Below are 144179 nucleotides of genomic sequence, written 5' to 3'. Positions count from 1 at the left end.
AATATCACCTTATTATTTCCTACTCTCAGTGTACTCTCCAGAGAAAAACAAACACCTATGCTCTTTTTTCCATCTATTTTTATTTTTACTTTTATGATACAATTCCATAGGTTCTGGGATTTCCCTTACCCTCTGCTAAATCCCTTCTCCCCAGTTGATTTCCCTTATATTATTATAATAGCATAGTCCTTCATAAGCAGTCATAAGTCCATCACTCTGCTATTTTAGTGTATCCTGACATTGCAGGTACAGACAATGGCAGACACTCCAGCATCCTATTGTCAAGACATATACAACTGTTTCATTTGGAGTCCATCTGTGATTTGGAAGTAGAGATGCATACTGCATTGTATCTGTACATCTGGATATGATAGTCTCTATTACACAGTTATTATATATTCCCTTAAATGAAAGCCATAAAACTAAATTAACAACAGGAATGATGTTTTTATTTTTTAATTATTATTTTATTTTGATAATCTTTGCATAGTTGATTAGGATGCAAAGGGGTTAAGGGCTTCAGGAAAGTGGATAAAACCATTGTTTACACATCCTCTTGGGAGTTAAATAGCATGCTGCTGAATAACAATGTGTCAATGAAGAAATGAAAAAGAAAACAAAAAAGCTTCTCAGAGAAAATGATGCTACTGTGTGATCCATGAGTCACACCTGTGCTCTTAGTGGGTCAATTTGTTGCTCAAAATCACAGGGTAGCTCTCACTCAGCCCCTTACTGAACCCAATAGGCATAATCAAAGGACTTGCCAAGGGAGCTAAAGATCTGGCCACCTCCTTTACTTACCATATAACTTGTCCTTTCAATTCCTGGATGTGACACAAATTATCCTAATCCCCCCAGTACAATTTAATTCCCTGGCAACTGTAGCTCTACAAAACTGCCTAGCCCTGAATCTTCCATTGACTACAAAGGATAGTTTATATCTCTCTCTCTCCAGGAGAAATGTTGATTCTATGTCAACCAGTTAGGGATTGTAAAAGATAAACAGCTTAAGTAAAAGCTTAAAAACAAAAGTTTTACCTCTCCCTGGACTCTAGGAAGCCCCCTTCTGTGGTGTGCCCTACCCCTCTCAAAACCCCTTGTTGTTGGAACACATCCAACAAGATAAGCTGGGCTGACAGATTCAAGATTGGGAACCTGTTGAAAAGAGGCTCCAGGAAGAGGAAGCAAAAGGCCCTTCACCCAGCATACATGTTGCTCCCAATGAATCCTTGCAGGTGTATTCATGTTCTCCTTGATGAAAGATGAACACTTGTGCTCTGTGTAGTCAGCTAACTGATGGCAGACAGTACTCCTTACTTATTCCCCAGTCCAATGGTGCTTTGCCAAGCATTCTTGTTAATTTTCCTTGAGCTCCCTGTTTACAGAGATGACCTAAGTCTGAGTTGTGTTTGAACTATTGTTTTACTAAGTATATAAGAGCTATAACCCTAGAAATAAGCTTTGTCAGTTGCCTGGGGAGCACTGTCCCCCCATCTCTTTTTGGCCGCTCACCTCTCAAGAGACCCACAAGGGAAACTGACACTCCTACTCATACTTTTCCTTACTCTTATATTTGCTCTATCTGTTCTCTCTTGCATACAGTGGATGCTAAAGGAGCAAATGAAAACTTTTCCATTAGAACATTCAACTAGTTATGGTTACATTATCACCAATCCTTAAAGAAACTTCCAGAAATCTTCTTTGAAGGCCATTATTAATGACCACTACCAGCACCCTGGCACCCCAAGACCCCCATTACCAAAATGATCATCACCTTTAGTCAGCAAGAAGTAGATACAGAAAATGATTATCGTCCCAAATCCCCATATTAACTAAGCAATTATCTGCTCCTATTACGACTTTCACTGGTGAATACTATGATCTAGCCCTGCCAGGTGGGCTGCCAGCTCTAGCTCGAGTGTGTGCCAGTGACTGGTATTTGGTGATGGCTGCTGCTAACTATCCAAGCACAGGTCTCCCACATGTGCTGGTGCTTTGGAGAGACATTTATAAGTCTTTCCATTTCCCCTCCTCCCCCAAGCCGCTCAGTCTCAGCACCCTCACGCACTGAAAGTACAGTGTCGTTGTCCATGGATGCCCCTCAGTAGTCATTCCTCATCTGGACATGAACCCTAAGGTTCCCACACAGACTCATTTGTGCCATAGCCCATACTCTGTGTAAACCCATGTGCCCAAGTATCTAGAGTGAGTTGCCTGATTGTAAAAGTATGCCATTGTAAATATTTTTTAAAAAGTACAGAAAAGTGGAGAAATTGGGCAGGAAGAAAGGTTGTAGTGTGATGTTTCACTATATTCCTAAATCTGTATTACATAAAGTTGTCATTTTATACATATCTTTTTTTCAGCATATATATGCATTTTACATTTCACATATATATCATATATTTCGCATACATATGCATATACATTTATATTTTACATATAAATGCATAATACATAAATATATAAGGTCAATAATGAGTAAATTAAGTAATAATGTAATATTAAATTAATAGTACTACTATTAATAAATAATAATACATTTGAAATAATTAAAAATATATTATGAATATATAGATAATAAATCTACATTGCGTTATACTACATTTTAATGTTTGCTATATATATATCACATGTATTACAAATAGTCATTAAGTAAATATTATTTACTGACTAATTATTAAAATTATTAAAGATCATTAAATATTATTAGTTAAAATTTTGTTTAATGCTTACTTATTAATGAAAATCTTAAATTTAATATTATTTAATATTAAATAAATACAACACTGTTGAGCCTATCCACTGTGCTGGGGTCGATGCGGTGGTTGTGGAAGACAGGAAAGTGTGAAAAGTATTGTTTCATTGTAGGCAGGGCCACAAGGAATTTCCCTCTGCATGTCAGGGTCCGCAGATGTCTCTACAACCATTTGAATGCAGCTCCACCTCCCTTTACATGGACACCAGACAACCCCGCTGAGATTTCTGTAATCTATTAGGCATTATCTGCCTCTGTGGAGTTGGTGTTTACTACCAATGTGAGCTTGGTACCCTTTTTAGCAAAACAGCATTTTATTATTCATGCTGTCTGTCTCTGCTGCCCCCATTGACTATCCTTGATCTTTAACTCCCTCCTTCTGTGATGCATTTCCTTCCTTAACTGATTCAAGATTCAGTTGTAGGATGAGGATTGTAGTAGCAATGTGTTACTGATTGATACGCACCATCTATTGAGAACTTCCTTTAAGGTGAAACAAACAGCAGAATTATCCTTGGAAACACCCACTTGACCATGATGTAAAAAGTCTGAGCCAGAGTTTGTTTCTGTATAAATAAAATGGACAGCTTTTTCGCATTGTCTATTATGATCTTGGAATTGTAGTGGTCCATTTTGTTCCTTGTTGCACCTCATCCATGCACCCTTCTTAAGTTCTGAACTCAGCTGGAGCTGGACTCCAGCACCATTGCATTACTGAGCTTTGGCAAAGAACTGCAGCTTGAGCAGAGCTTTCCTTAGAAGTCCTAACTCTAGGTGCTGGTGCATTGGCTCAACCAGCTAATCCCCCAACACCAAGTAACCACATCCCTTATGGGTGCTGGTTCTTGTCCCAGTTGCTCCATCTCTGATCTGCTCCCTGGACATGGCCTGGGGAAAGCAGAGGATGGCTCAATGCCGTGCACTCATGTGGGACACCTGGAAGAAGCTCCTGGCTTCAGATTGGCTGAGTTCCGTCTGTTGTGGTTATGGGTGTGACCCAGTGGATGGCAAATCTTTACCTCTGCTCTCCTCCCTTTAAATCTGCCTTTCACTTAAAAGATAAGCCTAGTAAAATTCTAACTCTAAAACACATAGATTATATTGGAGTTTTTTTGTATTCACTTAGGATTCTGCACTTTAGTATTTTTGCATCCATGCCCTACATTAAGAATTTCGAGGAGGAAGTTTTTTATATTTAGACTCCACATGGTTTCACTGATACGTATAATTTGCCCTTTGATTAATCACTGTGAGTCTGAGTGGCCCCTAACTGCAAAGTCTCCTCCATATCCACAATTCACTGGTCAATAGAGCAATGGAAGTTTCCTAATTCATTGAGATCAGGGAATAGAATATCTTATAGTAAATGCAAGAGGATAATTACTTTAAAAAGTGTCTTTTGGGTGCTTAAAATTAAATCCATTTAAACATTTAGCATGACATGTCTGTCCGAAGGAACTTGTGGAAATTAGCTTTGGACTTTGGTAGGCATAGTCTTTGAATGAACCAAAACAAACACAGTAAGCAACCACACACACACATACACACATCAAGCAAAGTGAAATGTGGTGACATTGATGATTTCTGGTAAGTGATAGTATGCTTTAAGCCACATGAACAATTTTTTGTTGTAATTTTAAACTCTGTTAAATGTGGTTAAAGAAGGAAAGCAGAGTGAGTTCACTTGAGGGTTAATTTCCTTGGTAATAGGTTATTCATAAGTTTAGTGGTTTGTGGTTCTTTTATGAAAGTTCAGAATATTGAAGAGTTTAAATTTTTCTCATGATAAACTATCTATCTCTGGTAATGTTTCTCAATTTGACGTATAGGTTGTATAATATTGATATGGTCATTCTAGGTTGATCTTGAAAGTTTGTTTTCTATTGAGCCATAATAATTAACATATTTATAAAATACAAGGTGAAACTTCCAAACCTGCATCCTTGTGTAATGATCATATTGGATACGTACCATATCCCTCACTTTGAACATCTGTAATTCTTTGTGATGATAACATTCAAAACCCTCTCTAGAGCTACACTGAATATGTTGCAATATGTTACTCCACTGTGCTAAATCATATGAGAGCTCACTCATTGGTCACTCTCTCAAATTTTTTCAAACTTGTTCCTAACCTCTGGAAACCATTGTTTTGTATCTGATTTCTAGGAAATCAACTTTGTTATATATTTCACAAAGAATAAGATTATATAGTATTTGTCTTTCTACATATGGTTTATTTCATTTGGCAGAATGTCTTCCAAGCTCGCCCATGTTATCACAAGTGACATGATTTTGCTTTTTAAAGCTAAATAGTATTGTACTGCGTATATAATGATGGCCACATAGGTTGATTCCATGATGAATGGCTATGATGAATGGTGCTGCAATAAACACGAGAAAGCAGATGTTTTCTGCACTGATCCATTTCATTTAGGTGCATTCGTAATGTGATTGGTCAATCACATTGCAGTCATACTCTTAGGATTTTCGTCGGGGGGGCGGAATCTTCCAATTACTTTCTGCAATGACTGTTCTAATGTATGTTTCCATGAATTATGTCATGAATAAGTGTCCCTTTTACCCATGTCATCACTAATAACTGGTATTTCTTGATCATCTCCAATCTTACTGAAGTGAGATAATCTCATTTGGCTTTTGAGAAAAAAATTCAAACTTTTTGCATACTTGCTGGCTGTATTTCTTCTAGTAAATGTCTATTCATGACTTCTGATCATTTTTGAATCAGGGTTTTGTTTGCTTGCTATTGAGGTATCTGATATTATCTGATATTATATATTATATTATGTTATGTTATATTATATATAATTAACCCCTTACCAAAGGAACAGTCTCTTTGCTCTCCTGAGTATTGTCTTGGTTGTGGAGAAGCTTCTGATTCCACTTGTTGGTTTTTGCTTTTGTTTTCTGTGCCTTTGAGATCTTACCCAGATTCCCGTTGCCCAGATCAAGATCCCTGCTGTGTTCTGAGTTGATTTTTGTGTCAGGTGTAAGGTAGGGATGTTGTTTTATACTTCTGCATGCCTGGATCCAGTTTATACAGAAGTATTTGTTGAATAGTTTTCCAGGTATTCTATTAGCTTTTTGTCAAAAATTAGTTGGCTATATATGCCTGGATAAATTCCCTTGTTTCTGTTCTGCTTCATTGCTCTAAATGTCTGTTTTTGTGCCTGCACTGGAGTGATTTACTATAATTCCTCTTCAATATCTTTCAATCTTATATATTTTTTTGATTTTTATCTTTTTTTTCTTTTATTAATATTTAGCATTATGTGACAGTTTCATAGGCTTTGGGAATCCCCCTACCCCTCCCTCTCCCCTCCCCCCTGGTGGATTCCTCCACCTTGATGCAGTATTACAGTTCAAAGTCAATCAAGATTCTTTCCTTGCAAACATACATTAAGCATGGAGTCCAGCTAGTTATTGTCCAGATGGGTTGAACAGTTTCTTGGGGAGACCATTTCTGGTCCGAAGTCAGAGCTGGTATAATATCACAGTCAATTAAGAGTCCCAATATAACATCAACAGCAATTTGCAATATTATGGAATTGACATGGTTTTGAGTAACCAGTATGTTAAAAAAAAAAAACCAGAAAACAAAAAAACAAAAAACAAGTCCTAACCACAACCTATGATTAGCTCATTGACATTTCAATTTTAGTTTATATACAGGACCGGACCGGCTGCTATATACCTTAAAATGGCTATAGGGTACCATTCAGCTGTCTCATGTCTATTTCATTTTAGTATTTAGCCATTTGTTGTGTTGAAGTATAATTTTGTTGATCTTGGCAGATTTTAGGATAATCTAGACTGGCTTGTAACTCTAACAAGATATTTGTCGACATTTAATGTGTAGAACATTTTTTTTGGGGGGGGAGGTGTGCAGGAAAATCCTCAACACCATGGTGAGGAGTGACTAATCTTTGTCATATTATGATGCCTCTGGCTTCACTTTTGTTCTTTGCAAGTATTTTAGTTATCCAGGCTGTTTCTTATTTCTATTAAATCTTTAAAGTAAATCTTATATTTTATTTTAAATTATTTTATTGACATAAAGTGAACACATTTCATGTATTTCACAATGCAGACTTAACATTTTTTCTAGATCTGAGAATGACCTTATTAGTTTGTTTGATATTAAATCTATAAATTGCTTGAATAGCATGAAACTTTTAACATTAGTTCTTCCAATTCATGAAAATGGACAGTTTTCCCAGACTTTCTTCTTTTATTCCTTCATTTAGTGTTTTGTAATTTTCATTGCAAGGATCTTTCACATCTTTGTTAAATTGTTTCAAAGTATCTACATTTTTATAGCTATTGTGAAATGTATTGCTCTTGCATGTTCTTTCTCAATCATGCTTATTGATTTTAGTATTGCTGATTTTAAATCTCTCAACATTGCAAAACTCTCCTATGTGTTCCAATAGTCTCTTCTTGCAATCTTTGGTATATCTATCTATATCTATATCTATATCTATATCTATATCTATATCTATATCTATATCTATCTCTATCTCTATCTCTATCTCTATCTCTATCTCTATCTCTATCTCTATCTCTATATCTATCTATATCTATATCTATATCTATATCTATATCTATATCTATATCTATATCTATATCTATATCTATCTATATATATCTCCATCCCATGGTTCACTTCCCAAGTGGCCGCAACGGATGGAGCTAAGGCAATATGAAGCCAGGAGTCCAGAGCTTCTTCTGGGTCTCCCATGCAGGTACAGGGTCCCAACACTTTGGGCCATCTTCAATTGCTTTCCCAGGCCACAACGAGGAGTAGGATGACAAGCTGGACTGCTGGGACACAAACCAATGCCCACATGGGATCTTGGCACATTCAAGCCAAGGACTTTAGCTGCTAAGCTATTGCACTGGGTCTCCACTGTACTTTTAACTTACTCCATTGTATTCTTAATTTCTGATATATCAGCTTTCATTTGATTCATTTCCTGTATGGCATATTCCTTAAATTCCTTGAACTCCTGTATTACATGCTCCTCATTGTTGATAAGAAGCTTTATAACAAGTGTTTTGAATTCTGTATCTCCCATTTTCTTGATGTATTCCTCAGTTAACTCTGAGTTTGGCAAAGCGTTGTGTTCCTTTGCAGGGGAATCTTCAGTAATATTCATTTAGCCTCTGTCTCCTCTTTTGCTCTTGATCATTGTGCTTCTAGCTATTAGATTCTTTTCCTTGGGACAGGTTTCTAAGCTTTGTCACCCACAGGTCTACAATTCGGTTTTACTTACTGTGGTTGGTATATGGCTCTTTGTTTGCAGCCACTTGTGCCACTCCCTCCAGTGAGTTGTGGTCTGGGTTCTTATGTTAGACTTCCACCACGGTCTCCAGAGCCCCAGCTCCTGGCTCACCACTCTTCACCTTCTGTAATACCATGCTGAGGCTGCACCATTGTCTCTACAAAGTTTCTCCCACTTCCAGTTGGAGCAGATTCCAGGATTAGAGAGACACCAGGTGTCCTATATAGATAGATTGTTGGTGGTGCTGATCTTGCTGGAACATGTTGGCCATTAGGTCTGAGGACAACATGGGCTTATTTTGCCCATACGATGCCAAAGTCAGTATTATTTTCCCTGTGGGAGCAGTCAATGTACTGAGCTCAGTGCATTTGCTCCCAGCTCAGCACTTGCACAGCTCACTGTTGTCCCTGAAGTCTTAACACCTTTGCCACACTGTACAAAATGGCATCGAAAATGGCACCTGATGCGCAACTCTAGAGTTCTTGAAATGCTGGCAGTCAGATCTGAGGACTACCTGGACCTATCTTGGATGGAACCTATAGTATGCCGTGTTGTTGCAGTTCACTGAGCCAGAAATAAGTTCACTCTTAGTTCAGTGTATGTGTAGTCTTGTCCTATAGAGTTTGGCTCCCAATTCAGCTCTAGGGAACAGACTGGGCTGTGAAGTCTACCGTGTTCCTTTACTGCCCATCTGGAACCTGCCACTCTGACTCTGCTCCTGGTTAAATCAAACAGACCAGCAGGACAGGCAGTTCTTTGTCTGGGTTCACTTCCTGAGCTCTTGGTGAGCTCCCCTTCTCACCTTGTTGTTAGTTTGGTTTCAGCTGCCAGTGCAGTTCAGATCACCCCTCACTGAATGCCATTGGGGTATCGGTCACTACAACACTACATTGCTGTGTCTGCTGCTTTCCCGTGTCTGTCAGTTCCAGGTGCCTCTCTGCTGTCATTCTGTCCTCTCCTATTTCCTGGAATGTGCCTTCTCTGCTTCACACTGAGTAATGTTTCTCTATCTGTATAAACATATCCTTACCCTATTCTGCCACATTGATTCTCTGCAATCAGTTTTTGAAGTTTGGTAAGTTTCAACTGTGTAGACATCTGGGCCTGGGTTTTTCTGTGTTAGCAGTGTTTTGATTATTTATTCTATATCTGTCTTTGATATTGATCTATTTATGTTAGCTAGGTTTTTATTATGAATCAATTTTGATAGATTGTATGGTCCCAGGTCTTTCAATTTCTTTTACATTTTTCAATTTTTGACATATACCTATTTGTGGCAGTTCCCAATGACTGTTTTCTGTTTCTGTTGCATCCATGATAACATCTTTCTCACACAGGTTTTTATTTATTTGATTTTTCTCTCATTTTCTTAAGTTCATGGAGTCAATAGTGTACTATTTTCCCTCCTACTAGTGCTGTATTTGATTTGTTGTTCTTCTAGGTCCTTGAGATGTATAGTAATATAACTGATCTGATGCCTTCTTAATTTCAGAATGGAAGTGCTAGTTGGTATAAACCTTCCTCAAAATGCAAAAGTTTCTGTATTTCCTAAGTTTGGGTATATTTTATTGTCTTTATCATTTGTTTCTACTTCCTTGCTATTTTTTTGTGAAATTTTAAGTTTTATAATATTGTTTGCATTGTTGAGATTGATGCATGCCCATATGGACTTCTGATTTGAATGGGAAGGTTCCGTTACAGAGAAAGGTGAGGGGGACATGTTTCAGTTTTTTTTTTCCTTTGTTAGCAGGTGAAGAGCAGGAGGAAGCTGCTCCTTGCTGTCAAACTACATCGGCACCTGGGCATAGGGGATAGTTCTTTGATGATGCCTTAAAGACCCCGACATGGGCAATAGTGTTCTGAGGGTGTTACTGGAGTGATTTTGATAGTTCTGAGGCATTGTTGGCTTCATTGTACCAGGACTGAGGAAATCTTTCCTATGTTTCTCCTGGGTTTCAAAGTCCACCTTAGTGTATCAAAAACCCCAGGAATATGCTATAAAGTGTTTCTAATGTTTAGAAAACAATAAGGAAAAGAAAAAAGCTTGGCCAAGGGAACTACACAAGTTGTTCTGCTTTTCAATCCCTGATGAGGCAGCTGTCACCCCATGCTGACCTAGATGAGCTGTCCATCATGTCCCCCATGTGCATTTGTGCATGCTGTCCCCCACATACTCATCATCAGCTGAAGATGCTCAGTTCTGATAGTTGCACCCCAAGGTGAAACCACACATAATGTGGTTTTCAAGGGTGGTCAACATTTCAGTTCAGAGATCCTTAGAACCCTCATTTGGGGTGACCTCAGGTTCGACTCTTGTGTGCTCAGCCAGTGCAGTTTTGTTGTGCCACCTGCACAAGACCATGCATCTAACTGTGATTGCTGATTGGTTAGTTCTTCCTCAGCCCTGTAAATCATGAGAGCCAACAGATGCTGTGGCTCATGCCTCATGCCAGTCAGCATGCAACAGAATCAGCCCTCAAATATATTAGTGGATGCAGCAATGTAGTCCAGGAGGCCACAAATAACCCTCTCCAGGCTGACCCCCAGCCTTGTTTTTTGCATGTGTCAGCCTCTGCTATGGCCTAGTCCAACCCATGCTACATCTCATCCAGCTCTCATACACACCTGTTGGTTGTGCTGCTCAACTCAGCCCTACCAGCCTTCAGACCCTTCCCTCACCTTCACTGAAAAGTGCCACTTCTTTATGCAGCCTGGTTTACCCCCAGCCCTCGTTCTTGTGCTCACCAGTGATAGCTACAGCTTATCAGGGGAATGACCATAGTTCCCCTGCAAGGAATGTTTCAGACCCAGATTTGCACCCAGTCCTAGCATTTTTCAGCTGGTGCTGAGACCCACCATGCATGGCCTGTTCCATTCTAGCTCTCATCTCTCTAATCTCATTCATGCCAGTAGGTACAGCAACCTATCTCAGTCTGGCCCACCCCCACACCAGCTCACCCCCAATCCTAGTTCTCACACTTACTAGTGGAAGCAGCAGCATAGCTAGGGAGTCCCTGAATTCCACTATCAGGGTCATTCTCAGCCCCAGGTTACAAGTGTGTGAGTAGGTATAGCTCCCCAGTATGAGATGGCCTGCTCCCAGTCTTATCATTTGCCAGCTGGTACTTCAGTCTGATTCAGCCTGGCCTGCCCCCAGTCCCAACTCTCACTGGTGTGTGCTGTGGTCTACTCCAACCTGGCCCACCCCCACTTGTGAATTGGCAGTTGTCGCAATCCAAACAGGCCAGGCCTTCACCTTGTCCTGTCTCTCACTCATGCCAGTGTGTGCTATGGACTGACCCTACCCAGCCTTCCTCTAGACCCAGCACACACTTATACCAATGAGAGTTGCAGGCCAGCCTGATATACTCTGCTCAAAGTCCTGACTTTTATACTCACTGGAGGGAGCTGCAGCCTAGAATGGAAGTTCACCAAGTTCCCCTTCTAGGCCACACCCCAACTACAGATTTCATGTATGCCAGTGGGTGGCGCTACACAGATTGACATGGCTGGCCCCCCAGTTCTGGCACTTCCTTGTGGATACTGTGACGTAGCCCAACTGACCCACAGTTTGGTTAATATGCAGCTGAATTCCATTGTCTTTAGAAAAGATACTTGGTATTAATTCATTTTTAAAAAGTTCTTGAGTCTTCCTTTATGGCCTAGCGTATGGCCTGTACTAGAGAAAATTCCATGCATCAATGAAAAGAATGATCTGTTCTCAAGATGTAGGCTGAAATGCTCTGTAGACATCAGTGAGATCCATTTGGTCCATAGTGTAAATCAGCTCAGTTGGTTCGTTGTTGAATTTTGGTTTAGTTATCTGTCCAATGTTGAAAGTCATGTGTTCAAGTCCCCCTTATTATGTTAGAATGTGTCTCCATTTAGATTCATTAACATTTGTTTTGGATGACCAGGCCTCCTGGTATTGGCTATGTATAAATTATTAGTCACATCTTCCTGTATAACTGATTCCTTCAACATTACATAATATCTCTATCTCTTTTAACAGTTTTCATGTTAAAGTCTAGTTTGCCTAATATAAGAATGGCTATACTTGCTTGTCTTTCCTGGGATATATTTTTACATCCTTGTAGTATCAGCCTGCATATCTTTGTTAGAGAAGCAGAGGTTGTTGCATGTGGAAACACGTTTCTAATTTTTCGAGTCACTTAGCAAGTCTATGTCTTGCAATTGGAGAATTTAACCACTTGCCTTCAAGATTATTTTGATAAGCACAGCTTGGATCCTCTCATTTTCCTATAAATATTCCTATTGTTGGCTTTGGGTTCCCTTAGTACTTCTACTAGACTTTCTGCCTTCACATTCCTTCACAACGAGCGTTATAGTTCTTTGTTTCTCTGTGTCATATATTCCAGATCTACCTTTCTGGTCATCACTCTTTTATCAAATAACACCTTCAAAAATGGCTACCTAGTTTCAATATTTGCAGGATTTTGAGTAGCCAAATCCTTTGTAAGCCACAAAAGTTGCTAATTAGTTGCTAATCAGAATCTTTGTTTTATGATTATTTCTGTATCTCTGGTAATTCCTCTGATAAATTTCTGATTTGTCTCCTTGTGTTTTCTGACATGTGTTTAGTTTCTTTAAAGTCTTCTGAATTCTTTTTATTATAATTACTTATTCTTTATTTTTAATGATATGCTCCACAGTCACAGGGATTGCTGTTTAACTTTCCCATGAGCCAAATAACACCCCCAAAATTATTACAGTATTATATTCCTCCAGCAACAGCCACAACTCCAACATCCTGCTGTTTAAGTGTGTCATTTCACTGAAGATATGGACAATGTTAGAAAGTCCAGTATCCTATTGTCAAGACATATTTCACTGTTTCATTCAAGTGTTGAGATGCAAACTGCAATATATCTTCACTTGCTAGTACGCTAGTCTGCATTATACAGTACATGTTTACCTATACATAATATAAATATATATAGATTCAACTTGCATTTGCACAAAAGCTGTCTTATATCAGAGAGAATATATGATATTTTTCTTTGGGGAGTGGCTTATTTAATTGAGCATAATGGTCTCCAGTTGGGACTATTTTGTTGTAAATGGTAGAATTTCATTCTTCATAATGGTATTCCAAGCAGTAGATGTATCACAGGTTCTTTATCCACTCATCTTACAGGCATCTGGGTTGTTTCTGTGTCCTCACTGTGGTGGATTGTGCTGCTATAAATACATAGGTCACTTTCTGATATGCAGATTTTACTTCCCTTGGATATAATCCCAGAGGCGGGACAGCTGGGTCATGTGGTAGATCCATTTTCTGTTGTCTTATTTGCTGTCATTGAGTTTCAGAAGTGCTGTAAATTCTGGATATTAGTTTTCTATCAGTTGTGTAGTGTGCAAAGATTTTCTCCTATTCAATTTGTTGCTACTTTCCTTTGTTGATAATGTTGTTTGCTTTCAGAAGCTTCCTGGTTTGATATAATCCCATTCGTTTATTTTGACTTTGATTGCCTATGATTTTGATGACTTTTCTAGGAACTTTTTATGAATCCATCTATCTTGTGGAGTCCCTGATTTGATGGTTTCTGGGAGTAGATTTGGGTTCTCGATCCAGTTAGAGCTAGTTTTTTTTTTTTTTAATAAAGTGTGAAGCGCCTTACTTTTTATTTCTGCATGTGGCCATCCGATTGGCCCAATGGCATTTGTTGAAGAGACAAACATTTTTCCCTGGGCTGTTTTGTGTGTGTTTGTTGAAGATTAGCTATTCCATTACAAGTCTCTTTGTAAACACATTCTTTGATTAGATGTTCCAATCTAAAATTCATCACCTTCAGTAAGCCTTTTCAATTTTGTTTTTAATTACGTTTTAAGTGTTTTTTTTTTCCCATGACACCGCTATGTCGATAGAGATTTCCCTGCTAACCTCCCCTTTGTCCATCCATTTTCCTTTCCCGCCATTTTCTCCAAATTACAAAAGTAGCATGGCCCTTCAGCAGCCGTCACAAGTCTAACATTCTGCTGTTCAAGTGCATGATGGCATTGCGGAAGTAGATAAAAGTATAAATCATATTGTCAAGGTGTATTTGCTTCACTGAAAGTCCTGTTTTATTCAGAAATAGAGATCCCTCTGAAACTCTCTAAAAACATTGCTTCCTATTGCTTTAAACTTATCAGAGGCTGCAGATTTCTGATTCCTTTTGGAGACAATACATAGCCAGAATATACTTTGCCAACTCCTTAAAATGTATGATTTTCAGGGTCTACCATTGTGGCACAATGAGTTAAGCAGCCACCTTGATGCCATCACCCCATTCAACTGGGTTTGAATTCTGACTGCTCCACTTCCTTTCCAACCCCTCCTAATGTGCCTGGGAAAGCTGCAGAAGATGTCCATGTCCTTGGCCCCTGGCACAACTGTGCAGACCTAGATGAAGTTGAAGTTCACTGATTTGGGCTGACTTAACCCTGGTTTCTGTAGCTGTTTTGGTAATGAACCAGCAGGTGGCAGAGTTCTTCTCTGTATCTCCTCTTCTGCAATCAGGTTTTTCAAACAAATCAACTTAATTAAAATTTAAAGATATTGCTTTCATTTGGAGGATTTAATCTCTAAATTGTATCTGATATGCTTTTCCAGGCTGGAATATATATTTGCTGCTGGCTATGTTGTATAGTTTCTCCCTTGTCTATTTTATTTTAAAATATTATTTATTTTTTTATTTAAACTACAGATTTACAAAGAGGAGAGAGATGTTTCATTTCTTACATGTGTTATTTCACTCCCTAAATTTCCACAACAGCTGGTGCTGAAGCAAGCTGAATCCAGAATGCAGGAGCTTCTTCTGGATCTCCCATGAAGTGCAGTTCCCAAGGAATTGAGCTTTCCAGTGCTGTTTTACCAGGCCATGCGCTGGGAGGTGGCTGAGAAGTGGAGCAGCTAAAACATGAACTAGAACCCATGTGAATACCAGCACCACAGGGGAAGGATTAGCTTGCTATGCCAGAGGGCAGGGCCACTGTCTCTGTATTTTTTTTTAAGATATTTCTTTTTAAACTCTTACAATTTAGAATATTTGCTTGAATTTCCTTTAGTGATTGGTCTAGGGATGCAAGCATCTTATCTTTCCCTTTTCTATTTAGAGATAATAATTTCACCCCACATAAACATAAGAATCATATGATGGTAAATATCTTTCTCTGAATTCTTTGCTGCTGTGATTGATTTGCATTAACTTCCTTGGGATATGAGATGTCTAACGAGCTGATTAAGCATTATTTCTGTAATATTAGCATTTGAATTGGTGGACCAAGTAAAGCAGGTGACCCTCCCCATTGCAAGCTGGCATCATCCAATGCACTGGAGGCCTGCCCAACACAAAAAGTCCCAGGAAGGTGAACTAATTCATGTCGAGTCAGTAGAGCTGGGTCACAGTCTTCCCCAGCCTGGAGAGCCTCTGCTTCCCAAGCTTTCAAATCCAGGCTGGAATCAGCACTATGGACACTCGGCTCAGGCTTTCCAACTTCACCACCAGCTTTTCTGGTCTCTAATAGACAGCCAGCTAACGGGCTTCTCAGCCTCTACAATCACAAGTCAGTTTCTTATAGTGAGCATATACATATATGTACATGCAAATATATTTCTTGGATGCAGTAGTGTGGTGCAGTGGGTAGAGCCATCTCAGAAATGCCAGCATCCCATAGTTCAAGCACTGGTTCAAGTACTTTGGCTTGCCACTTGTGAACCAAATCCATGCTAATGGCCTTGGAAAAGCAGTGTAAGATTGCTGAAATGCTTGGGCTCCTGCCACTCACATGGGAGATGTGAAAGAAGTATTTTGCTCCTCGGCTTTTGTAGCCATCTGACGAGTGATCCAGTGGACGAGATGGATCTTTCTCGCATTTTCTCATTCTCTGTTTATCACTGTAACTCTGACTTTCAAATAAATAAGTAAATTTAGGTTTCTCTTAAGAAAAGTATTTTTGTGCCACTGGTTTGGTGCCATTAATGTTAGTTCTTCACTATTTTCTTAATACTCTGTGGTTTTTTTTTTCCATTTTAAAAAAACTGAGTCTCATGCATGGATCCCAGACACCAGCCACCACGTGCATGTGGTGAGCTGTCCCTAGGCCTGCCTGGGCCCAGGGGCTGCTCCCTTCTCAGTGAGTACACCAAGGGGGGAAGTCTCCAAGACTGGGTAGGTCTGGGGTTCACCCACTGCCCTCAATGGGTGTTGAATGGGTTTGGGGGGAGCCCGACCTTGGGCCTGGGGATTTAAACTACCAGCAGCCAGGAGGCTGTTGGTGGGCTCCAGGATGAGGCATCCTGCTCAGATTCCAACTCCAGCCACCATGTGCACATGGTGAGCTGTCCCCGGGCCTGCCTGCGTTTGGGGGCTGCTTCCTTCAGGGTGAGTACACCATGGGGGGAAGTCTCCATGACTGGTAGGTCTGGGGCCCACCTGCTGCCCTCATTGGGTGGTGAATGGGACTGGGGAGGGGCCTGACCTTGGGCCTGGGGGTTTAAACTTCCAGCAGCCAGGAGGATGTTGGTGGGCTCCAGGATGGGGCGTCTCATGCTTGGATCCCCACTCAAGCCACCATGAGCTCCTGGTGAGCTGTCCCCAGGTGGCCAGTGCGCCATTTGGTGCCAGGTTCTGTCTGCTGGCCGCCTGGCCAGGGAGCTCTGGGGTATTGATTGTCTGAATCGCTGCTGAGGTAACTCCAGGTTGAACACACTGTGCTTCTGGGATCATGAATCAATCCTAAACATTCGCAATGGCAGTAACTCTTCCTTTGAAGAACTTGTAATCATTTAACAATGCTGAGTGGTGAACACCAGTTCATGCAAAAGCTAAGGCTCTGGGCTTGTCCAGCACAATCATATCCTTTTACCTGACATGATGATGGATCAGCAGATGGGTCACATCAGGCAGGGCCATTACATTAAGTAGCACTCGAGAACCTTATCCGGGGGTAGATTCTGTTGGGATGTGTGGACCACACCCTGTGGAAAGTTTAGCCCCACTGGTAAGCCCAACAGTTTGGGTGGTTTTGGATTAAGCTAGGTGTGACCAAGGAGCTTGCCATCAATCACAGGTAAAGGCACCCGCAGCAGTCTGGACTTGTCAAGGCAGCAGCACCCAAATGTGCATCCTGAATAGGGTATGGGGTGGGCCGGACTGCAACATTCACCAGCTCATACAAGGCCAAATGGAAGGCCAGACTGCACCGGAACCTGGCCTAAAACCCACTGGCATGTATGAGAACTGGGTCTGGGAGTGGATTAAGTGGAAGAACTTGGGAAACTCCCCTGGTGAGTCATAGCTCCCGCTGGTGAACATGTGGTCCAGACCTGGGGGTTGGGCAAGCTGGGCAAAGTAGCTCCAACAGTTGGCTAATGTGTCAGTTGGTCATGGAACAGGATGTACTGGGCAGGACTGAGCAAACCTTAGCCTACAAGCAAAAGTAGAAGCCAGGATGGAGCACAGGTCATGCCGAGCTAGGAACAGCCTAGCTACTTTGCCCAGCTTGCCCACATCTCCCCCTCTTCTCTTGGAATGAATTCTGCCACCAAAACTTCCACTAAAAGGGCGGCCTTTGTTCTGTGACCCTAAGATGTAGGAACAGACCATGGAAAACAAAATTCAACACAAGAACACCATCTGTTATTGCACTAAATTGCAGGCAGAATGCCTGTTACAATGTTAATTGTCCCTGCTGCAAGTCCAATTTCTGTTGGACAGCTAGGATGGTGTGTCTATAAACTGGCCTAATTTTGCATTCCAAGAGCATAAGTGGTTAGCATGTTTATATTATTTATAGTTTTTATAGTCTGAATAGTCTGAGTCAAGAATAGCACAGATATTGCAGCGACAGCCACTGTGGTCACAAGGGAAACAGCAGAAGTGATGATGAGGCCAAGTGTGTGTTGTGTAGAATGGCAAAGACAATCCTTGTAATGTGATTGTTCCCAGGGTCCCCTCCACTCACCATTTAGCTGGATGGAAATCCACAGTGCTGGCATGGTTCTTGTTATGAAGATTTCAAAAGACATATTAAGGCATATAACACAAGTGGGGAGATACAAAATGAAAACATCACTAACATTAGTAAACGGTGTGTAATTTCAAGTGCACAAGTGGTCTCTTTGAATCTCCTATGGGGCCAAGGAGGCCACACACTGTAAAGAGGATAAAGTAACATTTTACAAAGGTAACTTCACCAGGAACCAGAGACCCTAACTCTCTATTATCCCATCTGACTCCTCACATTCCCTCCCCTAGAAGAATGGACCAAAGTTGCTGTTATGGCCAGAGGGTGATAACCACTCTGTCTGCTTCATGCTGAGAAGTGGGTAGAGGGGCACCAGCAGCCACATAGTCTTCAGGAAGGTGGATCTAGGGTCTCCAGTAAAAGACAAAAGTCATTAGGTATCTGAAGTACTGCCTTGAACTTAACGGCTTCTCTTTGTTAAAGTCAGTTGTTTTGGGGTCTTTGGGTCTTGGGATCAATAGGGCCATAAGATTCATAAACATTGGAGTTATAGTAAAATGGTGTGATGTGGCCTGGCTCCTGACAGGAAAGCTCCAGCTAAAATAGGGAGACCAGGAACAGAGGCCCAAAATACCTGTGAATTTGCTTCTTGACTACTGGTCATTAATACTGCACACAGCCACACCATCAGAAGGGGCCCAGTGGGATTTGGGATTGGGGACATTTGCTGGGCCTGATTCACAAACCCCTTAAGATCCTCTATGTTACTCTGTGTTGGGCGCGGACTGGTCTCTTCCTTTTCAGGTGTCTCCTTGATGGTGAATCATTCAGGATCAGATTGGAGGGGCATCCTTCATTGGGGGTCTAGGGCTTGACATTGTAGGCAGGCAAGCCACACAGGTTGTGGCTTCGTTCCAGGCAAAACACAGGTAAACCCTCTTCCCATAGTTAGCAAGGGGTCAGGGCTTTTCCAGTGGGGTGGCTGGGTCCTTCCATAGAGCTCAAAGCATTTGTGTTGGGACAATAAGAAGCCTCCTGTGATGCTCACTGACAGCTCACTTAAAGAAGAAATCTGAAGAAAATATAGAGTGATCAAAGCCAAATTCATGGGGGTGGGTTGTATATTCCCCCTCCTCCCCTCTGCTTTTGAAGCTTATTGTTTAAGGTCTTGATGTTTTCTTTCAACTACACCCTGGCCTTGAGGATTGTTGGTGAGGTCTATGACATGATGACTGGCATACTTTGAGCAAAAGTCATCAAACACTTTAAAGGTGTAGGTGGGCCCATTATCAGTTTTAATGGAACGAGGCAGGTCCATTATTAAACACACACACACACACACACACACACACACACACGATAAGAGGTGGGCCACAACCTTGAGGACACTCTCACCCATTGAAGGGGTGGCCATGATGAATACAGAGTAAGTATCCATAGTAACATGAAGATGCTGTTGTTTGCCAAAGGAGGAATAATGTGTCATATTCATCTGGCACAGAGCATTAGCCTTAAGGCCATGAAGATTGATTCCCTACATGTTGTAAGAATCCTAGAAGACACAAATGAATCTCTTTTCAGAAAAGGACAGACCTCTAGGCACGCATATATTAACCCATCCAATTGAAACAGGTTGACTCAAGTCTCATGAAGCCCAGGATTAGATTCATTCAGAGAAGTGCTTTGTGTAGCATCTTGTTAACAACTGTAGATCCCTTTGCCAAAATGTTTTTTTTTTTTTTTTGCAATCTTTACATAGTTAATTAGGGTAAAAAAGGTTCAAGGGCTAAAGGAAAGCGGGTAAGACTATTATTTCCATGTTGTTTCTTTCATGTTTAAAGGGAGATATTAAGGGAGAAGGCCCAACCAATTTCCCACCCTCCCCAGGTCCCGGATGTAGGGCATGCTCCGAGGTTCTTGCTCAAGTGGTTCTGATAGCTCACCAGTTATGAATTGTTCCCTTTGCCAAATTGTTGCATCTGTGCCTCAATTTTCAAACTAACAGCTGCCTAAACTTAATAAAATTAGGAGAAACTCTAATCTCTGCTCTTATGTAGGTGTGAGAAGGGGCCTGCTGTGGAGAAAGTGGAGTCAAGGTTTACACAGTGTTAGTGAACTTGAGGAAAGGAAACATTGTCTCCTCTGAACTTCTCTCCATAAAACAACTGTGCTTCCTCTTGAAGACAAGCCCTTCAGCCTCAATGGCCTTTGATGAGCTCCTGGATCAAGCTGGAACTCTGGGAAGATTCCAGATCCTTCAGATTGCTTTCTTTTCTGTTGCTAACATGATAGCATTCCCTCATGTTCTGCTGGAGAACTTCATTGCAGCCACCCCTGAGCATCGCTGCTGGGTCCCCCTGCTTGACAATCGCACTGTCTCCCACAATGACACTGGGATCCTCAGCCAGGATGATCTCCTGAGAGTCTCCATCCCCCTGGACTCAAACCTGAAGCCAGAGAAGTGTCATCGCTTCATCCATCCCCAGTGGCAGCTCCTTCACCTGAATGCGACCCTCTCCAACATTAGTGAGTCAGACACAGAGCCCTGTGTGGATGGCTGGGTATATGACCAAAGCTCCTTCCTCTCCACCATTGTGACAGAGGTAAGAATCCTCTTGTGAACCTCCTTAGAGAAGTGATCTGAACTGAACATATTTTAATATAGATCTCTCTATAGTGATGTGATAAGAACTGAAAGTGTTGGAGTGAAAGCTAAAAGTGGACTGGGACTTTTCTTACCCACTGTATCTTCAGAAGGGTGGTGTAATAACCATTGCTTTAGCAGTTAGATATTGAACATCTGTACCACAATATCATCATAGGTGTTTGATCATATTTTTGAGTTTGTTGAATTGAGTAAACTATACATAACCTACCACCACATCTCATCATTAGTGATGATAACTGTTACAAGTGACTGAGGTAACACTAGGCACATATTACTCTAAGTCGGTGGCATTCGGTGCTTACTTCAAAACTGACACGCAGCAAGTGATTCAAAACCGCTGGGCATAGGATCAGGGCATCACTGTTGTTGAATCTCTTCAGCTGACTCAAAATGGAATCAGTGACAAAGACCAACTGATAGATGGGTAAATGCTCAGTACAATGGCACTCCAGAAATGAATGAAAATCAAGCCACAACGAGGTATCACCTCTGTCTCAAAAAAAGTATAGCAATGGCTACCTGTAAGTAGATGAAGCAGAGCTCTTCTGAGTTCTCTTCTCAGAACTCTTTTCTTGCTGAGAACGTAAATCAGTACAGCTACTCCAGAAAGCAACACAGACATTGGAAAGCTAGGTAATGGACTGCCATAAACCTACTAAACTCATCATTGAGTATTCACCCAAATGATGTCGAGTGATTCCATGATTCCTTTTCCATCATGGTTATTGCTGTTCACAGTAGCCAAGATGTAAAATCAACAAAGGTTGTTATCAGCACATGAATTCATGATGAAAATATGTGAACCCATCTTCGTATTTCAATGAGTTAAAACAGTTTTCTGGAAAGATGAAATCCTGAATGAGCATCAGCTTCTCTCCTGTCTGAATTACTTCCCTGTTCATCCACTTGGGATGTTCCTGCTAATATACCATGTCCTAGAATCCTGGCATATGGGGGTCTCCAGTGAATCTCCAACTCATGGCTTTGAACTGTACCAGTCCAAGATGTAGTGGGCCATTTATGGAGTGACCAGTGGATGGATACTCTTTTTCTGTGTGTATCTGTCTCCCTAACTCTATAACTTGCCTTTCAAAGGCAAAATAAATTAATATTTTTTAGAAAAGAAAATGTTACGTACACAATAGAATTCCATTCAGTTATTTGAAAAGATTGAAATCCTACCATTAGTATCAAAATGAGTGGAACTGACGGACGTCAAGTTAATTGGAAGAAAACACAGGAAACCCATTTTTTTAAAAAAATAAATATTAGGTCTTTACTGCAAAATTAATTTAAAAATTATTATTCCTTCAGTATCCAGCAAAGTATTTCACAGGGCCAGAGCCCCCTTTCATCATATAAAAAATAAGCCTCAAATGAACATAAAATGAACATGCTTGCTACATACTGGGAGAGATGGGGGAGACAGAGGAAGCGAACTTTGATTTTAGCAAAATAGGAGAAAGTTGCATTGGGTAATGGATAATGGAAAATATCTATGGAATTTACAATAGTGGAATCTGAGTGTGGGCTCTTTTTGAACACTTTGTATAATTCTAATGTGTAATTTATATAAATTATTCTAAAGTCAAAAATTAGAAAAGAAAAGCTAAGAATATTAACAGTATAAATTATAGTGATTTTCCAAGGTGCTGACAGTAACACAGTAAGGATTTTGTGATATTAGAGAAAAAAGACTACAGACACATGGCAGCAGATTACCTGAATGGCTTGGGGGTGAGTGAGGCAGTCACGTGGCAAAGGCTGAGTAGGTTCAGTAGTTCTGGAGTGTGGGCAGCCCGAGGAGAGTGACGGCAGGTGAAGCTGGAGAGAGAGCAGCCCCATAGCAGGAAACTATGTGTGTCATATGTAAGGGTTTGTCATCAGGTTTAACAAAAGGGCTTAAACTCTGCTAAACTTCTGCTGGGTTGCTTTCCTCTTCCAGTGGGACCTGGTGTGTGATTATCAATCCCAAAAATCGGTGGTCCAAACCCTCTTTATGAGTGGGTCGCTGCTGGGAAGCCTGATACTTGGCCGTCTTTCAGACAGGTAAGTGTCATCTCTCTTTCATTTGGCCTGTTGATCACATGCTGCACACACTGATTTTAGAAATCCTTGATAAACTCATGTGGTGTACTTTAATTTATGCTGCATACTCTCTTTTTCTGATTTTAGGAGGCTACAACCAAATAAGAGTGCTTTTGTATGTGGCCTGAATAATGTAATTTGTTGTTATGGATCTTTTGTTCTGTGCATAGACTTGAAAAAAGCATCTGGGTTGATTCCATATCTTTGCTATTGTGAATTGACCTGCAATAAACATAGATGTACTAATCTCTGTAGTATGCTGATAAAATTTTGTTTTGATAAATTCCCAAGCCTGGCATGCGTAGGTCATATTGTAGACTTATTTTCAAATCTCTGAGATTTTATCAGCCTATCACCCCAGCCTTGCTAACTTTCCTTATGTGTTGGTTTTTGGATGATAGCCATTTGAACTTATGTGAAGTGAATTCTTGTTGTGTTTTAAGTTGCATTTCCCTGATGACTAGTGATTCTGAGCACCATTTCATATGTCTGTTAGTCATTTGCATTTCAATACTCTTAGCTGAATTCTTAACTGAAATGTTTGACTTATTTTATTATCTTGTGCTCCTTATAAATTCTAGATATTAATCATCTATCAGATACATATATACCTTCCATTATGTTTTTCAAAGATTTATTAATTTTCATTTGAAAGACAGGTTTTACCGACAGAAAAGGAGAGATGCAGAAAGTCTTCCACCTGCTGATTCACACCCCAATAGCCACAATGGCCAGAGCTGAGCTGACCCAAAGGGAAGACCTAGGAGCTTTTTCTGGGTCCCCACATGGTTTTAGGGACCCAAGACCTAGGGTGATTCTCTGCTGTTTTCCCCAAGAGGAAGAGTTGGAGTTTTGAGATCAGCAGCCCTGTTGGGGAAGGGGGTCCCCAAAGAAACTTTAGAGAGATGACCCATGACCTGACTCCTGTATGTACCATCCAATGTAGGGTCTGGCTCAGTTTGTCACCCTCATTAGCCTCCACATACACTTGTGGTTGCAACTGCTGGGTCAGTTCAGACCCTAATCATACCTCATATTCAAACCAGTGGATTTTGTGCCTAGCCCAATCCAGCCCACCACACACTCAGCCTTCATATGCACCAGTGGCAACTGTGATCCTCAATTAACCCCACCAGCCCACTCCCAGCCTCAGCTCCTGCATATGCCAGTATGTGTAGCCAACGGGTGCAGTCTGTCTGCATCTTAGTTCACTTTTCTACACATCAGTGGGTGTTGTAGTCTAGCTGAGCTTTACCAAGCCCACTATCTAACCCACATTTATGCTGCAGGTACTATCACTTGCCCAGCCAAGCCCACCACTAGTTCTGATTCTCTTGCTCACTGGTGGGAGTTATAGCCCATCAGAGGTGTGGCTACCATTTCCCTACAAGGTCCACTCCCAATTGTGGATCTTGCACTGTCCAGGTGGTTCTGCAGTCTAGCCTGACAGGACTTGCCCCCCATCCCAGCACTTGCCAGCTGATGTTGCAGCAAAGCCTGAGCAGCCTGCACTTACTCTGGTTCATGTATTCACCAAGTAGATATGGTCACTTAGCCTAGCCTGACTCTTCCACTAACTCAGGACACATTCAGGTTAACAACCTTTTTTTTTTAATATACTATTTTTTAATTGGTTACATTGCATTATGTGACACAGTTTAATAGGCAGTGGGATTCCCCCCACCCCTCCCCAAACCCCCAGCCACCCCCCCCCATGGTGGACTCCTCCACCCTGTTGCGTTACCACAGTTCAAATTCAGCTGAGATTCTTTCATTGGAAGCATCTACCAGGCATAAAGTCCAGCATCATATTGTCCAGATAAGTTCATCATTTCCTTGGGGAGACCATCTCTGATCTGAAGGTAGAGCTGGCAGAGTGTTTTTGACATTTCAAAGGATCTGAATTGCTGCCATTCTCACCACTCCAAGCACAATGCGGTCTCTGGAGAATCCACTGATTGACATAGTCCATCATAGAGTCTCCATTTGCCCAGCACTTACATTGCCAACACATAGCTGAGGTGGTTGTTCGAACTGCTCTGTCCTCTGTCAACTGATGATTAGTGTTCTGAGTCTGAAAGCTTGACTGGGGAAATCCCCATAGAGCCTTTCTCCGAGATGTTCCCGGACCAAACTCCTGTATGTTCCGGCAAGAACCGGGCCCGTCACAGTCCATTGCCCCGGTCAGCTGGTGGTTGCAGTTGCTGGGCTGGTTCTTTCTTCAGCCCCACCTTCCACTGGAACCAATGGATATCCACAGTCCAGACAGACTCTACCCAATGGGGGCTGCCGTCCAGTTGGAGCGACCCACAATAACCCCACCAGACGTGCCCCCTGCCCTGGTTTGCCAATATGTATGTCCAGTCTATCCCACATCCCCTTCTGCTCTCATACATGTCAATGGGCATGATTTTATGATACAGTTCTATAGGTTTTGGGATTTCCCTTACTCCCTTCCTAAAAGTTCATCCCCTCCACTGATTTCCTTTATGTTAACATAGTAGTATAGTTCTTCAAAAACAATAATAATAATAAATCCATCATTGTGGGCATGGACAATGACAGAGAATCCAGCATCCTATTGTCAAGATAAAGTTAACATTTTCTTTGGGAATCCATCTTTGATCTGGATGTACAGATGCATATTGCATTGTATCCTCACATCTGGATATGATAATCTCCCTTATATAGTTACTATACATCCCTTTAGATGAAAAGCCATAATACAAAATCAACAACAGGAAGAAAAACAGAAATTTACAGTATAACGAAGTTAACCAACTTGCTACTGAATGACTAATACGTAACTGAAGCCGTAATGAGGGATATCAAAACCTTCTTGAAGAAATGGTATGACTTATGAGTCATTGAAGAATTTAATGAGAAAAAAACTGCTTTGAGGGAATGAAAATAAAAGCAAAAACATCAAAGTCCATGAGATATAGTTTCTGTTGCTCTTTGTTGGTGCAATACGTCACCTGTAGGCAACAGATAGATGGGTTTGTATTTTAATCCAGTTACTAATTTGTGACATTGGATTGATGAGTTTAAGCCATTGACATTCAGGATTAATATAAATAGGTGATATTTTGGCCCTGTCATTTTAGGGTTGTTCATTGTTTGATTTAGTCTTCTGTTGGTATTTTACTGGGATGATCTTCACATTTGCCTTTGGTTTTGGAGAGTGCCATTACCTTTTTATGATTATAGTAATATTTAGCAGTTTATAGTATTCAAGATAGATTTTACAAAACTTCGTGCATTTTAGGATAATCAAAATAGATTTATAATTCTAACAAGACATATATTAACAGTTGAGGAATAGAACAGTGTTAGGCAGATGCACAGAGAAATCTCCAATATCTTAGCTAGTGAGGAATAACTGAACTCTACGTCCTACCAAGCGAGTTCTAGGAAAAGCCAAGTTGGGAGCCTGACTGGTAAGGTACAGGTTGAGCAGTTATAAGTCTGCTGAATTTTTCCTGTTCAAATCTTTCTATATTAGTCTCTCTCTGTCTATCTGAGCTAATTTGGGGGCTCTTGAGTGACCCTGATGGTCATTGCCAGAGAAGATGGGGAGCCAAAGTTGAAGCTAAGTAAGGACTGGAGAAAGCTCCTCTCCTGAGTGCAGAAGGAAATTTGCAATTTTTCTATCTCCAAGAACCTCCTGGGCTCCTGTCTGTTGTTCCAGTGTCATCAGACCCTATGAAGAGGGTTCTGGGATGCTTCAATCCCATGTGGGAGATCTGATAGAAACTGGCTGACCTCAGAATTCTTAGCCTATGAGGGCATTCAAATTCTCTGTGATCTCCTTGGCAGTTGGGATATGGTCCTTTGTGCCCATACTGACAATCCTTGGTGATGTAACCGCTGCTTCTGTGGCAAAAGCACTTGGGAGGTTTCCAGAGGTCTCTGGGACTAGGATATAGACCTTCTCTTACCCTCTTGTTTCATTCTGGGGTTCCCTTCTGCTCTTTGCATATGACCTCCTATTAAGAGGCTGTCAGGATCACTATCTTGGGTCCTCCCTCCTGTATGTCTCTGTATTTTTGCTAATGTCTAATGTGGTTTAGAATCTGTCATCTATAAGTCACCTGTTATAATCTTTTAAAATTATGCATAACATCATCCTCTCACACTCTAGAAAGGTGGAAGATTTCTCTGCCCTCTTGACCTATCATGGAGTAAAAAGTATATTAAAAGCATATCAGGTTTTTTCAGTTCTTTGATGTAGTTCCTCTGGGGATTCCATCTTCCCCAGGGACAGTGTTGTATTCGAGGTGGTTATTGCATCTCTGGTGCAGAAGAGCCATAGGTTTTTTAGGGGAAAGCCTCAGAAAGTCCAGAGATAAGAACATAATCTTTGCATGAATTATTGGTGTTCCAGATACCAGTCAGTTATTTTATCTGTAAGGTCCTATCTGAGCATGTAGAAAAGTGTTCATCATCAGGAATATTAAAGTCTCCTTGAGGCCAGTTTTAAAAACTAGGTGTTAAAAGATCAATTTTAACACAGTTATCATATGCAGTCCATTTCTCATTGATTATTGATTTATAGGTTACATAACAATATCTTTTTTAAGATTTATTTATTTTATTACAAAGTCAGATATACAGAAAGGAGGAGAAAAAGAGAGGAAGATCTTCTGTCCAATGATTCACTCCCCAAGTGACTGCAACGACCGGTGCTGCGCCGATTAAAAGCCAGGAACCTGGAACCTCTTCCGGGTCTCCCACGCGGGTGCAGGGCCCCAAAGCTTTGGGCCATCCTCGACGCTTTCCCAGGCCACAAGCAGGGAGCTGGATGGGAACCGGAGCTGCTGGGATTAGAGCCGGCACCTATATGGGATCCTGGGTGTTCAAAGTAAGGAGTTTAGCCGCTAGGCCACGCTGCCGGGCCCTACATAACAATCTTATTGTGTGTGGTACAGATTGAGAGTGTGATAGCATTATAATTCACAGGTACTATTTTTAGGTTTGATATAATTTTATCTTATATTAAGAAAACATGTGATATCTGATCTTTTATGATTGGTTCACTTCCCTAAGCATAATAGTTTCCAGTTGGGCCCATTTGGCCATGAAGAAATGCATTTCATTTTTAAAATAGCTGTGTAGTATTCCATAGAGTAGATGAAACATAGTTGCCTTATCCAGTCATCTGTTGATGGACATTTCAATTGCTTCCATGATTTTGCAATTATTGATTGTACTGCTATGAACATAGGTGTGCTTGTTGGTTTCTCATGTAACAGATGTTTTGGATATATTCCTAGAAATGCTATTGCTGGGTCATATGGTGTGCAGATTTTCAGTAGTTGGAGTGTTCTCCATACTGACTTCCATAGAGGCTGCACTAGTCTGCAGTCCCACTAACACTGTTGTTTGGTTCCCTTTTCTCTGCGTCCTTGCCAGCAAGTGTGGTTGGCGGTTTTCCGTATGTGGGCCATTCTTACTGGTGTTAGGTGATACCACAGTGATTTTTTATTTGGATTTCCCCTATTACCAGGGCGCTTGAGATTTTTATATATGGTTTGTTTACCATTTGGATTGGTTCCTTTGTAAAGTGCCCATTTTCCGAGCCCATTTCTTGAGTGGTTTATTTGTTTTGGTATTTTGGTTGGTCTGGAGATCTTTGTATGTTCTCAAGATTAGCTGCTTATCTCCTTTGTAGTGCGCAATGATCTTCTCCCATTCTGTGGTTGTTTTTTTACTTTGTTGATTGTTTCTTTTGCGGTTCAGAAGTTTCTTAGTTTGATGTAGTAGCATTTGTTTATTTTGGTCTTAATCACTATTGCTTTTGGTGATATTTTTAGGAAGTCAGGGCCTACACCTAAATTTTGCAGAGTGTTTCCAACATTTTCTTCCAAAAGTTTGAGGGTTTCTGGATGTAGAGTTAGGTCTTTTATCCATTTAGATTTGATTTTTGTATATGGTGAAAGGTGTGGGTCTAGCTTCTTGTTTCTGCACGCTGTCAACCAATTGTCCCAACAGCATTTATTGAAGAGACCTTCCATTTTTCCTGGATTGTTGTCTGTTTTCTTACCAAACGTTATTTGGCTGTACCTGTGTGGGTTCCCTTATGCTGCTTCTATCCATCTCTGTTGATCTTCCTCTTTGTCTTTGTACCAATACCAGACTGTATTAGTAACCACCACCCTATAATATGTCCAGAAGTCTGGGATTGTGATCCCCCCACCAGAGTCCTATTCTTCAGGATGGTTCTAGCTATTCATGATTTTTTGTGTTTCCAGATGAACCTTTGTATCATTTTTTCCAGCTCTATGAAGAATGCTCTTGGTAGTTTGATTGAAATTACATTGAATGTGTATATTGATTTTTGGTAATATGGACATTTTGATTACGATTTTGCCCATTCAGGAACATGGTATATTTCTCCACTTTTTGAAGTCTTCTTCTATCTCTTTTTTAGTTTTTTTGTAGTTTTCTTCATAGAGGTCTTCTACATTTTTACTTAGGTTTATTCCCAAATATTTCATTTTCTTTTCTCTGTTATTTTGAACAGTACCATGCTGGTTAGTTCTTTTTCCATCTTGGGGCTGTTTGCATACACTATGGCTGTTGGGTTTTGCTGATTAATTTTGTACCCTGCCACTCTACCAAAGTCTCGTATAAGTTCTAGCAGGCTCTTGATTGAGTCTCACGGTTCTTCTATGTATAGGATCATGTCATCTGCGAATAATGATAACTTGACTCCTTTGTTTCCCGTTTGGATTCCTTTGATTTTTTTTCCTTGTCTTATAGCTTTTGCAAGTACTTCCAGTACTATATTGAGTAGCAGCAGTGATCGTGGACATCCTTGCCTTGTTCCAGATCGCAGCGGGAGATCTGGAATTTCAATTTTTCTCCATTCAGTATGATGTTGGCATTGGGTTTTTCATATATTGCTTTGATTATGTTGTGAATTGTTCCTTCTAGGCCTACCTCATTTACCATTTTTAGCATGAAGTGGTTGAATTTTGTCAAAAGCTTTTTGTACATCTATTGAGACTATCATATGATTTTTGTTCTTCAGTTTTTGGATGTGGTGAATTACATTTATGGATTTACAAATGTTGAACCATCCCTGCATGGCCAGGATGAATCCTACTTGATACAGATGAATGATCTGTCTAATGTACTTTGGAATTTTATTGGATAGGATTTTGTTCAAGATTATCAGGGGTATCAGTCTGTAATTTTCCTTCTCTGTTATTTCTCTATCCAGTTTTCAAAAAAGGTGATATTGGCTTCATAGAATGAGTTTGGAAGGGTTGCTTCCTTTCTTGCATCTCTGTAATTTTCCTGGTCTTTTGGTCTTTTGGGGGGAAGCACTGGCTCCTTCATCTGATTCATTTCTTTTCCTGTTACCTCTCCCCATGCCTGTGTGTTGTCTTGTCGCCTTGTGGTATAGATTTCAGATGCATTTTGGGAGCTTTTCTGCGGCACTTTTGGCTGATTAGTGTCCTGGGAGTTACTAGGATAAAGTTCCTCACGTTGTGACCCTCTTAGTAGGTGAAAGTGAGAATTTTTTTATTTGTATATTTATTTATTTATTATATTTTTTCAAATTTAGGTGTCAGTTGTGGAAATGTTCTTCTAGCCCTCGTATCCACTTGTCTTCTAGCCCAATAGTCCTCCTGTCTGCTGTTGCCACCTTTTGGGTGGCCAGAGTTATTGCTCTCCTTGATCAGGGTCTGGGAAGCAGGTTTTGTAACTTCAGCCTGTCCCTCCTGCCAGCTAGAAGAGCGTGGGGCGGTAGGGCGCGGGACCCACTCACTCACTTTTCCACATTCTCGCGGTTCTGCGAGCCAGGAGGACCTCTGTCCTGGGAGGTTTTGGATCTCCTTTTTGTGTGGTTCCTGCGACCTGCAGAATGAGGCAGGTATGGGAGCCTTCAGGTGCGGGAGGATTTCAATCCTTAGGCTCTCCTGGAACCTTTGTTTCACTCTCCGGGTGCCCTCTCGCCAATGGCGCTCACTGCTCCGGTAGGGTCTCCCAGTTCTGTGCCTGCTGCTGTCTCCTCAGTCTGCCTCCCTTAGCCTGTGTTTTGCCCCTAGGTTCCTCTTGCCTCTCTCCTCCTGCTGTGTGCAGGCGCCCTTGGGGTTTTGCCTGTGTCAGTGACTCATCAAATTTCACTCGAGTCTCTGTTTACCCTGGTTGGAGTCCATCTTCACCCTCTCGGTTTGCAGTTGCAGTTCGCCTTTTTTCGTGTCTATTTCACGGTTGTGTGACACTTGCCTCAGTCCTGGTAACACCCAGGCATTTCCCACAGCTTTCCCCGTGATTCTCCTCTTCTTGCCCTCTCTCTACTGAATCCCATCACCTTCTTTCAGCACCATCAGTTACTTCAGCCTACCGTAGTCAGCTATCTTGTCCCTTTGCAGGTTAACAGCTTTGTAAACTGACACAGCCTGGTCTGCCCCAGTCCCAAATTTCATGCTCACTCAATGAGCAATGGCCCAGCAAATGAGTCCCTCTCCCCACTGGACTTGTCCCTTGCATGGCATCATACATGTGCTTGTTGGTGGTGCACCACAGTCTGGCATAGCCCACCTCATCTTGGCATCTGCTGGCAAATGGTGCATCCTGGTTCAGCCAGACATACCCTGATCCAGTCTGACCCCACCTCAAGCTCATGCTGGCATTTGCTACAGTCTAGCTCAACCCAACCAGCACCCAAGTCCTGGCCCTAATGTGAAATGTCTGGTATTGGCAGCCCAGCTCAGCATGTCCTGCATCAGCTCCTGTTTGTCACTTTTGCCAGTGGGTGCTATGAACTGGTCCAGCTCGCCCTGCCGACATGACCCACACATATGCAGTTGATACCTAGCCTGGTCTGGGCTGCTCCCAGCCTTGATTTTTCCACTCACCTGCAGGGATTGCATCCTGACAAAGGAACTGTCCACATTCCTCTATCAGGTCACCTGCCCATGGAAGATCTCATGTGCACCAGTCAGTGAGTCCTCAGCCCAGCCTGATTGGCCTACCTCCTGTCCTGGCATGTACAGCAGCCTTGCATGTACAGCAGACACACATTCAGGGTCTAATCAATGGTGCTATAGCCCAGCCCTGTTTTGTCCACCCTCAGACCCAGCTGTCTTGTGGTTCAACATGTGCTGAAACATATCCCAGCCTGTCCTACATCCACCGTGGCTCTCAGGAGCACCAGTAGGTGCTGGAGGTTAGTCAAGTCTGGCACACCCCAGGCACAGTGCACACTCATACTGAGACATGCCGCAGCCATGTCCAGCCCAGTTTATCACCTCCATTCTGGTTCTTGTGCTCTGCAGTGGGAACTACAACCTACCCAGGATGTCCCCTTAGCTCTCTGTCCAGGCCTGCCTCCAGGCACAGATGCTGCCAGAGGTTGCTCCAATCCATCCTCTATCTTGACCTTTGTCACTACATGTTGCAGCCCTACTTTTATGCAAACTGGTAGGTGTGATAGCTTAGCCTAGCATGGACCACACCCCATCCTGGCTATTGTATATGCCAGTGTGTTATGATTTGGCCCAACCTTGCCTGGCCCACCTGCTGATCCGGGCAAACACACCTGCCAACAAGTGAAGCAGCCTTTCTGGCTTGAATAGCAGCCAGCCCTAACTCATTTTTTGGCAGCAGCAGTTGCAGCTCACCAGGGGAGTTTTGGAAGTTCCCCCACCAGGGCCAATCCAACACCCAGGTTTTGTCACTGAGTGCTAGGCCTTTACTTGGTGTAGTCTGCCCACTCTGTCTTGGCCTTTGTGTGTGCTGGTATATGTTGTCCCTGGTATACCCTACACCCAGTTCTTGGGTGCACCTATGAATATTGCAGCCTGAAACAGCCTGGCCTGTTCCAAACCAACTAGGTTGGTTCCATGGTGATGTCTAGGTTGGCCCTTTCCCACCCCCGGTCCTTGAGGATACCAGAGGGTATTGTTGCCTCACTGTGGTGAACCTACTTATTGCCCACAGATTGTACCCTGCGATCTGGTTCTCTCATGTGCTGGTTAGTGTCATAACCCAGCCTAACGTGGTCAACTTCCTGTTCCAAAACTCACCAGTGGTTATTGTGGTCTAACCAAGTAACTCCTGCAGTGTTCACTTTTGAGTACTTTGGTGGACTGTGGTAGATGTTAACCAACCCAACTGAGGTTTCATACATTGCCGGAGTCCAGCTCCAGCAGAGAGTTCGGAGCTCGGGAAGGGTGCGTGGCGTCGGCGATAAAGAAAGACACAGACACTGACACTTGGTGCGTTCTTGCTATATGCTTTATTCTCAAGAAGAAGCTGTCCTTTTTATTTACTTAGACACATCACTAGCCTCTGCACAAACGTTTGATTTTTTATCTTTAACTTTAGAACTAAGACAGCATACACAGATGTCCAATTAATTTTTACTTCATGGTCAACCAGGTGCTCTTAAAGATAATTCTGTAAGTTACTATAATCAGTTTCTTTAAAGTAAACCATTATTCATTTTTCAGAAGTAGCCATTAGGTGACAGCCAGAACTCCAAGGCCGAGGCACAGATGGTTACCTACTAATCAGTAAAACATTCCTACCTACTACATTTTATTTTCACAACTTATCTATCACATAATGGGAAAGATACATCAAAAGAAAAGAACATAAGGATCTAAGGCAAAAGTTTCAAACATTAAATCCCCCTACAACTGCAAACCCTACAACCCCATAGACAATTAAACAATAATCAAAAGTATATCTCTGTGATGTTAGTAAAATTGCCCTATATTTCCTCTAGTTAAAAAAAATTATAAAAACGGCTAAAACAGCTGCATTTTCTATGCTCTAAAAGTTGCAAGGACAGGCTAACCTTTAAGGTCACAGTAACTATATATTTTTTGCCATAGCAGTTTCCACTCATACTCCCATCAATTCTGTTAGTTTGTAAAATTCTATTAAGCCATTTCCCAGAAGGCATGCTATATGTCTGGGCCAGATTTCAGGACAATGGGTAGGTACACAACAAGGTGTCCAGAAATGGCATGGGTTTAATTGTACTTCTGTGCGCGGTTAAAGGCCCACTCACCAAGACATTATCAGTAACATTAACTCTCAAGCTCATATTACTTGCCAAAGCCATCTCACAGGGGCAAACAATGCCTCAATAGATTACAGGATTCTTAGTGGGGTGCTTGAGTGTCTATGCAAAAGGGTGGTGAGACTGCATCAAGGTGGTCAGAGAGAAATCCGCCGGGCCCTGCCAAACAGCTGGAAGCTCCCCCGGGCCCTGCCAAGCAGGGGAGCTGTTCTCTTCACACCTTCGTGCCATCTACACCTACTGCACGATCCCCTGCAATACATGGGTGGGTGCGTTGCTCTGACTGAGAAAGTTCCTCCAACTTCCCTCTTCAAAATCACTCAGTCTCAGTTACCCTGCTTATTTTCCAGTATAGTGGCCTTGTAAGTGGAAGCCCCCCAGAAGTCATTTCTCACCTGTAATGTACTCCCACAGTGGTGTCTCATCTGCCATATCCCATGCCTTGCTTTTCCAGGCAATCCATACCCTCATATCCAAGAGCACATGGCCTCATCAGCCTGGCCCTCTTGTGGGGTGGCATGTTGTGCAAGAGTCCTCCCAACACACCCTGAATTCCAGCACATGCACAAATCTACGTAGTGGCTGCCCAGCACATGTGCTAGCCTGGGATCCTACTCCTCTACTTATCCTGGATTCAAGGAGTTACCCGGGTCCCCAAGGCAGTGGTACCTTGCTAGCCTGGTGCCCCAATATGTGTACAAGTTCCCAAGCCAGGTTCATCTGCACACAATGCCAGCATGCTATCTGGGATCCCACTTCCAGATGACATCCCCACACACTTTTTCTTCCCTCCAGCATTCCCTGCCTCCCACCCTCCTGGACCTAAACATATGCAGAAGCTTGCAGGCCTGCTCTGCTTTCTTATCCCTGGCACAGGTATCATGGCTGCTAGAAGCAAGCTGCCCTTGCTGGTGGCAGAAGGAAAAAGAAGCCCCACATATTTTCTTGGTTATGCTGAGATTTGTCCTTTCTATACCCAACTTGTCTGAGCTTTTTATAATCACAAATGGATGATGTAACTTGTCAAATGATAATACGATTATTATTCTTCAATCTGCTAATGTGACATATCACATCTGGTGGTTTGTGTGTGATGAGTCATTCTTGTATTACAGAGATAAATCGCTCTTGTCCGGATGGCTGATAATTTTGATGTCTTCTTGAATTCTATTAGCCAATATTTTGTTGAGAATTTTTGCATCTATGTTCATCAGGAATATCATTCTATAGTTCTTGTTCTATGCTGTGTCATTTTTTTGGTATTGCAATTAAGATAATGTTGATCACATGAATGGTGTTTGGAAGAGTCAATTCCTTTTCAATTATTTGAATGGTTTAAGAAAAATTGGAACCGATGTGGTAAAATTCAGTAGGGAAACCATCGACACACAGTCTTTGTCCTATTGGTACTGTCTTTAGTACTGATTCAATTGCACTTCAATGTCTTTGTGCCCCAATTTTGGTATGTATGATGATTCTGTCTATTTCTGTGGTATTCCTTGTAGCATCTCCTTTGCATCTCTGGTCTTTGTAATTTGGGCCTTTTATTTTTTGATCAACTGAGACAAAGGTTTAGCAATTTTATTTTTTTCAAAACACCAGCTCTTCCTTTGACTGATCTTTTGTATAATTTTTAAGTGCCATTCTATTTGTTTCTTTTTGAAACAAATACTTCTATTTAAAGGCAGATTTTTAAAGAGAGGAGAGGCAAAGCGGGATTGTATTTTATCGGTGTCTCCCGTCCCGCGGAAGAAATCACCCGACACTGGAGATTGTTCAAGGTGCTTTATTGAGAGCCTCTGTCGATTCCGTTAAAACAGTTACGCAGAAGCCCCTCCCCTCCCCCAAAGCCCCTGACTTATCTGTCAATCCTATCCAATCAGCTTACACACCCGAGGCATGTGGTAAAGGGCCAATCACAGGGCAGTTCTAAGGCTCCAAGAGGCAGTAGGGTCCAGGCATCATCTTAGGGCAGGGCATTGTCAGTGCCCCCAACAGTATTTTCCCCCAAATAGCGGTAATGCCCAGAGCTGAGGTAATTCCAACCTGGGAGCAGCTGGGAGTAAGGAGCGTCTTCCCAGCCTCTCATGTGGGTGTAGGAACGTAGGCCTTAGCCATCATGCACTGATATCGCGGACTATAATTGGATAGCTAGATCAGAAGTGAATCATCTGGGACATGAACCAGTATCTATAGTGGTATGGCAGCACTTGCAAGTGGAGGATTAGTCTGTAACACCACCACCACACTAGCCACTGATTATTTTTTCTTAAATTTTAATTGCTTTTTCTTCCTGCTAATTCAGGGTGTGATTTGTCTTATCTTTTCTGGATTCCTGAGATAAATTGTGCAAAAAATGTAATATGTAAGTGAAAATTGACATTTTGACATTTGTTTCTGCTGTTGAAAACTGTAGTATTCCACCACGCTCAAATACAATGTTACAGCTGCTGAACATTTATCCTGAATTTCAAGACATGTCATGTGTTTCAAGTTGATTACACATTATATTATTCCCTCCTAAATAATCTTATTTCTTAGATATGGGCGGAAGCTGATATACACATGGTGTCTCCTCTTGACGGCCATCGTGGAAACCGGCACAGCCTTTGCTCCAAATTTCATCATCTTCTGCATCCTACGTTTCTTGGCTGGGACTTCTGTTATGACTATTTTGTTAAACAGTACAAACCTTAGTAAGTCAACAATGTGTGATTTCCATTATATCTGTGTCTTGAATTGACCTGGGAGATTGCCATTTGTCTGAAATTGTGCATATATTTTTTTTCAGCATCAGAATGGACAGTGCCCAGATCTCAACATATTGGAGTAACGCTGATGTTATGTGCCTGTAACCTTGGGCAGATGCTCTTGGGAGGAATAGCTTTTGCCATTCGAGACTGGTACACATTACAGCTGGTTGTGTCTTTACCTTTGTTTGTCTGCTCCTTGCTGTCCAGGTATGTATAACCCAAGAAGAAACTATGTTGATAAGACTCAAGTAAATCTTGTCAGATAAACATTTAATTGATTTAGGCCTGACTGCAGCATGATTCCTGTTCATACCTTCTGAGATGCCTGAAATGTGAACAAGGAAAAGGGTGACACTTCACCACAAAGGCTGGGACTCGGTAGTCTTCTTTGCAGTGTAGCAGAGAGAGAATTGCTTATGAAATCAGTCGTAATAGACAATGACATGTACTTAGTCATGAAGTAATGACATTACACACCAGTAAAGGTACACAGTGAAAGGATGCAAAATGATATTTCACAGTAACAGAAAGTAAAAATGTGCAGAAATAGCTTTCCTAACACCGTAAAAGGTGATCTCTAGGACAAAAGCTGTTAAAAGGGACAAAGAGGGAAATTATCAATGGTTTAACCAAAACATGTGTCTATAGTAAATATTTGGCTCCTAATGCTAGAGTACCCTGTAATTAAAAAATAGTTAGTATTGAATCACAGAGTGGCTTATGTCCCCATACAATAATCATGAGGAATTTCACCTAAGCAGTTTCGGAGAACCACAACCACAGAGCTAATCTGCAATATTGGAACACGGACCTACTTCTTGGTTACAAACACTCATTCTACAGCTACAGAATAAGCATTCAGATTTTAAGGAACATATTTATTTTTTATTAGAATGTCAGATTTAGAGAGGAGAGAGAGAATCTTCCATCTGTTGGTTCACTCCCCAATTAGCTGCCATGGCCAGAACTGAGCCCATCTGAAAGCATGAGCCAGGAGCTTCTTGCAGATCTCCCATGCAGATGCAGGGTTCTAGGGCTTTGGTCCATCATCCACTGATTTTTCAGGCCACAAGTAGGGAGCTGGATGGGAAGTGCAGTATACAGAAATTCAAAATGGAAGTTTAAAAACTCCCTGAAGAATGAGATGATTGCAACTTACACAAGCTGATGGAATATTGCAAAAGCAGTATTGAGGAAACTTTATAGAAATTTTTGTCTATATCAGGAATTTAGAAAGGTATCAATTAAATGAATGAACAATGCATGTGTAGGATATAGAAATACAAAACAGGCCCAAAATTAATAGGAGGAAACAAACATTAACTAGAGAAAAATTAAAGAGAATTGAAATGTAATAAACCATTCAAATACCAGCCAAATGAGCAGCTGCTTTCTTAAAATCAATAAAATTAGCTCAGCTGAAAAAACTTGCAGGCTGAAGGTCCAAGTGAATAAATGCAGAGAAGAAAACAAAAGTGGAAATGTTACATCTGACACTGCAGAAAGACAAAGAACCACCAGAAAATATTACAAGCAGCTATCTGCATACAAATTGTAAAATTTAGAAGGAAAGGATATAGTTCTGGAAGCAATTTACCAAAGCTGAGACACGAAGACAGGGGACATCTAAGTAGACCAGTAACAAAGACCGAATCAATCATAAAGACCACACCAACCAAAGAAAGTCCAGGGCTGGATGCTCTCACTGCTGAATTCTACCAAACCTTTATAGAAACTTTAATTACAATTGTTCTTAAGCTATGCAGCACCATGAATACTGAGAATAACCCAAACTCCTTCTATGAACCCAGATCACTTCAATTCCAAAACCAGAAAATGAAGCAACAAAGAGAGAGAACTGTAGAACACTATCCCTGATAAACTTCGATGCAAAATCCTCAGCAAAATACTCACCAAACAAACACAACAGCACATCAAAAAGATTATCCACCCAAAGCAAGAGGGATTTATCCCAGGGATGCAGAGATGATTCAACGTACACAAATCAAAAAGATGATAAGATGATACAAGACATTTAATAAACTCAAAAACAAAATCCATTTGGTAATTGCAATAGATACAAAGAAAGCATTCAATAAAATGCATCATTTTAAAAACATCTGTTCAAGAACTGAAGCAACATACATCAACACAATAAAGACAATATATGAGCAACCAAGGCATCAGAGTGAATATGGGAAAACTAGAATTATTTCTAGAAAATCTAAAAGCATGCATGAGTTTCCACTCTCACCCTTATAGTCTAAACGTTTTAGCCAGAGCCATTAGGAAAGAGAAAGGAATTAAAGAGGTAAAAATTGGAAAAGAAAATTAGAATTATCCTTGTTTGCTGATGACATGATCATTTACATGAAGGAAGAAACAGTGATGGTTTAAGAAACACAATCTTACACTAACACATGAATAGGCTTGTGTATTATGGAACAGAATAGAATTTGCAGAAATTAATCTGTGCATCTACAACAAGCTAATCTCTGACAAAAAAAAAAAAACTGAAAAACTTCCCTAGACAAATAATCATCTCCTCAGCTAATGATACTGGAAAAATTGGGTTTGTACATGTGGAACCATGAGCAACAACACTGTCTCAAATGTGTACAGAAATCAACTCACAACAAATTAAGGATTTACATCTAAGCCCAGAAGCCATTAAATTAATAAGGGAAACTTTTACAGAATCATTGCAATAAACTGGCCTACTTCAGCATTTTGTAAAAATAGGCAGGTATGGTTACGTCAAAGCAGCAAATCTCTTCACAGCAAATCTCTTCACAGCAAAAGCAACAACAAACCTAGTAACAATAACTGACAGAATGGCAGGAAACTATTTCCAAGCTAAAGAATTACTATCCCCTAACTAGGCTTCAATGCCCATTGGTAAGTTCCAGACCTTAATGGGGGGTGGGACAGACTGAACAAGCCTGCGGTACATACTCGCATTCATGGGAACTAGGGAAGGGAGCAGGCCTGGTGGGGGTTATGGGGAGTCACCCCAGCCGGGCTGCAGCTCCCACTGAGGAGGATCGAGTATGAAGTGGGTAGGATCGAGCTGGACCACAATACCTATTGGTCCAAGTGGATGACAGGACTGGAAATAGAACTGACCCAGCGGAGACTGGTTACATTAAGCAGGGCCATGACATTGACAAACATGCTAAAGAACCATATCCGGGGGAAGATTCTGTGGGGGTTGTGTGGATCAAACCCTATGGAAATTCTAACCCTACAGGTTACTTCAAGAGATGGAGTGGTGGTGGACTAAACTAGGTGTGACCAGGGAGCCTGCCATTGATCACAGATTGGAGAACCGATGGCAGTCTGGACTAGTTGGGGCAGTGGCGCTCGAGTGTGCATCCTGAGTAGGGTGTGGGGTGGGCTGGACTGCAACTTTCACGAGCTCAAGCAAGGCCAAGGGGAGGGCCAGACTGAGCCAGGCACTGGCCTAAAGCCAGTGCCATGTAGGACAACTGGGTCTGGGAGGGGATCAGGGGGAGAAACTTGGGAAGCTCCTGGCAAGTTATTGCAGGCTGGTAAACCACTGGTAAACAGGTGATCTGGACCTGGGGGTCGGATAGGCTGGGCAAAGTTGCACCAACGGCTCATCAGTGTATGAAAAGGTGATGGATCAGGCGCACCGGGCAGTACTGAGCAAACCTTAGCCCACAAGTAAGATTGTATCCAGGTTGGAGCACAGGACATGCCCAGCTAGGTTTTGCACCAACTGGTCTACTTGAGCCATGGATGCTGAGCCACAGTGTCTAAGGCAGGGGTCGCAACAGGTGAGGGGCTATGCCAAGCTGAGTCTGAGCAACCACTGGCATGTGTGCGATATCTGGCAGGGAACAGGCCCGGTTGGGGAGTTAAGGGGACACCCTAGCTGCGTGGAGGTTCCCACCAAGGGAAGCACGAGCTGGAATGGGGCTGAGTTCTGGTCAGGATACAGTTGTAGTTTCCCTTGACACAAGTGTGGACTGGGACTTAATGCACCAGGCCAGACCAGACTGCAACACCTTCTGGTGTTCTGGAGGACCAGGGTAGATGTGGGATGGACTAGGATAGGTCTCAACCCCTACTGTGCCATATATGAGCTATATATGGGTATGGATGAGCCATGGCTGGGCTGAAACATCCAACAGCAAGAACCAGAATGGGTTTAAGGCCAGTCAGGAAAAGCCACTGTTCCTGCTAGGACAGGAGGTGAACTGAATAGTGCTGGCTCATGGACCCCTGGTATGTGTGAAATCTAGCATTTGGAGAAGTTCTGTTGGAAGAGCCTGGGCCACTCCTCTGGTAGGATACAGACCCAGCAGGTAAGCACGAGAAGCATGGAAGGAAACAGCCAAGAGGTCATGGAATGTGTCCCACTGGCATACATTTGGCATGGGTTGGGGACAGACCAGGCAGAATCAGTTCACATCATCCACTGGCAAATCCTAACACCAGAGCAGAGTGTGGGTCGAGCCACGTTTGGGCGCGACAAAAGCAGTACACAATATGGAATGCCAAGGTGAGGTTGCCTGTGCCAGATGTGGCTGCAGCACCCAACCAGCACGTGTGAGAACCAGGAAGGAAGAGGCAGAGCTGGCAGAGGATTAAGGGACTGGTCCCCTTGCTGAACAGCTACTCACACTGGAGAGCATGAGCTGGGATGGGGGTAGACCAGACTAGGCAGGACTACAACATCTGTGGGCCTCATGTGGCCTAGATCAGGGAAAAACCAGGCTGGGCGGATTATTCCTACTGGTGCAATCTATAATTAGAATGGGTGAGGGTTGTTTGGGCTTAGCCACAGCATCAGCTGGCAGAAGCTGGCACTGGGGGCTAATTCTGTCAAGTTAAACCACAGAACCACCTGGAGAGTGCATAATCTGGGGGTGAGAGAGGCCTGGGAGGGAAATAGTGGGCTCCTCCCTCTTGGGTCACCAACCCATGGAAATGCATGAAAACTAGGACAGGGGCTGGGGTGGCTAGACAGAGACACCCAACAACATCCATGAGGGCTGGATAGTTGAGCTGGTTAGATGGAACAAGGTTTTAATACCCATTCACATGCATGAGAGCCGAAGGGGATGTGGGACAGACTAGACTAGTCTGCCACATACTGGCAAGCCAGGATAGGGGGCGGGCCTGGTGGGGGTTATTGTGGGTCGTCCCGACTAGGCTGCAGCCTCCATTGGTTTATGCGAGGGCCGAGTGTGTGCTGGGCAGAACCAGGCTGGACTGTGACACCCATTGGTCCCAGTGGAAGACAGGGATGGAGGCAGAACCAACCCAGCAACTGCAACCACCAGCTGATCAGGGCAATGGACTGTGCCATGCCCGGTTCTTGCTAGTACATACAAGAATCTGGTCTGAGAACACCTCAGACAAAGTTTCTTTGGGGATCCCCCCAATTGAGCTTTCAGACTCAGAACGTTAACCATGAAATGACAGAGGACAGAACAAGTTAATCAACCACCTCAGCTATATTTTGGCAATGAAAATACTGGGCAAATGGGACCATATGATGGACTATGTCAATCAGTGGATTCTCCAACGACCGCATCGTGCTTGGAGTGGTGAGAGGTGCAGCAATTCAGATCTGTTGAACTATCACAACCACCTTGCCGGCTCTACCTTCAGACCAGTGATGGTCTCGTCGCCCCAAGAAACTGATGAAATTCTTCATCAAAACCATAAAAGTTAAAAATAGGAGCCCTTGTGTGACAGCCTGCAATGCCAACATCCCATACAGATGGTCATTTGTGCCCTGGACAGGCCTGGGAGAGCAATGAAAGCTGATCCAAGTGCTTTAGACCCTGTCTCTATATGTGAGAGTAGGAGGCAGTGCTTGGCTCCTGTCTAGTCCGACTCTGGCTATTGAAGCCATTTACAGAGTGAGCCAGTGGATGCATCATTTGTCTCTCTCTTTCTCTAACTCCAATTTACAAATAAATAAAATAAATCTTTAGAAGTTTAAAATAAGCCACAGCACAAAAATGGATAAAACTCCCTGGCTAAAGAAATAATTAATATTTAACTAAAACTACCCAAAATGTGTGGTTTAATGCCTGACAAGTCTTATAAAAAGTTAACAAATCATAAACAACCCTACACCCAGTCTCTCCCATCATACTCAGCCATTATCAGCACATCAACAGAGTAAAAACCTTCCAGATACCAATTTGGGGAGGGGTGAGGGAGCTGCTGCCACGGGACTCCTTTCTTCAGGCCCCAGGTCTCCCCTAACCACTCCACCTCCTACAGAGGCTGCCAGGGCTCCCCTCATGACTTCCAGGTGCCCTGGGGTTGCACACCCACTGCCACCTCTCCTTCTGCGCCAGACACCCCCTTCTCATCACCACCCCTGACCCCACAGCACCACACCTCAGACTAGGCCCTGTTTCAGTGTCTGTCCCTCAGTTTGGGAAGCCCTGCAGCCACAGAGAAGCCAGGGTGCAGCCCAACCAGTTTTCAGTGAAATTTTAAGTTAGGAAAAACAAAGCCACCAAAAATCTACAACTGCATGAATAGAAAATGGGTCATTGAGGAAAGAAATGAAGAACTTTAACATCTCCTTGAAACAAATGAAAGCAAAACATTGTACCTTATGGGCTAGAGCAACACTAAGAGGAAAGGGTATAGCGAAAAGCACCTACCATAAGAAGCAGAAAATTTTCAAATAAACAACATAATGGTTCATCTCAAGGACCTAGAAAGTTAATAGCGAACAAGTGATTATTGTGGGATAAGCTACTGCGTGTACAGCATACACTCCATAGGAGCATCAGTTAGAGTTCCAGGTGCTTCTCTTCCAAAGTAACTTCCTGTGAAAGCAGCAGAGGATGGCCCAAGAACTTGGCCAGGATATTTGGTTAGGCCAAAATAGCCAAAATAGCCTTGGAAAATGGAAGATTGTAACAACTGTCTCTAGTAAATTAATGAATGCACGTGCATGCTCTCTCTCTCTCTCCATGTCTATAAATCGGCTTTTCAAGTAAATAAATCTATTTTTAAACAGTTACTCTTTGAACAGATAAAATTTTCTACAGTATTGTTTAGATGAAGAAAAAAGACATATCAATAATCAGACATAAAATTGTTATCTCTGATGATACATTTGGGATACATTGGGATAAATTTATTAAGGATGTCAAAGAACTCTACAGTGAAGATTACAAATCACTAACAAAAGTAATGCAAAGTACACCAGGAAATAAAAAGATACATGTCATTGCTTATTACTCATAATGTCCTACATTTATATAAATACTTACTGTGCTCACATAGTTTCTTCCCACTCACCCACCCCTGCAACTTACAAAGACCAGTATAATGGGTAAGTCACATCTCGACACTGCTAGAATTTTTGTTCATGTTAGAAGAAAGTATATTATACCATTGGTTACTACTAATAATTTTCTATAATTGTGTAACCACTTACTGAGGGTCACATGCCTCCCTCCCCTAATGAAGACCAGTAAAAGGTATCAGGCTCATTTGATTTAGTGACACTGCTAGAATTTATGTTAGTGTTAGAATGTAAAGGAAAGGATCTTGAGTTAAGAAACAATTATGTCATGGAGTTTGTTGTGGTTTCTGTGTTCTTTCAACAGGTGGTTGGTAGAGTCTGCTCGGTGGCTGATTACCATCAACCAGCAAGAGGAAGGCTTGAAGGCACTTAGAAGGGTGGCATACATAAATGGCAAGAAGAGTGCTGGAGAGATCCTGACCACTGAGGTGATCTGGGAAGGGGAGATGGTTATTGGTACTAAGTGTTGTGAACTCACAATCTCCCAAATCTGGGCTCCAGCAAGACCTCGGAGTTAAGTTAGGTTTATGTGAGTGGGAGAATCAAGATGGTGGAATAGGGTAAGGACACGTTTAAACGAACAGAAAAACATTTAATCAGGATGAAGCAGAGAGGACATATTTCAGAATATAGGAAAGGACAGAGTAACAGCAGAGGGGTACCTGGAGACTGACAGACACAGGAAAGCAGCGGGCACAGCAATGTGATGTTGCAATGACTGATACTCCAGCACGGTGATCTGAACTCCACCAGCAGCCAGAACTGCACCAGCAACCAGGTGGGAAGGGACTTTCACTGGGAGCTTGGGAAGTGAACCCAGACAAAGATCTATCCATCCCGCTGGTCTATTTGATTTGACCAGGAGCAGAGACAGAGCAGCAGATCAAAAATGGGTAGTACAAGAACAGGGCGGATTTCATAGCCCAGTTGGTCCCCTAGAGTTTATTTGGGTGTCATTTTGCATAAGGGGTATAGGGCAGGGGAAAGGACGGAGCATGCGCTGAGCTGGGAGTGAACTAATTTCTCACTCGATGAACTGCATCAACGTGGCATTCTACAGGTTCCACTAGGGGCAGGTTTGAATAGCCCTCAAATCTGATGGCCAGCAGATCAAGAACTGTAGTGGTGGTACGTCAGGAGCCATTTTACGCACTGTGGCAAAAGCTTTGGGACTGCAAGGGACAACAGTGACCTGAGCATGTGCTGAGCTTGCGAGAACTCACTGACGTCAGTGGATTGCACTGGTCCTGCAGAAAATAATACCGACTGAGGCATCATACCGGCCAAAATAGGTCCATGTGGCACCCAAACCTAACGTCCAATAGGTTTGGACAATATCAGCGCCACCAACAACTTAATTATACAAGATACCTGGTGTCTCTCTAATCCTGGGATCTGCTCCAACCAGAAGTGGAAGAAAGGTTACAGAGACAACGGTGTAGCCTCAGCACGGTATCACAGGAGATGGAGAGTGGTGAACCAAGAACTGGGGCTGTGGAGACCACGGTGGAAATCTGACATAAGAACCCAAACCTGGAACTCGCTGGAGGTTGTGGCACAAGTGGCTGCAAGCAAAAAGTTGTGTACCAACCGCAATAAGTAAAACCACATTGTAGACCTGAGGGTGACACAGCTTAGAAACCTGCCCCAAGGAGAAGACTCTGCTAACTAGAAGTACAATGATCAAGAGCAAAAGAAGAGACAAAAGCTCATTGAATATTACTGAAAACTCCCCTGCAAAGGAGCAAAACCCTATGCCAACCTCAGAGTTAACTGAGGAAGACATCGAGAAAATGATGTACACAGAATCCATAAAACTCATTTTAAAGCTTCTGATCAACAACGAGAAGCTCATGCAAGAGTTCAAAGAATTTAAGGAAGCAATAAAGCAAATCAAGGCTGATATATCAGAAATTAAGAACACAGTAGAGCAAATTAAAAGTGCAGTGGAGAGTTTCCAAAATAGAATGAAGCAAGCAGAGGAAAGAATCTTAGAATTGGAAGATATTTTCTGTCATCAGGGGGAAGCAAACAAAAAGCTGGAAGCAGAGCTGGATCAGGCCAAAAAAGTATTCAAGAATTGAAAGACACTATGAAGAGGCCTAATAGAAGAGTTATGGGAGTCCCAGAAAGTGCAGAAAGAGAAGCTGAGTTTGCAAATGTATTTGATGAAATAATAAAGGAAAATTTCCCTAATCTGGAGAAAGAATTGGGGAACAAGATCCAGGAGGGGCACAGAACTCCCAACAGGCCTAATCAAAAGGGATCTTCACCAAGACACATGATCATCAAGCTCTCTTCAATTGAATATAAGGAAAAGATCCTTAAATGTGCACGTGAAAAAAAAATCAATGGACATATAAAGGAATGCCAATTAAGCTCACAGGAGATCTCTCACAGCAAACTCTACAGGCAAGAAGAGAATGGAGTGACATATTCCAGATTCTAAAAGAAAAAAATTGTCAGCCTAGGATAACATATCCAGCAAAGCTTTCTTTTGTCTTTGAAAATGAAATAAAAATCTTCCACATTCAAGAAAAGTTAAAAGAATTAGCCTCTTCCAAACCTACCCTACAAATGATACTTCAAGAAGTTCTCTTGGCAGAGAAGAGAAATAGCACCTACTAAAACCAAAGGCAAATGGGAAGAACATCCCAGTAAAATGACAACAGCAGACTAAACCAATGAACAACCCATTCCTGAAATGACAGGACCAAAGTACCACCCATACATATCAAACTCTGAATGTAAATGGCTTAAGCTCACATGTCATAGATTAGAAGACTGGATTAAAAAAATAAAACCCGTCTGTTTTTTTCTGGAGGAGACACAGTTCAACAAAGATCAGCGGAAACAATATCGCATGTGTTTTTTTGTTTTCTGCTGGTTTCATCTCTTCAAAACACTTCCTTCTGATTAAATCATTCAATGACTCGTAGATCATGCAGTGGCATCATTTTCTTCAAGAAGGTTCTTGATTTTCATTTCTTCAGCTACACATTAGTCATTTAATAGCATGTTATTGAACTTCATGGTGTTGTTAATTTCTTTTTTCTCCCAAATGTTGATTTTGTTTTGTGGCTCTTCATTTAAGGGGATGTATAGTAGCTATGCAATGGAGACTGTCGTATGTAGTAACATGTCGTTTAACTTCATGGTATTGTAAATTTCTATTTTTCTTTCTATTGTTGATTTTGTATCATGACTTTTCATTTAAGGGGATGTAAAGTAGTTGTGAAATGGAGACTAACATCCAGATGTGAGGATGCAGTGTGGTATGCATTTCTGCTTCCAGACAAAGATGGACTTACAATGAAACTGTTGACTGTATCTTGACAATAGGATTCTGGACTCTCTGCCATTGTCAGTGCCCACAATGATGAACATATGACTGAGTATGAAGAACTCTATGTTAGTAATGATATGGAGGAACTTGGTGGGGGGAAAGAGAATTGGAGACGGGATAAGGGAGTATGGAGCTATATCATAAAATGATAGCAATAATAATAAAACATGAAAAAAAAATAAATAAACAAATGCATCTTAAAAGAAAAAAATGATTACAGCAATAAAAAAAAAGAAAAAAGAATTATGTGAGTGGGCTATTACAATGCCCCATGATTTGATTATTTTTCAGAGGGGTCATAAAGGAATACCAGCAGTGAAGGAGGGTACCTTTCTTGCCTTATCAATGTCAGCAGGTGTTGTTAGTAGATTCTGAATGTAGGTCAACTTGGTTGGAGTTAGGTGGAACTGCAATGTGGTTTTTATTTATACTTCCCTGATAGATAGGGAGACTGAGCCTTTTTTTTTTTCAAATGTTAATTAACCATTTGAATTTGTTCTTTTGAAAAATGTTCGTTATCTTTGCATATTTCTTCAAAAGGTTGTTTGTTTTGCTGTCATTGAGTTTCTGAAGCTCTCTGTAAATCTTGGATCTTAGTCTTCTATCAGTTGCATAGTGTGCAGATTTTCCTCAATTCTGTTGGTTGTTTCTTCACTTTGTTGAGTTTCCTTTGCTGTACAGATGTAGTAACACGGATTTATTTTGCCTTTGACTCTGTGTGCTTTTGCTGATTTGTCTAGTAAGTTTTAACTATGCCTGCATCTTGTAGAGTTCTTCCTATGTTTTCCTATGGATGTAGATTGAGATCCTTGATCCATTTAGAGCTGATTTTTGTGTGATGTGACAGGTGGGATCTTGTTTCTTACCTCTGCAAGCTGCTATCCAATTGCTCCAAAAACATCTATTGAAGAGACCAGGCTTTTTCCATGCATTGTTTTCATTTCTGTTGTCAAAATTAGTTGGCTATACGTGTGTGAGCTCCTTTCTGGTGTTCCTATTCTGTTCCATTGATCTTCTCTGTTTCTGTGCCAGTACCAGACTGTTTTGATGATCACTGCTTTGTAGTATGTCTTAAGGTCTGGAATTGTGATTTCCCCTGGCTTGAGTTTTATTCTTCAGGGGAGCTGTGGTATTCGTGGTCTCTTTGTTTCCAGACAAACTTTTGTATTTTTTTCTATTTCTGAGAAGAATATTTTTGGGATTCTGATTGGGATCAGGTTGAATCTGTATATTATCTGTATATTACTATAAATAATGTGGACATTTTGATGATATTGTTTCTGCCCATCCAGGAACATGTGAAGTTTCTCCACTTTTAGTGTCCTTTTTTTTTAATGATTTGTAATTTTCATTATATAGGTCGTTCATGTCTTTGGTTAGCTAATTCCAAGGTATTTGAGCGACCTCTCCACTATTTTAAAGAGGACTGCACTTACATATTCTTTCTCAGCCATGGAGTTATTTATGTATACTTGTGCCATCAATTTGTGTTCTTTAATTTTGTATCCTGCTATGCTGACAAATGCTCTTATAAATTCCAATAGGCTCTTGATTGAGTCTTTTGGTTCTCCTATGTAGAGAATCATGTCATTTGCAAATAGACATAATTTCAGTTCCTAGTTACCAATTTGAATTCCTTTCACAAGTTTTCTTCCTTAATAGCTTTGACAAGGGCTTTCAATAGTGTATTTAATAGCAGTGGTAAGAGTAGACACCCTTGTCTAGTTCTACATCTTAATGGAAAAACTTCTAGTCTTTCCTGGTTTAGCATGATGCTGGCACTGAGTTTTTCATATATTCCTTTGATTGTGTTGTAGAACATTCCTTCTACAGCTATCTTGCTTAAGGTGTTAACCACGAAGCAGAATTTGATTTTGTTGAGTGCCTTCTCTGCATCTATTGACATGATCACATTTTATTTTTCAAATTGTTGATGTAGCATATCACATTTTTGGATTTGTGAATGTTGAACCATCATCCCTGCATGCCAGGGATAAATCCCACCTGGTCTGGGTGAATGATCTGCCTGATGTTCTGTTGGATCCTATTGGCCAGTATTTTGTTGAGGATCTTTGCACCTGTGTTCATGAAGGGTATCAGTCTGTAGTTCTCTTTTTCCTGTTGTTTCTCTGTCTGGCTTTGGTATTAAGGTGATATTGGCTTCAATGAAAGAGTTTAGAATGATTGCCTCCCTTTCTTTTGTTTTGGAAAAATTTCTGAAGGGTTATATTAAGTTCCTCTTGAAATGTTCGGTAGAATTCAGCAGTGAAACCCTCTGGTCCAGGACTTTTATTGGTTGGAAGGGCTTTAATCAGTATCAGTCCATGTTATAGATCTCTTTAGGTTGTTAATTGCTTCTTGATTTAGTTTTGGTGGGTTTTGTATGACCAAAAATCTGTCCATCTCTTCTAGGTCTTCTGATTTGTTCACATATAGTTGCTTGTAATACTTCCTAATAATTCACTGTATGTCACAGGTATCTGTTGTTTTATCTCTTTTCTTGTCTCTGATGCTATTGATGCATATCTTCTCCCTCCTTTTTTGATTAGTTGGCTAATGGAGAGTCTGTTTTCTGGATTTTCTCAAAGGACCAGCTGTTTGATTTATTGATCTTATGTATAGTTCTTTCGATCTCTATTTGGCTTATTTCCTCCCTTATTTTGATTGTCTCTTTTTTCCTACTAATGTTGGGATTGCTTTGTTGTATTTTTCTAGATCCTTTAATTATAGGGTTAGCTCATTTATTTGGTTCCTTTCTAGTTTATTAACATAAGCATTGATTGAGATGAACTTTCCTCTTAGCACTCACTGCCTTGATTGTGTTCCCTAAGTTTTGATATGTTGTGTTGATGCCTTCATTTATTTCAAGCAATTTCTAAATTTCCCCTTTGATTTCCTCTCTGGTCCATTGCTCATTTAGTAACATATTATTCAGTCTCCACGTGTTTGCAAATCTTCCTTGGTGTTTTGACTTCTTGGTCTCTAGCTTCACTCCTTGATGGTCTGAGAAGATGCATGGCATGATTTCAACTTTGTAAAATTTGCTGAGGCTTGTTTTGTGACCTATAACATGATCAGTTCTGGAGAAGGTTCCATACACTGATGAAGAAAAGTGTATTCTCTGTAGGATGAAAGGTTCTATAGATATCAACTAAATCTCTTTGTTCTAGCGTTTGGGTGATTTCTGTTGTTTTTTTGCTGAGTTTCTGGGTTTTTTGATCTGTCTATTAATGTTAATGGGGTATTAAGGTCTGCCACAATGATAATATTGGAGTCTATTTCTCCCTTTAAACCCGTTAATATTTGTTTCACGTAGCTAGATGCTTTGGCATTTGACACACATTTTTATGCTGATCTTTTCTTGCTGAATGCATCCTTTGAGCATTATGTGGTATCCTTCTTCATCTCTTTTGATGCTCTTTACATCAAAATCTATATCATCTGATAAAAGAAGGGCTACACCCACTCATTTTTCCTTACCATTAACTTGGAATATCTTTTTCCATCCTTTCACTTTCAGTTTCTTCTGATCTTTGTGGGTAAGATGTGTCTCTGTAGGCATCAGATAGATACATTTTAATTTTGATTTGGTCCACTAATCTATGAGATTTGATTGATGTGTTTAAGCCATTTACATTGAGGGTTAATATGGATAGGTGACAGTTTGGTCCTGTCATTTTAGTGATGTGTTGCTCTTTGATTTACTCTTCTGTTGGCTTTTTACTGGGATGTTCTCCACATTTGCCTTTTGTTTTGGTGTGTGCTATTCCTCTTCTCGGTCAAGAGAACATCTTCAAACATTGTTTATAGGGCAGGTTTAGGGCAGGTTTAGGAGAGGTGAATTCTTAGAGATTTTCTTTACTGCAAAAGTATTTTATTTCATTTTCAAAGACAACGGAGAGCTTTGTATGATATGTTATTCTAGGCTGAAAATTTTTCTCATTCAGAATCTGGAATATGTCACACCATTCTCTTCTGTCCTGTAGTGTTTCCTCTGAAAGGTCTGCTGTGTATCTGATTGGGATTATTCTATAGGTCACATAATTTTTTTCATGTGCTCATTTAAGGATATTTTTCCCTTTTGTTCAACTGAAGAGAGCTTAGTTATCATGTGTTGCAGTGAAGTTTGCTTTTGATCCATTCTGTTGGGAGTTCTATGACCCTCCTGGATGTTGTTTTCCAATTGTTTTTCCAGATTGGGGAAGTTTTCTTTTATTATTTCTTTGAGTACACCTTTAATCCCAACTTCTCTTTATGTGCATTCTGTAACTTCCAGAACTCTTATGTTAGGCCTTTTAACTATATCTTTTAATTCTTGGATACTTTTTTTTTAGCTTGACCCAGCTCTGCTTCCAGCTTTTTGTTTGTTTCTCCATGGAAACAAAAAAATATCTTCCAGTTCTGAAGTTTTTTCTTCTGCTTCATATATTCTATTTTTGAGACTCTTCACTGTACTTTTAATTTGCTCCACTGTGTTCTTAATTTCTGATATATCAGCTTTTATTTGATTCATTGCTGCTATTTGCTATGTAACATATTCCTTAAATTCCTTGAACTCCTGTATGTGTTCCTCATTGTTGTTCAGAAACTTTATTATGGGTTTTCTGAATTCTGTGGCTCCCATTTTATTCAAAGTCTCCCTCAATTCTGAGGGTGACCAGGGCTCTTGTTCTTCTGCTGCTGAGTATTCAGTAACATTCATCGTGCTCTGTCTCTTCTTTTACCTTTTGACATTGCAATTCTGGGTGATGAAATCTTCTCCTCAGTGCAGATTTCTAAGATGAATTACCTGGCTGCCACAAGAATTGAGCCATAGTTGCCACTGGATCCTTTGCTATTGTTGGGATCTGGACTACCACTCTCCAGCTGCTGATAGGTTTTTTGTTCACTACTTCATTACTCTGCCATCACGGCTGCTTCCATGTGTCCAGAGGGTCTCCAGGTACCTCCCTGCCAACTGCCTGACCTCTATCTTTTCCTGTAATCTGTCCCTTGTACTTTACCATAGTGGTTCTCCTCATCCAACCCTAGTTTGCCCATCAGCTGGCCAGGTAGTCAGGATGTTTGTTGGCTGCTGCCACCTTGTGGTTGACTGGGTTGGGGTAGATTAGATAGTTCTGAGCATACAGTTGCTAATCAGGGCCAGTGTGTTCCCTGCTGCCTGGTGCTTTCTCGGCCTCTGCCTACCGAACTGGTGCCCTGAGAGGGAGTGGTCCAACTGTCACCATACAGTGTGCATTCATCAGCTAGACTTTCCGTATTCTGAGGGTACCATGTCCTCTCTCAACCATGATGGGCTAGCCTTGCTCTCACACACCCACTGCTCTGTGGCCCTGCTACCAGCCGGGCAGGTCGCTCTGCTCTAGTGCCACTCATGTTTATACCCAGAATCTGCTCTCCTGTTTTTGGATCACTGAGAGAAGTCTTTTTCCTTGGGAGAGACCTCTGTCCCCTAGGAACCGCATGTCTCTGTTTTGGGCGATTTCAATGTCTTCCTGGGTGACCCAGGTCCCAGAGCTCTGGGGTATGGGTGAGTTCAGATTCCTGCCCAGTTTGCCTCTGAATAGTGACTCACCAACTTCTCTCCCCCCCCCTTTTTGTGTTTGTGTCCCTGCATCCATTTCCACCTATTCAAGTTGGCATTTGCTGTCTTGAGAGGTTTTTTTGCAATCCTTTATGTCTGCTTGGCCCTGCCTTGGTCCCACCAACTCTGGGGAGTTTCAGATTCCTTTTCCAGCAATTCTCCTCTTTCTATTCTCTACTTTTCCAATTTTGTCCCTAGCTCTCCACGCACTCAGCTACCCCAACCCTCCACAGTCAGCCATCTTCCATGACTCTGAATGCAGCTTTAAAACCAACTTCTCTGTGTACCTTCTGGAACTCCCCAAAACTTTCTTGAGAAATTTGTTTTTTAGCTGGAGTCAGATCTATTTCCAGCTTTTTAATTGCTTCCCTGTTATGGCAAGAGATATCTTCCTAGTGTGAGAGTCTTTCTTCTGCCTCATTCATGCTCATATTGAAGCTTTCCACTTTTTGATTTGTTCTGTTATGTTCTTCATTTATATCAGCTTTCATTTGATTCATTGCTGCTATTTTCTGTATAACCTGTTCCTTAAATTCCTTGAATTCCTGTATGTGCTTCTCATTGCTGATATGAAGCTTTATAACAAAAATTTAACATTATTTATCCTCCATTTTCTAGATTTCTTTCCCAGTTAACTCTGAGGTTGGCAAGACCTTCTGCTCCTTTATGGGAAAGGCATCAGTAATATTCATTGTGCCTCTGTCTCTTCTTTTGATCTTGGTCATTGCATTTCTGGTTAGCAGGCTTCTCTTCTCGGGGTCATCTTCTAAGCTGTGGTGCTCACTGGTCTACAGGTTGATTTTACTGAATTCTTCAGGACCTCGTTCTTCTGTTTACTAGAAACAAGCACAGCAAGCATGACTGAACTATACAGAAGTGTGAAGACCAGAAGCTGATAGTGAGAACTGTGATTCAATGATGGCCACTATAGCTATTACTTCAAAAGGTCTAATTAATCTGGGGCCTGGTGGCGTGGCCTAGCGGCTAAAGTCCTCACCTTGAAAGCCCCGGGATCCCATATGGGTGCCGGTTCTAATCCCGGCAGCTCCACTTCCCATCCAGCTCCCTGCTTGTGGCCTGGGAAAGCAGTTGAGGATGACCCAATGCATTGGGACACTGCACCCACGTGGGAGACCTGGAAGAGGTTCCAGGTTCCTGGCTTCGGATAGGCGCGCATCGGCCCGTTGCGGCTCACTTGGGGAGTGAATCATCGGATGGAAGATCTTCCTCTCTGTCTCTCCTCCTCTGTGTATATCTGGCTGTAATAAAATGAATAAATTTTTAAAAAAAAGTCTACTTAATCTGACTTAATAATATATAAGCCTTAATACCAAGTGAGATTTTACTGCTGTTTATTTCTGTGAGGGAGAGATAGAGAAAATGTGCAACAGGTTTAAAAAGACAGAGAATAATTAGCCATAGTGAAACAATGAGGAGAGACTTTGTGAAACAGGAGAGGACAAGTCTGACAGCAGAGTGGCACCATGAGACCCACAGACATGGCGAAGAAGCAGCAAAGCATAATGAGAGCTTTTATGTGCTTGTAATTTCTTAAAATATCTACAACAGCCAGGGTTGGGTTGGCTATGAAACCAAGGATCAGGAAATCAATCCAGATCTGTCTGCCCTGTTGGTGGCAGGAACTCTATGACCTGAACCATCATGACTGACCCCTGGGAGCTGTATTAACAGAAGCTGTGTGTTGCATGGCATCTTGACCACTAACCCAGACACCCATTCCACACTTGATGGCACCATCTGTTCTCTTGTAGTGATGCCCCTTGTTATACCCATCTCATCCTCCAGGACTCATCACTAAAACCTCCCTTGTTCTCTCTCTTTCTATTGTTGAAGTCTTTGAGATCCACCGCTCTGGAGAAGCCGGACAAATCCAGGACAACACCATTAATATTTCAGATGCTGCGTGCAACGAAACTGCGCATGAGAATCCTCTACCTGGGCCTTGTGAGGTGAAGTGCATGGGGTGATGGATCCATTTAAAATGTTGAAATGAAATTCCTTTCTTTTCAAAAAATTGTTTCCAAAAAGTGAATAGATTTTACATTTGTCAACCTACAGATTTAGAATATTGATATTAACAGCATTTTTGTTACAGTTGAATGTTTAAAAAGAGCAAATGATTAGAAAAGCTTATCTACAGATAACATTGTAGGGTATTCTTGTGCTCCAGCTTTCACTTGGACCTACGTAAACTGGTTACAGAGATGTGTCCAAGCACTAAGTTCATCTGTGGAGAGAGGGAGAATGCAAAATTTTAGCACAAATGATACTTTTACTTTTTAAAACCATTCTATGGAAAGAAGATGCAAATGAGTAGCAATTGCAAATTTCTCTATTCATTTATATTATAATTTTTCATTATTTAGCTTCTTCTGCAACACTGACATTGAATACCTGAATGATATTTTCATCAATTATGTTTACATTCAAAATCGTAAGAATTTCTTTGTCACTGAGGCTTATTAAATTTGTCTTTACTCCTTTCTTCCTTGCAGAATGGGAGCCACTGTACCTATTATGGGCTCGTTCCTCAACCTCCAGGAAGTGGGGGACAGTATCTTCTTGCTACAGGTTATCTTTGGAGCTGTCCCACTCATTGCCAGATTGTCTGTCATTTTTATAATGAAGCGCTTGGATCGTCGCCCCAGTCAGTCCCTGCTTTTCTTCCTGGTAGGACTTTGCATGCTAATCGGCACATTCTTGCCCAAAGGTAAGAAAGTCAGGAGTTTGTGGGATGAATGGGCTTCCTCAGAGTCCATGGGAGTTGTATGGATTTACGTACCTCATGTCAAAGTTACAGTCCTACTTCAATATTTCCATCACATTGTATAAGATACTTTTCTAATGTTTACTGCTAATCTTTCCCAGGTTGACACTGCTGATTATTAACTGGAAGTGTTAATTATCTCATGAACTATTGTTCCAGATTCTGTGTCTATTCACAGTATCCACTCCTCCATAAACATAATGCATTTGTCATGATTTGACAAAATACCTGACTCAGATCTAAAATTGTTCTCCACACTCTTAATTGCAAGCTGCTTAATATGTAATTACATACAGTTATCACCAGTAATATGTAGATAAAGAAATTTCATATAAAATTACCTATGTCATATTATATGGGAAATTACCAGTGGTAGCTGCATATACATTTATTACCTTAATATTTACCCATGTCTTAAAGACAGGAGAAGCTACATAAAATGTATGAAATCACTCATGTGTGCAGAAAGAGTTGGAGCAACTCGGCATCGTTCATTTTCTGTTTAATCCATAACATCCTATAAGCTACATTAATCTATTGACCACTCCATAAGGTTGAGGATTCTCTATGTTAGAAGATAGACCTAAACATCCCCACCCAGGAACCCCTCCAACAATATTTTCTCACAATTATTGGAAGGCTGTGCTGATTAAAATTCATTCAAAATTTTCTGACTTCCTATGATTTGTTTCTCTCCAGAAATGCAGACTCCATGTGTGGCTTTAGCCACCCTGGGAATTGCTGCTGGTACTTCTGCTGCAACTTTTCTCCCCATCTATTCCAGTGAACTCATCCCTACCATTTGCAGGTACAAGAAATAAAAAACAATCTTTCTGACTTCCAAATTTGACTATTAGACTCTTTGACTCATTTGAGGGAATAAAACAGATTGTTTAGTAAATAGCATAACAAATTGAGATAATAACTAATGACCAATTACCAGTAACTACAAAAGCCAACTGTGCCTAAAAATGTGTCAAGTCCTGTCATGTGTCATTGCATTTACCTTAAAAACCACACTCCATGGTCAATGTTGCAGCAATCCACTTTAATGCTGATAAAATAGACTTTGAAGCAGTTGCCAAAATCAAACTGGGAGATAGTGCAGAAAATGTGATGATTAAGGGTTTACTGTCAGAGCTCATGTGTGTAGCTCTGTTGTAGTATTCCTCCACCATGAAAACAAGATGATAAATAAGATGTGGTGTATGGCTATCTCTACATAATTTATTTGTATTGTTGTTTGCATGCACAGGTCAACATTTGGAGGAATCAATCATCTGTTCTCAGGAATTGGGGCAGTCCTGGCTCCCCTTATGATGACCCTGGTCGTATATTCACCTCACCTGCCCTGGATCATGTATGGAGTCTTCCCCATCCTTGCTGGACTAATTGTCTTCTGCCTTCCAGAAACCAGGAATCAGCCATTTCCTGAAACCATTCAGGATGTAGAAAATTCGTGAGTAAATCTTCCACCCTGGATCTGAGCAGAGAGCTGCTGTGCTGATAGCTCTGTCATGAGCAAGGAAATGATCACTTGGGTTTTGCCTTGGTAGCCTCAGACCTGGGCTGTTAATGTCCCTCTTCAGTGACAGCCTCACTTCTACCCGGAGATTTCAGGTTCCTTGTGAGGCTCTCTGGGTCATGGAGATTGCGCTGCACCAGTAGGTTTAGTGGTGAAAAGACCCAAAATGTTCTGGTTAGTGGTGGTTCATGCTCTGCCCTGACAAGGCACACTTCTGATGTTTTCTTGTGTGTCTACTAAAACTCAAGTTATTCTTTCTCATCACACTGGTCTTACCATCCATCAACCCAGTGAACACTTGATAAATGTGGAATAGAAAATGAGTTTGTCACATGCACATAAACCTGTTTATTGTTTTAGTTAGGGAGAAAAATCGGAATCGAGTGTGAAAAAAAACTGCCTTGCAAAACAGTCAGTTTGTCTACAGGAGGTGGTTCTCGTGGGGTATTTGTGAGACATGTGTAGTTATTCTTTAGCTTCTTTGTTTTCTGACTTTGTTCTGTTGGATTTCTTTTTCCCAGCTCTAAAGACTCAAGGAAAGTAAAGAAGAAAAATGATTCCCAGAAAGTAACACGATTTTAACATATTCTTGGTGATTGGTCCAAATAAGGAGAAAAAAATTCAATTTGGTCCTATGTATAAATGAAAAATGAAATGGACGAATGGTACCTCTTACTTTTGTCAAACCAAATGCGTGAATTGCTGTACATTATTTATGAGTTTAAATCAAGCCAATCTATTGTTTGTAAGAAAGACTAGGTTATCGGTATCCTTTAATTCATTCACAAATGACTAACAGCCAAGGTGGTTTTAGAAAGCAGCATTATTCACATGATCTATCAGCCTCATTATTTAGTATTTCCAAAGGAAATGAAATCTCTATGTCAAAGAGATGTCTGCATGTCAATGGGCTTTAAAGTAGCTTTCATAATAACCATTACATCAATCATACTAAATGTCTATTAGATGAAGGGATGCAGAATTGGTGGTACAGCTCCTGCATAATATGCACCTATTAAAACAATCCTATCGTTACAATCTAGTGGATGGATCTGGATGACATTCTAATAAGTGAAAAATACCAACATGCAAAAATAACTATATGATATCCCATTTAAAATAAATTAACCTCACAAAATATAGTTTAGATGGCATAAACTGAGGCAGTTCAGTGAGGATTCCATATAAGAACATGTTGGTCGAAGAATATAAAATACAAAGAGTAACTTCAAGAGAGCTTTGGTGCACTCTGGTGATGATAGTTCATATACTGTATTCTTGAAAAGAGAATTGATATATAACTAAAGGAAACAATAATTAGATGATATATGTAAAATCGCCAGATTTAATTCTCTTACTATGCAAATATACTTCAAAATTTTATGTACCACAAATGAACAAAAGTCATCTTCCTATGAATTCCAAAATAAACAAATAAAATTAAAAAGGAAAAAATGCACATCATAAGATGCAAAGGGGCTAATGAAGAACAAATCAAATGTTGAATTTTTGACACTACAGTCACCAGAGCAGACAGCAGACACAAAATATCTTGACAATTCCAGAGAAATACCCAAGGATGTGCAAAGGGTGTATCAGATTTAGTCAACCAATATTTCATCTACATTGAAACATTATATAATGAACAGCATTAATTAACTTTTTAGATATAAACTTGCAGAAAAGATGCTCATGGCTTCCTGTTTACCATGAAATTTTTCCATGGAGTTGTTCTAAGTTCCATATTTTAAGCAAGTGTGAGTCTATATAATTATCATGAATATTATCAAAAAATTAAAGCACAATTAATATGCAAATTACTCCAAATATGTGTGTGCATATACTGAATATATATTATTAAAAACAAAATTATGCTTCTATAAGAATTAAAAGACATGAAGGGGAAAGAAATCACAAAGTGTAATATGTGAATATTTGTCCAGATTTTTTGTGGTGAAAGGAATGCGTACTGCAACAAATTCCAACTTTAATTTCCCAAAGCACTTATGTTTAAATAAATTATTCATCTTGGGGTGGATGAGGTAGAGTGAAACTGAATATGATGTTGGGAGAAGTATACAATAAATTGTACTTCAAAGCTGCTGAGAAATCAGTACCTCAGAACGCAAAGATGGCTGGATGAGGAAAAGGCTTGCTGATTTTGATCAGGGAAGGAAATGAAAGAGAAAACGAAGTGGGTGCATTCCCATGTGCCAGCAAAGCCTGCGGCACCATGTACTCCAAGCCGAGTGGAGGGACTGGGGTTAAAAAAAATATCACACACACACAGATGCATACACACACACTGGATCGTTCGTGTAAGAATGCCATTTATTGGAACTTCAGGCCATTCTAATATACCCTGTCTAGTTCCTCCTGGGGAATATTCTCACACTCTTTGATCATTGAGTGTCGCGCTTGTATCAGGAAGCTTGCAGTTAGGTCAACATGAACCCATCAGTCATGCAAGGGGACGTCATGCCCTGGTGATTGGCCCGCAGTTTCTCAAGCTTTCTCAAGTGCAACCAGTATGAGAAAAAAGCAAGATTAGTGCAGCAGGCATACCTGGTGAGGTTAACCCTTGGGGGGCCGAACTGTGCATCTCCCCTTTTTTATTCTTTAGTAGGCACCTGTCTTAGGTCGTCTGACAGTCGACTTGCTCCTTGCCCATCATGGGGAGTGTCACCGTGCCATGTGGGTTCCATGTCTTAGGTTGGTCGCCAGTCCTGTCAGATCTTACCTGTCTCTGGTCACCTAGTAACCCTGAGCGCTAGGGTTTTCCACAGCCAGAGCCATCATGGCTTGTAGAAAGATGACTTGTCCCGGGCCTGCTATTTGTGCATGCAGTGCAAAAGAGCACGATGACTACTAGCACAGTGACCGTCAAGGTTCCTAAAGCCACAAAGCAAAATCAACAACAGCATAAAGAAAAAAATGAAATTAACAACACCATCACGCTAAATAACAAGATGTGTGGTTTGACATTTAGCAAATGTATCAGGACTGAGTGTCCTCAGTTGCTGATGCCTGTGTAATGGACAGCATGCCTAAATGCACTCAGTGAACATGACAGCCAGCTCTTCTAGGCCAGCAGGGGATGCCATCTGCTTCGTCAGAGATGTGAAAGCAGACAGGTTGGGCAGTTGTCCTAGTCAAGCTTTGCAGCATGTTCCTGGATGTGTTGAAACATTACGGTGGACTTTGAAAACCAATAGACTTTGGAAAGATTTTCTCAACCTTGGTGCAACAAAGACAACAACTTTTCAGAACTATCAAAATCACCCATAATCCCCTCGGAACACTATTTGCCACATTGATGTTCGTAATATCATCCTCTACGCCCAGGTGCTGATGTAGTTTGACAGCAAGTAGGGGCCATTTCCTCCTCATCTCTTGTAGGTACAAGAAAAAGAAACTGTGTAGCAAGTCCCACCCACTTTTCTCTGTAACTGAGCCTTCCTACTGAAATTAGAAGCCCATATGGACATGTAATCCTCTCAACTATGCACACAAAACCTAAAAAGAAAATTAAAAATTTTTAAAAATCAATGAAGAAATAAAAACGCTTGAAATGAATGAGGATGCCACCACAGCATATCAAACCTTACAACATACAGAAAAATCAGTGTTAGGAGGAAAGTTTAGAGAAATTAGTACTTACATCATTAAATGGGGAAGGCATCGAATTATACAAGGACCTGGAAAAACAACAAACCAATACAACACTAGTAGGAGGAAGAAAATAATGTCATTGACTTGGTTAACCAAGAAAATGAGAGAAGACCCAAATTAATAAAAACCTGTATGAAAAAAGAGATGTTATCATGGATGCTGCAGAAACAGAGAAGAATCATTGTGAATTACTACAAATTGCTGTATGCTAAAAATTGAAAAATGTAGAAGAAATTGATAGATCATTTGGCACATATATTCTATCAAAATTTATTCATAAAAACCTAGATAACCTAAGTTGATCAATATCAAAGACAGATATTGAATCAGTAAACAAAACCCTGCTAATACACTTTTTCTTTTTTTTCCATTTAGTGTATATAACTTATTAATATAATTCACATCAGGTCAGGAGAGGAGATTGTTGAGAAATACACCTTGTGATTTCTAAATGTTTTCTATCTGTTAAGAAAGAAAACAGTTTGAACAGAATTATTATGATTGGAGAAAAGTGATTATTTTGTTTTTGTTTTTGAGGGGAACATTCAAAATCTTCTCTGTTACATACTTTATTTTTTTACATTTTATTATTATTATTATTTTATTTTATGATACAGTTCCATATTCTCTTATTCCCTCCCTATTCCCTCTTCCCCCACCTTATTCCTCTATATCATTACTAAAGTATAGTTCTTCATACTCAGTCATATGTCCATCATTGTGGGCATGGACAATGGCAGAGAGTCCAGAATCCTATTGTCAAGATACAGTGAACAGTTTCATCGTCAGTCCATCTTTGTCTGGAAGTAGAAATGCATACTACATTATATCCTCACATCTGGATGCTAGTCTCCATTTCACAGCTACTGTACATCCACTTAAATGAAAAGTCATAATACAAAATCAACAATAGAAAGAAAAATAGAAATTTATAATGCCATGAAGTTAAATGACATGTTACTACATATGACAGTCTCCATTACACAGCTACTATACATTCCCTTAAATGAAGAGCCACAAAACAAAATCAACATCAGCGAGAAAAAGGAAATTAACAACACCAAGAATTTAAATAAGATGCTACTAAATGACTAACATGTAGCTGACGAAATGAAAATCAAGAATCTTCTTGCAGAAAATGATACTACTGCATGATCTATGAGTCATTGAAGAATTTAATCAGAAGAAAGTGTTTTGAAGAGATTAAACTAACAAAAAAAATCAAAATGCATGAAATACAGTTTTTATTGATCTTTGTTGGTGAAGTGTGTCTCCTGTAGGCAACAAATAGAAGGGTTTTATTTTTTAACCCAGTCTATTAATTTTAATCCAGTCTACAAATTTTAATCCAGTCTACTAATTTTGATTGACGAGTTTAAGCCATTTACATTCAGAGTTATTACAAATATGTGATAATTTGGTCCTTTAATTTAACAGTGGTTATTCATTGATTTAGTCTTCTGTTGTCATTTATAGGAATGTTCTTTGCATTTGTCTTTGGTTTTGGTTTTGGTGGGCACTATTCCTTTTTTCTGTCAAGAGAACATCTTTAATATCATTTGGAGAGTTGGGGAAAGTGAAGATGGCTGCATAGAGTACAGACATGTTTGATAAGATGGAAAATCTTTAGATAGGGTGAAGTACAATAAGCAGATGACAGGGACAAAATAGGGTTCAGGCAGTAAACAGGAGGTACCTGGAGACACCCTGGACATTGGGAAGCTGTGGCGATGGGACAGCAGTGTTGCAGTGGACTGAAAAACCCACCAGCAGTCAGCGAGCGGCAACTCAGACCCCGGTAATCCAGGCTCCAGTGATCCAGGCTCCAGCGATCAGTTTCCAGCACCAGCCAGACATCCAGCAGTGGCCTCCACACAGCTCTTGTGACCACCATGTGGAAGCCTATGTCCATGCGGGGAGCTCGGGTGGTGAGTGAAGTCTGGGATCTGCCAATTGTGCTGGGTGACTGGGACCAGCCAGAAGTGGAGAAAGAGTAGGAGACTCAGGGTGTCATTTTGTGTGTAGAGGCAGAATGTGGAGTTGACAGAGCAGCACAGAGGAGGCTCATTTACAGCTGATCATGTTCAACTGATCCAAGCGATGAGGGTAGCACCCCCTGTGCTAGCTGCAGGATTGGTGTGGTCCATGGAGCTGAAAGCCAGCAGCCGCAATTCTCCAGCAATGTCCTGCTTGGTGACATCTTGTGTAGCAGGGTAGCAAGTGTGGACCCCAAGTGAAGGTCCAGAGCAGGCTTGTTACTAGCTAATTGCACTGAGCTGAGCCCACAGCACCAGCCTTGCAACTGCAGGGTCTGTGTGGTCCCTGGAGCTGATGGCCGACAGCCCCCTGATCTTTGTTGGTGCCCCTACAGATGCCATCTTGGACACTGAGGCAAGCACTCCAAACACTGACAAACTGCAAGAGGAGGAGTAGTAAACTGCACATGCGCTGACACAGTAGCTCTCAGATATCAATGTCATGGGACCAGGCACTGTTACACTGAAGGGAGGACAACTGAGCTGCCCAAGAACTAAGCTGGAAACAAAATCACCACCATCTTAGAGCACTGCACAGACTCTGCAGAAAAAACAGCTCAGACAAGGCACGCCACCAACTCCACCCAAAATAACTCCAGGAGATACTCAGACCAATTGGTCAACAGGGGGTGACAAGATCAGTGCTGCCTACAAAATCAGTGCTGCTGACAAAGCAATCATTCAGGACAATTGTGTTTTCCACATTCAGGGCACTGATTGAACATAAAAAATCAACTTGTAGACTTGTAAGCAATATACCTTAGAGATGATTTCGTCAACCAGATTGGCAACTACAAAAGGTAAAAGAAAAGACAAAGACACTATGAATGTTACTGAAGACTCTCCAGCAAAGGAGCAAAATCTTCACCCACTCTCAGAGTTAACTGAGGAAGACATTGAGAAAATGGGGGACACAGAACTCAGAAAACTTGCTATAAAGCTGCTGATCAATAATGAGAAGAACAAACAAGAGTTTAAAGAAGAAATAGCAGTAATAAATCAAATTAAGGCTGATATATCAGAAATTGAGAACACAGTAGAGCAAATTAAAAATACAATGGAGAGTCTAACAATAGAATGAATGAGGCAGAAGAAAGAATTTCAGAATTTGAGGAGATTTCCTGTCACCATGGAGAAACAAACAAAACACTGAAAGCAGGGCTGGGTCAAGCTAAAAAAGTATCCAAGAATTAAAAGACATGATTAAAAGGTCCAACATAAGAGTTATGTGAGTTCCAGAAGTTGCAGAAAGAGAAGTTGGGATTAAAGGTGTATTCAATGAAATAATAGAGGAAAACTTTCCTAATCTGGGCAAAGAATTGGAAAACAATATACAGGAGGGCTACAGAACTCCCAACAGAGTCGACCAAAAATGAACTTCACCACGACACATGATAATCAAGTTCTCTTCAATTGAACAAAAAGAAAAAAAATCCTTAAATGTGCAAATGAAGAAATATCAAGTGACATATAGAGGAATCCCAATCAAGCTCACAGCTGACCTTTCCGAGGAAACACTACAGGCCAGACGAGACTGGAGTGACATATTCCAGAATCTAAAAGAAAAATGTTCAGCCCAGAATAACTTATCCTGCAAGTCTCTCCTTTGTCTTTGAAAATGAAATAAAATTCTTCCACAATAAAGAAAAACTTGAAGACTTTGTCTCATCTAAACCTGCACTGCAAATGATACTGAAGGATGTTCCCATGACAGAGAAAAGAAATAGCAACCACTAAAAACAAAAGCAAATGTAGAGATCATCCCACTAAAAGGCTAACAGAAGACTCAATCATAGAACAACACATCCCCAAATGACAGGACCAAACTGCCCCTTATCCATTAATGCTGAATGTAAATGGCTTAAATTCATCAGTCAAATGCCATAGATTAGAGGACTGGATCAAAAAACAAAACCCAGCTATCTGCTGCTTACAAGAGACACATCTCACCAACAAAGATCAGAGAAAACTGAAAGTGAAAGGATGGAAAAAGATATTCTAAGCAAATGGTAAGGAAAGACCTGCAGGTGTAGTCATTCTTACATCAGATGACATAGACTTTCATGTAAAGAGCATTGAAAGAGATGAAGAAGGATACCACATAATGATCAAAGGATGCATCCAGCAAGAAGAGATCGCATAATAAATGTATATGTGCCGAACGCCAAAGCATCTAGCTACGTGAAGCAAACATTAACGGGTTTAAAGAGAGAAATAGACTCCAATATGATCATTGTGGGAGACCATAACACCTCATTGGACAGATCAGCGAGATTAAAACTCAGCAAAGAAACAACAGAAATCACCCAAACGCTAGAGCAAATGGACTTAGTTTACATCTATAGAACCTTTCATCCTACAGACAGATAATACACTTTTTTCTTTTTTTTTTTATTGTATTCTTGTTGACAATCTTTACAGAGTTAATTACGGTTAAAAAAAGGTTCAGGGGGTATAGGGAAGCGGGTAATACTATTATGTCCATATTGTTTCCATCATGTATCTGAGGTAAAGGGGGATATTGATGGAGAAGTCCCACCCAGTTTCCCACCCACCCCAAGTCCCGGATGTAAGGCATGCTCTGAGATCCTTGCTCAAGTGATTTTAATAGTTCTCCAGTTATGAATCGCTGCCAGTTTCGCTCGATGAGGTCGTCCACTGATTGACACAGACCATCATAGGGTCTTCATTTTCCCAGTATTTCGCTGCCAACATATAGCTGAGGTGGTTGATTGACTTGTTCTGTTCTCTGTCTTTTCTTGGATAGGGTTCTGAGTCCAGCAGTTCAATTGGGGAGATCTCCCAAGAAATTTTGAGGTATTCCCAGACCAGATTCTTGTATGTTCAAGCAAGCACAGTGCCCGGCACAGTCCATCACCTCGATCAGCTGGTGGTTTCAATTGCTGGGTTGGTTCTGTTTTCAGTCCCGACTTGCACTGGAACCAATGGGTGTTGTAGTCCAGCCTGGTTCTGCCCAGCACATACTCGGCCCTTACATCAACCAGTGAGAGCTGCAGCCTAGTTGGGGCGACCCACAATAACCCCCACCAGGCCCGCCCCCTACCCTGGTTTGCCAGTATGTATAGCAGACTATTCCAGTCTGTCCCACATCCCATTTGGCTCTTGTACTTGTCAGTGGGTATTAAAGCTTAGTTCCATCTAACTAGCTCAACTATCCAGCCCTCATGGATGTTGTTGAGTACCTCTCTGTCTAGCCACCCCAGCCCCCATCTAGTTTTCATGCCCTCCCGTGAGAGTAGTGACCCAAGAAGGGGGAACACACTATTTCCCTCCCAGGTCTCTCTCAGTCCCGGTTTATGCACTCTTCGGGTGGTTCTGTGGTTTGACTTGACAGAATTAGCCCCCAGTGCCAGCTTCTGCCAGCTGATGCTTTGGCTGAGCCCAAACATCCCTCACCCACTCTAATTTATGCTTGCACCTGCAGGAATAATCCGCCCAGCCTGGCTTTTCCCTGATCTAGTCCACATGAGGCCCACAGGTGCTGCAGCCTTGCTTAGTCTGGTCTGTCCCTATCCCAGTCCAAGCTCTCCAGTGGGAGTAGCTGTCCAGCGAGGGGACCAGCCTCTTAATCCCCCCACTGGCTCTGCCCCTCCCTTCCTGGATCTCGTGCATGCTGGTTGGGTGCTGCAGTCACATCCAGTATGGGCAACCTCACCCTAGCATTCCATATTGTGCACTGGTTTTTGTCGCGACCAAACCCGGCTCAACCCACACTCTGTTCTGGTGTTCGGATTTGCCAGTGTATGACATGAACTGATTCTGCCTGGTCTGCCCCCGACCCATGCCAAATGTATGCCAGTGGGTAACTTTCCATGGCCTATTCTGGGCTGTTTCCTATCATGCTTCTTGCGCTTGCCTGCAGGGACTGTGTCCTGCCAGAGGAGTTGCCCAGGCTCCTCCATCAGAACCCCTCCCAATGCCAGATTTTGCACACATACCAGGGGGTCCTTGAGCCAGCCCTACTCAGTTCACCTCATGTCCTAGCAGGAACAGTGGCTTTTCTTGGCTGACTTTCACCCCATTCTGGTTCTTGTTGTTGGATGTTTCAGCCCAGCCATGGCTCGTCCATACCCACATACAGCTCACACATAGCTCAGTAGGCGGTTGAGACCCAGCCTAGTCAGTCTCACACCTATTCTGGTCCTCCAGGACACCAGATGGTGTTGGGGTCTGGGCTGGCCTGGTGCATCCATTCCCAGTACACAGTAGTGCCAAGGGAGACTACAACTGTTTCCTAGATAGAACACAGGCCCCATTCCAGCATATGCACCCTTGGTGGGAACCTCCACCCAGCTAGGGTGACCCCTTAGCTCCCCAACCAGGCCTGTTCCTAGCCGTAGATCATCTGCCTGCCAGTGGTTGCTCTGACTCAGCTTGTCTCAGTCCCTCACTTGTCCTGGCCTCTGCCTTAGACAGCGTGGCTTATTGTCCTTGACTCAAGTAGACCAGAAGGTGCAACAGCCTAGCTCGAAATGACCTGTGCTCCATGCTGGTTTCTATTTTGCTTGTAGGCTAAGGTTTGCTCAGTCCTGCCCAGTACATTCCATTCCATTACCAATTGACACATTTTGGAGCTACTTTGCCCAGCTTGTCTGACCCCCAGATCTGGACCACACTTTCACCAGCGGGAGCTATGACTCGCCAGGGGAGTTTCCCAAATTCCTCCACTTGATCCACTCCCAGACCCAGTTCTCATACATGCCAATGGGTTTTAGGCCACTGCCCGGTGTACTCTGGCCTTCCATTTGGCCTTGTATGAGCTGGTGAATGTTGCAGTCCGGCCCAACCCACACCCTATTCAGGATGCACTTTCGGGTGCTTCTGCCTTGACCAGTCCAGACTGTTGCGGTCCCTTTACCTGTGATTGATGGTAGGCTCCTTGGTCACACCTAGCTTAGTCCATAACCACCCAAACTGTTGGGCTTACCAGTGGGGCTAGACTTTCCACAGGGTGTGGCCCACACATCCTGCATGGAATCTACCCCCGGATATGGTTCTCGAGTGCTACTTAATGTTATGGCCCTGCCTAATGTGACCAGCCTCCTGATCCATCATCATGTCAGGTAACAGGATATCCTGCTGGACAAGGCCTGAGCCTTACCTTTTGCATGAACTGGTGCTCACTGCTCAGCATTGTTATGGGATTACAAGTTCATCAAAAGAAGAGTTACTGCCATTGCGAATGTTTAGGATTGCCTCAGATCCCAGAAGCACAGTGGGATCAACCTGGAGCTACCTAAGCAGCGATTCAGACAATCAATACCCCAGAGCTCCCTGGCCGGGTGGCCAGCAGACAGAACCTGGCATCAAATGGCACACTGGCCACCCGGGCCCAGCTCACCAGGAGCACATGGTGGCTGGGGTCGGGATCCAAGCATGAGACGCCCCATCCTGGAGCCCACCAACATCCTCCTGGCTGCTGGAAGTTTAAACCCCCAGGCCCAAGATCAGGCCCCTCCCCAGTCCCATTCACCACCCAATGAGGGCAGCAGGTGGGCCCCAGACCTACCAGTCATGGAGACTTCCCCCCATGGTGTACTCACCCTGAAGGAAGCAGCCCCCGGAACGCAGGCAGGCCCGGGGACAGCTCACCATGTGCACATGGTGGCTGGAGTTGGAATCTGAGCAGGATGCCTCATCCTGGAGCCCACCAACATCCTCCTGGCTGCTGGAAGTTTAAACCAGCAGGCCCAAGATCACGCCTCTCCCCAATCCCATTCACCGCCCAATGAGGGCGGTGGGTGGACCCCGGGCTTACCCAGTCACGGAGATTTCCCCCTCGGTGTACTCACCCCAAAAGGAAGCAGCCCCCGAACGCAGGCAGGCCTGGGCCCAGCTTACCAGGAGCACATGGTGGCTGGGGTCGGCATTCGAGCAAGACACTCCAGCCTACAGCCCCCCCAATACACTTTTTTTCAGCAGTGCATGGAATTTTCTCTAAGGTACAAAACAAGCCTCAGCAAATTTTACAAAGTTGAAATCATACCATGCATCTTCTCAGACCATCAAGGAGTGAAGCTAGAGACCAAGAAGTCAAAACACCAAGGAAGACTTGCAAACATGCAGAGACGGAATAATATGTTATTAAATGAGCAATGGATCAGAAAGGAAATCAAAGGGGAAATTTAGAAATTGCTTGAAATAAATGAAGGCATCAACACAACACATCAAAACTTATGGGACACAATCAAGGCAATGCTAAGAGAAAAGTTCATTTCCATCAGTGCTTACAACCAAGTGGCCCCAACTAGAGACCATTATGTTCAGCGAAATGAGTCAATCACAAATGAACAAATACCAAATGTTCTCTCTTATATAAGGAAACCAACATGGAAATTGTAACTCGAATAGTCCAATCTGTTTTTTGATTGTTTGCTTTTTTGGCTATATCCCATGTGTTTTGATTTTTTAAAATTTCAGTTTGATTCATTCCAAATAATCTCTTTTCTCTAGTCAAATTCACCACTGGCTCATGAATTATACAATGGCATCATTTTTCTCAAGAGACTTCTGTGTTTCCTTTTTGTTGGTCATGTGTTGGTTATTCAGTGGCACATTTTTTTCATGGTACTGTAATTTGTTGTTGTTGTTGTGGCTGTTCTAACTCATACCAGTTGTTGACCTTGTTTCATGGCTTCTCACTTATGGTAATGTATAGTGATGGAATACTGGGGTCTATCATATACAGACGTAGGGGTATAACGGAGCATGCATCCCTGCTTCCAGATGAAAGATGGATTCTCAATGAAATTGTTGGACATGTGTAGACAATGGGATGCTGGACTGTCTGACATTGTCTGTACCAACAATGTCAGGGTACACTTAAATAAGAGACTGATAGAATTCTGATTCCTCAAAACAAAATCAACATCCGGGAGAAAAACGAAATTAACAACATCAAGAAGTTAAATAACATGCTACTAAATGATTAATGTGTAGCTGAAGAAATAAAAATCAAGAATCTTTTTGAAGAAAATGATGGCACTGCATGATCTATGAGTCATTGTGGCTCTTCATTTAAGGGGATGTATAGTCGCTGTGTAATGGAGACTGTCATATCTAGTAACATGTCATTTAACTTCATGGCATTATAAATTTCTATTTTTCTTTCTATTGTTGATTTTGAATAATGACTTTTCATTTAAGGAGATGTATAGTAGCTGTGAAATGGAGACTAACATCCAGATGTGAGGATGTAGTGTGGTATGCATTTCTGTTTCCAGACAAAGATGGACTTACAATGAAACTGCTCACTATATCTTGACTATAGGATTCTGGACTCTCTGCCATTGTCCATGCCCACAGTGATGGACATAAGACTGAGTATGAAGAACTATATGTTAGTAATGATATAGAGGAACTGGAGGGGGGAGGGAACTGGGGAGGGGATAAGGGAATATGAAACAGTATCATAAAATAATAACAACAACAATAAAATGTATTAAAAAAAGAATTCTGATTCTTTATGAAGGACTACACTATTATAACAAAATGGGAAAAATCTGACGGGGAGTGGAAGTTTGGGGTAGAATCCCAGCCTATACAAAATTGTTAAATAAACAAATTAATTAATTAATTAATTAATCATTTGGAGGGCAGGTTTTGAACAGGCATATTCTTTTCACCTTTCTTTACTGTGGAAGAATCTTATTTCATTTTCAAAGACAAAGGAAAGCCAAATGTAAGAGTTATCGGAGTCCCAGAAGGTGCAGAAAGAGAAACCGGGTTTAAAAATGTATTTAATGAAATAATAAGGGGGGGAAGATGGCCGACCATAGAGAGCTGGTGTAGGGCAGTGTGGGAACAGAGGGGAACCAATCCAGCAGAGAAACAAACCAGGAGACACAGAATTGAGGGGATAGGTGTAGGAAGGTCACTGGAGTTTGCTGAAGTAAGAAGATCTACACAGCGTGGAGAGACAACCATAAAAAGGAAAAAAGAGGAGACAGCACGCCGTGAGAATTTTGGTGAGTCGCGATCCCAGCCAGGGGGAAGGCGGCGGAATCTCAGCCATTCCTGGGAGGACAAAGGCAGTTGGAAGGACAGGCGTCAACACCCACAGGGGCACAGACCACTGGAGTGCAGGAGACCCTAAAGGAGGCTACTGGATTGAACAAAGGGGGCATCATCCCACGAAGATAAGCAGAGGGGGTTGCCCAGAAACTTGCCTCCCAGCAGGTCAGCAACTTTGAGAGAGTGCAGAGGAGACTGGAACTGCGCTCTGGGTTCGGGTTACAGTAATCCCCAACTCAGCTCTGAAAGGTTGACTATCTGCAAGAGTCCCCAGTGGAAACTGCTGCTGGACTCAGCCTGACCATTAGGAACGGGGCAACATTCGGCAGAGCCTCCCTGGACAGAGGTGCAGGCTGGTGGGAGCACAGCTACATGACTCCCACGGCTCTGCTCCCAACAGCGGAACACCTTTGAGAAAGTGCAAATAAAGGAAAAAAAAAAAAAGAGAGAGAAAGCAAAGCCTTGTAAAGGGGGCAGGGCAGGACTGTAAATGTGAGCAGATCCCCTGCTGTGCTCAGCTCAGCAGTAGACCCCGAAACAAAGTCGGTTCTGCAGAACTGTGGGGCAAGTTCTCCCAGCGGACCTGTGGCCTGAGGTGGCGCAGGGGCCCCAGCTACACGCGGCTCCCGCCTCCAGCCCAAGAGGTGGGACCGGCTCTGTAGACCTGTGGCCTGAGGTGGCACAGAGGCCCCTACTACACGCGGCTCCCGCCTCCAGCCCAAGAGGTGGGACCAGCTCTGTAGACCTGTGTTCTGAGGTGGCACAGAGGCCCTGAGCCCAAGAGGCAAAGCACAGCTCAGTAGAGTCAACCAACCCAGACGGAGGCGTGGAGCAGTGTGTCTTCCAGAGGGGCAACGACTTTGAGTGGGAGCTGCAGGGGGAAGGCCTGGCACTAGGGCTGGGACATAGAGTCTCCTGACCCAGCTCTGGGCTGTGGTCCGCAAACTCTGAACAACAAGCAGCTGGAACCCCCTGCTGTGCTTAGCTATACTTAGGTCAACACTCCATACAGCAGTTGCTGGGTCAAACTTCCAATAAGCTACAGCACCAGGGCAACGGCTCTGGACAAGCAAGTCAGAGGCTAAATCCCAAAATGGCAAGAAACAACAACACAATGAGGAGAAATATCAGAAAAGGTAATGACTCAGAAGAAAGATCAAGCATTTCCCCACAAAACAACCAAAAACTAATCTCAATACCTGAGATGCAAGATGATGACATAGAGGAATTACCAGAGAAGGAATTTAAGAAACTAGTGATGAGATTCATCAGAGACAGCGAGAAGCGCTGGGAAGAGTCCAAGGAATTCGAAAACCATGTCATTGCAGAAATAAATCATGTCAAAAAGGGAATCCTCGATATAGAACACAAAATTGAAAGCCTAACCAACAGAATGAACACAGCAGAGGACAGAATATCAGAATTGGAAGACATTCAGAATGAAAGGCAGCAGTTCATCAAACAGTTGGAGACAAATCTGGAGAAAGCCAATAGGTCCATACAGGAAATGAAAGACAACCTCAAAAAATCAAATATTAGATTAATAGGCCTTCCTGAAGGAGTGGAAAAGGAGATAGGCTTGCAACAGGTGTTCAATGAGATAATACAGGAGAACTTCCAGAACACTGGAAATATAAATCCAGCACAAATCCAGGAAGGTCAGAGAACCCCCAAGATTCGACCCAAAGCGATCCTCACCCAGACATGTGGTCCTCAAACTGCCTTCAAGCGAATACAAAGAAACAATTCTAAGACAAGTAAGAAAAAAGGACAAGATTACTTTCAGAGGAAGGCAAATCAGAATCACAGCAGATCTCTCAGAAGAAACACTCCAGGCAAGAAGAGAGTGGAGTAAAACCTTTCAAATCCTGAAACAAAACAACTGCCAACCAAGAATAATGTACCCAGCAAAACTCTCACTTGTATTTGAGAATGAAATTAAATATTTCAACAGCAAAGAGAAACTAGAAGAATACACTAGCACGAAACCGGCCCTAGACAACCTCCTCAGGAAGGTGCTAAACCCAGAGAGAAAAAATGAAAACCAAAATCAAAGATGGCAAATGGGAAGTCCTCCCCACTAATACCCATAAGAGGATAGTCAACCAGGCAGAGATTCTAATAGTCGCAAACACACACTTGCACACTTACACACACTCATGGCAGCTCAAAATCAATTTCTCTCAATATTATCTCTAAACACAAATGGCCTGAACTCACCAATCAAAAGACACAGATTAACAGACTGGATCCTGAAATAGAACCCATCAATCTGTTGCCTACAAGAGACACATCTAACCAGAAAAGCCTCTAAGAAACTGAAAGTAAAGGGATGAAAAAAGATATTTCATGTCAATGGACGAGAAAAAAAGGCTGGGGTAGCTATTCTAATCTCAGATGACCTAGACTTCAAGCTGACAGACATCAAAAAAGACAGGGAAGGTCGCTATATATTGGTGAGGGGACTGATACATCAGGAAGTAATCACCATTGTGAATATATATGCACCAAACTCCAACGCGCCTAGCTACGTGAAGCAATTACTTACAGACTTAAAAGGAGACATTGATATGCACACAATAATAGTGGGTGACCTTAACACCCCGCTAACAACAACAGACAGATCAACAAAACAAAAACTCAACAAAGAAACAACAGAGCTCGTACAAACAATAGAACAACTGGACTTGGTAGACTTTTATAGAACTTTTTACCCCAAGGCCACAGATTATACATTTTTTTCAGCAGTACATGGCACCTTCTCCAGGATTGACCACATGATAGGACACAAAGCAAACCTAAATAACATCAAAAAGATAGGAATCATACCATGTACCCTCTCAGACCACCATGGAATGAAATTGGAAATCAGCAATTCAAAATGCCCCAGGAAATACAGAAATTCTTGGAGGTTGAACAATATGCTATTAAACAAACAATGGATCAGAGAAGAAATTAAAGATGAGATCAAAAAATTTATGGAAACCAATGAAAACTCTAACACAACATTCCAAATCTTATGGGACACGGCCAAAGCAGTGCTGTGGGGTAAATTCATCGCAATTGGAGCCCATGTCAAGGCCCAAGAGAGGCGTCAAATACAGGAACTAAGCACAAACCTCCAGGATTTGGAAAAACAGCAGCAGAAGAGCCCCACATACAACAGGAAACAAGAAATCATCAAAACAAGGGAGGAAATTAATCAGATAGAAACAAAAAAAACTATACACAAAATCAATGAATCAAAAAGCTGGTTTTTTGAAAAAATAAACAAAATAGACACCCCACTGGCCCATATTACAAAAGTCGTGTGGTCTTTGAGCAGCAGTTACAAGTGTGACATTCTGCTACTCAAGCACTAGGGTTACAGGTGAAAGTGGAAAAACTAGTATTGTTACCGTGTATTTGGCTGTTTCACTGGAAGTGTTGCTTTTACTAAGACGGTCCCTCTGGAAGGTCTTTAGTTCCTGGTATACTAGTCTTACTAGTCATTCCATTGGTTGCTCATTGCCTCCTCTACCATTTCTTCTGCATCTGGGATAGTGTTCCCCCTCCTGTTCTGTTATCTAATTCTCTCTCCAGAGGCCTCCCTAAAATATGATATCCTATTGCTTTAAACTTATCACAGGCTGCAGATTTACATATTTCTTTTGAATACAATACATAGCTAGGACATACTTTATAACACTGTAAAATGTATGATTTTCAGGGTCTACCATTTTGGCACAATGAGTTAAGCAGCCACCTTGATGCCATCATCCCATTCAACTGGGTTTGAACTCTGACTGCTCCACTTCCTTTCCAACCCCTCCTAATGTGCCTGGGAAAGCTGCAGAAGATGTCCATGGCCCCTGGCACAACTGTGCAGACCTAGATGAAGTTGAAGTTCACTGATTTGGGCTGACTTAACCCTGGTTTCTGTAGCTGTTTTGGGAATGAACCAGCAGGTGGCAGAGTTCTCTTTCTCTGTATCTCCTTTCTGCAATCAGGTTTTCCAAACAATTAGACTAATTACATTTTTACAATACTGTTTTCATTTGGAGGATTTCATCTTTAAATTACATCTGATGTGATATTCCAGACTGGAATATACACTGTTCTATACTTTTCTCCCTTGTCTATTTTTAAAACAAAGATGTATTTATTTTTTTGAAATACAGATTTACAGAGAGAGGAAAAAAAAGAGATGGAGAGATCTTCAGTATGCTAGTTCACTTCTAGAATTTCTGCACAACCAATGCAAAGCCAATCTGAAGCCAGAATGCAGGAGCTTCTTCTGGATCTCCCGTGAAGTCCAGTTCCCAAGGAATTGAGCTTTCCAGTGCTGTTTTACCAGGCCATGCGCTGGGAGGTGGCTGAGAAGTGGAGCAGCTAAAACATGAACTAGAACCCATGTGAATACCAGCCCCACAGGGGAAGGATTAGCCTGATGTGCCAGAGGGCAGGGCTACTTTCTCTGTATTTTTTTTTTTTAGGATATTTCTTTTTAAACTCTTACAATTTAGAATATTTGCTTGAATTTCCTTTAGTGATTGGTCTAGGGATGCAAGCATCTTATCTTACTCTTTTCTACTTGGAGATAATAATTTCACCCCACATAAACATAAGAATCATATGATGGTAAATATCTTTCTCTGAATTCTTTGCTGCTGTGATTGATTTGCATTAACTTCCTTGGGATATGAGATGTCTAACGAGCTGATTAAGCATTATTTCTGTAATATTAGCATTTGAATTGGTGGACCAAGTAAAGCAGGTGACCCTCCCCATTGCAAGCTGGCATCATTCAATGCACTGGAGGCCTGCCCAACACAAAAAGTCCCAGGAAGGTGAACTAATTCATGTCGAGTCAGTAGAGCTGGGGCACAGTCTTCCCCAGCCTGGAGAGCCTCTGCTTCCCAAGCTTTCAAATCCAGGCTGGAATCAACACTATGGACACTCGGCTCAGGCTTTCCAACTTCACCACCAGCTTTTCTGAGTCTCTAATACATATCCAGCTAATGGGCTTCTCAGCCTCCATAATCACAAGTCAGTTTCTTATAGTGAGTATATACATATATGTACATGCAAATATATTTCTTGGATGCAGTAGTGTGATCCAGTGGGTAAAGCCACCAACAGAAATGCCAGCATCCAATAGTTCAAGTACTTTGGCTGGCCACTTGTGACCCAACTCCATGCTAATGGCCTTGGAAAAGCAATGTAAGATTGCTCAAATTCTTGGGTTCCTGCCACCCACATGGGAGGCCCAAATAAAGTTCTTTGCAGCCATCTAGAGCGTGAACCAAATAATTAAAAGTGGATGGCTCGGGCGGAGTCAAGATGGCCAATGGAGTTAGACCTATGTGACTGAGGGTCCTAAAAGTTAGGGACGGAAGCAGTCTGAAGCTAGCTCGAGAGGAAAAAACTGCGGGGAACACTGTGGAAAATCCCCCAGCGCCGCCAGGACTGAGAAAGGTGGCACACGGCAGCAAAACAAACGTGAAAGACTGGTATCAGCAACCTGAGTAGGACAAAGAATGTACCCGGTCCGAGGAGACACAAGCGAAATTTGGCAAGTGAAGTGCCCGCCCTTAGCAGGAGGAGAGGAGTAGGCGGATCTCTGGTACAAAATGCGGTGAAGGGTGGCTGAACTGAATTCGTGAATGGTGCCCGAACTGAGCAATTCATGGCAGACTTGAATTTGGGCGGACGGGCTGGAGAGGGCGTGACCAGGCACAGAAACAAAGAGCCTGGGCGATCCTGTGAACTGGAACTCCCCAGCACTGGGCGGCACCAATCCCAGGGCTCGAGAACCACACAGAAGGGAAGCCCAAAAGCTGCCATAAATATTGCCCTGTTTTAAAGAGCCCACAAGATCGCACCCTGACAAAGTAGGGTGAGAGGAACCCAGGCAGTACAAAGAAAAAAAAAAAAAATCTAAGTCAGCAAGACCTCAGGTCACCCACTAGGTGGCAGCAGAGGTCAAGGGCTTGAAGCCAGCAATAGCTTGTATCACATACACACAGGGCCAGGCACAGGAAAATAAATGAATCAGAGGAAGGAGCCAGTGCCACCCCCAAAAACACCAAAAGGCCCGGTCAATTGCAGAGATTACAGATGAAGAAATTGACGACCTATCAGACAAGGAGTTCAGAAAAATAATTATAAAACTCTTCAGAGAGAATAAAAAACGATGGGAGGAACTTATGGAATTCAAGAACCACATGATCACAGAATCAAAATTAGTCAAAAATGAGATCCTTGACCTGTAGCACAGAGTGAAAGCCTATCCAACAGAATTATAGCAGCAGAAGACAGGATCTCCAAATTGGAAGACTCCCAGAATGAAAGCAGGCATATTATCAATCAACTGGAGAAACATTTGAACAAGGCCAATAAGGTGATACAGGAAATGAACGGCATAATCAAGAAGTTGAATATCAGAATTGTAGGCCTTCCAGAAGGAGTGGAAAGAGAGACAGGTATGCAACTGGTGCTCGATGAAATTATACAGGAGAACTTCCAAAGCACTTGAAATATGAACCCAGGCCAATTGCAGGAAGCTCAGAGAACCCCCCAACAGATTTGACCCCAAGAGATCCTCACCCAGACATGTGATACTCAACCTCCCCTCCAACAAATACAAAGAAAGAATTGTGAGACTAGAACAAAGCACAGACAAGCTTACATTTAGAGGCAGGTCCATCAGGATCACTGCTGACTTCTCAGAAGAGATGCTCCAAGCAAGAAGGAATGGAGTAAAGTCTTTCAAATCCTGAAACGAAACAACTGTCAACCAAGAATAATGTACGAGGAAAAAGATCTCCTTTGTATTCAAGAATGAAATTAGATACTTCCATAGCAAGGAGAAACTAGAAGAATATGCCAACACAAAACCAGCCCTACAAAATCTCCTTAGAAATGTGTTAATCCCAGAGATAAAGGAAGCAAACCATAAGCAAGGATGGCAAACAGGAAGGTCTCCCCACTAAAGTCCACACAAGGAAAGACAATCAGATACCAACGCCAACAAAAATGCACACGCATGCCAGTACAAAATCTCAGTCTCTCAGTATTAACTCTTAACACAAATGGCTAAATTCATTAGTAAAAAGACATACATTAACAGATGGGATCAACAAACAGGACCCAATTATCTGTTGCCTACAAGAGACACATCTAACCGCAAAAGATGCTAAGAAACTGAAAGTGAAGGGATTGAAAAAGATATTTCACGCCAATGGATGAGAAAAAAAGGCTGGTGTAGTGGTCCTAACTTCAGATGATACAGACTTCAACATGACAAACATCAAAAAGGACACACAAGGACATTTTATATTGTTGAAAGGAAAGATCTATCAGGAAGTGATTACCATCCTTAACAATTATGTCCCAAATTCAGATGCACCCAGTTACGTGAAGCAATTACTTATACAATTAAAGGGATATACAGAGGAACATACAATAACTGTGGGATATCTGAACACCCATTTAACACCAATAGACAGATCAACGAGACAAAAGCTCAACAGAGGAACTACAGAGCTCAAAGAAACAATAGAACAACTGGACTTAGTGACATTTATAGAACCTTTCATCCTAAGGCCGCAGATTATACATTTTTTCAAGCAGTGCATGGCACCTTCTCCAGGATAGACCACATGATAGGACACAAAGCATGTCTAAGTAACTTCAAAAAAAATCAGAATCATACCATGTACCTTCTCAGACCATCATGGAATGAAACTGGAAATTAGCAATTCAAAATGCCCCAGAAAATACAGAAACTGTTGAAGAATGAACAATATGCTATTAAATGAACAATGGGTCAGAGAGGAAACTAAAGACGAGCTCAAAAAATTTATGGAAACCAACGAAAACTCAGCTATAACATTCCAAAACTTTAGGGACACCTCCAAAGAAGTGTTACGTGGTAAGCTCATTGCAATTGGTGCTCATGTCAAGGTCCAAGGAAGGCATCAAATACAGGAATTAAGCACACACCTCCAGGAATTGGAAAAACAGCAGCAAAATGACCCCACAAACAGCAAGAGGCAAGAAATTATCAAAACAAGGGAGGAGATAAACCAAATAGAAAACAAAAAATTATAAACAAAAACAATGAATAAAAAACCTGGTTTCATGAGAAGATAAATAAAATAGACACCCCACTGGCCCAACTAACAAAGAAAAAACAAGAGAAAGCGAGAATTCACAGCATCAAAGATGAAAAAGGCAACATAACGACAGACACTGCAACTATTAAGAAAATAATTAGAAATTACTACAAAGAACTGTACTCCAACAACTCAGAAAACCACCAGGAAATGGAAAGGTTCCTAGACTCCAACCACTAACCAAAACTTACCTCAGGGGCAACAGAATATCTGAACAAACCCATAACCGAAACAGAGATAGAGTCCGTGATTAAAGATCTCCCAAAAAAGAAAAGCAGGCCCGATGGCTTCACCGCAGAATTCTACAAAACATTCCAAACGGAGCTAACCCCAATCCTCTACAAGCTCTTCAAAACAATAGAAAAGGAAGGAACCCTTCATTCTATGAAGCCAACATCACCTTAATCCCAAAATTGGATAGAGAATTAACAGAGAAGGAAAAAAACTATAGACCAATCTCCCTGATGAACGTTGACACTAAGATTCTCAACAAAATCCTAGCCAATAGAATTCAAAAAAACGTCAGACAGATCATTCATCCAGACCAAATAGGATTCATCCCAGGAATGCAGGGATGGTTCAACATAAGAAAATCCATAAATGTGATACACCACATCCAAAAACTGAAAGACAAAAATCATATATTAGTATCAATAGATGCAGAAAAAGCATTCAACAAAATCCAACACCACTTTATGTTAAAAACCCTAACCAGGGTAGGCATAGATGGAAAAATCCACAACATAATCAAAGCAATATATGAAAAACCCAATGCCAGCATCAGACTGAATGGAGAAAAATTGAAAGCCTTCCCGCTGAGATCTGGAACAAGGCAAGGATGTCCGCTTTCTCCACTGCTATTCAACATAATTCTAGAGGTACTCACTGAGGCCATAAGACAAGACAAAAAAATTAAAGGAATTCAAATGGGAAATGAAGAAGTCAAGCTTTCACTATTTGCAGATGACATGATCCTTTACATAGAAGAACCAAGAAACTCAATACAGAGGCTGCGTTTATATGAGAGTTTGGTAGAGTGTCAGGGTACAAAATAAATGAACAAAAATCAACAGCCATAGTGTATGCAAACAGTCCCAAGTTGGAAAAAGATCTAACCAACAAGGTACAATTCAAAATAACAGAGAAAAGTATGAATTATCTAGGAATAAATCTAACCAAAAATGTAGGAGACCATTTTGAAGAAAAGCACAAAATACTTAAAAAAGAAATTGAACAAGACCTCAAAAGATGGAGCAACATCTCATGTTCCTGGATAGGTAAAATCAATATCAATAAAATGCCTATTCTACCAAAAGCAATATATACATTCAACGCAATCCCAATCAAATTACCCAAAACATTCTTCATTGAACTGGAAAAAATGATACAAAGGTTCATCTGGAATCACAAAAAACCACAAATAGCTAGAACCATTCTGAAGAATAGGAACTTAACAGGGGGAATCACAGTTCCAGACCTCTGGACATACTACAGGGCAGTGGTTATCAAAACAGCCTGGTACTGGCACAGAGATAGAGAGGAAGATCAATAGAGCAGAATAGAAACAACAGAAGAAAACCCACGGAGCTACAGCCAAATAATATTTGACAAAAAGACCGATGACAATCCAGGCAAATGGGAAAGTCTCTTCAATAAATGCTGTTGGGACAACTGGTTGATAGCATGCAGAAACAAGAAACTAGACCCACATCTCTCACCATACACTAAGATCAAATCTAAATGGATAACAGATCTAAACCTACACCCAGAAACCTTCAAACTTTTGGAAGAAAATGCTGGAAGCATCCTGCAAGATTTAGGTGTAGGCCCTGACTTCCTAAAAAGGACACCAAAAGCACTAGCAATCAAGACCAAAATGAACAAATGGGACTTCATCAAACTAAGAAGCTTCTGTACAGCAAGGGAAACAATCAACAAAGTAAAAAAACAACCTACAGAATGTTAGAAGATCTTTGCACACTGCATAGATGATAGGGGGCTAATCTCCGGAATATACAAAGACTCCACTGCTGGTGGGGCTGCAGGTTGGTACAACTTCTATGGTAATCAGTATGGAGAACAATCAAACAACTGAAAATCTGCATTCCGTATGATCCAGCAATAGGACTTCTAGGAATATATCCAAAACACCTGTTACATGAGAAACCAACATACACCCCTATGTTCATAGCAGCACAATCAATAATTGCAAAAACTTGGAAGCAACCAAAATGCCCATCAACAGAAGACTGGATAAGAAAGCTATGGTTCATTTACTCAATGGGATATTACTCAGGTATTAAAAAAAAAAAATGAAATGCAGTTCTTTGTGGCCAAATGGGCCCAACCGGAAACCATTACAGTAAGGGAAATGAGCCAATCCCAACAAGTTAGATACCTCATGTTTGCCTTAATTTGCGATGAAATGATGTCAATCCAGAAAATAGTATCTGTATATTGTAATATTGTTTCAACCTCAAACAGCCTGTATCTCATGCGATAAGATATTGTGATGTAACTTTGTCTCTTTTAATATTATTCATGTCAAAGTCTATGTTATCTCATATAAGAATAGCTACACCAGCTCCTTTTTAATTTCTGATAGCCTGGAATATATTTTTCCAACCTTTCATTTCAATAATGAAATAATAATTTCTTGCCCTCCCCTTGGTGAGCTATCCTGCGAGACAGTTGTCACCCTACTCCAAATAATAAACTCATTTTCTTCGAAAGGTTAAAGATTTGCACTCTAATTTGCAACATTTGTTGCCCAATGTGGGTCTTGAATAAAAAGCAAGGGGTTATTGGAGGAAAATCAAGAAGCTATTGCAACTCCAACTGGAACACTTGAGGTAAGTGAATGCCCTGGCCTGCATGGTCTTCAAGGGAGACCTGGGGAGAGAACCAACGGTTGGGGGGGGGGACAGGAGACACGAAGAATGGGAGCACGGCAGGAGGTCTGATCAAGCTCCAAAAACTTTATTTTCTCAGGCAGTATTTAAGCAGCAGGTAAAGGATGAAGGGTTTTTACAGCAGGATGTGGGCCTGGCAGGATGGATATGTTACCATGACAACCTTATCTTGACCATACTGTTACAACTTTGTTCTGAGATTCTAGGAGAAAGGTTACCAGGAATCTAGGTGAAAGGTAACTGGAACTTGCATACCAAGGCTATTACAAAATGAGGAAATAACAAAATGGACTACTCCTGTTGTTTGGCAGTTCTCTGCTCCCCAGCAAGTGAGCTCCTGGCAAATCATGAGAAACGGTACATAGATATCTTCTGCAGACTTTTGAAGGGCTCAGGAGTAAAACCCTCTTGGTGTATGTACATAGGAGGATCTCTTTTTGCTTGTTAATAATCACTGCCATGGGTTTCATCCAACTGACAAATGTGTGTTGAATTCTGAGACGCAGCAGAAAGTATTGTGGATGAAGAGCTCAGCAGAAAGGAGAAATGATAGCGGTTCAAGTTTGGATGCTCTGGTCACCAAGTGTGAGCCTTATGCCATTGCACTGGGGTTCTGAAGCATTCAGAGTTAGTAAAGGATTGAAAGCCGGCCTCTCCAGTAGAGCACACCTCGAGAGTTTATCCGTCTGCTGATGAGGTTCTTAAATGACCTTTGCTGTTCTTGCCACCCTCTCCCTCCAATAAAAAAAAAAAAATAAGCAAAAAGCAGGGCTCAGATGTTCATGCTGGGTAGAGAGCTTCCTCTTTGCTTGAGAAGAATCAGAGAAAGTAGCAATAAATCTAGGCAATCTCATGTAATTATCACCAAATCTCAGCTAAAATACTGTTACAGGAAACAAGCAAAATGGCCAGCGAGCTTGACTGTTTGAAGCTTACAAAGCCTGACAGACCTGCCGCAGCCCCATACAGCTCCTCAGGCTCCACAGCCGCCCCCTCCTCCTGTTCCCTGGCAGAGGCTGCTTCCAATTTCCTACTTCCAATTTCCCCAGCTGAGCCTCGAATTTCTCCTCCCATTGCCTTTCCTGCAACTCTAAGGTGTTTGACTGCTGAAGAGGTTGGTCTGAACTTTCCAGAATAAACTGACTTTTTAAAATATCACTCTGCGGACATTAGTGTTTTTAAGGAATTTAAGAAAGTGCTTTCTATGTATGAGACACACTCTATGTGAGGGGACTACTAACTCAATCAGCCCAACACTTTATTTCTGCAGACTAGGAATACCTAAGACAGTCCTGGAAGCAAGGCCAGACATGCAATTTCATAAAGGGCGGAAAGATGAGACTAGGGTCCAAACATGGAAAAATGAGGCTCAAAATCCCCTTCTGCATAGAACAACTAAGCCATCGTTAGAGGCAGAACAATGGGTCAGAGCCAAGGCTCAATTTAAATATAATGATCAGGTAATTAATCAGGTTAGACACTGTATTATGAGCATGGATTAAGGTCAAAGAGGCTGGACAGATTCCTTTCTCACTTATAAAATGACCCAGGGGCATAAGGTACCTTAAATAGATTTCAGAGCTCTGCTAAAAGCGATGCTACAAAAAGAAAGTTCTCAATCAGATGTCCGAGATTTACTTTTACCAACCTTGGCTTGTAAAAATGCAAGTCCTAATTGCCAACATGCTTTGTGCCCAATTAAGACTGCTGGGGGCTCTATGGCTAATTATGTAAGGACTTGTATGGATATAGGTACTGAGTCCTGTAAGGGTAATCTATTGGCTAGACTTTAAATACTGGATCAAAACAAGAGTAGTTCAAGCGTCACGAATGTGAAAAACAAGGTCATATACATAAGGATTGCTACAAGAGCCCTGTGAGAATTTCCAGTCAGTCTGGAGGCAAGACTCAACCCCCCACTCCATGCCTGGTGTGAAAAAAGGACTTCATTGGGCCATAAATGCAGGTCAAAACTTGATTTACCAGGATGCCCTCTTTCAGAAAACTGGAGCTAGAGCCTGCCCAGGCCCCCCAAAATCAAGTGCTGGGACAACAGGTCATGCAGATGTGTCTTGTCAGCAACAGCCAGCAGCAGAAACACGTCCTTGCCCTCCAACACGCCACTGTCAGAAGTGCTTTAGATCTTTCTGTAAATGCAGAAATGGTATTGGAACCAAAAGATGTTGCAGTATACCTGCACACAGGAGTTTTTGGATCTGCTCCCGGAAACATGGTAGGATTAATTTAAACAGAAGCAGCGTGATTACGTCAGGACTTACTGTTCACCCTGGAGTTGCTGAAGATTATCTAGGAGATCTCCAGAGTATGGCTCAAGCTGAAAGGCCAGATAAATTGTTAAAGGGGCAGTACATGACTCACTCACTGTTACGGTGTTATTTCAAAGGACAATCATTGTGCTAGTTAGATAGCCTAAACAATGGAATGAAGTGGCAATGCCAATTGCTTTGGCGAGGTTGCGGGGGAAAAGGGAACCCTACTCCACTGCTGGTGGGGCTGCAGGCTGGTACAGCCTCTATGGAAATCAGTATGGAGAATATTCAAACAACTCAAATTCAACATACCGTATGATCCAGCAATAGCACTCCTAGGAATATATCCAGAACACTTGTTCTATGAGAAACCAACATGCACTCCTATGTTCATAGCAGCACAATCAGTAATTGCAAAAACATGGAAACAACCAAAATGCCCATCAACAGAGGATTGGATAAGAAAGCTATGGTTCATCTACTCCATGGAATACTACTCAGCTATTAAAAAAAAAAAATGCAGTTTTTTGTGGCCAAATGGGCCAAACTGGAAACCATAATGCTAAGGGAAATGAGCCAATCCCAAAAGGTTAAATACCACATGTTTGCCTTAATTTAAGATGATATGATGTTATGTATAACATGTTATGTTTTGAATGTTATATGTTGTGTATAAACTAAAATTGAAGTATAGGTGAGGTGGTCACAGAAGGTGGCTGGGAACCCGCATTTACTTTTAACATATTGGTTACTCATTACTATGTCAATTAATTCCATAATGATGTAAATTTTTGCTGATGGTATGTTGGAGCTTTCAATTGACTGGGATGATGCTCTGCTGGCTCTGTCATCAGACCAGAGAGGGTATACCTAAGAAGCCGTTGAACTTGACGGGACAATAAGATGCTGGACTCTATGTTTGGTATACGCTTGCAATGGGGAAATCTCAACTGAACTTGAGCTGTGGTTATGCAACAAGGTGGAGGAATCCACCATGGTGGGAGGGTTTGGGGAGGGGTGGGGAAAACCCAAGTATCTATGTAACTGTGTCACATAATACAATGTAATTACTGAAGTTAAATAATAAATAATAAAAAAAATTGCTTTGTCAGAGGTTGGAAAAATCAATGATATTTGGCAGTCTAACAAAATGCTAACTTTTAAAGATCAATCTATCTCTTTCCTTCCTTATATTGCTGATGTAGGGTTTTCTTTGTGGGGCAGGGATTTATTAGAACAGTTAAAGACTACTATTGCTATTGGGAATTCTTCCCCCTCTTGAAAAGTTATGCAATCAGTGGAACGTGAACCTGGTTTTGGTTTGGGAAAAACTTACAGCAAACTCCTGACTTTCCAACACCATCCACAAGTGCAGAGCAAGGGCTTGGAAATCATCAGGATTTAAAATAGGGGCCACTTTGATGATACACTCTAAAATTAAATCGGGTATCTGTTCGCTGTCCTGCAGTGAAAGACTTGGTGCACGGAGACGATAATGACACGCGTGGGCTACTGACTGGTGGTCAATAGCCAAAGTTTATCAACGGCATCAGACTTTTAAAAGAAGATTGTCAACCATGCATCCAGGGAGGAGGGGCTTGAGCCATTTACATCTCAACAGCCAGGGACAGTTTAAACCTGTGAACCAGGAGGTTTCCTGTTCATTCATCTCCATATCAACTGCTCCTGGCACCTTCAGGGGAGATTCAACTGGCTATGTCTCCCACAATAGCAAAGATTCTGAATGTCATTTTACAGGTATCTCTATGACCTGTTTGGACTGAACAATGGCCCTTACTTTTGGAAAAATTACAGGCCTTGCAAGTTTTGTTCAACAGCAACTCAAGGATGAACATATTGGACTTTGTACTAGTTGTTGGAATTCCCCTGTGTTGGTAATCAAGAAAAAAATCTGAAACATGGTGTGTGTTAACTGATCTTTAAAATATAAATAAATGTGTTCAGTCTAGGGGTGATTTACAACCTTTTCTACCTTCCCCTACTATGATTCCTTCTAAATTTTATCTTCTGATTATTGATTTAAAGGATTGCTTTTTTGTTTTGTTCTACTATTCCTCTACATCCTAATCATTGTGAAAACTTTGCCTTTATCATTCCTTGAGTAAATCAACAGTCTCAACAACATTATCAGTTGAAGGTGTTGCCAAAAGGTATGTTAAAAACCCCTACCCTTTTTGAACATTTTGTCCATCAACCCTTACAACAGCTAACACGGCTAAATACTTTTAATTCATTACGTAGATGGTATTCTTTTTGCTCAACCCAATCCTTCTTTTTCTGAGGTTAATACTGTTACAGATTCTCAACGTTCTGTACATGTTGCACGGTGCATTGTAACTGCTTCTCCCTCTTGTTATTCCTACACAAACAGGTGATAGTGCACCACTATTTCTGCTATCCCATGAACTACAGAAATTGCTACATTTTTGCCATATCCCTATTTTTATTATCCATATTCGTGCTCACTCTGGATTGCCAGGACCTTTAGCCATGGGTAATCTTTTAGTGGATTATTCAGTTAGTCTTGTCTTTTCTCAAGCTACTAAATTTCATCAGGTAACCCATGCTAATTGGTATACTGCGATGCAACAATTCTCTATCTCTGAATGGCAAGTTAAGGCTATTACCCAATGGACAGATCAGGGGTTTTCTCCGTTAGATCGGGATTTTGAACAAAAGTTATGAAAAATATACCAAGTTAAAATAAAGCAGAGTGATATATTAATGTAAAGACTGGCTTTTTAAAAGATTTATTATTTATTTTTATTGGGGAGGCAGATATAGAGAGAGCAGGAAAGGCAGAGAGGAAGATCTTCCGTCCGATGAATCACTCCCCAAATGACTGCAATGGCTGGAGCTGAGACAATCTGAACCCAGGAGCCAGGAGCTTTTTCCAGGTCTCCCACATGGGTGTTGGGTCCCAAGGCTTTGGTCCATCCTTGATTGCTTTCCCAGGCCACAAACAGGAAGCTAGATGGGAAGCAGGACTACCAGAGCTAGAACTGGTGCCCACATGGAACCCTCAGTGCATTCAAGGTGAGGACTATTAGCCACTAGGCTATTGCGCTGGGCCCAAAACTGGCTTTTGAACACCCACAGCAGTTCTTTTTCTGTTAATTTATGCCAGTGGTAGAGATTTATAAAATTTTAGCAATGGTGAAATACAGACATGGAGCAAAGAAGAAAGAAATATTACTTCTATGCAGTAGTTAATTTTACCAAATTTATTGTTTGTTTTATTTCTATGTGCACTGCCTTTCTGCTGCTGCTTCTAAGAGTAAAATCTGTTTACCAATATATACTAATATCAGTCAATATAATGTTAAATATTAAATATATTAATATTATACTTATACATTTATAAGTCTCAGAAATAAAGGTTCAGTTCGGTTAAAACCGCAAAGAAGGGATACAGTGAACCACTGAAGAATTAGACAGACACTGTTGAATGACTACTGAGAATTCACCATAGAACAGAGTCCAGTTGGCTGCAGTTGGGGGTACTTGGGCTGGGTCAGGCTGGAGGTTTGGGATTCTAGCTCTGTCCACTGCCATATGGTGGGCAGATCTTGAGCTAGTCTGGGCTTCAGGCCCGATAATTTTCTCCATCCATGGCTACCGTACTGTAGGCGGATCTCAAGTCTGGGCTGGAGGTGCAGGTACTTTACTGCGTGGCTGTAGCTGGGGGGACTTGGGCCAGCTGTCTGGGCATCAACGGTGATGGGCAAAGCCCTTGGGCCACCTGGTGGTGCTCTCTGGGACTTAGGTGTGTGGGGTTACGGGAAGTCTGGGCATGGCACAGGTAGGGAAGAACAGGGACCTAAGGGTTCATGTCCAGATGAGGAATGACTTCTCTGGTAGTTCCATGTCAAGGCCACTTTACTTGAAGGGCTAGAACATGGAACACACCAGTGAGTGTCAGATAAGGCAGAGGGTACTGAGAGGCTAGGCTATGAAGCTGATGAGTAAGTGACTGAATCAGGTATGGGGGTAGAATCTGTAGGGGAGTATGTGGGCTCACCCATGTGGAATAGCAACCTCTGGTGGCATGCACAAATTCTGTGGCTGGGAATAGGCCTGGTTGGGCAGCTAAGGGGACAACCTGGCTGGGCTGGAATTCCTAAACAACTGGGGCTTTTGGCTGGGCTGGACATGGCTGAAATGTCCTTTGGCATGGGTGTGGACAGGGTCTGGAGAGTGCCAGATTGGGCTAGACTCCAGCACCCACTGGTACTTATGAGAGTCAGGGTGGGTGTAGAACAGGCTAGGCTAGATCTCAGCCCCGCAGAACCAAGTGAGAGTTGTGTTTAGGCAAGGTGTGGATGGCCTGCAACACCCAACAGTAATAATCAGAAAGAGTATGGGCTGACTGGGCAGGGACATCGTTAATGCCAGGACAAGAGGTGGACAAAGTCTACCTGGACCAGGGACCCACCACTGTGTACCAGATCTGTCCCTGGGAGGAGGCCGGATAGAGAAGCTTGGTGAACTGCTTTGTCAGGTTGCAGTGGTTGCAGTCCCTGTAGGTAAGTGCAAGAATCAAGGTAAGGAACATCCCAGACCATGCTAGGTTACAGTACAGCATACATGTGGCTCAGGTCTGGAGCTGGGCTGGGCTAGGCCAGTACATAACATCCACTGGTAGATCTGAGAACCAGGATGCAGTGCAGGCAGGGCTGGGTCAGGCTGCAACACCAGCAGTCTGAGTAAAGCTGGACTGCAGCACAAACCAGAATAAGATGGAATTGGGGGCAGGTTGGATCAAAGTAGGCTGAAGCACCCGCTGGTGGAGATGAGCCATGCCAGTCTGGGGCCTTGGGTGCTGGAGATGGAGGGGCCCCTTGGTCCACCTGTGATGTGGGTGTTGGCGCCACGAGTCCCAGGGTTGGTGGGTCCAGAGGGGCGGGTCTTCTGGCCCAGGTCCCTGGACCTGCTTACATGGTGGGTAATGGGTCCATGAACCTCTGGATTTGGGGTCCAGTGGTACTTGGGTTTTCTGGCTTGGGTTCTTGGGCCCACCTGTGGGGTTGGGAGGGTTGCCATGTGTGTGAGTCTCAGGGCTGAAGATTCTGCTTGGTCTGCATTCATAAGCCTACCTAGGAGAACTGGTCTTGCTCAGTGTAAAGGATGGACTGCTGGATGGCAGACCATGGTGCACATAGAGGACATGGTATCCCATTGAGGTCTGCAGAGGACATCGGATATAGCAGAGAATGGAGACCAGAACATACGGACAACTACCCCAGCCAAACAATGACATCAAATGTATGGATGAATGGAGACTCTAAGGTTGATGGTGTCAGTTAACGGATGTTGGAAGGGATTCCTCATCTGTAGATTGGCGAGGATTATTGCATTCACCTGGGCAGAACCCCTGGAGCATGACCCACAATGTGACCTTTGACCTTGGGTTGATATTGGGTGGCCTTTCCCATCCTTGGGAACTAGGATGGTTGGGAGGTTGGGTATGGCCTCTCCCCTTATCTCCCCTCTTCCCGCAAAATGGGAAGTTTGGAAACAAAAATCACACACACTTCTCTCTAGCCCTACATTCTTTCTACCCTGATCAACTATGTAAACATTATCTAAAATAATAAAACAGTAAAAAATATAAAATCAAAAAGCAATATTTATTTATTCAATTAGCAAGGATTTCCCCTCTCCCCTTCCCCATTTCACCTCCCTCCCACTAATTTCCCCTATATTATTGCAATAGTATAGGTTTTCAAAAACTGTCATAACTCCATCATTTTATTTAAGTGTATCATTACATTGTAGGTACAGATAATCACAGACAGTTTAGGGTCCTATTTTGAAGATATATTTAATAGTTTCATTGGGAGTTCTTCAATGATTAGGCAGTCAAGTTGTTTATTGCAATTTATTTTCGCTTCTCAATGTGACAGTCTCTTTTATACAGTTCCTCTAGATGACTGTATGTATATGCATGTTTACCTCTTTATCCATTGATCTTGTATTTTGCAAGATGGTTGTCATAATCATAGAGAATCCACCATGATTGTCATTTTCTGGTTAGTTTATTCCTTGAACATAGTGCTCTATGCTAGTTGAGGTGACTTTGTTGCAAATGGTAATGTTTCATTCTTTTTAATGGATAAGTCTTATTCCCTAGAGTAGATATACCACAGCTGCTTTATCCACTCCTCTTTGGATGGGCATCTGGGTTGTTTCTATGTCTTTGGTATTGTACATTGTGCTGCTGTAAATATGGAAGTACAGATCCCGTTCTCATATGTAGATTTAATTTCCTTTGGATATATTCCCAGAAGCAGGAGAGCTGAGTCATATGGCAGATCAATTTTCAGTTCTCTTAGCACTCTTCATACTGACTTCCATAGTGGTTTTACTAGCCTACATTCCCACCAAAAATGAAGAAGGGTACCTTTCTCAGCATCTTCTTGACAGTAGATGTTAGTACAGCTTTGAATGTAGGTCAATCTCACTGGAGTTAGGCAGAACCTCAATATGGTTTTCATCAGCGTTTCCTTGACAGCTAGGGAGCCTGAGCAGTTTTTTGATATGCCAATTAGCCATTTGAATGTTCTCCTAAAAATGCCTGTTTATTTAGTACGCCCATTTTTTCACAGGATTGTTTACTCTGCTGTCATTAAGTTCCTGAGGTTCTTTGTAAATCCCGGATATAATTTTCCTATCTGTTGCAGAGTGTGCAAAGATTTTTCTCCCATTATGTTGTTTGCTTGTTTGCTTTATCGATCATTTCCTTTGCTATATAGAAGCCTCCTAATTTGAAACGGTCCCATTTGTTTATTTTGGGTTTGACTGCGTGTGCTTTTGGTGACTTTTCTAAGACGTTTTTCCCCGTTATGTGCCTGATGCACTGTTGGATTCCGTTGACTAGTATTTTGCTGAGGATTTTTTGCATCTCTGTTCATCAGGGATAACGTTCTGCAGTTCTCTTTTCCTTTTTTGTCTCTATCTGGCTTTGGTATTCAGGTAATATTGATTTCATAGAAAGAGTTTGGCAAGATTGACTCCTTTTGTATTATTTGGAGTAGCTAGTGGAAGATTGGGGTAAGTTTCTCTTGAAATATTTGGTAGAATTTTGTAGTGAAGCGATCTGGTCCAGGGCTTTACTTGGCTTTCTTGGCTTTAATTACTGATTCAATCTCAGTGCTTGTTATAGTACTATTTAAATTATTAATTACCTCATGATTCAATTTTGGTAAATTTTTGTGTCCAACATCTACCCATTTCTTCTAGGTCTTCAGAAATAGTGGCTTGTAATAGTTTCTAATTATTTTATGTTTGTTGTTTTATTTCTTTTCACATTTATGATCATATTGATTCAATTCTTCTTCCTTTTTTGTTTAGTTGTTTTAGGAGGTAATCTAGTTTATTAATTCTCTCAAAGAATTAGCTCTTCGATTAATTGATCTTATGCATTATTCTTTTGGTCTGTAATTGGTTTATTTCCTCTCTTATTTTGGTTATTACTTTTTCCTTGCTAAACCTGAAATTACTTTTGCTGTTGTTTCTCTAGCTTCTGCAGCTGTGTGTTTAAAATGCTTACTTGATGCTTTTTTAAAAAGATTTATTTGGTTTTATTAGAAAGCCAGATATACAGATATACAGAGAAGAGGAAAGACAGAGAGGAAGATCTTCTGCTAGAAGGTTGACTCCCCAAGCTGCCGCAATGGCTGGTGCTGAGCCAATCTGAAGCAAGGAGCCAGGAACTTCTTCCAGGTCTCCCACGTGGGTACAGGGTCCCAAGACTTTGGGCTGTCCTTGACTGCTTTCCCAGGCCATAGGCAGGGAGCTGGATGGGAAACTAGCTGTCAGGATTAGAACCGGCGCCCAAATGGGATCCCGGCGCACTCAGGCAAGGACTGTAACCTCTACACTGTTGCACCGGATCCTACTTGGTGCTTTCAAATTGATATAAGAATTGATTGAGATGAACTTTCCTCTTAACACTGCCTTGATTATATCTGGCTATTTTACATGTAATTCTATTATTTCATTATCACGTATTTTAGTTACACCGTTATCAGTTCTCGTGTTGAAGAATACAGTATATGAACTATCATCACCAGAGTGTACCAAAGCTCTTTTGAAGTTACTCTTTGTAACTGCAATTTTATATCCTTTGACCAACATGTTCCTCACCGAACTGCCTCAGTCCATGCTATCTAAACGATATTTTGTGAGGTTAATTTATTTTAAATGGGATGTCATGTAGTTGTTTTTGCATGTTGGTATTTTTCACTTATCAGAATGTCATCCAGATCCATCCACTAGGTTGTAACGATAGGATTGTTTTAATAGGTGAATATTATGCAGGAGCTGTACCACCAATTCTGCATCCCATCATCTAATAGACATTTAGTATGATTCCATGTAGTAGTTATTGTGAATGCTACTTTAAAATCCATTGACATGCAGACATCTCTTTGACATAGAGATTTCATTTCCTTTGGAAATACTAAATAATGAGGCTGATAGATCATGTGAATAATGCTGCATTCTAAAACCACCTTGGCTGTTAGTCATTTGTGAATGAATTTAAAGTCACTTTTAGCCTACTTGCTCTTAATAATTTGCTTGGTTTGATTTAGGCTGGCAAATTATGTTCAAAAAATTCATGAATTTGTTTTGACAAAAATAAGAGGTGCCATTCGTCCATTTCATTTTTCATTTATACATAGGACCAAATTGAATTTTTTTCTCCTTATTTGGACCAATCATCAAGAATATGTTAAAATCGTGTTACTTTCTAGGAATCATTTTTCTTCTTTACTTTCCTTGAGTCTTTAGAGCTGGGAAAAAGAAATCCAACAGAACAAAGTCAGAAAACAAAGAAGCTAAAGAATAACTACACATGTCTCACAAATACCCCACGAGAACCACCTCCTGTAGACAAACTGACTGTCTTGCAAGGCAGTTTTTTTTCACACTCGATTCCCATTTTTCTCCCAAACTAAAACAATAAACAGGTTTATGTGCATGCGACAAACTCATTTTCTATTCCACATTTATCAAGTGTTCACTGGGTTGATGGATGGTAAAACCAGTGTGATGAAAAAGAATAACTTGAGTTTTAGTAGACACACAAGAAAACATCAGAAGTGTGCCTTGTCAGGGCAGAGCATGAACCACCACTAACCAGAACATTTTGGGTCTTTTCACCACTAAACCTACTGGTGCAGCGCAATCTCCATGACCCAGAGAGCCTCACAAGGAACTTGAAATTTCTGGGTAGAAGTGAGGCTGTCACTGAAGAGGGACATTAACAGCCCAGGTCTGAGGCTACCAGGACAAAATCCAAGTGATCATTTCCTTGCTCATGACAGAACTATCAGCACAGCAGCTCTCTGCTCAGATCCAGGGTGGAAGATTTACTCACGAATTTTCTACATCCTGAATGGTTTCGGGAAATGGCTGATTCCTGGTTTCTGGAAGGCAGAAGACAATTAGTCCAGAAAGGATGGGGAAGACTCCATACATGATCCAGGGCAGGTGAGGTGAATATACGACCAGGGTCATCATAAGGGGAGCCAGGACTGCCCCAATTCTTGAGAACAGATTATTGATTCCTCCAAATGTTGACCTGTGTATGCAAACAACAATACAAATAAATTATGTAGAGATAGCCATACACAACATCTTGTTTATCATCTTGTTTTCATGGTGGAGGAATACTACAACAGAGCTACACACATGAGCTCTGACAGTAAGCCCTTAATCATCACATTTTCTGCACTATCTCCCAGTTTGACTTTGGCAACTGCTTGAAAGTCTATTTTATCAGCATTAAGGTGGATTGCTGCAACATTGACCATGGAGTGTGGTTTTTAAGGTAAATGCAATGACACATTACAGGACTTGGCACATTTTTAGGCACAGTTGCTTTCAAAATTATTGGTTATTGGTCATTAATTATTACCTCAATTTGTTATGCCATTTACTCCTCTTACATCTAATCATTCTCTATTTTAGTCCCTCAAATGAGTCAGTTATTCCAATAGTCTTATTTAGAAGTCAGGCAGATTGATTTTTAGTTCTTGTACCTGCATACAGTTGGGATCAGCTCGTTCGCACTGACAGAAAATAAAACCATACTGGAAGAACCAGCAGCAATTCCCAGGGTGGCTAAAGCCACACGTGGAATCTGCATTTCTGGAGAGAAAGAAACCATGGAAAGTCAGAAAATTTTGAATGAGCAAATCTGCACAACCACCCAATGATTGTGAGAAAATACTGTTGGAGGGGTTCCTGGGTGTGGATGTTTAGGTCTATCATCTGATCTGTATCAGCTGTGACCTCCCAGATTTACGAAACGGTGACTAGATCATCACAGACTACAAGATGTCATGGGTTAAACAGAAAATGAAATGTGTCCAGGTACTCCAACTCTTCCTGCATGCATGAGTGAGTTCATTCATTTTAAGTTACTATGGTTATTATTACTATTAGTATATGATACAGTTCTGTAATTTCTGGGATTGCCCACCCTGAGACTCCTCCATCAACTTCCCCTATATTATCACGATGTTTAGTCTTACATAAACACTGATAAGTCTGCCATTCTTCCATTTAAGAGTATCCTGCCATTGAAGGATGTTGAGTTGCTTCAACTTTTCCTGCACACATGAGTGACTTCATTCATTTTATATTACTTTTTCTGCATACTTTCTCTGAGATGAATGTGTACACAGGTAATAAATGCATATAGGGTTACCACTGGTAATTAGTCATTATTTGTTTTATATAGTATAATATAGTTTTATAGGCAGTCTATAAAGATGTTACTGGTGATAAATGCATATAATCACATATTAAACAGGTTGTAGTTAGGAGTGTGGAGAACAATTTTAGATCTGAGTCAGGTATTTTGTCAAATCATGACAAATGGATTGTGTTTATTGGGGAGTGGATATTGTGAAGAGACAGAATCTAGAACAATAGTTCATGAGATAATTAATACTTCCAGTTAATAATCAGCAGTGTCAACCTGGGAAAGATTAGCAGTAAACATTTGAAAAGTATCTTATACAATGTGATGGAAATATTGAAGTAGGACTGTAACTTTGACATGAGGTACATAAATCCAAACAACTCCCAAGGACTCTGAAGAAGCCCATTCATCCTGCAAACTCCTGACTTTCTTACCTTTGGGCAAAAATGTGCTGATTAGCATGCAAAGTCCTACCAGGAAGAAAAGCAGGGACTGACTGGTGCGACGATCCAAATACTTTGTTATAAAAATGATACAGCATCTGGCTGTGAGTGTGACAGCCCCAAAGATAACCTGTAGCAAGAAGATACTGCCCCCCACTTCCTGGAGGTTGAGCACCAGGCCCATAAATGGTACAGTGGCTCCCAGTCTGCAGGGAAGAAAGGAGTAAAGACAAATTTAATAAGCTTCAGTGACAAAAAGAATTCTACTTACGGTTTTGAATGCAAACAGTATAATTGATTAAAATATTGTTTAAGTATCTAATGAAAATATTGTTCAGGTATCTAATATCTAAGAAGCAAAATAATAAATTAATGAAAAATTATAGTATAAATGAATAAAGAATGTTTGTGATTTCTACTGATTTGCTTCTTGCCATAGAATGTTTTTAAAAAGTGAAAGTATCATTTGTGCTAAAATTTTCCATCCTCCCTCTCTCTACAGATAAACTTAGTGCTTGGACACATCTCTGTATCCAGGTTAGGCAGGTCCCAATGAATCCTAGAGGGCAAGAATACACTACAATGTTATCTGTAGACAAGCTTTTCTAATCATTTACTCTTCTCTTTAATGTTCAGTTGTAACAAGAAATGCTGTTAATATGCTAAATCTGCAGGTTGAAAAATGTGAAATTTATTCACTTTATATAACTTTTTGAAAAGAAAGGAATTTTGTTTGCTTCTCCAACATTTTAAATGGATCCATCACCCCATGCACTTCACCTCACAAGGCCCAGGTAGAGGATTCTCATGCGCAGTTTGGTTGCACGCAGTATCTGAAACGTTAATGGCGCTGTCCTCATTTTGTCCAGCTCCTCCAGAGCGGTGGATCTCACAAACTTCAACAATAGAGAGAGAACAAGCATTTAGGAGAGGTCTGGGAGGTTTTATTTTTTTAATTTTTTTTTTAATTTATTTTGCATTATGTGACAGTTTCATAGGCTCTGGGATTCCCCCCCACTCCTCCCCATGCCCCTCCCCCACGGTGGACCCCCCCACCCCAGACTCGCCACTCCCAGCTCGATGAGGTCGTTGCAGAGTTCACTGGTTGACACTCTCCATCATAGAGTCTTCATTCGCCCATTTTTCGCTGCCAACATATATCTGAGATGGTTGATTGACCCTCTCTGTCCTCTGTCTTTTCTTGGCTAGGGTTCTGAGACCAGCTGTTCATCGCCTCAATCAGCTTGTAGTTGCAGTTCCTGGGCTGGTTCTGTTTTCGGACTTGAGTTGCACTGGAACCAGTGAGTGTTGCAGACTGGGTTGGTTCTGCCCAGCACGCACTCGGCACTTGCATCAGCCAGTGGGGGCTGCAGCCTAGTTGGGACGACCCACAATAACCCCCACTAGGCCCGTCCCCTATCCTGATTTACCTGTGTGCATAGCAGACTAGTCCAGTTTGTCTCACTTCCCGTTTAGCTCTTGTATTTGTCCCTGGGTTTTAAAGCTTAGTTCTAACCCACCAACTCAGCCATCCAGCCCCCACAGCTGTTGTTGAGAGTTCTTCTCTGTCTAACCACCCCGGGCCCCTTCAATGTTATCATGTCCTCCCGTGGGAGTAGTGATCCAGGATGGGGGAACCCATTGTTTCCCTCCTAGATCTCTCTCTGTCCTGATTTATGCACTCTTCGGGTGGTTCCGCAATTTGACTTAACAGAATTGGCCCCCATAGCCATGATCTGCCAGCTGGTGTTGCGTCTAAGTCCTTACAACCCTCATCCATCCTAATTTATGCTTGCCCCAGCAGGGGATAATTTGCTCAACCTGGCTTTTCCCTGGTCTAGTTCCCATGCGGCGCTCAGGTGTTATAACCCTGCTTAGTGTGGTCTGTCCCCAACCCAGCCCACACTCTCCAGTAGGGGTAGCTGTCCTGCGAGGGGACCAGCCCCTAAATCCCCATACTGGTTCTGCCCTTCCTGGTTCTCACGTGTGCTGGGTGGGCGCTGCAGTCAAATCCAGTACCAGCAACCTCGCCCTGGCATTCCACATTGTACGCTGGTTTTGTCGTGACCAAAACTGGCCCAACCCACACTCTGTTCTGGTGCCTGGATTAGCCAGTGGATGACATGCACTGACCCAGCCTGGTCCGCCCCCATCCCGTGCCAAATGCATGCCCGTGGGAAATTTTCCATGGCCTATTCTGGGCTGTTTCCTATCATACTTCTTGCATTAACCTGGAGGGTCTGTATCTTGCCAGAGAAGTTGCCCAGGCACCTCCCTCTGAGCCTCTCCCATTGCCAAGTTATGTGCATACCAGGGGGTTTTTGAGCCAACTCTTCTCAGTTCACCTCCTGTCCAAGCAGGAACAGTGGCTTAACCTGGTTGGCTTTCACCCCATTCTGATTCTTGTTATAGGATGTCCCAGCCCAGCCATGGCTCGTCCACACCCACATACAGTTCACAAGTGGCTCAGTAGGGGGTCGAGACCCAGCCCAGCCAGTCTCATGTCTACCCTGGTCCTCCAGGACACAAGACAGTGTTGGGGTCCGGCACAGTCTGGTACATCCAATCCCAGCCCACACTGGCGCCTTGGGAGACTACAACTATTTCTAGGTTAGAACACAGCCCCCATTCCAGCACACGTTCCCCCTGGAGGGAGCCTAAACCCGGTTAGGGTGTCCCCTTGGCTCCCACCCTGGGCCTGTTACTAGCCATAGATCATACGCCTACTGGTGGTTGCTCTGACTCATCTTGTTTCATTCCCTCATTTGTCCTAGCCTCAGCCCTAGACTTTATGGCTTCGGGTCCTTGGTTCAAGCAGAGTAGCAGGTGCAATGGCCCAACTCGGCTTGACCTGTGCTCCATCCTGGCAGGCCCGGGCACATTTCACCTCGAGCACCTGATGGCTGGAGTCAGGATCTGAGCAAGACGCCTCATCCTGCATGCCCCTGGCAACCTCCTAGCTGCCGGAGGTTTGAACCCCCGGGGCCTAGATCGCACCATTTCCCAATCCCGTTCACCATCCAACTAGGGCGGGGGGTGTGTTGTCCTAGAGATTCAAGCCTCTGTACCTGGACATTGCAAGGAATCCTGTCTCCCCTATACCAATGTTGGGCCTACTGATGGGTGTCCCCAAATAGCTTTCCACATCGTAAAAACCTCTGAGTTCGCTGCCGGGTGGTCAGCAGGCAGAGCCTGGCACCGCTTGGTGCACTGGCTGCCCAGAACAGAGTACTTGCCCACAGCCTCCCTGCTGCGGGTTTGGCAAATGGAACTCATCCAAGGTACCTTGCTCCCGCCTAACTGGAGCAGGGTGGAGCTCAGGCCTTAGCCCGGCTCTGAGGTGGACCCCATGGCTGCGAACCTGGGGTCTCCGTTGCCCCCTGGGTCTGGTCTGGGAGGTTTTAGTGATGAGTGTTGGAGGATGAGATGGGTGTAAGAAGAGGCCATCACTACAAGGGAACAGATGGTGCCATCAAGTGTGGAATGGGTGTCTGGGTTAGTGGTCAAGAGGCCATGCACCATACAAAGTACACCTGCATTTAACTCATAGCTCAGGCCTGTGCTCCTTTATTCAGCTCTGTTAATGCAGCTCCCAGGGGTCCGTCGTGATGGTTCAGGTCATAGAGTTCCTGCCACCAACAGCGCAGACAGACCTGGACTGATTTCCTGATTCTTGGTTTTATGGCCAGCCCTGGCCTGGCTGTTGTAGATATTTTAAGAATTTACAAGCACATAAAAGCTCTCAATATCCTTTTTTTACCCACTCTTTCTCTAAGTAAAAAAAATTAGTATCTCACTTTCTTCATTTTTTATTGTTATTGCCATTTTATGATACTGTTCCATAGGCCCTGACATTTCCCTCACATCTCCTCCAATTGCCCGCCCCCTTCACTGATTTCCCCTATATTGTTACAAGAGAATAGTTCTTCAAAAATAGTCATAAGTCCATCATTGTGCGTATGGGCAATGGCAGAGAGTCCAGCATCCAATTGTCAAGATACATTTAACAGTTTCATTGGGAGTCCACCTCTGATCTGGAAGTAGAAATGCATACTGCTTGATATCCTCACATCTGCATAGGATAGTCTCCATTACACAGTTACTGTACATCTTCTTAAGTGAAAAGCCACAAAGCAAAAGCAACAACAGGAAGAAAAAATAAATTTACAATGCCATGAATTTAAATTTAATGCTACTAAATGACTAATGTGTCACTAAAGAAATGAAAATCAAGATTGCTTATGATCTACATCAAAGAATTGTAAGACCTAATGTACTTGTAAGACCCCTTGATACTTGGAAATGGGGAGGGAGAGCAGAGAAATCTTACTTCACCCTAGAAGGTGTGAGGAAGACGGGAAATATAACCTATCAGGATCATAACTGGTAACTCATAGACAACAGACTCGAATTAGCATTAGACAATAGCAAAACTACAAAGGCAAATGGGGAAATCAGGAGTAATCCTAACAATCTCTTAACAGGAGGTCATGCGCATAGAGCAGGGAGGGGTCCCCAGAGTGGAGCAGGCGGACAGAAGGAGGTTTTTATCCCAAACCTGAAGACTCCTAGATCTTCACCAAGGACTATCAGTATGAGCACCGAGGACTACATCCCTACTGCCAAGGAGACCACGGGGAAACGGAGTGCCTTCGGAGACCAAGAACTCTGAGGTCACCCACCCCCATTTGGATCTCCCACATGGGATGGAAGAAGCCCAAATCCTGCCTTGCAGGATCCAAGGTCATCGGAACAACAACCAGGATCCCTGAGCAGTCTGCAGAAACAGAAGAACAGTAAACTTCCTTCGGGACTAGGGAGAGGAGCTTTCTCTGGTCCTTGTCTGCTTCCAATTTTGGGTCCCCACCCCCTCTCATAATAACCATCAGGATCGCTCCAGAAACCCCTCAAAACAAATAAACAACCAAAACTAGAATAGATAGAGAACAACAAGGAAAGCTTAGAAACAGACAGGAAACAGTCAGCGGGGATGCACATATAACTCACTGGGTGGGACACAAAGATTAGTTACTCCTCACAGGGGTATGGAAGATTTCTCTGCACACCCCTCCTAAACATGCTCACCTAAACAGTTGACATATATCCTGTTAGAATTATAGAGTTAGATCACCTGAAAAACAGCCGGGTTCAGAGAAAACATGCTTCAATGCTATAAACTGCTAAAGACTAAAGTTAAAATAGGCATGAGACAGCTGAATAGCAATTTATAGCCATTTTAAGGTGTATAGAACACGGTTGAATATAAACCAAAATTGAAATGTCTATGAAGAAGTCACAGGTTGTGGTTGGGAACCTGCATTTTCCTATTAACATATTAGTTAATCAATACCATGTCAATTAATGTCACAATGTTGTAAATGGTTGGAAATATTATGTTGGGACTTTTAATTGATTGGGATGATACTCTGCTGGCTCTACCTTCAGACCAGAGATGGTCTCACCAAGAAACCATTGAACTTACCAGGACAATAAGATGCTGAACTTTATGCTTGGTAAATACCTCCAATGAAAGAATGTCAACTGAATTTGAATTATGGAAATGCAACAAGGTGGAGCAATCCACCATGTGGGGAGGGTGTGGGGAGTGGCGGGAGGAATCCCAGTGCATAAAAAATGTATCACATAATGCAATGTAATTCTCTTTCTGCAGTGGATCCTGTGAGAAACGCCATCCCTGTTTTCTTTGCGCCACGGAGCTCGCTCAGTGGTACCATGGCAATCTTCGCCTCAGTCCTACGTGGAAGGACTTCCCTTCCCACTTAGAGGACACTGCGGAATCAACAAGATCCACGCAATCTGGAAAATCAACCAAAAATAACAACAACAAAAAAACCAAGGCAGTGCTCGGCGGTCGGCTTAGTGGCGCCTCGGAAAAGGGTAAGTTGGGAACCCAGCAGGGGAAAGGCCGGTGGGAATTTTGACCGGAGAATTACAGGTAACTTTGGGTAGTCGTTGCACAAAGCCCCTCCAGTGGCGGCTAGAAACTGCAGGAGTGCTGAAACCTCTAGCACTGGTGGCAATATTAATAACCTTGGTGGGACCCAGGCAAAGACAGGGACGGCTAACTAACACACATTCCCCCATAACGAAACGCTGCGGTACCGGAAGGGCGCTAGGACCCTGAAGTGCGGTGGCTGGCAGCTGAGGCAGCGAGGGTGAAAACCCCAGGATCACAGCTAAACTAAATTCTGGGCCAACCCAGGCCGGGGGAAAGAGGCAGTGGAGCGGGGCAGCCAGATCCCGTACCTCAGACAAAAAAACAAAGCAAAAAAAAAAAAAAAATTCAAGATACATGACGGGCGCCTAGGCGCTGAAACCTAAGGTGCTGAAACCTAAGGTGCTGAAACCTGGAACCCAGAAGGGAAACAAAAAAAACAAAAACTCCCTGGGCCAGAAGGAAAACTAAAATCTAGGCTAGCAAGACCTCAGGCCACCCACTAGGTGGCAACAGAGGTCAAGGGTGAGAATCCAACAAAACCTTGGGCCACAAATATGAGACGGAATCAGAGAGTTAGTGATGTAGACACAGCTTGCTCCACCCCAAAAAGCCACCATAAAGCCTGGTCAATTGCAGAGATTACAGATGAAGAAATTGAAGATGTCTCTGATAAGGAGTTCAGAAAAATAATTATAAAACTCTTCAGAGACAATGAAAAACGATGGGACGAGCTCAAAGATTTTAAAAACCACATAATCACAGAAACAAAATCACTCAAAAATGAGATCCTAGACTTGAAGAACAAAGTTGAGAGCTTAGCCAACAGAATTACAGCAGCAGAAGACAGGATATCCGACTTGGAATATTCCCACAATGAAAGCAGGCAGATTATTAACCAACTAGAGTCACAACTACACAAGGCAACCAAGACGATCCAGGAGATGAACGACAACATCAAGAAGTCAAATATCAGAATCATGGGGCTCCCAGAAGGAGTGGAAAGAGAGACAGGCATACAACCAGTACCTGAGGAAATTATGCAGGAGAACTTCCAAAATACCTGGAACATGAACCCAATCCAAATTCAGGAAGGCCAGAGGACTCCCCACAGGGTGGACCCAAAACAATCCTCCCCAAGACACGTGGTAATCAAGCTACCCTCCAATGAATACAAAGAAAGAATCCTAAGGTTAGCACGAACCAAAGAGAAGCTTACATTTAGGGGCAGGACCATCAGAATCATTGCCGACTTCTCAGAACAGATGCTCCAGGCAAGAAGGGAGTGGAACAAAATCTTTCAAGTACTGAAAGAGAACAACTGTCAACCAAGAATACTCTATCCAGCAAAGATTTTATTTGTATACGAGAACGAAACTAGATACTTCCACAGCAAAGAGAAATTAGAAGAATATGCCAACACAAAACCAACTCTACAAAATCTCCTTAGAAATGCGCTACTCCCAGAGAAAAAGGAAGCAAGCCATAAGCAAGGATGGCAATCAGGGAGATCTCAATAAAGCCCATCCACAGAAACGGCAATCAATTACCAACAACCTCAAAAACACAGGCATATGTCACGGCAAAATTATAGTTTCTCAATATTAAGCCTCAACACAAATGGCTTAAATTCATCACTCAAAAGGCACCGATTAGCAGACTGGGTTAAAAATCAGGACCCAACTATATGCTGCTTGCAAGAAACACATCTAACCAGAAGAAACTCCAAGAAACTCAAAGTGAAAGGGTGGAAACAAATATTCCATGCCAATGGACGAGAAAAAAAGGCTGCTGTGGCAGTCCTATTCTCAGATGATATGGACTTCAAAGTAACAAACGTCAAAAACGACAGGGAAGGGCGCTACATCTTCTTGAAAGGGAGGATCCAACAAGAACCAATCACTATTCTTAACATTTATGCTCTTAGCCCAGATGCACCCAGCTACGTGAAACAACTACTTTTGGACTTAAAGGGAGACATAGATGAACATACGATAATTCTAGGAGATCTGAACACCCTACTAACACCAATAGATAGATCAACACAGCAAAAGCTCAACAGAGAAGCCACAAAACTCACACAAACAATAGAACAACTGGACCTAGTAGACATCTATAGAATATTTCATCCTAAGGCCACAGACTACACCTTCTTCTCAGCAGTGCATGGCACCTTCTCCAGGATAGACCACATAATAGGACACAAAGCAAGTTTAACTAACTACAAAAACATCAGAATCATACCATGTACCTTCTCAGACCATCACGGAGTGAAAGTGGAAATCAACAACTCAAAATGTCCCAGGAAACATGTAAACTCCTGGAGGCTAAACAATATGCTATTAAACAAACAATGGGTTAGAGAAGAAATTAAAGACGAGATCAAAAAATTTATGGAAACCAACGAAAACTCAGATACAAACGTCCAAAACTTATGGGACACTGCCAAAGCAGTGTTACGTGGTAAGTTTATTGCAATTAGCGCGCATGTCAAAGCCCAAGAAAGGCAACAAATGCAGGAATTAAGCACACACCTCCAGGAACTGGAAAAGCAACAGCAGAAGGACCCCACAAACAAGAGGAAACAAGAAATCATCAAAACAAGACAAGAACTAAATCAGAAAGAAATTAAAAAAACCATTCAGAAAATAAATGAATCAAAAAGCTGGTTCTTTGAGAGGATAAACAAAATAGATACCCCACTGGCCCGATTGACAAAGAAAAAACAAGACAAAGCAAGAATTAGCAGCATCAAAGATGAAAAAGGCAACATAACAACAGACATTACAACCATTAAGAACATAATTAGAAATTACTACAAAGGACTGTACTCCAACAAATCAGAAGACCACCAAGAAATGGAAAAGTTCTTAGACTCACACCACCTGCCAAAACTTAGCTCAGAGGCAACAAATGAACTGAACAAACCCATTACCGAATCAGAAATAGAGTCCGTGATTAAAGATCTCCCAATAAAGAAAAGCCCAGGCCCAGATGGTTTTACCGCAGAATTCTACAAAACATTCCAAGCAGAGCTAACCCCAATCCTTTACAAGCTCTTCAAAACAATAGAAAAGGAAGCAACTCTTCCAAACTCATTCTATGAAGCCAATATCACCTTAATCCCAAAACTGAATAGAGAATTAACAGAGAAGGAAAACTACAGACCGATCTCTCCGAATAACGTTAACGCTAAGATTCTCAACAAAATCCTAGCCAATAGGATACAAAAAAACATCAGACAGATCATCCATCCAGACCAAGTAGGTTTCATCCAGGGGATGCAGGGATGGTTCAACATAAGGAAATTCATAAATGTGATACATCACATCCAAAAACTGAAAAACAAAAACCATGTAATAGTATCAATAGATGCAGAAAAAGCCTTCGACAAAATTCAACACCACTTCATGTTAAAAACCCTAACCAGGGTGGGGATAGAAGGAACAATTCACAATATAATCAAAGCAATATATGAAAAACCCAATGCCAGCATCATACTAAATGGAGAAAAATTGGATCCCTTCCCACTGAGATCTGGAACAAGACAAGGCTGCCCACTATCACCACTGCTATGCAATATAGTCCTAGAGGTACTTGCAGAAACCATAAGACAAAAAAAAGAAATCAAAGGAATCCAAATTGGAAATGAAGAAGTCAAGCTTTCACTATTCGCAGATGACATGATTCTTTACATAGAAAAACCAAAAAACTCAATACAAAGACTCCTAGAACTCATACGAGAATTTGGCAGAGTGGCAGGATACAAGATAAATGAACAAAAATCAACAGCCATAGTGTATGCAAATGGCCACAAGATGGAAGAAGATCTAACCAACAAGCTACCATTCAAAATAACAGAGAAAAGCATGAAATATCTGGGAATAAATTTAACCAAAAGCGTAGAAGACCTTTATGAAGAAAATTACAAAACACTCAAAAAACAAATAGAACAAGACCTCGAAAGATGGAACAACATCCCATGCTCCTGGATAGGCAAAATTAATATCATCAAAATGTCTATACTACCAAAAGCAATATATACATTCAATGCAATCCCAATAAAATTACCCACAGCATTCTTCATTGAACTGGAAAAAATGACACACAGATTCATCTGGAAACACAAAAAACCATGAATAGCCAGAACCACTCTGAAGAATAGGAACTTAATAGGGGGAATCACAGTACCGGGTCTATGGACATACTACAGGGCAGTGGTCATCAAAACAGCCTGGTACTGGCACAAAGATAGAGAGGAAGATCAGTGGAACAGAATAGAAACACCAGACGGAAACCCACACAGATACAGTCAATTAATCTTTGACAAAAAGACAGACAACAACCCAAGCAAATGGAAAGGTCTGTTCAATAAATGCTGTTGGGACAACTGGTTAATAGCCTGCAGAAACAAAAAGATAGATCCACATCTCTCACCATACACCAAGATCAAATCTAAATGGATAAAAGACCTAAACCTACATCCAGAAACCTTCAAACTTTTGGAAGAAAATGTTGGAAACACACTGCAACACTTAGTGGTAGGCCCTGACTTCCTAAAAAAGACTCCAAAAGCAGTAGAAATCGAGACCAAAATAAACAATTGGGACCTCATCAAACCAAGAAGCTTCTGTATAGCTAGAGAAACAATCAACAAAGTAAAGAAACAACCCACAGAATGGGAGAAGATCTTTGCACACTACATAGGAGATAGAGGGCTGATCTCCAGAATAATGCAATGTAATTAATTTAAAAAAAAATGAAATGCAATAAAAATACGTTTTAAAAAAACCTTTTAAAGAAAATGATTCTACTGTATGATGTATGAGTCAATGAAGAATTTAATCAGAAGAAAATGTTTTGAAGAGGCTGGTCAGGAAAGGCCGCCGTTCCTGCTAGGACAGGACGTGGACTAAGTAGGGTTGACCCGTGGACCCACGGTTGGATGCTGCTGCATCACACCATTGTTTTCGCTGCATTCCTGTGTCTGTCAGTCTTCAGGTGCCCCTCCGTTGTTGTTCTGTCCTCTCCTACTTTCTGGAATTTGCCCTCTCTGCTTCACCCTGGCTAGCGTTTCTCTATCTGTTTAAACACGGCCTTCCACTTGTCTGCCATCTTCATATGATATCAAGGTTTATAGATTGTAAAGTCAGATTAAGTAGACGTTTTGAAGTGACACCAGCCGTGGGCAGCATTGAATCATAGACCTCAATACCAGCTTCTAGTTTTCACACTTCTGTGTAATTCACTCATGTTTACTGGGCTTGTTTCTAATACACAGAATATTCTAGGACTGTGAGTTGCTGCTCCCAACTCACAGGGTAGATTTTGCAAGATTATTTTCCATCATGCAGTCTTCCCTGGAGCTCCATACTTTAGCCACTGCAGTTGGAGAGACCCATACAACCAGAAATGAGATCTTCACTCCAACAGTCTGAAAGGCCCTTCATTCTTCCAACACCCATGTGATGAAGCTTGGGAGTAGACTCTTCCCCAGTAATAATGGATAATGATGACATAGCTCTTAACAATGTCTTAGTTGGAAACTGTGACAAGACATTAGCATATCTGTCATCACCTCATAGGCAGCATTTTTAACACCTCAGAAAAATCAGACTGTGAGTGTGTCATTCAGGAACGAAGGACTCTAAAGAAATTAAGTAATTCCATTCAACAAAATAAGGGCTGGTAGGATACTGAGGTGTCTCATCTCTCAATTATCTGAGTGGGAGGCTGTGGCAGAGACATGTTTATCTCAAAGGTAATTGTTGGTGTGGTTTTGCTAGGAAATAAACACCAAAGAAAACTACAGGAAAGTCAAACCAAAATTAAATGCAAAGTGATCTGAAAACAGTGAAAAATGAAAAGCTCATGTAGTTGCCAGAATGCACCGCCCGCCTGTGTATAGCTCTATTCTTTATAAAAAAGAAAAAGAATTGCAAAGTTTTTATCAAAGAGTTAAGAGCTTGTTGCTTAGAGCCAAATTGCTTTCTCCTTCATAATCTTGAGACCTAGCTAAAGGACATGTCAACTTTGCCCTGCTGAAACTTAGAATTGATGTGCACTCCTTTGTGCCTCATGTTTCTCTCCACTCTTAGCAGGGATATCTACAGAGGTTAGCATGGGCTTGTAACCATGCTGCTTTCATGTTAAGGACATGTGTTTTTTTTCTTTTTCTTTAGTTCCCCAGAAGTACAAATACGAAGTGCTCTACTATCAAACTATAATAAATATTTTCGTTCACATTTGAGCATCATTTTAATGTTAAAGATGTGAACTCTGAATGTAAACTAGAATTAAATTAGTTTTCCCTCAGCATTTCGCATGCGGCAGTTTATGTATCATGTCAGAGCAATGGAGTCACTGGGGCTGGAGTATAGAATCTCCATGTTTTCCTTTATCAACATTTTGTTCAGGAGGCATTTGGTTTTTTACATGGTTGATATGGGGCATTTTTCATTGGGCCAGTACCAACCAGCTTGTGTGATGTCTGAAAGGCCTTTGTTCTTCATACATCATCAGCTAACACACAGTCCTGTCCTAGCCCATTGAATCTGGATGAACACTTCCTGTGTTGTCTCAAAAGAGCTGTGCATGTTTTTCCGATGACATTGGTTTCTGCACGGTAGTGTTTGGACTTCTTCCATCCCCTGCAGAAGCTCCGGTTGGGGGTGGGTGACCTCAGAGTACTCAGCCTCTGAGGGCATCCAATTCCCTGTGGCCTCCTTGGCAGTTGGGATATAGTCCTTGTTGCTCGTATTAATAGTTTGTGGTGAAGGTCTGGGAGTCTTCATGGTTGGGATCCAAGCCTCCTCCTTACCACCTGCTCCACTCTGGAGTGCCCCCCTGCTCCACGCACAAGACCTCCTGTTAAGAGGTTGTCAGGATTGCACCGGATTCACCCCTCATGCATTGGTATAGTAGTTTTACTGTTGTTTAGTGCCGCTTTGAGTCTGTTGTCTATGAATTACCAGATTTGATCTTGATAGGCTATATTGTACTTTTTTCTCACTCTTTTTATGGTCCTGAAAGATTTCCTTACCCTTCCTCCCCCATTACCGGTTAACATAGCGTATTGAGGGTATAGTAGGTTTTACAGTTTTTTGATGTAGATCTTAAGTATTCTGACATTAATTGTTGGTTTATAGATTATATCACATTATCTTATTGCATTGGATACAGGTTGTTAGAGATTGCATTAATATTACAATATACAGGTACTATCTTCCAAGTTGTCATCTTTTCATCTCAGATTAAGGCAAACATGTGGTATTTAACCTTTTGGGATTGGTTCATTTCTCTTAGCATGATGGATTCCAGTCGGGCCCATTTGACCACAAAGAACTGCATTTTGTTTTTTTTAATAGCTGAGTAGTATTCCATAGAGTAGATGAACCATAGGTTTCTTATCCAGTCTTCTGTTGATGGACATTTTGGTTGCTTCCAGGTTTTTGCAATTGTAGATTGTGCTGCTAGCGGCCCGCAGAAACAGAAGAACAATAAATGTCCTTCGGGACCAGGGAGGAGAGCTTTCTCTGGTCCGAGCCTGGCTCCACCTCTGGACCCCCACCCTCCCTTGCAATGACCATTGGGAACGCTTCGAAAACCCCTCACAGCAAACAATCATACAAACTAAAAAAACCTAAAATAAATAGACAAACAACAGAAAGTAGAGCTTGAAATCTGACAGGAAAGAGCTGGCGTGGATTGGCTCATGCCTCGCTGGGTGGGACACAAAGATTAGTTACTCCTCACCATGGTGTTGGGGATTTCCCTGCACAGCCCCCCCAAAAACAAACAAACAAAAAAATGTTCTGCACCTTAAATGTTGACAAATGTCTTGTTAGAGTTACAAGTCAGTCTAGATTACCCTAAAATCTGCCAAGATCAGCAAAATTATACTTCAACACAACAAATGGCTAAATACTAAAATGAAATAGACACGAGACAGCTGAATGGTACCTTATAGCCATTTTAAGGTATATAGCAGCCGGTCCTGTATATAAACTAAAATTGAAATGTCAATGAGCTAATCATAGGTTGTGGTTAGGACTTGCTTTTTTTTTTTAACATACTGGTTACTCAAAACCATGTCAATTCCATAATATTGCAAATTGCTGTTGATGTTATATTGGGACTCTTAATTGACTGGGATGATATTCTACCAGCTCTAACTTCAGACCAGAAATGGTCTCCCCAAGAAACTGTTCAACCCATCTGGACAATAAGTAGCTGGACTCTATGCTTGCTGTATGTTTGCAAGGAAAGAATCTTGATTGAATTTGAACTGTAATACTGCATCAAGGTGGAGGAATCCACCAGGAGGGAGGGGAGGTGGAGGGGTGGGGAGATTCCCAGAGCCTATGAAACTGTCACATAATGCAAAATAATTAATAAAAAAAAAAAGAGCTGTGCAAGGACCCTTGGTGTAGCACCTGCTCCAGAAACTGAATTCTTGGGTTTGTGTCCAAAACAAGATATGAGCTACTTGAAGTCCATGCTTGAAGTCTCAGTTTTACATTGATTCATTTCCACTCCCATGGGGTGCTTGGTAAGTGATTTTATGTGACTTAGTGAGCAAGGATATGGACGAGTCACATCAGGATCTTCTTCCTGCTTTGAAGAAGCCAACAAATGCTAAGAATATCCTGCTCAGAATCTTTTTTGCACAAGTGTGTCCCTCTAGTTAGGAGTCTGTGAATACCCTTAACAATTCTACTGCCAAATGTACATTGTGTAGATCAGCACATGGGTTAAATGTGGTGCACAGGAAATACTGACTTAGTTTGAATAGTGTATTTCTTCTACATTTTTATTATTATCATTTTATGATACAGTTCCATAGGCTCCTGCTATTTCCCTTATCCCAGCCCCAACTCCCCCCCATGACATAGTTCCTCTATATCATTACTAAAGTATAGTTCTTCATACACAGTCATATGTTCATCATTGTGGGCCTGGACAATGGCAGAGAGTCCAGCATCCTATTGTCAAGATACATTTAACAGTTTCATTGTCAGTCCATTTTTGTCTGGAAGTAGAAATGCATACTACATTATATCCTCAGATCTGGATATGTTAGTCTCCATTTCACAGTTAATGTAAATCCCCTCAAATGAAAAGTCATAATACAAAAGTAACAATAGAAAGAAAGATAGAAATTTACAATGCCATGAAGTTAAATAGCATGTTACTAGATATGACAGTCTCCGTTACATAGCTACTATACATCCCCTTAACTGAAAATCCACAAAACAAAATCAACATCAGGAAGAAAAAAGAAACTAACAACACCATAAAGTTAAATAAGATGCTACTAAATGACTAACATGTATCTGAAGAAATGAAAATCAAGAAACTTCTTGCAGAAAATGATGGTACTGAATGATCTATGAGTCATTGAAGAATTTAATCAGAAGAAAGTGTTTTGAAGAGATGAAACCAACAGAAAACAACAAAACCCATGCAATAACAGTTTCCGCTGATTTTTGTTGGTGAAATGTGTCTCTTCTAGACAATAAATAGATGGGTTTTGTTTTTTAATCCAGTCTACTAATCTATGACATTTGATTGAGCTTAAGCCATTTACATTTAGAGTTTAATATGTATGGGTGGTACTTTGTTCCTGCCATTTTTGGAGTGGGTTGTTCATTGGTTTAGTCTTCTGTTGTCATTTTACTGGGATGTTCTTCCCATTTGCCTTTAGCTTTGTTTGGTGCTATTCCTCTTCTCTGTTAAGAGAACATCTTATCTGCCAAGATCAACAAAATTATACTTCAACACAACAAATGGCTAAATACTAAAATGAAATAGACACGAGACAGCTGAATGGTACCCTATAGCCTTTTTAAGGTATATAGCAGCCGGTCCGGTCCTGTATATAAACTAAAATTGAGATGTCAATGAGCTAATCATAGGTTGTGGTTAGGACTTGTTTGTTTTTTTTGGTTTGTTTGTTTGTTTGTTTTACATACTGGTTACTCAAAACCATGTCAATTCCATAATATTGCAAATTGCTGTTGATGTTATATTGGGACTCTTAATTGACTGTGATGATATTATACCAGCTCTGACTTCGGACCAGAAATGGTCTCCCCAAAAAACTGTTCAACCCATCTGGACAATAAGTAGCTGGACTCCATGCTTAGTATATGTTTGCAAGGAAAGAATCTTGATTGAATTTGAACTGTAATGCTGCATCAAGGTGGAGGAATCCACCAGGAGGGAGGGGAGGTGGAGGGGTGGGGAGATTCCCAGAGCCTATGAAACTGTCACATAATGCAAAATATTAATAAAAATAAAAAAAGAAGATTAAGCAAAAAAAAAAAAAAAAAGAGAGAACATCTTGAAATATCCCTTGTCGGGCAGGTTTGGAAGAGGCATATTCTTTTAACTTTTCTTGACTGTGGAAGATTTTTATTTCATTTTCAAAGACAAAAGAAAGCTTTGCTGGATATGTTATCCTAGGCCGACATTCTTTTTCTTTTAGGATCTGGAATATGTCACTCAATTCACTTCTTGCCTGTAGAGTTTGCTGTGAGAGATCTCCTGTGAGCTTAATTGGCATTCCTTTATATGTCAATTGATTTTTTTCACGTGCACATTTAAGGATCTTTTCCTTATGTTCAATTGAAAAGAACTTGATAATCATGTGTCTTGGTGAAGATTGCTTTTGATCAGGCCTATTGTGAGTTCGGTGCCCCTTCTGGATCTTGTTTTCCAATTCTTTCTCCAGATTAGGGAAATTTTCCTTCATTATTTCATTAAATACATTCGTAAAATCAGTTTCTCTTTCTGCACCCTCTGGGGCTCCCATAACTCTTATATTAGGCCTCTTCATAGTGTCTTTCAATTCTCGAATACTTTTTTTGGCCTGATCCAGCTCTGCTTCCAGCTTTTTGTTGGCTTCCCCCTGATGACAGGAAATATCTTTCAATTCTGAGATTCTTTCTTCTGCTTGCTTCATTCTATTTTGGAGACTTTCCACTGAACTTTAAATTTGCTCTACTGTGTTCTTAATTTCTGATATATCACCTTTGATTTGCTTTATTGCTGCTATTGATTTGTAAAATAGTCCTTGAATTCTTTGAACTCTTGTATGTGCTTCTTATTGCTGATCAGAAGCTTTATAATGAGTTTTTTGGATTCTGTGTCCCCGATTTTCTCGATGTCTCCCTCAGTTAACTCTGAGGTTGGCATAGGGTTTTGCTCCTTTGCAGGGGAGTTTTCAGTAATATTCATTGTGCCTTTGTCTCTTTTTTTGCTCTTGGTCATTGTACTTCTGGTGAGCAGAGTCTTCTCCTTGGGGCAGGTTTCTAAGCTGTGTCACCCCAGGTTTATTGCCATTGGTACACAGCTCTTTGCTTGCAGCCAATTGTGCCACAACCTCCAGCAGGTTCCAGGTCTGGGTTGTCAGATTTCCACAAAGAATTCTGCAGCCCCAGCTCCTGGCTCACCAATCTCCATCTCCTGTGATACCGTGCTGAGGCTGCACAGTTGTCTGTACAATCTTTTCCCACTTCTGGTTGAAGCAATTCCCAGGATTAGGGAGACACCAGGTGGCCTATATAGCTAGTTTGTTGGTGGCTGTGATCTTGCTGCCTGTTGGACATTAGTTCTGGGTGCCACACGGACCTATTTTGACCCGTACAAAGCTACAGTCAGTATTATTTTTCCTGTGGGACCAGTGCAATCCACCAAACTCAGTGAGTTCTTGTGAGCTCAGCACATGCATAGTTCAATGTTGTCCCATGCAGTCTTAAAGCTTTTGCCACAGTGTACAAAATGGTGCCTGATGTACCACCACTACAGTTCTTGATCTGCTGGATGTCAGATCTGAGGGCTACCCAGATCTCTCTTGGATGGAACCTGTAGAATGCCACGTTGCTGCAATTCACTGAGTCAGAAATGAGTTCACTCCCAGCTCAGCGTATGCTCTGTCCTTTCCCTTCCCTTTGCCTCCTTATGCAAAATGGCACCCAATTCAGCTCTAGGGTCTGACTGGGCTATGAAATCCACCCTGTTGTCACACTGCCCATCTGGAATCTGCTGCTCTGTCTCTACTCCTGGCCAAATCAAACTGACCAGCAGGATGGACAGTTCTTTTTCTGGGTTCACCTCCCATTTTCCCAGTGAAACTCCCTTCCCACCTGGTTGCTGGTGCAGTTCTGGCTGCTGGTAGAGCTCAGATCTCCGTTAGCTGAATGCCGATGGATTATCAGTGACTGCAACACCACACCATTGTTTTCGCTGTTTTTGTGTGTCTGTCAGTCTCCAGGTATCCCTCTGCTATTGTTCTGTCCTCTCCTATTTCCTGGAATGTGTCCTCTCAGCCTCATCCTGATTAAATGTTTTTCTGTCTGTTTAAACGTGTTCTTACCCTATTCTGCCACCTTGATTCTCACCTTAGTTTCAACAGTGTATTAAAATCAACAGTACACTTTTAAGATCTTCTTCTGCTTGAGCAATAATTCTTTGTTTTTTTTCAGATTTCTGACTGGGGCCTGGCATGGTAACCTAGGCCTTGCCTGCCGGGATCCCATATGGGCACCGGTTGATGTTCCAGTGGCCCTGTTTCCCATCCAACTCACTGCTTGTGGTCTGGGAAAGCAGTCAAAGATGCCCAAAGGCTTTGGAATCCACAACCCACATGGGAGACCCAGAAGAGGCTCCTGGATTCTAGGTTTGAATCAGCTGAGTTCTGGCTATCTCAGCTACTTGGGGAGTGAATCATTAGACAGAAAATTTTGCTGTCTTTCCTCCTCTCTATGTATCTGACTTGCATATCTGACTTTCCAATAAAAATAAGTTAAAAAATTTTTAAAGAAAGGATATATGTTTACCCTAAAATGACCTTTGAAATAGTGAAATAGTTAGAAGTCAAATTGTTTTGATTGTTTATATCTACGTTTCTAGGCAATGATATTCCATTGTTAAATATAAACTATCATGCTGACTTAAGTCAGTGAATTTCAGTATCAATGTTTAAATTCTCGACACAAGAGAATGTACACTTTTTTTACTTAATGACCCCTCTCTAAAATGTTGAATCCATGGGGGGACTAGATAGCAGTAATATCCCACTCAAAATTCTAACTCCAGTCTGTTTTCTCTCCAGAACTCAGCTGGGAGTTGTGAGGCCAGACCATTTCATTCCAGAAATCAGCTCCCCTCCCCATATCACCTCAATTGTCAGGATCTCTTCAGCATTCTCTTTTCCATTGATGTGTGCTGCTCTTGCAAGCGCCTTCATGCCCTCTTCTAGCTGATTGGTGGTAATCAGCCACCGAGCCGACTCCACCAGCCACCTGCTTGAAGAACACACAATGTCTGAGAAGAATACTGCTGGGATTTTGGTGGAGACCATGTTGATTCCGTATATTTTGATAATATGGGCATTTTGATGATGTTGATCCTGCTGATCCAGGAACATGGTTTCTTCATCTCTGTGTGGAAAATGTTTAAGTGTCTCCATCTTTTAATGTATTCCATTTCTTTCTAAAAATGTTTTGTAATTTTCATCATAGAAGTCTTGCACATGTCTTTGGCTAAGTTTATTTCAAACTATTTGAGATTCCTCACTGCTATTTTAAATGTCATCATACTTACAAGTTCTTTCTCAGTCATGGAGTTTTTTTTTTAATCTATACTACTGTCATTGATTCATGCTCATTAATTTTGTATCCTGCCACCCTGACAAATGCTCTTATGAGTTCCCATAATCTGTTGATTGAGTCTTTTCATTTTCCTGTGTAGAGAATCACGTCATCTGTAAACATGGGTAATTTTTATTCCCCAGTTCCAGTTTGAATTCCTTAATTTTTTTTTTTTTGCCTAATATCTCTGGCAAGGAATTTCAATACTATATTGAATAGCAGTGGTGAAATTGGACACTCTTTTCTAGTTCCAAATCTTATTGGAAAAGTTTTCAGTCTTTCTCCATTTAGTATGATGCTGGATTTGGTTTTTTGGTGTATTGGTTTGATTGTGTTATAGAAAGTTCTATGGCTATCTTGCTTAAAGTTTTTAGCGTGAAGTTGTGTTGGATTTTGTCAAATGCCTTCTCTGCCTCTATTTAGATGATCGCATGGTTTTTATTTTTCAACTTGTCGACTTGGTGTATCCCATTTATTGATTTGTGAATGTGAAATCATTCCTGCATGCCATAGGTAAATCCCACCTGATCTGGGTGTCTGATCTGCCTGAAGTACTGGTGAATCTGTTGACTGGTATTTTGTTGAGGATCTTTGTGTCTATGCTTTTTAGGGATATGTATCATGGAATAAATAAATGACTAAATAAATAAATAAATAACACACAAACCACAGTTAGCACTCAATTGCTTAATTGTCTCTTAACCTGAGCACAAAGTTCCTTTCTCCTTCCATCTATCACTAACATAGATTCTAGCAGCATTTTTTAATCAGATGTGCTTTACCTATTATACTGATCCGTGTAAGCAATGGTATTGTGGGAAATTATATGACCTCAATAAGTGTTCACATAATAATAGAAAATGATGATAAGCAGTGGTATATGTCTTTTCATTACCTGGTGCCCTTTTATCACTTTTGTTAGTGTTTTGTAATCTTCATTGTAGAGTTCTTTGACGTCCTGAATAAACTTTCCCAAAGTATTACAGTTTTTTATGCTTATGATGAATAGGATGTCTGTTAGTGTGATCATTGTTGGATATAAAATTGTTACTGACATTTTGAATTGATTTTGTGTATAGTAGTCTGATGAATTGGTTCTTGTTGGGGTTTTTTGTTTCCAACATGTATAACAGCCTATCTTTTAGAAAAATGAAGGAACTACTTGATTTCCTGTTTTCTTAATTGTGTACCTTTTATTTATTTCTTTTGTCTAATAGCTTTGGTTTAAAATTCCATTGACTAAGAATGGTATGAATGAAATTCTTGTTTTGTTCCACATAAAGTCTGGGATAAATTCCACATGATCACATGATTTAATGTGTTGTTACATTTGATCTGCTAGACTTTTCTTTGAGAATTTTTGCAGTTGTTTATCAGAACCTTTGAGCTATAGATTAATTTTCTTTGTTGTGTACTTCTCTAGTTTTGGAATCAGGATAATTACGCCCTTGATGATGACGTTAGAAAGGCTTCCTCCCAGTCTTCCCCCTCAACCCCAAAAGATTCAGTGCTAGTTCTTTAAAAGTTTTTAGAATTCTGCAGTGAAACTGTTCTGTCCTGGGTTTTTCTTGGTTAGGAATTCCTTTATTATAGATTCAGTCTCATCAATGGTTATTGATCTGTTAAGGTATCCTATGTATTCATGAATCAACTGTGGTATGTTTGTTTCCAGATATCAATCTGTTCTAGTTTTTCTGATTTGTAGGCATAGAGTTGTTTACAACAGATTCTTATGATTCTTATATTTCTTCAGTATCATCAGCGGTACATTTTTATATCTGATGATTGATATACTTTTTCTCTTAATCTAAATAGCAATGTGGCAATTTTGTCTGTTCAAATTGTTAACTTTTTAAAAAAAATAGATTTATTTATTTGAAAAGCAGATTTATAGAAATGGAGAGTGATAAAGAGACAGAGAGACAGAGAGAAAGAGAGAGAGAAGACAGACAGACAGACAGACAGCACATGCATTCTTTGGTTTACTAGAGACAATTGCTGCTATCATCTTCCATCTTCCAAGGCTATTCTGATCTAACCAAACAGCCTGCAACTCTATCCAGGTTCCCACACAGTGGCAGAGACCAAGTCCTCGGGCCATCCTCTGCTGTTTTCCCAGATATATTATCAGGGAGCTACTTTGGAAGTGGGGCCTCTGGAACTCTAACTGATGCCCCTATGGAATGTTGCACTTACATGCAGTAGCTTATCCTACAGCAATTACTTGTTTACTGTTAACTTTCCAGGTCCTGGAGATGAGTCATTATGTTGTTTATCTGAAAATTTTCTACTACTCTTTCCTCCTAGTGTTGCTATAGTCCATTGGTATGGTATGCTTTGTTTTCACTATTTCAAGGAAATGTTTAAGTTTTCTATTCCTTTCCTCAATGACCCATTATCCATGTGTGCTGTTTGTATTTTATGGAGTTGCAGATTTTTCTTATGGCTTTGGTTTTTTTTTAATTTACACTTTTATTGAAAAACAGTTGGGCTCCCCACCCCCACCCCCTGACTTCCCTGTGGCTGTAGGACTTCCCAAACTGAGGGACAGAGACTCAAACAGAGCCTCGCCTGGGGTGTGGTGCCTTGGGGGTGGTGGTGGTGTTGGGGGGTGGTGATGAGGAGGCTGTGTTTGATGCAGGAGAGCAGGAAGGAGTGGGCATGCAACCCCAGAGCATCTTGGTTTCATGAGGGGAGCCCTGACAGCCTCTGTACGTGGTTGGGGTTTAGGGGGGACATGGGGCTTGAGGGAAGGAGGCCTATGGCAGCAACCCCTCACATGTGGTGTCTGGAAGGCTTTTAACCGAGTATGATGGGATGATACTTGGTGTAGGGTTGTTTATGATTTGCTAAATTTTTGTAAGACTTGACGTGCATGAAACTACACATTTTGGGTAGTTAAAGCTTTAGATATTAGTTTAATAGGCTATATAGTTCTTAGTTCAGTCAAGAAGTGTTGTCAGTTTTTTGTGCTGTGGTTTATTTTTAGCTTCAAAAGATTTATTTTATTTGTTGTAAATTGAAGTTTAAAAAAGACAGATCTTGCATCCACTGGTTCACTCTGTAAATGGCCTCAATAGCCAGGGCTGGACCAGACAGGAGCCAAGCACTGCCGCCTGCTCTCCCACATTGGGGCAGGGTATAAAACACTTGGGCCATCTTGCATTGCTTTCCCAGGACTATCCAGGACACAAACTGCTAAATGTATGAGATACTGATATTGCAGGCTGTCACACGCAGGACCTTATTTTTTAACCTTTATGGTTTTGAGGAAGGGTTTTTTTTTAAAGTTTTGCCTTATTGTTTTACTATATTAACTAAATAAAGTTTTATTAATAGAGTCAATCTATTTTTGTTATAACTTACCATTTGTTTTTAAAGTTAGCTTAGAGAGTCTTGGGGTGACCTGTTTTTCATCAGTTTTATTTTTTGTCTTGTTACTGATATATTTATTTTTAGTATAGGGAGCAACGTTTTTGTTCTTAGTGGTTTTATTGTGGTTTTGTTGGTCAGAATTTTTTGGTACAGGCATTTTTAGTGTGGTTAGAGTTTTAAAAGTGTTGTTGGGATACAATTGATTTCATGTAGTTGGCTTCTTCAGATTAATTAGTAATTGTTAAGGCTGTGTCTAAGCCTTGAAAAGGCATGCCTATTTCCAGACATCATTTTATAATTCTCTTACTGCACTTTGTAAGCATTTTGACTGTCAGAGGTAAGTATTCTGCTCACCTTTGAAGTGGTGTGAGCAGCTCAGCTAGAGGGGAGTTTGCCTCTGCTTGCTTTCCACATGCACGGGCGGGAGGTCTGGGGTTATGTTCCCGACTAGACAGCTGCTTGAGTAATGTTGCAGTTATAAATACACACATTTCACGCAAGGACACTTCCTTGTCAGCCACCAGCTACCTGGAATCCCCTACCAACGCTGCACTCATGGCTGAAAGAAATAAAACTTTAAGAGCCCAAGTGGTTTTCCTGCACTTCAGTGTTCTGCTTGGGGCACTCTGCATTAGCACTCCACCTTGCCACATCTCCCTGGTGAGGGGCTTCTTCTTCACTATGCTAAAAATAAAGTTTCTGTTCTGCTTGCAAAGAAAAAAGAAGAAAAAAATAGAAAAAGTAAATTGAAATTGGTTGGAGGAGATACATGGTGTGCTGTTGACTTTTAAAAGGGAGCCTATGCAAGGGAATGTTTCCCGTGTTGGTGCAAAGAATGTGGATTCCATAGTTGTAGGATGGAATATTTTGTAAATATTTTAGAGTCTATTTGACATACAATTTGTGCAAGTTCTGTGATTTCTTTGCTAAATTTTTGTTGGATGATCAGTTCATTGTGGGATGTGTTGCTACAGTCCCCAATGTTGATGTCTTGGGGCTTAAGTCTTTTCTTCAGATCTAGTAGCATCTGTTTCATAGAAGTGAGTGGTCCTGCATTGGGTACATTTACATTATAGTGGTCACATCTTATATACTTGACCACTTGATTCTGACAGAGTGATTTTCATTTTCCCATTTTAGAGTTTCTGTCTTGAAGTCTGTTTTGTCTGATACAAGCATAGTTACTTCCTCCTTTGATTTCTGTTTGTAGGGAACATTTTTTCCATATCTTCAGTTTTAGTAAAAGTGTATATTTACTGGTGATGTAATTTTTTTGTGGGTAGCATACCGTTGGATCATTTGTAAAAGCTTTTAAAAAAAACGTTGATTTTTTTAATTGGGGAATTTAGTCTTTTTTATTCTAGGTTCTATTGGTAAGTGATGAATTTATGAGGCCACCTTTCCTTTCAAATTTATTTTGTTGCTTAAAGCATCTTTTGCCCTTTTACTGGTAGGTTTTATACATTCATACATGTTTTGTTTCTTCGTGTCTGTATGTAGGACACCTGTGTGTTTAATTAGTAAGACTGGTCAGACAGTGATGAATTCCCCAAGTGTTGGTTTTGAAAGGCTTAACTGTCCATTATTTATTAAAGAGTATATTATTCAACAAAGTATTATTTGTTAGGAGCTTATTTTTTCCATCTCTCTGTGTATCTATGCCATACCCCCTTGCCTGTAAAATTTCTGATAAAAAAGTAAGCAGTCAGTTGAATGGATGGTTTTCAAGAGTGACCCAGAAATTTCCTCTGGAATGTTTCGCATTTTCCCTTTTTTGAAAATATTACCAGTATGAGAATATCTCCTGCATTTCGTCATTTTAAGAAGATAGCTGTACTTTCCTCTCTCCCTCAATTTCCCATTCCTTTCTATTTGTATTTCTCCTAGTTTTCTGGAAAAGCTTAAGTTCAGTTCAATTCACGATCTTGGGCTGGATGCACCATTACCTGTAATGTTTCATAACTGACGAGTAGGGAGATCAAACTTCCAACAGGAATATGTGCAAGGGTTACCAATAATCATTAAATCATAAGGTATCGTTTTGGTTCTTGTGCACTGCCTCCTTCTGTGCTGTACTTGCTGCATGTTTAAGAGATTGATTGTAAGGTGTGGTTTTTCTTTTTAAATTATTGCCATTCAAAGCACAGTGAAGTGCAAAATTGTGGTTTCTGCTTAAATGTCCTGATAGATAGGGGTCCTGAGCATTGGGTCGTGTGCCTGTTGGCCTTCCGAAGTCTTCATTGAAAAAAATGCCTCTGCCTGTACTTTGTCCATTTCTTTACCAATTTGTTTTGTTATTAATGAGTTTATTGAATTGCTTGAAGATATTGGGTGCTAATTCTTTTTCATACGCAAAGCTTGATGATAGCTTTCTGCCATTCTGTTAGTTTCCCCTTTACTAGATTGAATTGTCCCTTTGTTGTGAAGAGAGTTTTTAGTTTGATATAATTCCACCTGCCTCATTTTGCTTTTATGTCCTGTCTTCCGAGCTTTTACAAAAGACTTAGGCCAATTTCTTGCAGTAGTTTCATTAAGTTATCCTTTAGTAATCTGATGGCTTCAGGTCTTAGATTTAAATCCTTAATCCGTTGTGAGTTTATTTTTCTATACATGTAAGGTAGAGGTGTTGTTCATGCTTCCATATGGACAATTCCATTCTTCAATAATATCACTGTTGAAGAGACTATTCTTTTTAGGGAAGATTATTTTTGAACTTTTTTTGTCAGAGATTAGTTTATGGTAGATGCATGGATTAATTTCTGGAGTTTCTATTCTGTTCTATAATACAGAAGCCTACTTGTGTTAGTGTGAGATTGTGTTTCTTAAACCACAACTGTCTGTTCCTTCAACATGTAAATGATCATGTAAATGATCATGTAAATGATCATTTATGTAAATGATCATGTCATTCCTTCATGTAAATGATCATGTCATCAGCAAACAGGGTAATTTGACTTTTCTTTTCTAATTTCTGTCTCTTTAATTCTTTCTCTTTCCTAATGGTTATGGTCAAATCTTCTAGACTATAATGTTACTAATGGTGACAGTGGATATCTTCGTATGCTTTCAGTTCATGGTATAAATGATTCTAGTTGATTAAGATTCACTATGATACTGGTTCCTGGCTGATCACACACTGGTTTTATTGTGTTGAGGTATGTTGCTTCAATTCTTGAAAAGTTTTTTTTTTTTAAAAAAACAAAATGATGTTGTATTTTATCAAATGCTTTCTTTGAGTCTGTTGAGATTATAAAATAGATTTTATTTTTCAGTTTGTTAATGTCTTGTGTCACCTTTTTGATTAGTGTATGTTGAACCATCCCTGTATCCCTGGGATAAATCCCTCTTGCTTTGGGTGGATAATTTTTTTGTTGTGTTGTGTTTGGTAAGGATTTTGTTGAGGATTTTGCATACAAGTTCATTGGGGATATTGTTCTATAGTTCTCTCTCTTTTTAAAGATTTATGTATTTTTATTGGAAAGGCAGATATACAGAGAAGAGGAGAGGCAGAGAGGAAGATCTTCAATCTGATTTTTCACTGTCCAAGCGACTGCAACGGCCAGAGCTGAGCTGAAGCCAGGAGCATTTTCTGGGTCTCCCACATGGGTGTAGGAACCCAAGACCCTGGGCTGTCCTTGACTGTTTTCCCAGGCCCCAAGCAGGGAGCTGGATGGGAAGCAGGGGCCTCCAGGATTAGAACTTGTGTCCATATGGGATCCTGGTGCATTCAAGGTGAGAACTTTAGCCACTATACTATCTCGTCAGGCCCTACAGTTCTCTTTCTTTGTTGCTTCATTTTCTGGTTTTGGAATTAAAGTGATCTGAATTAACAGAATAAATTTAGGTTATTCTCCATATTTATGTTGCTTCATAGTTTGAGAGCATTTCTTTAAAGGTTTGGTAGAATTCAGCAGTGAGAGTATCCAGCCCTGGACTTTCTTTGGTTGGTGTGGTCTTTATCATTGATTCGGTCTTTGTTACTGGTCTACTTAGATGTCCCCTGTCTTTGTGCCTCAGCTTTGGTAAATTGTTTCCAGAACTGTATCCTTTCCTTCTAGATTTTACAATTTTCTTCTCTCCATTTATTAATGTGGACTTTCAGCCTCTAATTTTTGTCAGCTGGGCCAATTTTGAAAACCCGATTTTTTCTTGAACAGCTATCCATTTGGCTATTTGAATAGTTTGTTAAATTTCAATTCTAATTCTTATTCTCCCTAATTTATATTCATTTCTCCTATTAATTTTGGGCTCATTTTGTATTTCTACATCCTTCATGTGCATTCTTCATTCATTTACTGGATACCTTTCTATTTATTGACATAGGCAACAATTTTCATAAACTTTCTTCAATATTGTTTTTGCAGTATTCCATAAGCTTTGAGATTTTGCTATCATTTCATTCACCAGGGAGTTTTTTGATTTCTGTTTTGAATTTCTTTGTGACTCACTGGTTATTCAGGAGCACGCTATTCAATCTCCATGTGTTTGCTTATTTTCCAGTTTTGTGTGTTGTTAATCTCCAGCTTCATTTCATTGTGAGAAAAGCTACATGGTATGATTTCAATTTCTTGATTTTTTGAGATTTGTTTTATGGCCTGGTATGGAGGCAGTGGTAGAGAGAGTTCTTCACACTGATGAAAAGAATGTTTATTCTGGAACCCTGCATGATAACCTAATGGCTGAATCTTTACCTTGCAAGAGCCTGGATCTCATATGGGCCCTGGTTTGAGTCCTGGCTGCCCCACTTCCTATACATCTCCCTGTTTGTGGCCTGGGAAAGCAGCAGAGGATGGCCCAAAATCTTGGGACCCTGCATTTGTGTGGAAGACCGGGAAGAAGCTCCTGTCTCCTGACTTCAGATAAGCTTAGCGCTGGCCATTTCAGCCACTTGGGAAATAAACCAGTGCATAGGAGTTCTATCTCTCTGGCTTTCCTTTTCTCTTTAAATCTGACTTTTCAATAAAAAATAAAAAACCAAATCTTTCTTCTCTAATTGTATTCATTGTTTATTAGTCATGGTTTCATTTTTGTTCCTTTTATCCCCTGCAATCAATAGGTTGCTCTTTCTTAGGCAACTAAAAGGCTGCATCACTTTACTTAAAAATCTAATTATTTTCATTTTTTAAATCATTCAGCTTAGAAAATAAAAAGAATGTTTATTCTGCAGCAATAGGCTTGAGTATTCTGTAGCTATCATATAACTCCATTTCTCAATAGTGTGGATTAGCTCGGCTTATGTTTGTTTGGTTAACTGTCTACTAGTCGAAACCCCTTGTTATTATTGTGTTGGAACATAAGTCACCCAATGATTCATTACTATAGGTACACATTCTTGTTAAATTGATCTATTAGTTGTTAATAATTCCTTTCTTTGTCCATTTAACAGTTTTTGTGTTAGAGATGACTTTTTATGATGTTAGAAAAGCTATTCTTGCACCTTGTTGCTTTCTGTTAGTGTGAAATATCACTTTCCATTCTTTCACTGTGTATCTTTGCTGGTGTGATGTTCCTGACAGCATATGTATTCAGCCATATGTACCTTTTAATTGCCATTTTAGTCCACTTGCATTTAAGATCACTATTAATAAATAATGACTATGCTCATAAATTATTACTGCTTTTTGTCTCCTTTATTCTTTAACTATTATAATTTAACTATTCTTCCTACCTTCACAATCGTTCATGATGCTGTTTGCTTTCTCCATTACCATGGCACTATATTCTTAAGTATCATTTGTAAGGCTGAATATCTTTTACCCATCTTCATTTGTTGTGGGCTAAGGAGTTGATTAGTGCTCATTAACCTGGGCGGGAACAGGAACTGGGCTTGTGGCTAAAAGCACCTAGACTAACTGGACTCATCTATATCCAATATCCTGCTAAATGAGGATGCGGGGGGGAAGAGTATATAAGGAGAGGTGAAGGACCTATAAAGGGAGACTTTGCAGAGACTTCCACCATCACTGGTCTCCTGTCGTTGCTTCATCCCCAGACCCTCTCCCTGTCCACATTACTGGCTCTGCTGGCTGGAGCATTCCTTTATAAATGAGGCCTTGCTGGATACAGCATTTTAGGCTGACACGTTTTTGTTTTAGGACTCAGACTTCAACTCGCAATTCCCCCATAGCATGTTGAGTTTCTGATGAGAAGTTTACCATATTGGGGAACCTTTAAAACGTCTGGCACACTTTCATGTTTTCTTTAGCCTATTTTGGAAAGTTTTGCTGTGGTGAAGGTCTTTGCTGTCATGTTTATTTGGAGTTCCCTGTGCCTCCTGTACTTGAATGTGTATACTTTTCTAGAAATTAAAAAATTTTGCACTATTATTTCACTGAATAGTCAGTCTTAGGCTTTGTTGTCATTTTATCAGGAAATTGTAAGAAACAAATATTTGGCCATTTATGCTATTCTAAAGATCCTAAACATGGTTTTCAGTTTTTTCCTCAGTGAAGCATTTCAATTAACTTTTCTTCTTGTAGCATATGTACTCTTTCCTCTTCCTGTTTTAATTTGTTGTTGAGATTTCAGCCACTAGGCCATTGCTCCGGGCCCAAAGTGCAAAGTCCTCGCCTTGAATGTTCCAGGATCCCATATGGGTGCCAGTTCTAATCCCAGCAGCTCCACTTCCCATCCATCTCCCTGCTTGTGGTCTGGGAAAGCAGTCAAGGACTGCCCAGGGCCTTGGGACCCTGCACCCGTATGCAAGACATGGAAGAAGGTCCTGGCTCCTGGTTTCAGATCGGCACAGCACCAGCCATTGCAGTCACTTGGGGAGTGAATCATTGGACAGAAGATCTTCCTCTCTGTCTCTCCTTCCCTGTATATCTGACTTTGCAATAAAAATAAATAAATTTTAAAAAGACTTTGCACTCTAATTTTTGACATGCTGAATATTATCTTGCAATGTCCCATTGTGATTAAATTTATTTCTTTCCTTCTTTATTTTTTCTTATTTAGCCCACATAAAATTGGCAGGGTCCATATATTTCAAGATACATTTCTAGGAGCCTACTGATATTTCCATCCTAATTATTTATATGAATGAAAATTATGTGATGTTTTGCATCTGTGCACTTTAAGAGCACAATTATAATGTCCATTTTACCCTTCTTCCTTCAACCTTCCTTATTTTTTTAATTCTTACAATAGATAATTTCTATTGATTTTGTAATCATTCTCCACTAAAGAAATAATTCAACAATAGTAAATGTAAAGGTGATTGCGCCTGAACAGTATAGACAAAAGCATAAAGAGTAACCAAATCTCAAAATGTCAATTTCTCTCATATGCACTACAGTTTTTGTGCTCTGTGTGTGTGCTACCACTACGGCTTCAAGTGGACTGACCGGCTTCTTTTCTTAGCCATGGGTATTCTGGAGTTGATGATAGATCATTCCTGTGGATGTGATTAAGTATGCATGATTCTGGACCTCATAAGGCCAAAGTTTGCAGGTGTTCTGGCAGCTTCTTGGGTCTGAAGGAAGATAAACCGCTTGATGTATCTTCAGGGGCATCAGCAGCATTGTGTTTATGAAGGCTGCTTGGGAACAGCCTGGGACATGACAAATGTGGGTATATTAAAGCAGTTGGCTTGTGGGAAGGACTGGATAAATAACTGGGGACAGTTGTCTTAAGAAACTTGGATGCATGCATAAACCATAAGGTACTGTGCAGCAAAGAACTAATCAGGAGAAAAGCATGTCGTGGACCGGCCTATTTTCCCAGGTCAGTGCAGCAGTGCGGTAATCCAGTGGCTGCTGCAGAGACCTCAGGGTCCGTGAGGGCAGATGTCTCCAGCAGCCATGACAGGACTCCTGCTTATCATGTTCTTGTCAAACAGGATCACTTTTGCTTTGCTGTTAATCTTGAGTGTTGTCATTCTGACAACTGTGTACCTATTTAGTCGTTTTATGACTATTGTGGTGTCTCCATGCTTGCTAGGTCTCTGGCAACTTCTCAACTCCTCCAGAAATCTGCCTCAGACATTATGGTGAAATAGTTGGTTTTTTTTACTCCAATTAAGTTTAATTCAGGTCAAAAAGTCTTTTAAATGATGTCTTAGGCAAATCTTCAGCTAGACAGGCAATGAGAGCTCACTGTAAACAAGGAGGTTTTTGGAGGGTTAAGACAGGACAAATGCCACCAATCTCCATCATATACTGCCTTTCAAAGTTAAATAAATAATGCCATTACTTCATGACTAAGTACATGTCATTGTCTATTACGACTGATTTCATAAGCAATTCTCTCTCTGCTACACTGCAAAGAAGACTACCGAGTCCCAGCCTTTGTGGTGAAGTGTCATTCTTTTCCTTGTTCACGTTTCAGGTATTTCAGAAGGTATGAACAGGAATTATGGCTGCAGTCAGGCCTAAATAAATTAAATGTTTATCTGACAAGATTTACTTGAGTCTTATCAACATAGTTTCTTCTTGGGTTGTACATACCTGGACAGCAAGGAGCAGACAAACAAAGGTAAAGACACAACCAGCTGTAATGTGTACCAGTCTCGAATCGCAAAAGCTATTCCTCCCAACAGCATCTGCCCAAGGCTATAGGCACATAACATCAGCGTTACTCCAATATGTTGAGATCTGGGCACTGTCCATTCTGATGCTTAAAAAAAGAAAACAAAACAAAACATATACACAATTTCAGACAAATGGCAATTTCAGATCCATTCAAGGCACAGATACAGTGGAAGTCACACATTGTTGACTTACAAAGAATGACAGGGTTTCCTAACACATTCATGACAGGAAATCCAGCCAAGAAACGTAGGATGCAGAAGATGGTGAAGTTTGGAGCAAAGGCTGTACAGGTGTCCAGGATGGCTGTCAAGAGGAGACACCATGTGTATATCAGCTTCCGCCCATATCTAAGAAATAAGATTATTTAGGAGGGAATAATATAAAGGTTAGTCAACTTGAAACACATGACATGTCTTGAAATTCAGGATAAATGTTCAGCAACTGGAACACTGTATTTGACCCTGGTGGATTTGTCTTGTCAACAGCAGAAATCATGGATATTACCCTCTCAAATGTCAATTTTCTCTTATGCATTACATTTTTATACTCTGTACATAAGTTATCATGAATTAGGGAAACATGATATTTGAGTTTAGAGACCTGTTTGTTTCGTTAAACACAATGATTCCAACTGTGACTATTTGGTTGCAAAAGACATGATTTTATTCTTTTTTACGTCTCAGTAGTATTCTATAGCAACACACCAATCTCACCGATCAATAGATCAACTAGGCAAAAGTATCATCATCATCAACAGAGCTAATCTGCACTATTGGTTGGATGATACTAACATATCTACAGAGTATTTTATCTCATAGCTACCAAAGACACTCTTTTCTACATTGCATGGACATTTCTCTAGGACAGACTATATGCAAGGGCATAACGAAGTTTTAGGAAATTCAAAATTAGGAAAACATACTATATGTCTTTTCTAACCCAGTACAATGAAGCTGAAAATTAGAAATTTAAGAAAATGTAGAAATTATGAAAGCACATGGAAGCTGAATGATACACACTCTTGAATTTATAATGTGATGTAGAAGAAATCAAGAGAGAAATAAAAGAAATTTGAAACAGATTACAGTGTGATTAGTCATTTTATGGGATACAACAAAAGCAAAGTTGACAGAAATCTTTTTCGTAACTAGTGTTTTTATTAAGTCTTGAAACACACCTCCTAGAATGTATTATTAGGAGGAGTTAGTAGGAGGGAAGAAGCATTCAAAATTTAAGAATAAATAATCAGGGACTAGTGTGGTAGTGTGGCAGGCTAATCTTCCACTTTCGAGTGCTGGCACACTGCTATGGGTGCAGGTTCATGTCCCAGATGATTTACTTCTGATCCAACTCTCCAATTATGATTTGGGAAATCAGTGGCAGGTAGCTTAAGGCTTCAGTTCCATACACCTACATGGGAGGCTGGGGAGGAGCTTATGGCTCCCAGCTTTGAATTTTCAGCTCTGGCCATTGCAGTCATTGTGGAGTGAACTAGCAGATAGAAGATCTCTCTCTGCTTCTCTTTCTATAGCTGTGAAAATCTTTTAAATAAAACTAATTTTGAAAGAAAAAAAATGACACTTTAAAATTATACAAAGGATCAATAAAATGAACAGTTGGTGTTTTGAAAAAATAAAACTTTTAGACCTTTGCCCAGCTTATCAAAAATAAAAGACCTAAATTACTAAGATCAGACAGGCTACAGGGAACAGCACAGAAATAAATAGAATCATCATACATGCCAAAATTGGGGCTCAAAGACATAGAAAACCTGAAATACAATAATTTGGAATGCAATTGAATCAATAACAGAGACAGTAACAACAGGGCAAAGCCCATGGCTGGATGGCTTCACTACTGAATTTTACCAAACTGTTAAAGAAAAACTGATCCCAATATTTCTTAAACTATCTAAACAATTGAAAAGGAAGGAGCTTTACCATACGCTACCCATGAGATCAGCCTCATCTTAACTGCAATGCCAGAAAAATGACACAGCAAAGAACTATAGAACAATATTCCTGCTGAAAACAGATGCAAGATTTCCCAACAAAACATTAGCTAATGGAATTCAACAAGAATTCAAAATGATTCCCATTAGGATAAGTGTGACTGATCCTTTGTATATGATTCAGCATATACAAAGCAACGCATGTGATATGTCACATTAACAGATTGAAGAATAAAAAAATCACTATCTCATTAGGTGCAGAGAATGCATTTGACAAAGTATATGATCCTTCCATGATTATAAAAAGTTTAAACAAACTGGATATAGGAGGGATAAATCTCAACATAACCAAGACAATATGTTGGGCTTCCTTTCAGCACCTGCACGGGACACTTGCTTTTCAGGGCCCATTGAGCTCATGCTGAGCCTAGGGCCAGCAGAGTGGGACTGGGGACTCATCCTACACATGCTTTGGCTCCAGGAAGGCAAGCAAAGGAAAAGGGAGGAAAGAGGAGAGGGGTAGGGTTCCAGGCTGGTATGCTGGCATGGTGTCCATGTGGACCTAGCTTGGGGACTTGTAAACATGTTGGGGCACCAGGCCAGGATGGTTTTGAGAAGGGAAATTAGAACACCATTCTAGGTCAGACTAATGTTCCCAATCAAGTGTGATACCTGAGCTGGGTTGGTTAACATCTATCACCATCCACTAGTGCACATAAAAACTAGGGCTAGGAGACCCACATGGCAGATTAGACCACAGTATCTGCCAGTGACTCTCAGAACAGGGGATGGGTCATGTCAGGCTGGGCCATGGCACTAACCAGTATGCAAGGAACTAGGTGTTGGGTTAGAGTCTATGGGAGACAAGTGGGATCACCTTGTGGGACTGCAATATTTACTGCTTTGCTCAATGACTGGAGGTGGGAAGGGGCCAACCTAGGTATAACCATGGAACCCACCGATACTCATGGGAACTTGACTTTGAAACAAGCCTGAAAGCCCAGGCTTCAGCACCAATAGGTGCACCCAAGAATTGAGTGTGAGGCACATTGGGCTGAAAATCCACCATCACACACAAAGGCACCAATTGGCACATGTGAGATATGGGTCTGGGAGTGGGCCTGGTGGGGGAACCCGGGGAACTCCCCTGGTGAAGTGTAGCTCCTGTTGATAAGCACATGATTCAGGTTTGCATGTGTTCAGGCTAAACAAGGATGCTCCACTTGTCAGCAAATGTGTGGGTTGGCTCTGGAGGAGCAGACTGGGCAGAGCCAGGCCAAACTGTATCACGGTGGCATAAGCAATATCCAGGATGGGATGCGAGCCATGCTGAGCTATGCTATCACACCTTCTAGTTGAATGAAAGCCAGGGATGTGGGAAGACTGAGCTGGGCTAAGTTGTAGCACCCACCAGTGAGAGTTGGGACTGGGGGGCAGACCAGGACAGGATAGACTGCAGCATTCAATGGCAAAGGTCAAGATGGGCTATGCTTGGCTGGGTTGGAGCAACCACTGGCAAGATCTGGGTCTTAAAGATAAGAAGATACTCTGGCTGGATTGTGGGTCCCACTAGTGAGTATGAGAGCCAAAATGGGGCAGTGAACTGGGGTAGACATGGTATGGGTGTGGACTGGTCTGTTATGTGCCAGGCTTGGCTAACCTCCAGCACCCCTGGGTGCTCATGAGAGTCAGGGTGGGTATAGGATGGGCTGGGCTAGGTCTCAGCACCCACTGAACCACAAGAGAGCTAGGTTTGGGGATGGATCAGTCAGGGCTGTGCTATAATACCAATGGTAATAATTGAATGGATGTAGGCTGGTTGGGCAAGGCCTTGTACCTGCTGGGACAGGACGTGGCTAATGTCAGGTTTGGCCAAGGTCCTACTGAGTATGCAAGATCTGTCACTGGGAGGAGATCTGATAGAGGGGCTTATGCAACTCCTCAGTTAGGACACAGTCCCTGCAGGTGACAGCAAGAATCAAAGCTGGGAGCAACCTAGACAAGGCCAGGTTACAATACTCACTGGCATAAGTGTGATTCAGGTCTGAGGGCTGGCTGGGCCAGGCTAATTCATAGCATCCACATATAGATGTGAGAACCAGGATGGGGTGCAGATCAGGTTGGATTGGACCACACCAGCCATTTCACATTAGGGTAAGGACTTGGGGGATAGCTGAGCTGGGCTAGGTTGTAGCACCTGTCATCATGAGCCAGGACTAGGGTAGGTCAGGCCAGGGTACCCCAGGCTGGGCAGAATGGGATGAGCCAAAGTGTAACAACCACTAGCAAATGCCAAGGGGAAGTGAGCCAAGCCATAATGGGCTGTAGCACCCACCAGCACACTTAAGATGCCAGCAGGGGGCAGGTTCACTGGGGGGCTGGGGTAAGCTCCCTTGCTGAGCCATTGCTCCCATTGGTGAGTGTGATGTCTGGGACTGGGGACAGACCAGGCTGAGCTGGATTACAAAGCCTGTTGGCCTTCACGTGAGCTGGCCTGCATGTGAGCTGGGTTAGGAGAAAGCCAGTCTGGGCAAAGCGACCATATCCACTGGTGCATGTATGAGTCAGAGTAAGTGCAGACTGGTTGGGATTTTCTGCAGCATTAGCTGTCATGTGTTGGGATGGGGGGCAAGTCTTGTCAGGCTAGATTACACAACTACATGGAAAGTGCAAGATCTGGGGCTAGGAGAAGGTATAGCAGGGAAACTGTGCATATACCTCTGATGGGCTATAGCACCTACCAATGACTATGAGAACCATTGGTGCTGTGCCTTGCTGGGTCAGGTGGTAGCTAGATAGTGGGGCTGGTCAGGCTGAGTTAGGCTATAGCACCCATGGACACGTACAAAGCTGAATGAGATGTGGGAAAGACTAGAAAAGTCTGTTGCACATAATGTCATGCATAGATTGAGGCTGGGAGTGGGACTGGTGGGAGTCATTAGGGTTCTTTCAAAATAGGCTACAGAATTTACTGGTATATGTGAAGGACAGATGTGCGGTAGGCTGGGTTAGACTGGACCACAGCATCCATTGGCTTCGATATGACATGGAGTTGGGGACAGAATTGACGCAGAAACAGCAACTCCCAGTGTATATGTCGGGGGGAGGGGTGGCGCTAATGAGGGTGACAGTCTGAGTCTGATCCCACATTGGCTGTCACCTAAACGAGTCAGGTCATGGGTCACCACTGGTGAGGTTTCTTTGGGGACACCACCCAAGTGGATCGCTGGTCTCAAAACTCCTGGGGAAAGCAGCAGAGACTTGCCCAAGCTCTTGGGTCCCAACAATGATGTGGGAGACCTGGAAAAAGCTCCTGGCTCTTCCCTTTGGGTAGGCTCAGCTCTGGCCATTGTGGCTATTGGGGTGTGAATCAGCAGATGGAAGACTTTCTGCATCTCTCCTTTTCTCTCGGTAAAACCTGTCTTTCAAATGAAAATAAATAAATCTTTTAAAAACATATGGAAGGTATATATGTATCTGATAGATGATTAATATCTAGAATTTATAAGGAGCACAAGATAATAAAATAAGTCAAACATTTCAGTTAAGAATTCAGCTAAGAGTATAAGTATCATTTTTTCCAAAATTGAAGTGCAAATGGCTAACAGACATATGAAATGATGCTCAGAATCACTAGTCATCAGGGAAATGCAACTTAAAACACAACAAGAATTCACTTCACATCAGTTCAAATGGCTATCATCCAAAAACCAACACATAACAAAAGTTGGCAAGGCTGAGGTGATAGGCTGATAAAATCTCAGAGATTTGAAAATAAGTCTACAATATGACCTACTCATGCCAGGCTTGGGAATTTATCAAAACAAAATTATATCAGCATACTACAGAGATTAGTACATCTATGTTTATTGCAGGTCAATTCACAATAGCAAAGATATGGAATCAATCCAGATGCTTTTTTCATGTCTATGCACAGAACAAAAGATTCATAACAACAAATTACATTATTCAGGCCACATACAAAAGCACTCTTATTTGGTTGTAGCCTCCTAAAATCAGAAAAAGAGAGTATGCAGCATAAATTAAAGTACACCACATGAGTTTATCAAGGATTTCTAAAATCAGTGTGTGCAGCATGTGATCAACAGGCCAAATGAAAGAGAGATGACACTTACCTGTCTGAAAGACGGCCAAATATCAGGCTTCCCAGCAGCGACCCACTCATAAAGAGGGTTTGGACCACCGATTTTTGGGATTGATAATCACACACCAGGTCCCACTGAGAGAGAAAGCAACCCAGCAGAAGTTTAGCAGAGTTTAAGCCCTTTTGTTAAACCTGATGACAAACCCTTACATATGACACACATAGTTTCCTGCTATGGGGCTGCTCTCTCTCCAGCTTCACCTGCCGTCACTCTCCTCGGGCTGCCCACACTCCAGAACTACTGAACCTACTCAGCCTTTGCCACGTGACTGCCTCACTCACCCCCAAGCCATTCAGGTAATCTGCTGCCATGCGTCTGTAGTCTTTTTTCTCTAATATCACAAAATCCTTACTGTGTTACTGTCAGCACCTTGGAAAATCACTATAATTTATACTGTTAATATTCTTAGCTTTTCTTTTCTAATTTTTGACTTTAGAATAATTTATATAAATTACACATTGGAATTATACAAAGTGTTCAAAAAGAGCCCAAACTCAGATTCCACTATTGTAAATTCCATAGATATTTTCCATTATCCATTACCCAATGCAAACTTCTCCTATTTTGCTAAAAATCAAAGTTCGCTTCCTCTGTCTCCCTATCTCTCCCAGTATGTAGTACTGTCCATTCTGTTCTGGGTTTGGTTCATTTTGAGGTTTATTTTAGCTCCCACATATGAGGATAACACAATATTTAATTTTCTGTATCTTCTTTCAATTAACTTGATGTCCCTCAGTTCCACTCATTTTGATGCTAATGGTAGGATTTCAGTCTTTTAAAACAACAGAATTGAAATCTATTGTGTACTTATGCTTTTTCTAAAAATATTAATTTATTTTGTCTTTGAAAGGCAAGTTATAGAGTTAGGGAGACAGACATACACAAAGAAAGAGCTTCCATCCACTGGTTCACTCCATAAATGTCCAATTACATCTTGGACTGATACAGTTCAAAGCCAGGAGTTTGAGATTCACTGGAGGCCCCCCAGATGAGTGCCAGTGCTCTAGGATGTGAAATATCAGCAGGAATATCCCAAGTGGATGAACAGGGAAGTGATTCAGACAGAAATAAGCTGATGTTTATATTCATTCTGATTTGTAGGATTTTTTTTTAATCCATTGAACTATTGAGATGGGCTCACATATCATCATCATTACTTCATGTGCTGATGACAACCTTTGTTGATTTTATATCTTGGCTATTGTGAACAGCAATAGCCATGATAGAAAAGGAATCATGGAATTATTCCACATAATTTAGATGTATGCTCATTGGTGAATTTAGTAGGTTTTATGACAGTTCATCACCTGGTTTTGCAAAGTCTGTACTGCTTTCTGGAGTAGCTGTACTGATTTACATTGCCAGTAACCGCATATAATAGTTCTGCTTCATTTACTTACAGGTAGCCATTGCTAAACTTTTTTTCTGAAATGGAATGATATCTCATGGTGGTTTTAATTTTCATTAACTTCTGGGGTGCCTAGTAATTTGGGCCATTTCCCCATCTATTTCTTGATCATTTTAATTAATCTTATTTGAATCATCTGAAGAATTTCAATAGCACTGTCACCTAAATCCTATGCCCAGAGGTTTTGATTCACTTGCTGTGTGCGTCAGTTTTGGAGTAAGTATTAAGTGGCATTGATGTGGCATAATACATGCCTGGTAGTACCTCTGCATATGAGAGGGGGATCTGTAATCCTATATTTGCAGCAGCACAAACTACAATAGCAATGACATGGAAACAAACCAGATGTGTGTCCAAGGAAGAATGGGTAAAGAAACTGTGGTATATCTACTCAATGGAATATTATTCAGCTATTAAGAAGCATGATATTCAAGAGAAAAAAATGGCCGACCATGGAGGGTTAATGTAAGGGGGAAGGCAGAGAGAGAGGGCCAAAAAGTGCCAGAAGGAGCAAGTATAGTTAAAAATAGTATAAGCAGGTGTGCGAACCTCCCAGGACACTGCAGAATCAACAAGATCCACGCAATCTGGAGAATCAACCAAAAATAACAACAACAAAAATACCAAGGCAGCGCTCGGCAGTCGGCTTAGCGGCACGGCGGCTCGAAAACAGTGAATTAAGAACCCAGCAGGGGAAAGGCCGGTGGGAATTTTAACCGGAGAATATACAGGCAACTTTAGGAAATCGTTGCACAAAGCCCCTCCAGTGGTGGCTAGAAACTGCAGGAGTGCTGAAACCTCTAGCACTGGTGGCGATATTAATAACCTTGGCGGGACCCAGGCAAAGACAGGGACAGCTAGGTAACACACATTCCCCCATAACGAAACGCTACGGTACCGGAAGGGCGCTAGGACCCTGAAGTGCAGTAGCCAGCAGCTGAGGCAGCGAGGGTGAAATCCCCAGGATCATAGCTAAACCAAATTCTGGGCCAACCCAGGCCAGGGGAAAGAGGCAGTGGAGCGGGGCCTGCCAGATCCCGTACCTACACAAAAAAAAACAAAGCAAAAAAAAAAAAAATTCAAAAGACGAGACCTGGGCAACTAGGCACTGAAACCTAAGGCGCTGAAACCTGAAACCCAGAAGGGAAACAAAAAAAAAACAAAAACTCCCTGGGCCAGAAGGAAAACTAAAACCTAGGCTAGCAAGACCTCAGGCCACCCACTAGGTGGCAACAGAGGTCAAGGGTGAGGATCCAGCAACACCTTGGGCCACAAATATGAGACGGAATAAGAGAGTTAGTGATGTAGACACAGCTTGCTCCACCTCAAAAAGCCACCATAAAGCCTGGTCAATCGCAGAGATTACAGATGAAGAAATTGAAGATGTCTCTGATAAGGAGTTCAGAAAAATAATTATAAAACTCTTCAGAGACAATGAAAAACAATGGGACGAGCTCAAAGATTTTAAAAACCACATAATCACAGAAACAAAATCACTCAAAAATGAGATCCTAGACTTGAAGAACAAAGTTGAGAGCTTAGCCAACAGAATTACAGCAGCAGAAGACAGGATATCCGACTTGGAATATTCCCAGAATGAAAGCAGGCAGATTATTAACCAACTAGAGTCACAACTACACAAGGCAACCAAGACGATCCAGGAGATGAACGACAACATCAAGAAGTCAAATATCAGAATCATGGGGCTCCCAGAAGGAGTGGAAAGAGAGACAGGCATACAACCAGTACCTGAGGAAATTATGCAGGAGAACTTCCAAAATACCTGGAACATGAACCCAACCCAAATTCAGGAAGGCCAGAGGACTCCCCATAGGGTGGACCCAAAACAATCCTCCCCAAGACACTTGGTAATCAAGCTACCCTCCAATGAATACAAAGAAAGAATCCTAAGGTTAGCACGAACCAAAGAGAAGCTTACATTTAGGGGCAGGACCATCAGAATCACTGCCGACTTCTCAGAACAGACGCTCCAGGCAAGAAGGGAGTGGAACAAAATCTTTCAAGTACTGAAAGAGAACAACTGTCAACCAAGAATACTCTATCCAGCAAAGATTTTATTTGTATACGAGAACGAAACTAGATACTTCCACAGCAAAGAGAAATTAGAAGAATATGCCAACACAAAACCAACTCTACAAAATCTCCTTAGAAATGCGCTACTCCCAGAGAAAAAGGAAGCAAGCCATAAGCAAGGATGGCAATCAGGGAGATCTCAATAAAGCCCATCCACAGAAATGACAATCAATTACCAACAACCTCAAAAACACAGGCATATGTCACAGCAAAATTATAGTTTCTCAATATTAAGCCTCAACACAAATGGCTTAAATTCATCACTCAAAAGGCACCGATTAGCAGACTGGGTTAAAAATCAGGACCCAACTATATGCTGCTTGCAAGAAACACATCTAACCAGAAGAAACTCCAAGAAACTCAAAGTGAAAGGGTGGAAACAAATATTCCATGCCAATGGACGAGAAAAAAAGGCTGCTGTGGCAGTCCTATTCTCAGATGATATGGACTTCAAAGTAACAAACGTCAAAAACGACAGGGAAGGGCGCTACATCTTCTTGAAAGGGAGGATCCAACAAGAACCAATCACTATTCTTAACATTTATGCTCTTAGCCCAGATGCACCCAGCTACGTGAAACAACTACTTTTGGACTTAAAGGGAGACATAGATGAACATACGATAATTCTAGGAGATCTGAACACCCCACTAACACCAATAGATAGATCAACACAGCAAAAGCTCAACAGAGAAGCCACAGAACTCACACAAACAATAGAACAACTGGACCTAGTAGACATCTATAGAATATTTCATCCTAAGGCCACAGACTACACCTTCTTCTCAGCAGTGCATGGCACCTTCTCCAGGATAGACCACATAATAGGACACAAAGCAAGTTTAACTAACTACAAAAATATCAGAATCATACCACGTACCTTCTCAGACCATCACGGAGTGAAAGTGGAAATCAACAACTCAAAATGTCCCAGGAAACATGTAAACTCCTGGAGGCTAAACAATATGCTATTAAACAAACAATGGGTTAGAGAAGAAATTAAAGACGAGATCAAAAAATTTATGGAAACCAACGAAAACTCAGATACAAACCTCCAAAACTTATGGGACACTGCCAAAGCAGTGTTACATGGTAAGTTTATTGCAATTAGCGTGCATGTCAAAGCCCAAGAAAGGCAACAAATGCAGGAATTAAGCACACACCTCCAGGAACTGGAAAAGCAACAGCAGAAGGACCCCACAAACAAGAGGAAACAAGAAATCATCAAAACAAGACAAGAACTAAATCAGAAAGAAATTAAAAAAACCATTCAGAAAATAAATGAATCAAAAAGCTGGTTCTTTGAGAGGATAAACAAAATAGATACCCCACTGGCCCGATTGACAAAGAAAAAACAAGACAAAGCAAGAATTAGCAGCATCAAAGATGAAAAAGGCAACATAACAACAGACATTACAACCATTAAGAACATAATTAGAAATTACTACAAAGGACTGTACTCCAACAAATCAGAAGACCACCAAGAAATGGAAAAGTTCTTAGACTCACACCACCTGCCAAAACTTAGCTCAGAGGCAACAAATGAACTGAACAAACCCATTACCGAATCAGAAATAGAGTCCGTGATTAAAGATCTCCCAATAAAGAAAAGCCCAGGCCCAGATGGTTTTACCGCAGAATTCTACAAAACATTCCAACCAGAGCTAACCCCAATCCTTTACAAGCTCTTCAAAACAATAGAAAAGGAAGCAACTCTTCCAAACTCATTCTATGAAGCCAATATCACCTTAATCCCAAAACTGAATAGAGAATTAACAGAGAAGGAAAACTACAGACCGATCTCCCCGAATAACGTTAACGCTAAGATTCTCAACAAAATCCTAGCCAATAGGATACAAAAAAACATCAGACAGATCATCCATCCAGACCAAGTAGGTTTCATCCAGGGAATGCAGGGATGGTTCAACATAAGGAAATTCATAAATGTGATACATCACATCCAAAAACTGAAAAACAAAAACCATGTAATAGTATCAATAGATGCAGAAAAAGCCTTTGACAAAATTCAACACCACTTCATGTTAAAAACCCTAACCAGGGTGGGGATAGAAGGAACAATCCACAATATAATCAAAGCAATATATGAAAAACCCAATGCCAGCATCATACTAAATGGAGAAAAATTGGATCCCTTCCCACTGAGATCTGGAACAAGACAAGGCTGCCCACTATCACCACTGCTATGCAATATAGTCCTAGAGATACTTGCAGAAGCCATAAGACAAGACAAAGAAATGAAAGGAATCTAAATTGGAAATGAAGAAGTCAAGCTTTCACTATTCGCAGATGACATGATTCTTTACATAGAAAAACCAAAAAGCTCAATACAAAGACTCCTAGAACTCATACGAGAATTTGGCAGAGTGGCAGGATACAAGATAAATGAACAAAAATCAACAGCCATAGTGTATGCAAACGGCCACAAGATGGAAGAAGATCTAACCAACAAGCTACCATTCAAAATAACAGAGAAAAGCATGAAATATCTGGGAATAAATTTAACCAAAAGCGTAGAAGACCTTTATGAAGAAAATTACAAAACACTCAAAAAACAAATAGAACAAGACCTCGAAAGATGGAACAACATCCCATGCTCCTGGATAGGCAAAATTAATATCATCAAAATGTCTATACTACCAAAAGCAATATATACATTCAATGCAATCCCAAATTACCCACAGCATTCTTCATCGAACTGGAAAAAAATGATACACAGATTCATCTGGAAACACAAAAAACCACGAATAGCCAGAACCACTCTGAAGAACAGGAACTTAACAGGGAGAATCACAGTGCCGGATCCATGGACATACTACAGGGCAGTGGTCATCAAAACAGCCTGGTACTGGCACAAAGATAGAGAGGAAGATCAGTGGAACAGAATAGAAACACCAGATGGAAACCCACACAGATACAGTCAATTAATCTTTGACAAAAAGACAGACAACAACCCAAGCAAATGGAAAGGTCTGTTCAATAAATGCTGTTGGGACAACTGGTTAATAGCCTGCAGAAACAAAAAGATAGATCCACATCTCTCACCATACACCAAGATCGAATCTAAATGGATAAAAGACCTAAACCTACATCCAGAAACCTTCAAACTTTTGGAAGAAAATGTTGGAAACATACTGCAACACTTAGTGGTAGGCCCTGACTTCCTAAAAAAGACTCCAAAAGCAGTAGAAATCGAGACCAAAATAAACAATTGGGACCTCATCAAACTAAGAAGCTTCTGTTCAGGTAGAGAAACAATCAACAAAGTAAAAAAACAACCTACAGAATGGGAGAAGATCTTTGCACACTACATAGGAGATAGAGGGCTGATCTCCAGAATATACAAAGATCTCCAGAGACACCAAAACACCAGAACAAACAAACTGCTCAAGAAATGGGCACGGGAAATGGGCAGACATTTCACAAAAGAACAAACCCAAATGGCAAACAAGCATATGAAAAAATGCTCAAGTTCCCTGGCAATAAGGGAAATCCAAATAAAGACAACAATGAAGTACCACCTAACTCCAGTAAGGATGGCACATATACATAATACCACCAACACTTGTTGGCAAGGTTGCGGGGAAAAGGGAACCCTTCTCCACTGTTGGTGGGAATGCAGACTGGTACAGCCTCTATGGGAATCAGTTTGGCGAATACTCAAAGAACTGAAAATCAACATACCGCATGATCCAGCAATAGTACTCCTAGGGATATATCCAAAAGATCTCCTACACAAGAAACCAACATGCATGCCTATGTTCATAGCAGCACAATCTACAATCGCAAAAACCTGGAAGCAGCCAAAATGCGCATCAATAGAAGACTGGATAAGAAACCAATGGTTCATCTACTCTATGGAATACTACTCAGCTATTAAAAAAAACAAAATGCAGTTCTTTGTGGTAAATGGGCCCGACTGGAATTCCTTATGCTAAGAGAAATGAACCAATCCCAAAAGGTTAAATACCACATGTTTGCCTTAATCTGAGATGAAAAGATGACAACTTGAAGATAGTACCTGTATATTGTAATATTAGTGCAATCTCTAACAACCTGTATCCAATGCAATAAGATAATGCGATATAATCTATAAACCAACAATTAATGTCAGAATACTTAAGATCTACATCAAAAAACTGTAAAACCTACTATACCCTCAATACGCTATGTTAACCTGTAATGGGGAGGGAGTGCAGGGAAATCTTTCAGGACCATAAAAAGAGTGAGAAAAAAGTACAATATAGCCTATCAAGATCAAATCTGGTAATTCATAGACAACAGACTCAAAGCGGCACTAAACAACAGTAAAACTACTATACCAATGCATGAGGAGGAAATCGGGTGCGATCCTGACAACCTCTTAACAGGAGGTCATGTGCGTGGAGCAGGGGGGCACTCCAGAGTGGAGCAGGTGGTAAGGAGGAGGCTTGGATCCCAACCATGAAGACTCCCAGACCTTCACCACAAACTATTAATACGAGCAACAAGGACTATATCTCAACTGCCAAGGAGGCCACAGGGAATTGGATGCCCTCAGAGGCTGAGTACTCTGAGGTCACCCACCCCCAACCGGAGCTTCTGCAGGGGATGGAAGAAGTCCAAACACTACCGTGCAGAAACCAACGTCATCGGAAAGACAACCAGAAGCTCTGAGCGGCCCGCAGAAACAGAAGAACAATAAATGTCCTTCGGGACCAGGGAGAAGAGCTTTCTCTGGTCCGAGCCTGGCTCCACCTCTGGACCCCCACCCTCCCTCGCAATAATCATCAGGATCGCCTCGAAAACCCCTCACAGCAAACAAACAATCATACAAACTAAAAAAAAAACCCTAAAATAAATAGACAAACAAAAGAAAGTAGAGCTTGAAATCTGACAGGAAAGAGCTGGCGTGGATTGGCTCATGCCTCGCTGGGTGGGACACAAAGATTAGTTACTCCTTACCATGGTGTTGAGGATTTCCCTGCACAGCCCCCCCTCCAAAAAAAATGTTCTGCACCCTAAATGTCGATAAATGTCTTGTTAGAGTTACAAGCCAGTCCAGATTATCCTAAAATCTGCCAAGATCAGCAAAATTATACTTCAACACAACAAATGGCTAAATACTAAAATGAAATGGACACTAGACAGCTGAATGGTACCTTATAGCCATTTTAAGGTATATAGCAGCCGGTCCTGTATATAAACTAAAATTGAAATGTCAATGAGCTAATCATAGGTTGTGGTTAGGGCTTGTTTTTATTTTATTTTATTATTATTTTTTTTACATACTGGTTACTCAAAACCACGTCAATTCCATAATATTGCAAATTGCTGTTGATGTTATATTGGGACTCTTAATTGACTGGGATGATATTCTACCAGCTCTAACTTCAGACCAGAAATGGTCTCCCCAAGAAACTGTTCAACCCATCTGGACAATAAGTAGCTGGACTCTATGCTTGCTGTATGTTTGCAAGGAAAGAAACTTGATTGAATTTGAACTGTAATGCTGCATCAAGGTGGAGGAATCCACCAGGAGGGAGGGGAGGTGGAGGGGTGGGGGGATTCCCAGAGCCTATGAAACTGTCACATAATGCAAAATAATTAATAAAAAAAAGAAAAATAAATAAAATGAAACTCCAATTTGAAAAAAAAAGAATGATATTATTCCATTTAAAACCTCAATCACTTTTAATACAGTTATCATCACTAATAGATTATATATAGTTTGTTCAATTCAATGAACTCAAAAATATAATCAAACACCTGTGGTGAAATTGTGGTATAGATGTTCAATGGGTACTACATTACCCTTCTGAAGACACAGTGGGTAGGTGAGGTCCCAGTCCATTTTTAAGTTCATTTCAAAACTTTCAGTTCATATTACTTTTCTATGGAGAGATTTATATAAAGTATGTTCAGTTCAGATCACTTTTCTAGGAGGTTTACAAGAGGACTCTTACCTTAGTCACAATGGTGGATAGGAAGGAGCTTTGGTCATATACCCAGCCATCCACACAGGGCTCTGTGTCTGACTCACTAATATTGGCGAGGGTCCCATTCAGGTGAAGGAGCTGCCACTGGGGATGGATGAAGCGACGACACTTCTCTGGCTTCAGGTTTGAGTCCAGGGGGATGGAGACTCTCAGGAGATCATCCTGGCTGAGGATCCCAGTGTCATTGTGGGAGACAGTGCGATTGTCAAGGAGAGGGACCCAGCAGCGATGCTCAGGGGTGGCTGCAGTGAAGTTCTCCAGCAGAACATGAGGGTACGCAATGACACTGGCAACAAGAAAGAAAGCAATCTGAAGGATCTGGAATCTTCCCAGAGTTCCAGCTTGATCCAGGAGCTCATCAAAGGCCATTGAGGCTGAAGGGCTTGTCTCCAAGAGGAAGCACAGTTGTTTTATGGAGAGAAGTTCGGAAGCGGCAATGTTTCCTTTCCTCAAGTTCACTAACACTGTGTAGACCTTGACTCCACTTTCTCCACAGCAGGCCCCTTCTCACACCTGCATAAGAGCAGAGATTAGAGTTTCTCCCATTTTTTTATGTTTAGGCAGCCGCTAGGTTGAAAATTGAGGCACAGATGCAATAATTTGGCAAAGGGATCTACAGTTGTTAACCAGACGCTAGTCAAAAAACACTTCTCTAAATGACTCCTACCCTGGGGTTATGTCAGACTTGAGTGAACTTGTTTTAGCTGGATGGCATCTCCACGTGGATTAATACATGCATGTACAAAGGTCATTCATTTTCAGGAAGGAGATATTGGAGACTTATTTGTGAACAGCACAAGAGTGTTCCTCTACAAAAACAGAGTAGGGCTTGTCCTTAGAATTGAAAATGACTAAATGCTAACGGAAAGTTACCATTGGTTAAAATAAAGCAAAGTGGAATGTTCATTATGATGGTACCTTTTCGTTAGTAAGGTTTTGCTTTAGTTAAAAAATAACACTGGGGCCCGGTGGCATGGCCTAGCGGCTAAAGTCCTCGCCTTGAATGCACTGGGATCCCATAGGGGCACCGGTTCTAATCCTGGCAGCTCCAATTCCCATCCAGCTCCCTGCTTGTGGCTTGGGAAAGCTGTTGAGGATGGCCCAAAGCCTTGGGACCCTGCACCCATGTGGGAGACCTGGAGGAAGTTCCTGGCTCCTGGCTTCAGATCAGCTCAGCACTGGCCGTTGCAGCTCACTTGGGGAGTGAATCATTGGAAAGAAGATCTTCCTCTCTGTCTCTCCTCCTCTCTGTATATCTGACTTTGTAATGAAAAATGACATAAATCTTTTAAAAAACATAATTACACTGAGTCATTTTTAGGATTTTTCTAGTATTTTTCTAGTATAGAAAGAAAGGTGGAAATTGTGCCTGTATGCAATAGTTTTTTTCAACATATGTTGAGTGATTCTCATGGCACTTAGCTCTTTCTACTGTTATTTGCACGAAGTGATATTGTTCACTCATGTGAACAATATCTAATATATAAGCATTTATTTATATAAAAAATATGAAGTTACTGTTTAATAAAAGCCAAAGCAAACTAGCAAACGAACCTTTAGGATTGTTTTGACAACTGTAAGTTCCTGTTCAACTTCTAATTCACTGTCTGTGGAACATTTCAACATGAAGATTTCTGTG

The 144179-nt window shown here is 41.4% G+C and overlaps 2 protein-coding genes across 2 annotated transcripts; one reads left to right on the top strand and one right to left on the bottom strand.

Annotated features, from left to right (window-relative positions):
• Positions 1–20237: 20237 nt before the first annotated feature.
• Positions 20238–57085, top strand: LOC101517935 (steroid transmembrane transporter SLC22A24-like). The gene is made up of 9 exons (XM_058662236.1): positions 20238–20639; positions 22650–22753; positions 36381–36535; positions 36631–36799; positions 44209–44360; positions 54641–54818; positions 55351–55565; positions 56322–56430; positions 56878–57085. Exons 1-9 carry the CDS (start codon positions 20238–20240, stop codon positions 57083–57085), a joined length of 1692 nt encoding a protein of 563 aa, XP_058518219.1.
• A 35836-nt stretch (positions 57086–92921) lies between these two features.
• On the bottom strand, positions 92922–142909 carry LOC101525387 (steroid transmembrane transporter SLC22A24-like). The gene is made up of 10 exons (XM_058662401.1): positions 142508–142909; positions 133016–133119; positions 127121–127275; positions 126845–127013; positions 114551–114674; positions 96192–96307; positions 95403–95617; positions 94301–94409; positions 93637–93840; positions 92922–93049 (listed from the first exon to the last, which is right to left on the bottom strand). The coding sequence occupies exons 1-10, from the start codon at positions 142907–142909 to the stop codon at positions 93007–93009; spliced, it is 1641 nt and encodes a 546-aa protein (XP_058518384.1). The 3' UTR covers positions 92922–93006.
• Positions 142910–144179: the final 1270 nt, after the last annotated feature.

The sequence above is a fragment of the Ochotona princeps genome, chromosome 4, assembly GCF_030435755.1.
Source record: "Ochotona princeps isolate mOchPri1 chromosome 4, mOchPri1.hap1, whole genome shotgun sequence".
NCBI classification, from domain to species: domain Eukaryota; kingdom Metazoa; phylum Chordata; class Mammalia; order Lagomorpha; family Ochotonidae; genus Ochotona; species Ochotona princeps.
This window is presented reverse-complemented; position numbering and strand designations above follow the sequence as displayed.

Coding starts and splice junctions, on each gene's coding strand:
- LOC101517935 (XM_058662236.1), top strand. CDS start 20,238: ATGGCCTTTGATGAGCTCCTGGATCAAGCTGGAACTCTGGGAAGATTC. Junction 20,640..22,649: donor TCTCCACCATTGTGACAGAG/GTAAGAATCCTC, acceptor TTCCTCTTCCAG/TGGGACCTGGTGTGTGATTA. Junction 55,566..56,321: donor CGGCACATTCTTGCCCAAAG/GTAAGAAAGTCA, acceptor GTTTCTCTCCAG/AAATGCAGACTCCATGTGTG.
- LOC101525387 (XM_058662401.1), bottom strand. CDS start 142,909: ATGGCCTTTGATGAGCTCCTGGATCAAGCTGGAACTCTGGGAAGATTC. Junction 127,276..133,015: donor TTTGGCCGTCTTTCAGACAG/GTAAGTGTCATC, acceptor CTTATTTCTTAG/ATATGGGCGGAAGCTGATAT. Junction 114,675..126,844: donor GTCTGCTCCTTGCTGTCCAG/GTATGTACAACC, acceptor TTCTTCAAGCAG/GTGGCTGGTGGAGTCGGCTC.